The 144179-nt window shown below is 43.1% G+C and overlaps 2 long non-coding RNA genes across 3 annotated transcripts; one reads left to right on the plus strand and one right to left on the minus strand.

The window, feature by feature from the left end:
* Positions 1 to 29053: 29053 nt before the first annotated feature.
* LOC132244641 (uncharacterized) lies at positions 29054 to 37802 on the minus strand. Its single transcript, XR_009456323.1, has 4 exons — positions 37757 to 37802; positions 35655 to 35710; positions 31422 to 31527; positions 29054 to 30645 (listed from the first exon to the last, which is right to left on the minus strand). It is a non-coding gene; the product is annotated as an uncharacterized LOC132244641 (long non-coding RNA).
* A 3311-nt stretch (positions 37803 to 41113) lies between these two features.
* On the plus strand, positions 41114 to 82376 carry LOC109284907 (uncharacterized). Of its 2 annotated transcripts, none has more exons than XR_002092524.2 (3): positions 41114 to 41212; positions 81623 to 81781; positions 82033 to 82376. It is a non-coding gene; the product is annotated as an uncharacterized LOC109284907 (long non-coding RNA). The 2 variants fall into 2 exon arrangements; XR_009456201.1 differs by lacking the exon at positions 41114 to 41212 and adding an exon at positions 45191 to 45371.
* The last annotated feature ends 61803 nt before the right edge of the window (positions 82377 to 144179 follow it).

Consider the following 144179-nt stretch of genomic DNA (forward strand, 5'->3'; position numbering starts at 1 on the left):
TGAACAAACGTTCCCCCAGATACTGGTGGTCACCCCTGATAAACTTGTAGGTGGCCATCAGATCACCCCTGAGCCTGCGCTTTTCCAGGCTAAAGAGCCCCAGGGCTCTCAGCCTGTCATCGTAGGGTCTGCTTCCCTGACCTCTGATCATGTGCATGGCTCTTCTCTGGACTCTCTCAAGCTTCTCCACATCCTTTTTGAATTGTGGAGCCCAAAACTGGATGCAGCACTCCAGCTGCGGCCTCACCAAGGCCGAGTACAAGGGGAGAATGACGTCCCAGGATTTGCTTGAGAAGCATCTATGGATGTAAGCCAGCGTTTTGGTCACTTTACTAGCCGCAGCATCGCATTGCAGGCTCATGTTCATCTTGCGGTAAATGATGACCCCCAAGTCTCTTTCTTCCATAGTGCTAGCCAGCGTAGCACTGCTGAGCCTATAAGGATGCTGCGGGTTTTTCTTCCCAAGGCGGAGAACCTTGCATTTATCGGCATCAAACACCATCAGATTCTCATCCGCCCACTTGCTGAGCCTGTCCAGGTCAGCCTGGATTACCCGCCTGTCTTCTGGTGTGGATGATTTTCCCCAAAGTTTGGTGTCATCGGTGAACTTGACCAGTCCGCTTCTGACTCCAGTGTCCACATCATTAATGAAGATGTTGAACAGTATGGGTCCGAGGACAGAGCCTTGGCAGACCCAACTGGTCACAGGACAACATGATGAGTGACTTCCATCAATTACTACCCTCTGGGTCCAACCACGGAGCCAATTTTCCAGCCAGTGGATCGTGGAGGACCCAAGGCGACAATTGGCCAGTTTCTCCAAGAGGTGATCATGGGAAACCAGAATGAAGGCTTTTTTGAAGTCAACTATATGAGATCAATCTCTTCTCCCTTGTCCAGGTGATAGGTCACCTGGTCGTAGAAGGAAATGAGATTGGTCAAGCAAGACCTACCCACAACAAACCCGTGCTGGCTATCCCTTAAGATGTTGGCGTCGGCCAGTCCATTAAGGATGGCCTCTTTAATAAACTTTTCTAAGATCTTCCCCGGGATAGAAGTCAGGCTGATGGGCCTATAGTTTGCCGAATCCACTTTCCTCCCTTTCTTGAAGATAGGCACCACATTGGCCTTCTTCCAGTCTTCGGGCACTACACCAGAGCACCAAGAGTTTTCAAGGATCCGTGCTAGAGGCTGGGCTATGATGCTCGCCAGCTCCTTAAGTACCCTGGGGTGAAGATTGTCATGGCCGGCTGACTTGAAGGTATCCAGCTTCTCAAGATGTTCCTTCACGAAGTCAGCATTAATGGAGGGCAGGGGATCACCCTCACCCGGACTTCCCTGTCCCATAGTGGGCATGGGCGTCCCATGGGACTGATGAAAGACCGACGCAAAGTATCTATTTAATAGGTTGGCTTTTTTCTCGGCGTCAGTTGTCAGTTGCTCCATCTGGTTCAGCAGGGGTCCAACGTTGCCCCTGCTTTTCCTCCAGCTCCCCACATATCTGAAAAAGGACTTTTTATTGTCCTTGATGCTCAAAGCTAGTTGGAGTTCAGTTGCAGCCTTGGCTTTCCTGGTATGCTCCCTGCAGGACCGGACCAGTGCAGAATAATCCTCCTTGGAGGTGACTCCCATTCTCCATCCTTTGTAGGCCTTTCTTTTTAGCCTCAGGAGGTCTGCTAGGTCCCTGGAGAGCCAGCGGGGCTGCTGTGCCCTCTTGCTGCCTTTCCTCCAAGATGGAATAGACTTAGTTTGTGCATTGAGGATCGCTCCCTTGAGGAGCAACCACTCTTCTTGAACTCCCCCCTCCCTGGGGTCATGGTCCCTTAGGGCCTCACTGACAAGCCTCCTGAGCTTGTCAAAGTTGGCTTTCCTGAAGTCAAGGACTTCCATGTTGCTGACTGACTTGCCAGCTTTTCGGCGGATGGTGAAGGTGATTAGCTCGTGGTCGCTGTCACCCAGCTTCCCATCGATCACTAGGTCGCCAATTAGGTCATCCCCAGTAGCCAGTACCAGGTCGAGCAGCGCTTTGCCTCTCGTTGGCCCATAGACTTCTTGAGTCAGGTAGAGGTCATCCACACAAGAGAGGAAGCTTTGCGACCGCTTAGATTTTGCTGAGCGATCCTCCCAGAAGATGTCCAGGTAATTGAAGTCACCCATGACAACCATGGTCCTGGAGCATGCTGCCTCAGCCAGTTCCCGGGCAAACTCCTGGTCAAGGTCAGGACTTTGGGTGGGAGGTCTGTAGTAGACTCCCACCATTGTGTCCCCTGTGCCATGTTCCCCACGGATTTTAACCCAGAGGGTCTCCAGTCATCCACCCTGGTCACCAATATCGGCTTGCAGGGACGTGTAGCTTTCCTTAACATAGAGAGCTACACCCCCGCCCTTTTTATCTACATGATCCCTCCTGTACAGGGTATAACCATCTATACCCGTGGTCCAGTCATGGGTGGAGTCCCACCAGGTCTCCGTTATCCCTATGACATCATAATTATTTGCATTGAGCAGGAGGATGAGCTCCTCCTGCTAATTCCCCAAGCTCCTGGCATTTGTGTACAGGCAGGCAAGTGTCCCCTGGGGGGCTCCTTCCTTGCCCACAGATTTCACCGGGGTGGGGCAGGGGTGGGCTCCCTTAAGTGCCTTGACCCGCTGGCTTTGCAAGGATTGCTCAGTGGGCCAGCAGTGGCGGTAGTCCCCCTGTTCCCCAGCGGGCTTAGTTTAAAGCCCGGTGGAGCAGGTCAGCCAGTCTGGCTGAGAAGAGCCTCCTCCCTAGGGGAAAGAGGTGGAGGCTATCTCTTCGCAGGAGCTCACTGCCTCTCTCGCCAAAGAGCGGGCTGTGGTCATGAAAGCCAAAACCTTCCCAACGACACCAGCGCTGCAGTCTTTGGTTGACCACATGGATCCTCCTCTCCCTCCTCATCCCATATCCTGAGACTGGGAGGATCAACGAGAACACCACCTGTGCCCCCAGACCCTTTAGCCCCACTCCCAAATCCCTGTAGCACCTCATGACCCAGCTGAGAGCTCTCCGAGCCATGTCATTGGTGCCCACATGAATAAGGAGCATGGGATAGTGGTCTGTGGGTTTGAGGAGCTTTGGGATCCTCTCCACAATGTCCCAGATGTGGGCCCCCGGGAAGCAGCAGACTTCCCGAGCTAAAGGGTCAGGGTGGCAGATTGCCCCCTCAGTCCCCCTCAGGAGGGAGTCTCCCACAACAAATACCTTATGTTTTGTCTTGGGGAGATTAGGCGTGGTAGCTGCAGTTGGGCCCATGTTGCCTGTGGGAGCTGGCAACTCAGCAGGCTCTGCTGGAGCGGCAAGAGGTGCGTACCTGTTGCTCAGCTCTGGTGGGGCAGGGGCCTTGGTGCGGTGGGCCTTAGGGCCCTTGACCACCTTGGTCCATGCCCCTGGTTGGACAAAGCGGGAGGTCCTGGAGTCCTCCTTTGGCCTGGAGGGAGACTGTGGTCTACCCTCCACCTCCCGGGGGAGAAGGGCCTGGCAGTAGGAGTCTATCCCCTGCTCGCAGTCCCTGATGGCATGCAGTCTCTGGACTGTGGCCTGGAGCTCCTCCAGCTGGCGTGCCAGAGACCTCAATAGGGATCAGACCTGACAAGGGGAGTTAACCATGCTCCCAGGCTCCAGAGCCTGAAAAAGGGACAGGCAGCCCCCGCAGCTGAGAGCCAGGGGCTCCGTCTGTGTGGAGCCCAGAACCAGGGGCTCCATCTGGGTGGCTGTCTCTGAGGTGCCAGAGGGCGGCGCTGCGGAGCCCGAGGGGATCCTCGGGGTGCGGCGTGTGCCCATCCGTGTCATGCCTTTGGTAGGCTGGCTACGGCTGGGACTGTCTACCCTGGGGGGTGAGCAGGCAGGGTCCTGGGCCCTCCCGTGCGCCCTCCCATGCGAACTCTGTGCTAACTCACGCACCGGCAGAGAAGTGCGCCTATTAGCGCAGCCTGTTCATGCGGCTCCAGTCACGTGGCTCCCTGGGGGGCTGGGCAAAGTAGGGGCCTGGGCGGGGCTTGACCCAGCCCGGCTCCACTCAGCCACCTCCTCCCACTCACTAAGGGGTTAGCCCCCTCTCTCCACGGGCCCCGCTTACTTCCAGCTGTGCTGGGGGTCAGCGGGGAGCTCCGTGGCTGCTGGAGGGTTTCTGGGGGGCTTCGGGGGAGCGGGGGCACAGCGGGCTTTCACCCGCGCGTCTCTCACCGCTTCCGAGCCTAACATAGGGTGTTAGGTCTATGTTCTGTCAGTGTTGATGGGAGTTGGACTCCCTCAGGGAACTGATGGGTGGGATCCACTGGGGGAGGCGGGGGGCAGCCTGAGAAGGAAAGGAGTCTAGGAGAGCTGGTTGTATTTTAAAGAAACCTTACTGAGGGCACAGGAACAAACCATCCCAATGTGCAGGAAGAATAGCAAATATGACAGGTGACAAGGTTGGCTTGACAAAGAACTCTTCATGAGCCTAAACACAAAAAGGAAGCTTACAAGAAGTGGAAGACTGGACAAACAATTTGGGAGGAGTATGATAATATTGCTCAGGCAAGCAGGGATGAAGTCAGAAATCCAAAGCACAATTGGAGTTACAGCTAGCAAGGGATGTGAGGGGTAACAAGAAGTATTTCTTCAAGTATGTTAGCAACAAGAGGGAGTTCAGGGAAGTGTGGGTCCCTTACTGAATGGGGGAGGCAACATAGTGGCAGATGATAAGGAAAAGGCTGAAGTATTCATGTCTTTTTTACCTCTGTCTTCAGAGGCAAGGTTAGCTCTCAGACTACTGTATTGGGCAGCACAGTTTGGGGAGGACATCAGTAGCCCTCAGTGGTTAGAGAACAGGTTAGGGACTATTTAGACAAGATGGATGTGTGAAAGTCCATGGGGCCAGATGCAGTGCATCCAAGGGTGCTGAGGGAGTGTGATGATGTGATTGCAGAGCCAATGGCCATTATCTTTTAAAATTTGTGGCAATCAGGAAGTCTTGGATGATTGGAAAAGAACAAATATAGTGCAGCAGGTTGTATGGATGGACTGTAAGGTGAATAGAAAGCTGGCTAGATTGTTGGGCTCAGTGGGTGGTAATCAATGACTCAATGTCTAGTTGGTTGCCAGTATGAAGTGGATAGCCCCAGGGGTCAGTCCTGGGGCTGGTTTTGTTCAATATCTTCATTAACAATCTGGAACATGGAACGGATTGTACCCTCAGGATGCTCATGGATGACACCAAGCTAGGAGGTATAGCAGATACACTGGAGTGTAGGGCTAGGATTCAGAGTGATCTTGATCTAGATCAATTGGACAATTGGGCCAAGAGAAATCTCATGAGGATCAACAAGGACAAGTTCAAAGCCCTGCACTTAGGATGGAAGAATCCCACGCACTGCTACAGCCTGGGGACTAACTGGCTAAGCATCAGCTCTGCACAACAGGACCTGGGGGGTTACAGTGGACAATAAACTGGATTATGAGTCAGCAGTGTGCCTTTGTTATGAAGAAAGCTAACAGTATACTGGGCTGCATTAGTAGGAGCACTGCCAGCAGATCAAGGGAAATAATTATTCTACTCTATTCTCCACTGATGGGACCACATCTGGAGTACTGTGTCCAGGTTTGGGCCCACCACTAAGGAAAGGATATGGAGAAGTTGGAGAGAGTACAGCAGAGAGCATCAAAAGTGGTTCAGGGCCTGGGGCACATGACTTCTGAGGAGAGGCTGAGGGAGCTGGGATTATTTACTTTGGAGAAGAGAAGACTGAGAGGGGATATACAGCATCCTTTACTTACCTGGAGTGGTTCCGAAGTGGATGGAGTTGGCTTGTTCTCAGTGGTGACAGATGACACAACAAGGAACAATGGTCTCAAGTTGCAGCAAGGGACGTTTGGGTTGTATATTACAAAAACTTTCTCACTAGGAGGGTGGTGAAGCACTGGAACAAGTTACCTAGAGCGGTGGTAGAATCTCCTCCTTGGAGGTTTTTAAGGCCTGGCTTGACAAAGCCTAGGCTGGAATGATCTACCTGGGGCTGGTCCTGCTTTTAGCAGGGATTTGGATTAGATGACCTCCTGAGGTCTCTTGCAACCCTAATTTTCTATTATTCTATCATTCTAAGGTTTGTTTAAAAAAAACAAATGATGTCACATCTATGTTAAATTTCAGTCCTCTATGACACTGTTCAGTGCCAGTGGGGAAAAAGGGAAGTAGAGAAGGGTATAGATGATTTTTTAGATACAGGGCATGTAAATGGCTGTTTTCAACTTCTCTAAGCAATGCCTCTGCAAGTTTAGTGAATGCCTAAAGAAGTATCAAGTGACTAACAGATTACTGGATAGTTGAAGAAAGAATGTTGTAAGAAGTGTTAGAGATGAAATGAGAACTCTTTTAAATGTTTTTGTCTCCGCATCAACCAAAGGGGACTGTTGTAATAGAGTTGCAAGTGCTAGCTGGGTTTATGTACAAGACATATGCACAGACACCCTAGAAGCTATGGCTGTTCTGAGACAGAAGAGAGGTCACTTCCTGACTCAGTAACCTTGAGTGAAATTCAGGGATGCACGTTTTTTCAGGACTGGAAAAGTAAAAGTGCTATTGGAGTCAGCGGCAGGAAGGGATGAGCTACCTATGAGCTTTATTCCAGTCATGAAATTAGGGTGGCCATCACAGAGGACAGTCCAGTTGTCCTCTGTCCTCTATTGATACAAAAACAGATGCCTTTATGTCCTCTGTTTTTTCTTTTGAAGGCGTTGGGTTTCATATCAATACAGCACAAAGGACAGAGTAGCAGAAACCCAGAATGTCCTCTATGATGGCCACTCTACATGAAATACATATCTTATTGTTTGTTGAGTTGAGGCTGTGTCATTGTTTCAGAAGCTCTGCCTGTTAGAAGTTTCCTTTTTGTTGGCAAATCTCAAGAATGTGAATGTTCAGGTGATTGAAAGACATTCCCAGATAAAGCGTAGGGATGTGCAAATGAGCTATTGTTGGAATTCTGAGATAATTGCCCATGTGCATTGTCTTACCTTGTGGTAAGGAAAGCTGAAGTGTAATAACTTTATCCTCTTTCCCTTGGGGCCAACTAACCATGATATAGCTTCCATGTACAGCGGGGTAGCCTAGTATACATGGACAATTACAGTGACATAGCTGGTACCACAATAAAGCCCCAGTCCCTCATAATCCTGCAATCATTTCTTTGTATTCAAGTAGTTGAATGGGTTGGATAAAAAGTATTTGATTACATTTGTTAATTTCAATGATCTAAATTCCATTATTAGTGAGAAGAATGCAAACTCTCCTCTCAAAGTGGTAAGGCAGAGCAGCTCGGTTAACTACAATGACGTTTCTTCTGGTATACACCAGGATTATGCAGAGAAGAATCAAATCTACCTGAAGGAATTTATAATTTCCATTGATTTAAATTTTTAAATGACTTAAATTAAATTTACCTAATAAAGAACTAATGTCTGCTTAGTACTTGCAGTTAACTTGTCTGCAGGCTGTATCACCTGCATAATCCTCACCCTTGGACAAGATGGCAGACAGGGTTGTTTGGGTGAATCTGATATCTTTTATTAGACCAAATTAAATAGTTGGAAAAAAAAATTAGCAAGCTTTTGGGTTTAAAAACCCTTCGTCAGGTTGAGGAAGTCTCTGCAGTTGGTGTGTGGTTTTCCTGGATGGAACGAATAGTAAAGAGCTAGATTTATTCCATCCAGGAAGAGCACACACCAACTGCAGAGATTTCCTCAGCCCGACGAAGGGATTTTAAACCTGAAAGCTTGCTAATTTTTTTTCTCCAACTATTTCAGTTGGTCTAATAAAATATATCAGATTCACCCAAAGAACCTTGTCTGCCTATGTCCTTAGACCAACATGGCTACAACTTACACCCCTTAGACAAGATGGAAAGTTTATGGTAGGATAAATATATCAACTATATATCAATTATTTTTATAGATCAGTTTCCTTGTGACTTGAGTAGTAGCATGAATATGAAGGAGAGAGGAGTTTTACTGGAATAATCAATAAAATGAGAATGGGTTAATCTGTGATTCATTATATCTGAACTGAATTGTCCAACTATATTTCTAGCCATGGTAATTATATTGGTATGATGCTTGGTAGAGGGGTGGAGAAGTATTAGAAACTCTGTTGAACTTTTACTGGAAGTCCTCTCAGGGAATACATTTTAAATTATCTGTTTTTTTCCCATTGGTCAGTGATTTTTGTCACACGCTGCTTCCCCTCAAACTCTCATATAGAACCTCCAGAAGTAGCACCTTAAAAGAGATCCTTAATTTGGCTATTAATTTTTTTAAGACATTTCTTTTAAATGTTTGCATTTTGGATACAAGGATTCAATTTAAAGCTAGTAAAATGTCTTACATAATTCATCAAAAAATCTTGATCTTGGTCACCTATTACAGGTGTTTGTTTAAAAGTCAGTGAACAGTGCAAAGTTTTTGGCATTTTCAAACACTCATTAGTGTCATCCTCGGGGATTTAAAATGGTCATTATTAAAGATTGGATCCCCTAGAGGGAATGACTAAGGCAATAGAAGCTAACAAGTGACAGAAGTTCAGGTGTTGCTAAGCTAGTCACTTATAGAAGAGGTACATGGGTAAATTACCTTTCAAAGGCTTAAGCTGAACATGTAAGGAACACAAATGTCATGTGGCATATTCTCCAGAGGTTAAATTTAGGTTTCACGGTTCTTACTGCCAATTTTTGAAGAAGGGAAATGTCAGCTAGTGCAGAGTTAAGGTTGAGAGCTTGTTGCTTGTGCAAATTCCACTGACATTGACATTAACTGTTTCTGGAATATAAAGTATGGATCCGCTTCAGCTCTCCGTGAGATCCTGTATATTGCTTGTTAGTTCTCCAGTTTGTTCCAACACAGTACCAATTTGCTCCAGTTGACTTAACAAGACTTTATTTTTGGCTACATATTTGTCTGGCAATAATTTAGTACATTAGATGTAACCCTTGTGATAGCATCACAGAGACAAAATGAAGAAGTGCTGCTTATTGGACCATGTGTATTATAATGTGTTAGAAATGGGCATTGTTCATGATGTTTGCAAGTATTAGGAGGGGTAGAGGTTGAGCACTTTAGCAGTGTGATGTTGGGAGTGCTTCTCTGTAAGCTCCAGAACATCACAAATATTTAATCTTTAAACACAGAATATATTAAAATCAATGTGGGAGCAAATAAAAGTAGTATTTATTTTGCCATCAGTGATTTGGGCCCAAATCAGCACTCACCTTTCATCAGTACAGGACCCCCTCAGTTTGGCTTCCTTTAGCCTCAGTCTGAGGCTTGAGAGCAAACACTGGCCTTTGTCTTAGTGGGTGTCTTTTGTAGAAATTCCTTCATAATGTAAACAGAAATAACTTCCCATAGAAACTCAACAGCCAAGTCTTTGTTCTTTCTAACCCTTTATTTAGGGCCTGTTTCCACTTCAGGTTGTCTCTGTGGGAAATGTGATATTGTTGGGCCTAGACTAGGTTCTACCAGTTCTCTAATTTGCTTTTTTAATTGAATGTGTGACATTAGTGACGTGTTTGTGTGCATTCTCAGAAATGAACAACTGCATTTTACTGAAGAGTGATATAAAAGTAAAAAGCCTTCAAGAGTCTTTCAGCAATAGTGCAAGAATGCAAAAAGCACTCTGCGCCATTTGTTATTGCTGTCATTTTAACAGCCTCTGAGCATCCTTTGAATTGCTGGAGATACAGTCCCAAAGTGAGACAGGTAAAGAAAATCCATGTCTGCCATCTCCATACTAACCTCTGAGGCTGATGCATAGGCTTCCTACTGCCACAATCTTTAATGGCCCCTGTGGTCTGTATTCTCACAGTGCTCCTGAGGAATACTTTACCTGCTTTCAGGCACAAGGTCTACATGAAATCCAGGTAAGGGATGGGCCTCTCCAAGCTGTCTTTATAAGATTAGTGTTTAGTTAGAACATAGTGGTCACTTCTACACAAGACCTGTACTGCCCAGTTGCCTAATTAACAATGCAGTAAATGTCTCAGGATCTACACATGCACTCCTATTAGGGTGCACAAAACTAATAAACTTGTAAATACAAGTACTACCCTGCTGCAGAATTTTTTTGTGCACAGCAGCACACATGTAGAGGCTGACCAGCTGGCTTGGACATAAGGATGCTTCAGTGCTGGGGCTGCCTTCTTGCTGGCCACATGCTGGAGCACCCTCATGCTCCATCCAGCCCCTCCACAGCATGGTAAGCCTGGTTGGAGAACCCCTGAACTGGCAGGCTGGCCCCCTGCACCTCCTGCCAGCCAGGGCTGCTTCAACCCAGCTGAACATACTGCGGTCCAGGCACATGTGCAGATGTGCATCTGGGAGCATCCCAGAAGGAATAAACTCCGAAGCAACAAGCTCCACCATTTACTACTGGCCCCTAATGGCACATGGTACCAGTGTGTAACATTCTAGCACCAGGGGTACTGAATGAGTGAGATGGAACCCTGGCATCTCATATTTTGTCAAAAGTAAAAAATCCTTTAATACAGGTACCACCTTTGTACATAATTGCTTGTTGTCTTCAACATGGGCAACACCCAAGAACAGTTTTAAAATTGCTTTTTATTCCACACTAATGTTAAACCAGGCTCATCTGCAATATGCCTGGTGGCAGGGGAATGAGGCCCATTCTAATATCAGTAGAGGTCACCTTTCTGATAAAGGTACTAAACTGCTAATTAAATTAATGTAATAACTGCACTTTACCAAGCACCTACTTACTACCTGGATTCTAGTCCTAATGAGATCAGCTAATGAACTCTAATGTAATTAATACCTTGGGGGGAAAACAAAGGAAATACATCTTCATGTACTTTAGAAGTGGAAGTTGACAGAAGATCTGAAGATAGGTAAAGGAAAAAAATGTTTTGTAGAAAAATATTTCTTAAAACTCTTAGTTGTACTGGAATGAATCTGATTGAGTTCACAAACATGAAAACTAATTCTTTAATTACAGGTATGACACTAGAATGATTTGCACCATTGTGTTTCTAAAAGTAGTACAAGATAGTGTGAAACATTTATGTTGATGTATAAAAATGTGAACAAGTCCCTGGGGGGTCACAAAGAAGAAATTAAATAATACTTATTAATAGTCCTGAGACTATTAGGCATCATATGTGGGTGTTTCTACACATGTGCTTTAATGTACAGTAGCTTTTTTACTGAGCATTCATAGGAGTGCTGACCTGGCCTATAACAGCTCACCAAAACTACCTACATGCCCAAATAATTGCCCACCCCCAGCCCTAGAGGACTTGGAAAGAGAGCAAAGGGCTGGAGGGACCTGGGAGGAGGTAGGGCCAATGTGCCCTTAGGTCTCATTGTCCTAGGAGTGGGTCCAGAGTTCAGGAAGGTTTGAAGGCCAAGAAAGGCCTCAGCTGGAGTCTGGTGGGACTAGACAGCCCCTGGGTCTCAACTGGCCTAGGTGTCAGGACAGGGTCTAAGGAAAAGGACCACAGCTGGAGACCAAGGGGGCCAGAGTGTCCATAGCCTAGAGAGGGGCTGGTGTAAGGATGAACAAAACCAGGAGCCCAAAGTCTGTACAGGTGGTTATGATTTGATTGGTGTGTCTAACGTGTGTGAGGCATAGGTATGGGTACTGCAGAGGATGGGGACCACATAATTAGCCTTTAAGGCAGTGAGCACAGATAACTGTGTCATGAGTGTGAGACCAGGTTTGGAGAGCCCTGGGGCACCCTTCCATTTTCTAAAAGATAAATACATCAAGTCATGGCAGGTGAGGGGAAGGGTAGATTGCCCAAAGTAAGTGAAGTTAATAAGGGCCAAGGGGACTCCAGAGGCATCATGGCCACCCCTGAGTGGTGCCCCTCCCAACACCAAATTTCAATTGGAAATGCACACTTGCTTTGGATAACAAAACTGGCCTTTCTGTGGGTTGCTGGGAATTGCTTCTTGAGGAGTCCAGGGGACTCACTTACCTTTTTTCATAAGGTTGCTTGCATCATAAGAGTAGAACTGTTAGAAACAAACCCGCACCTTATCTCATACTCTCCTAAAGGAAAGTCCTGAGAAGAATCTTAATGAGTTCATTCTCTCTTCTACCCTATGTGGAAATGGCACACGGCAGGTCCCTTTCTGATATTGTCAGCCTTCTTAGTGGGAGAGAGCATTCGTGTCTGCTGTCTGTCTTAGTTTTTTCTTTCTTTTTTTTTTATTTTGCAAGAGGTTGATCAAGGCTGTTAAACCTTGCTAAAAAGCTCTAGGGTACAGAATGACTGAGGAGGACAACCATGAAATTAAGGGTAGAGGTTCACAGGAACTAGGACCAAAAGGGATCTCACAAAGTCACGTAACCCAGTGCCCTGCTCAAAGAAGGATCATCCCTGAGTAAGCCATCCTAACTAGGTGTCTGTCTAAGCTGCTCTTGAAAATTTCCAGGTATGGAGATTCTGCAGTGGCTCTAGGAAGCCTATTCCAATGCTTAACCATGGTCAGAAAGTTCTTTCTCATCTCCAATCTAAATTTCCCCTGCTTAGCTCGAGTCCATTCCTCTTAGTCCTCTCTCCTACAGCCACAGAGAAAAGTGCATCTTCATCTTCTCTATAATTTCCCTTCAGATAGTGAAGACAGTTGTCAAACCACCCTCAGTCTTCTCTTCTCTAAATTCAATTACACTAGGTCTTTCAGCCTTTCCTCATAAGTCTTGCCTTCCATGCTCCTTAGCAGCTTTACAGTTCTGGGCTGGATACTATCCAATTTGCTCACCTCCTTCTTGAAGTGTGGGGCTCAAAACTGGACACAATACTCCCGGTAAATAGAGCAGAAGAATCACTTCCCTTGATCTGCAAGCGACACTTCTGTTAGTACAACCCAATATGCAGGTGGACGGTTCTTCAGCAAGAACACACTGTTGGCTTATATTCAGTTTATGGTCTCTTATAACTCATAGGTCTTTCTCTGCAGTACTTCAGCCTAGCCAGTCATTCCCCAGTCTGTATGTATGTACGCAATTATTTTGTCCCAAGTGCAGCTCTGTGCACTTGTTCTTGTTGAATTCTGTATGGTTGATTGCAGACCATTTTTCCAATCTATCTAGGTTATTCAAGAGCCCCACCAGAATTCTTCAGGAGGTCTGCAACTCTACCCATTGCAGCTTGAGAGGGTTTGTAACTCCACCCACCCAATTCTGTGCCTGGTGTTACCTCTTCCCATCTAGACCTTGAGTCATTGATGAATATTCATTGAGCACAATGATCCAACCAGTTTTGTATCCAGCTTGAAGTACTTCCATCTAGCCCAGTGGTTCTCAAACTGTGGTCCACAGACCACCACTGGTCCACAAGCTCCATTCAGGTGGTCCTCAGAAAGGTGACCTAAGGCTAAAGCTGACAAATATTACACCCAACTTTCCAGAACTTTGCTCCAAAAAACAGGCACATCCATTGCATTAGAAAGGTAAGACTACTGATATTAAAATATGAGTTGTGTGCTTTGATTTATAGGATAAAAAAAGTTTATTAAGTGGTCTGCTGAGACCCTTAGCAATTTTCACGTAGCCAGTGAAAAAAAAAGTTTGAGAACCACTGATCTAGCCTGTATTTCCTTAGCTTGTTAATGAGAATATTATGGGAAACAGTGTTAAAAGCCTTGCTTAAGTCCAGATATATTACATTTGCTGGGAGTGCTACCCAGCTAGGGCAGTGCATGGAGCCTGGGGCTTGGGGTCTGGGCAGGAATGCATGGCTGCAGGGTCCAGCTGAGGACCAGAATGGAGCCGTTAGTGGCTTGACCCGGGGGTGGGAGTGGTTTGGCTCCCCACCACTGCACACACTCCTGGGGGAACATGGGGGTACATGTCTCCCAGATTTGTGTGTGGGCTGGGGGTGGATTCATCTGGCCACTGTGGACTCGGACCTGCCTACCCTGCTGCCCTCCCCACAGGGCCTCTGTAGCCCAGCAGGCAGGACCTGGCACAGTGGGGCACAGGACAGGGAGGCTTGGTGCCAATGCCAGGAGCCCTGCACCACCATGGCAAGGCACCCCTTGCCTGCCCAGCAGCTGCAGGTGTGGTGGCACAGAGTTGTTCTCCTCACTGCTGTTGGCTGGGTAGGGGGCATCTTGTCATGTCAGCTCAGGGCTTCTGGTGCCAGCACTGAGCCTCCCTGCCCCTCTCTGGTCTCCTGTGATGGGTTCCACTTACTGGATCGTGGAGGCCCCTTTGGGGAGGGAAGCAGGGCTAGGAACCCCGAGCCTGCAGCCACCAGCCCAAATCTAGGGACAGACACCTGGCTGGAGTCATCTGACCCCAGCACTCTTTCCTGCCTAGGGCAAGGGCTCAGACTCAGTGATCTAATAGGTCCCTTTCAACCCTAACATCTATGAAACGATCTCCCCCCACGGGCTCTGCTCTGTCTGTGCTGCCCAATGGGGGAGGGGAGCCAGGCTCTGCACTCCACTTGGGCCACAGCAGCTGCTGCCTCCCACAGGCAGCAGCTAAGGCTTGGGCACTGCTGGGGAGGGCAAGGGGCTGCAGACCTGGGTCCCTGCCCTCATAGTCCTGGTACCTAGGGACCCCTCCAGTAGGGTGGGAGGGCACAGGGCTCTGGGTCATGAGTGAGGGTTATCAGCAGGAATGGGGGGTTGTGGCTTGCAAGTGAGGGGTATCTGGGGGGGGGGGGGCTGCAGGTTGGAAGTAAGGGGCACCAGCAGGGCCAGGGGGCTGTGGATCCTTAGTGAGGGGCACTGGCAGGGCTGGGGGGCTGTGGGTCGGGAGTAAGGGGCAATGGCAGGGCAGGGCACCGGCATATCAGGGCTGCTCAGTGCCACAAAGTAGCGGCGTGGGGGACAGCCAAAGCTGGACCCATGTTTTGGTGGGGCAAGGAGAGCTCTGATTTTCCATGATAAAAAACCCGAAATCAAACACCAAAAATGTATAAGTATTTAGAATTAATTTTATTATAGTGATCGAGACACTAGTAGGCTTTCAAATTTCTTTAATATTGTAAATATATCAATAAAATACTGTGTTCAACTGATACATACATACATATACATATATACTATATATATTATATATAATACAGTGGAGTTTCATTTTAATTGGAGAAAAATACAGATTTAGGGGTTATTAATTCGAAAATTTGAAGGGGGTTTTCTTTCAACTGAGAACTTGTGATTTTTAAACAAAGGAAACCAGGATTGCTGCTGATCACCTTGTTCTCCTCTAGGTGCTTCACAGTAGATTTTTTGAGGACCTGCTTCATGATCTTTACAGGATCAAGGTTAGACAAACTGGTCTGTAATTCTCCAGAGACTCCTTTTTCCCTTTCTTAAAGATGGGCACTATATATGCCCTTTTCCAATTGCTTCACCTGACCTTCACAAGTTTTCAAGGAGCATCCTAATGGCTCTGGAATTACTTCAGCAATTTTTTTCAGCCAGTACCTCAGCCAGCACCTTAGGGTGCATCCCAGTCAGCCCTGCTGATCTGAAATAATTTAGCTTCTCTAAGAATCTGTAACTTCTTCTGCCATTACTCAAAGTCGGTGATTCACAAAGGGTCTGCAATGGGAGTGGCAGAAGTGTGCTGAGAGATTCCCCAGGTGTGAGAAGGAAAATGCTCTCCTCCCTGTTCCAGTACCCTGAGCCTACCTTGGTACTCCAGCAGCACCCTGTGGCTGCTTCTCTGGGGCTGTCACTGCTGCTGTTTTCCTCTGCCTTTCTGTACCCCGCAAGCTGTTCTTGTGCCAGCTCCTCTCATGCACCCAGCAGCATGCTCTGCTGTGAGCAGGTGGACACACAGATGGAGCCATGATCTTCAGCCTGGCTCATCCCCCCCCTCTTCTCCCATGCCCTTGAGGTCAGCAGGAGGGACTGTGAGCGTAGTCCTTGGTATACAAAATCCTGCAGAAGCAGCCTTAGCAAAAGAGGCTGCCCTTGTCCCCTGAGGTACAGACTAGGGGACAGGAAGGGCAGACAGTGGAAAGAGCAGGTAAAGAGACTAATCCTTTGCTTTAAAGAAAGATGTATTTGGTGTCATTTTTAACAGCACTAGTATGATTTAAGGAATGGAATATATTATAGGATTTGGGGAAAAAAACTTTCACTGAAAAGGCAGGTATATGTGTATGAGTGAAGTGTTGCACCAATTTTAATCCAGGAAAAAAGTGCGATCCAGGTATCAACATTTTTTTTAAAAATGCTCTAAGCTGTTTGATTCCTTCCCTATCTTTGCCCCCACTGTGCTTGTCCTCTAGTAGCTACCCCTATTTGTGAAGACTGAACTAAAGACGGCATTAAATACTTCAGCCTTTTTTGCATCATCTGTGACTGGATTGGTTTTTGCATTCTGTAAGGGACCTACGTTTTCTCTGGTCTTCCTCTTTGACACGCTTGTAAAATCCCTTTTGTCTTTTATGCCCCTTGCCAGTTGCATCTCAATTCATGCATTGGCCATCCTGATTTTTTCCTGCATACCCATGCAATACTCTTATACTCCTACATAGTACTACAATCAAGTTTGCACTTTTTGTAGGATTCATTTTTGAGTTTGAGCTCAGTTAACAGTTTTGTATCTAGCCAAACTGGCCTCCTGTTGAACTTTCCATTCTTCTGTCACATTGGGGTAGTAGAATGTAGCTTATTTTGCTACACAGCTTGCAGAAGAAAACCCAGAGACTGGTTTGGTTGCAAATATGAAATTTTTTTCTCTGAAATAATTTAAACAGTAGAGCAAAATCCATAGTCAATGTTTTAATTACACACCATATAAGAGACTGGAAAACAACTCACACTTCCATTGACGTACCTTAAACCTAAGCATTATCTTCTAATTATTAGTAGGCACCACATTATTATTGTTTGTTTGCATGCATAGATTTGTCATTACATGGTTTTGTTAATATTTCTTTCTACTAAAAAAAAAAAAATTGTGACAAGATGCTCAGCGTCCACAAGAGAATACGTTCCCCTCTGATGGGCACATAACATCTGTGGGCATTTTGCTGGCTTATCAGTGTGTCTGTCAGAAACTTGGTGATTCAGAAAATTTACTAGCACTCACCTAATGATTAATTAGCCTCCTCTGTGAGAAATGGAGCCTCTTCGTTATGCATATTGTCACCAAGAGCTTCATCTGCTTTCTGGAACATGCTTGCGGGAGCTTTAATAAGGAGAAACTCCACAAGTCAGGAAACAAACACGATTGTTTTTGCAAACTGAATTAAAGCCCAGCTCCAGGTATTTAAGAAAGCCCTGCGGGATTCTGATCAATAAGTGTCCTTGCTATGTTTGTGATAGGCTATTGTTATTTGAGGTAAAGAACTGTAGGGTAATATATATTTAATGTTCTCTTAACTGAATGTAATCTGAAGAAAGATGTGATAAATTCTGAGATAAAAAGTGAATCTAGCTCAAGCTGATAAAGGACTGTATTTTATATGGCATTTGTAATGTGCATTATCATACAACATTTGGCAGAGAATCCATTGTAACTTAATTAGAATATGTATCTTAAAAATGCTACTTGGGGAAAAGCATGCGTGTAGCCTTCTGATTAATATAAGTTGTCATGAGTTTAGTATGGGTTGTTGTGACCTCTTTTTGTATACTCAAAAGCATATGCAAGCTGATGCTATGGAAACAAATGGAAATAATGTATACACTTAACAGGAATTAAGTACTGCTCATTTGCAGGGTTGTAATCTTCCTGGAAAATAGTATTTGTGATCTTGGACAATCTCTCCTTTGCAATGTAGGGAGTGGAAGTCAATATCTACCATTTTATGCAATGACCATAAAAGAGAGAGGAATATGTCCCTGTCTACCATTGGGTTTCTTATATAGGGTTTCCTGGGATGGAAAGATACACTTTGCAAAATTAATGGAAGAGCGGAGGAACTTTTGTGGATAGAGGGTGCTTCAGCAGACTAATTTTTAGCATCGTTTAAGATGACTTATTTTAAGTAAGTAATCTTGGCTCCTATTATCATATTATCAGAGGCCCTTACAGCCTCTGATCTATTTACCACTATGTGAGGTAGTATAGTGCTATTAGGCCCAGTTTTCAGACAGGGAATTGAAGCACAGAGAAACAAACTAATGTAGCTGAGGTCACTTAATGTCTTGGCAACAACAGGGAACTGAAAGTGGATCTCTTGATTTCCATGCTAGTGTCCTAACAAAAACACCATGTTCCTTCTCTAACTCTAGTTGTGCAGGTAGAGTCGGTGTCTGGGCACCTCCATTTTCCATCCCTGATCTTTTTTTTTTAGCTATCTGGCAAGAGGACAAGCTGCCAGGCCACATAGCTTCCTCCAAATCACTTCCTTGACTCTCATCTCATATAGCTCATCACAGGCATCTCACAGAGCTCATCTTCAAATGAAGGCGAAGGAAAGAAGAGAGAAGACATAGGTTAGAGGGAGTAAGAGGAAAGTTCTTTAGGGCTGGGACAGTAAAAGAATAGCATTATTGGAATGTGTCTCTCACTCTCTGGGATATAAGTTATAGCTGTGTTGGTCTAAGAAATAGAGATAAACAATCTGCATATCACAGAGCAACACTCTCACAAAAGGACTCTAAGGTACCCAGGGGAATAAACTTCCACCCTCTACCTCCGCTGTGCAAAATGAAGTTTCTTTTCTACCTAGGAAAGCTTTTATTACAATCTTTGAATTCTTCTCAGCGTGAAGAAGGGTGTTTGTACCCAAAAGCTTGCAAAGAAAAAAAATGTTTTTTGCTACTATTTAGTTAGTCTAATAAAAGATATCGCCTCTAACCTAAGAGCTTTGTTTCTCTCTTGCTCCCTGGCATGCTAGAAAATGCTAGTGTTCTGTGCTTTCTACAGATTCATGTTAATTTGCCCTTTGTTAGAGATAATATTTAGAAATATACATGGTAAGCAAATTATAACATTGCCACCATATTTATTTGCACTGGCCACCTGATTTTACACTCATGGAACCAAACCATGGCCAGAACCCATGTATCAAATTAAACATAATCAGCAGTTTTGAACTCCTACAGAAATCTGCCTGTGAACATCCCTAGAATTATTCCTAGATGCTGGGAAATAAATAGTTTAAAATAATGAAAACATTAAAAAAAAGTAGAGATAGCCAATTAGTGAAGAAATTTAATTAATTGAATGAATTATTCATTATGAATTATTTCTCCAATTCTGGCTTACACAGAATGGAAGGTCTGAAGAAGAGCCAGTACTTGAATTAAGTCCAAACAGAAAGCCACGTCTCTATTTCTACTGAGTTGATGTTATTTACTGATGTGTAAAAACAAGCTGGGTGAGCCAGTCTATTTAACAATTTTACTCCTCTTGCTCTGTAATGTGAGTCATGCCGAATTTGACACAACCATAAATGCATTTCTTGCAAATGCACATTAGGGAATAAGTGTTATGGGACTCTTTGTTCCTTAAAATGCATTTAAATAGTGGGAGAGGCATATGATCAGAGCTGGAATAGTTCTGGAAAAGCTATAAATTAGTTACTTATAAGCCACAGTGCTAATGGTTGCTTTTGACAGTATGTCACAAACTTTGGCAAAATATTTCTGGTTAACGTCACCTCACTAATGTATGGAACTTGTCTCCACAGGATAGTTTGTTGCTTTCAATGAAGTGTTAGTTGGTATATTTTTCCTCCTTTTTTTCTTTTTTTTCACGGGGTTTCTTTCTTTGCTTGCTTTCCTGCAGGAAAACAAGGAATTACCAACTGAAAGTGTAATCCTTGGAGGGGGAAAAATAAAGCCTTGAGGTTAAGTAGCACAACGTACATGCAGAAATGGCTGGCAGCAAGGGTTCACAACTTTGTTACTTTTACTTTTAGAGCTTATTATGTGATCCCACTTACTGTGGAAGAGATCAAAATTTCTTGCATAAATTGGATCAAGGGTCCAGACCGAATGAAAAGATGGTTCCCTGGTAACCTCTGTTCCTTTTGAGGCTGCATTTTGTGACCAAAGCATGAAGTGTTTTGGTGAGATAGGAGTATAACTGTATGTAAGGGAATGCACAAACATAATTGAACAGGGAGTACATCTTCCCCTTCCCTCCAAGAAGCATGACTGAAAGTAAAAAATGCATCATAATTTGCTGTGGCTTGAGGCAGCAATACCTCTACCACCCTGAGATGATTCTGGTAAAAGGTCATTATTGGCGAAGTATGATAGATACTGTAGCTCTCTTGTAATTGCCATGGAAACAGTGCTATATATGAACAGACAGGGAGAGCCATTGAAATTGGCCCAGACATATGTAGGAAGCAGAAGACCTGAACTTCTAGTAGGTAGTATGGCCATGATACTTTTCAGTTCAAATATTATCCTTTTGCGTGTACTTACGTTTGCTTTAGCAAAGGTTGGAAGCACTGTATGAGCATCATGTTCCACTATCTTCATTATATGCCATTATATGCTACTCCAAAAAAAAGAAAAAGAAAAAGAATCAGAAAGTTCTGTCATCACTTTTGAATACCAGCCTTTTTTTTTTTTCAAGAATGATTTTTTTTTGTTTAAATAAGACGCCAAACGATACCCTGAGTGTAATAGAAATGTGAAAGAGATTGATTCCTAGATAGTAGGAAGATGTGATAGTTCAGTAAGAAAGGTAGGGTATGGCAGAGTTGGTTGAACCACATGCATTAAGAAAATGAATTCCTTCAGTTGTGAAAGGTTTGGAAGAATTTGGCAGACCTTGGAAATTATTGTTGAACCACATCAGAAGTGCATTTCAGAGGTCTACATTAGATATGCATTTTTAACAATTAAAGCTAATTCTGATTTTATCCAAACAACCTTATCTGACTTGGGACATTAATAATATTGGCAAGTTTTATACAAGCTTCCAGTAGTCAATTTTACCTTGCATTTTGATTTGAAATATACCTGACAATTCCAGTGATGGTCCTCTCTTGATTAGACTCCCAGTTGTGATACACTGTGTGATAATAAGTTGTTTTATGATGTGAGCAAAACTGGGCCTAATTTTGGATTCAGTAGGAAAGCTTCGAATTTCTGGCAAACATTTTCATAATGATTAAAATGAAACTACAAAATTCATTCTCATTGCATTAGAATCCTATATGTGCCCTTAGCTCTCTATTGACAACTTATTCAAGTTCTTAAAAACTCTCCTCTAGTTTACTCAGTATCAGAATTAGGTAGCAGGTGGGTTGTGTTATCTATTTACTTCAGGTCATAGGCATATCAGCAGACAGAATACAAACCAACTGGATGAAAAACATAGCCTCTGACTACAGGTGGTATGGGGGTGCAGGAAGAATGAAAAACATAATTGTAACTGGTTGTGTTAGAGAGGCAAAGCAGGCTAGGATTTAAAAGAAGATATCAAGAGGTTGTTGTGCATCACTGAACAGCCATTTAAATTTGACTGCAATAGTACAGAGTTTGTCATGGTGGTTTAGTTAACATGTTCAGTTTTGATGAAAAAGAAAGTGTTTTTGATTGCTCCACAGAGAAAGCAGAGTTTATATTTGGAACTGAGCAGGTATCTAATTCTATGAGGTTGTGCAGTTCAGCGCCCCCCTATGCTGCAAAATTGCTGATGGCAGCAAAACTAAAAGGCCTAGGGAATTGGATGGAGAAAATGATTAAGTTGTTCCCAAGTAAACTGTGTTTTCAGTTTCTGTTCAGAATTGCAGAGTCTGTCATTCTGCTTATGTGATCATTGCAGGCTATGTCATTGATAGCTCAGTGGAGGGAAGAATACGTTAAATTGCATTACATAACTCCGGGCTCATAAAGGTGAAGATTTTAGAGTCCCTTTGAAATCATGAGCATTACTCAAATCATATACAGTGACATTTTTAAAAGGTTGTTGTCTTGGTAATTTTTCAGGTGATTTATGTGCTAATGCAAAGGCCTAAACTACATGCACTTAAAAAGTTGTTTGCCACCCCATAATAAAGGACCCTATTCAAATAATAATATAGATTTCCACCTGTCTTCTAGCTATGAGTGAGTAGTTCACTCTCTATGTCTATCAAATTCTTTGCCTCTCTGCCAACAGTCAGCAGTGGCATCAGTTAGTAACAGTTGGGTGGTGTTTTTTAATGGCATGGACACCTGGCCTACCACAAGTAGGAAACAATACAATTCACTTTGTGAGAGCAACAAACAGCTGTCAGATGGTGACAGTTTTTAGATTACTGCCAGCCTGAGCAATTATTGGTCTGCAAATAATTGGTCTGGAGCATGAATCATTTGGTGAGTAAAGACCCAGTAAAAGTGGAAGGTAATAGGACAAGATGGAAAGGTAGTATGGAATGGAAACAGTTTGAATTCTAATTTACCTTTTATGCTGGTTATATCAAGTAGGTAATATCTAGTTCAGAAAAATGTCTTCATTTTTAATAATACAGTCATTAGTATTCCCTTTATATATAATGATAGTTCACACACTTGTACTGCCCCTGACTCAGTAATGAACCTTACCTATCCAAACATGCAAAGCAGGAAAACAGAAAAAAATCCGTATCAGCTTTGATTGGATTACAGCTAACTCCCTCCTCTGTCCTGTAATATCCTTATGCCAAGACTGCCTGGTTAAATTGGTCGCAAAAGAAAGAATATCAAAGCTACGAACAAGAAAAATCCTGTCTTTGATATCAGACAGAAAAACCTTTCTGGCTACTAATTTTTAACTGCTCCTGGACTGTACACTTTTTTGATTTAGTGGCCATTGTAAATCTACATACGCACAGACCTACTTATCTTCAATAATTACCAGTACTCCTACATTTGTAAATACAAGAAACTGACCTTATTTCTGTGTGCATCCAGTCAGAGAGAAGGAACAAATACATTTCCTGTAAGATTTTACCCCAGTACTTTTCAAGAGATGGTAATGAGATCTGGCCACATCCTGGTTTGGGAAAAATACTAAGATTCGATGGTAATTTTTTTCATCATCATCATGAATGAAGTCCCACAAGGACTTCACATGTCACCCAATTTAAACCTAATTTTGCTATTCTTCAAAATGGTCTGGCTGGGGGCTCAATCTGTGTTCATCCTTGGAAAATGTGTTGATGGTAATGGAATCTCATAAACTCTGTTTAAACCAGTTTGACTCCATATGCTGACATCTTGTTAGTTCTGCTGTTCTAAAAAAAAAAAAGAAGAAAAAAAAAGCCTGAATCCAAACCAATACACTCTTTCAAACTGAAAAGTCAGTAAGACAATAGAACAATAATTGCCAGTACTCTAGTATTTGTAAACAGAGAAACTGACCTTACTTGTATGTGCATTCATTCAGAGAGAAGGAACAAATACGTTTCCTGTAAGATTTTACCTCAGTACTTTTCAACAGATGGTAATCAGATCTGGCCACATCCTGGTTTGGGGAAAAAAAACTAAGGTTGGATAGTAATTGTCTTCATTATCATCATGAACGAAGTCCCACAAGGACTTTACATGTCACCCAGTTTAAACCCAATTTTGCTATTCTTCAAAATGATCTGTCTGGGAGCTCAAAAGTAACTGTATAGGTAATTATCTAGGATGGTTTAGAAATAGCAAACCCTGAATCTCTGCAAAGGGGTGTACTAAATGCCCCTTCTGAGGTCCCTTCCAACCCCATGATTCTGTGAACACAAGAAAAGGCTGTTTCCGTCTTTGGCCCCTGCTAAATGTTACAGGTATTATGGAATTAAGTTGTGCAATAAATTTAGACCGGCCACACGTGCAAAATAATTATGATGCCATTATGTCTGTCCAGCTATAAAAACAGCCAACAACCTACAAACCTAGTGCTTGAAAATGTGTAACAACTTTAGAATTGGTTTCTATCCAGCTTGAATTTGAATGTGTGGTAGAGGCCTTTATGTCCAGGCCACAAGAGACACTGATGGATTATAACCACACTTGAAGAGTTTATTTAAGGGGCAAGGTGTCACATATCATGTTAAAATGAGTTAGTGTTCATATAAACTAACCAAAATAACATTCTCCTTTCTGTGATGTTGTTGGTTTCTTTAATCAGTTCAATTGCTGTTAAACTTTGTTTTACAGCAGGCCAAGACTGAAAGAAATTGGTTCTAGTGGATTTTGAGTTAAGCTTGCAGGACAGAACAGAAGCAATTAATGATGACATATCTGCCAATTTTATGTTTGGGGAGTTTAGCATTTCTAACATACCCTATATATCTATTTTCATTGTTGGTAATTTGTATCACTTTTCTTGCTGCCGTTATTTATAAATGCCTTAAAAATAACACAGTATATAATAAAATCACTTTAAAAGAAGCCGTACATGGTACAGAATCATATTTCTACAGAATAACTCAGATCTTGGTCAGGTTTCCAACAATAATGACTAGAACATTTTTTTGGCCAACTTACTGTGTGTCTTTGAGGCACGGCTTATACTGATGTCATGGTGCTTTTAAATCTTTGTAATCTACATTTATTAAGTATAATTTATATATGTAAACTACAAATTCTGAGAAAGCGCCCATTACATGTTTATGTTACTCTGTTTTATACGCATGGGCACACTTTTCACCCCTAACAGATGGGAAAATTTGATTCTTGGGTGTTTTATTTGCAACATGTCAAAAACCCATGTGATGATAAAATAGTTACAATACACAATAACAGAATTGGGGATTTTGGCTCACCCAAGAATACGGATGAGGTTTTCCAAGTGGCTTAAGAGATGTGGGCACCCATTCCATTGACTTTCAACAACAAAATTGTCCTTTAATGCCTACATGACAATATTAAGGGTCTCTCCTTGTGGGCAATTCTTTGTGTAACACTTGATGAGGCATTTTGGAAGAAGGACAACTATTGCTTTTTATCCTACTTTGTGTTTGGTTTTTATCTTCTCAGTCTTTTCAGTTTATCATGTGTAGATTACCTCTGCAGTTCTGACAGTGAGGACTCATAGAAGTGAGAGTTAATAAACACGTGGCAACATTTCTAATTCATCATTCTGTAAAGGGCACACTGCTTATTAATTAATACAAATTCAAATAGAGCTCCAATGACTGGATTCCACAGAAATTTAGACTCTGGAGACCATGCCCTTCAAAGCTCTCATGGTTTGGCTCAATAGCTCATGTCTCTTCTTCCTTTAGGCATGGAATGGAAAGCAGGAGCAAAAATTGAGTCAATAAGGCTTTTGCCAAGAAAACAGAATATTTCAAACTGTTCCTGTAAAGAAGGAAGCAGAGCTGCAGGAGGGTAAGTTAAAAACTTCTATGACTCACAGTTTATATTCTAACATTTTCTTTGGGGCCGAGTGTTTGAGTATGAACCCAGGCCAAAGGACCTGGGAGATGGATAAGAAAAAGTGACTAGGCCATTACAGATATAAACAAAAAGCCTATTAAATTGTATACTGTGTCCTGAACACATCATAGCAACAGACACAAAAATAAATAAAAGAAGATAATGTATAGAAGCTACAGAATCATTTAAAGGGATTTTTTGGTTCATATTTTCCATGAAACCTTGGCACCTTCTCTTGTGTGTTCATAAATCTTTGTGTTTGTGTAAAGTTGTGTATGTGCACTATTCTGGAGATCTGTCTCTCTTAAGACAACATTGTACCCTTTCCTTTAGCTTTGAGAGGACAGGAAGTAATGGTTTATGTTGAGCCAGAGTGGAAGATCTGGGCAAATGTGTTCTTATTGTTCCTATATCTGTATCAGCCAGTATGGCTTCCCTTGATATAGCAATACTTACTAAAGGATACTTATTTTAAACATAGAATAATAGACAATGTGGATGGAAGGGATCTTGCAAGGTCGTCTCGTCCATCTTTTTGCCCCACGGCAGGATTGACTGTACTTAAATTGTTCTGACAGATGTTTGTCTAACCTGCTTCTAAAAAAATCCAGTGATGAAGATTCAACAATCTCCATACATAATCCATTCCAGTGCTTAGCTATCCTGATGAATAGAAATGTTACTATCCAACATGCAAATAGATATTAGATTTACAAATCCAAACTCATTGAAATGATGAGTTTCTACTTCATAGATCTGGGACTGCGTGAATGGGGCATGTGTAAAGATGGGGATCCACAGACTTTTGTGAGTGCAATCAACTGTGATAAACCCAAACTTTGAAAGATTTGGCTCTTTATAATGGTCACAGCAAGTCAATAAGTGCTTTCCTTTTTCATGTCCTTGTGGCAAGGTATTTAACAGAATTTATAGATTTAGTTGGAATCTGACATGGCCATACCATGAATGCTTCTGCTATGGCCTTAAACTTATGAACCCCAGGCTTTCAACCATGAGCCTTAGTGGCTGTGCCACCTTAGCCCCCAGTCAAAAAAAAAAAAAAAAAAAAGATGTGGTAGTGCTGAAGTCAAATAGCTTTTTTTTTATGCTGATTTTGGGGAGCAGGAATTCTATTTGCTGAATGTTTAGCAATGTACTGCAAAGCAGCAGCTCTTTTGCTATTCATGCATGATAAATAGCGCACATTTCTCTTAAAATTTTATGTTGGTACTTTCCAAGCGAGAAACAAGCAATGTTTTTTTTTTCATGGCTACTATACACTTGACTTATAAAAAATTAATTACCAGGCTGTTATTCTATGTGCTAATGACTTGATAAAGGATTTAGATTTAACACCCAAAATGATGTACTGTATATGTAGTTTTTAATGCCTTTGCCACTTACTTTTCCTCTTTAAAAATTATCAGCTTTTTTCACCTTATGGTTTGCAATTACAATAAAAGAGTTGAGGCTAAATCCAACTTCACTTTACACACCTACATGGCTCACAGAGTCGTGTAACTGCACTTCTTGTCACTTAATCACCATCTACTCATAAGCTATGGTCTTGCAAGGATCCATACACCTCCTGAATGTGCTCAGCAGGACTGCTTTCTGGCCAGGCTGGTGTGAGGTACTGTATATTAGCCCAGGTACATACGTAAGGCCAGAAGAATCCCAAAATTGGAGGTTTGAAAAAAACTATAACTAATATGTGTTAACCTCAGGAACAGAATAGCTCTATTTAGGGAGGGTAACTATATGTCCTGGTTTAGCTGGGACAGTTCTGGTAGGCTGAGGAGAATTATAACAAGTGTCTTGGAAATGTAGAGGTGCAGGGCAGGGAGTTGGAGCAGCATGACCTGGCTTGCAAGCAGGAGGCAAGCACAGCTTCCTGCCTGGATGGTGGCCTAACTGCCTGCAGGCTTGTGAGAGTGTGGGGGTGGGGACGTGTCCTGGTTGTCAGGGATAAAAGTCCTGGTTGTTTGGGATCTCCTTATGGTCAGCCTATATCTAGGACAATTGCTCAGAAAGCAGGAGACTCAGGCTCTGTCCATCTCACAGGGTTTGATTCTACATCTCCTGCTTCCCAGCAAAGTGCCCTGACCACCAGTCCACAGGTTAGGGATTACTCAGACCTCTTCTTGAAGAGAGCCTCTAGGCCACAGAGAAAATTTGAGAGAGAGAGATGGTAATCAGTGAGAATTTGATTAAATAAAATGGATACTGCTCCAGATGTGAGGGCATCCAGTGTTCTAGCCTGGACCCTTGCTCCCAGTGGGGCAGAATTGCTGCCAATGCATTTTATCCAATAGATATTAAAATTAAGGTACAATGAGTCAGCTTCAAGCAGACGCTGGAACAGGGTCAAGATGCTGCCCAACCTACAGCTTGGTAGTTGGAGCGCTGTGCTGGGTAGTTGGAAATGCATGTTCAAACCTCTGGGTGAGGCATAATTAAAACTAAGATGACTGCCTTAAGTACTAGGCTACTGGGCTGAAACATAGGAGTGCTTTTCTCCACTATCCCATTTTCTGTTTTGCTTCCAGTATGCATTCATGGAAGGCAATTTGGTTTTGCCACAGGGTGAATCTAAACTGCAGTTACTCATCTACATACGTAGTATAACCAAAGAAGTGAAGTTGGCTGAGGTTCTGCTGGGGAACACTGTGGAGGGCATTTACCCCAGGGGAAGATAACAGTCTGGGCCTAGCAGCAGGCCCTAGAGACTACTGCTTGATTGCTTCCCGATAGCATTATGTTTTATTTTATTCATTTATTTATTCATTTATTCATTGTTTCCTGGGTTAATACTATAGTTTTGTAACTGGTTTGTTGCTTATGTTGCTTGCTGTGCTAAAGGCAAAGGGGAAATGCTCTGAGGGAGCTGAAAAGCAAAAGCTAGCGTCTGAGAGAAGACAAGGTAATCTGGAGTGGCACAAGAAAGACTTGGTTTTGAGCAGACCTGTCTTCTGTGCTATTTGGGACATTAGCTCTCTGATCCCCCACTTTTGGAAAGGCATCCCCCTCCCCGCCCACAACCTCCTTTGGAGTTGAACATAAAGGAACTCTCTGAGATGGAATCATAGAGATTGCTGGGGAAGCCAGTGACAGAGAAGAGCCAGGACCTTGAAGACAGAGGCTTGTCCCTCTAAAAGCCACTTCAAGGCTGGCTTTAGTGGGTGTCCTTTAAAGGCAGGAGACCAAACAAGTCATCTTTTTGAGAAGTCCCAAGGCAGAATGTCCCCCAAAAAGGGCTGATCTGGAACACATGGCATTGGGACATGGGAAGTAAAATAAGTTTTTGCTCTTAATGTGCTGGGGGTTTTTTAAGCTCTGTTAATATCTAACTAGACTTGCTGTTTTGGCCTTGGGGTTAAGCCACTTCTGTGTGTCACAGTTTGCCCTCTATAAAATGTGAATAATACTTATCTTGCAGGTTTGGTTAGGCTTACAAAGTGATGTTTTCAAAGCACTCTGAACTCCCTGCATGAACAGCGCTAAAGGAGTGCAGCATATTATTACATCTTGTGAATATCCTGTTATTGTAACACCAGAATTGTGGCAAACATCTTCCCTACCATCTATAAAAACCGAACACAGATTCACATCTCCAAGCCTAGGTATGAGCAACGGTTGGGAACATATTGGGTGTTCCTTTTTCCTACACCGCCATTAAGATGCTAGTACCCAGTCAGCTTTGCTTCCTAAAGGGACTAATTAAAAAGAAATAATTAAACCTTTGAATGTGGTTCTGTCCTGTTCTTCTGCTTTAAAAAAAAAACACAACAATATGAGGTATCCCAAGAGGAAAGAACAAATTATGGGGCCGATGATTAGTTTATTTAAGCCAAAATTTGTTAATCTATAATTGTCATATTTTCATGTATATTCTTATTTGACCAGTGTTAATGCATGTGAGACCACACTGATGGAAACAAATATTTCAAAGACCCTCTTTTGTAATTAAGAGACTAGAATTAAGGGCGATTTTTTCTTGTGAATGTATTACTCATAGTAATTTGGGTACTGCTTTTTTAATTACCTGGACCCCTTCACTACTTGGGACCCCTTGTGGCTTCTTCACTACTAAACTGTGGGCACCCCCACTTAGGTGTTGCACTTCAGGCTGTCATTCTCTTTAGGATAAGCACCAGTGACTGGTTCCTTCCAGATGAGGATCTTAAAAGGCCAATCCTCTCAGTGAACCTGGATTATCAATGCTAGACTGTTTTTACTTCAGAATCTCCAGGCCTGTTGTTTTAGGGGCAGTGACAAAATTAGTTCAGTGACTAGCCAGTTTTCATCCAGTGACCAGTCACCACCAGAGCCAGGGAGAGAACCCAGATTTATTTACTCTTCGTTTAGAGCTCTGTTCACTGGATCAAGCTGCTTGGAGACTTCTGAACACTTTTCTACAATGCCATCTTCTCTGTTTATTTAGTGAATTGTTTTTAGATGTATACAATGTATCCTCCAGACAGCCTCAGTCTATTCACAATCATTTTTTTTCAAAACACTGTGTTGTCAAGTCATTTAGGAGCAATTGATTTCAATGTTACCAGGTCTTCTCTTGTATTTAGACACTGATTCAAAAGCACACAAGAGCAGGTGCTTCAGTCCCACTGAAGCTTGATGTTAAGTGTGTGCTTAAGTACTTTGCTAAATACAAGTCATTTGCTAACTCAAAGCATGTACTCTGCAGTAGTTAGGATCAAGCTCTTAGACTACTGTATTTTGCTTCTTAGGTTGTAAATAGACCTTGTATTTCTCCCAGGAGAAAGTCTTTTGTCCTAGGATCCTACAGATATACAGGTCCACTATCCTGCTTTAAGTGCCTCTGAAGTATGCAGGATGAAATGTACTTGTTTCTGGGTCATGGCCATGTGGGTGTGTAAGATTATTGCAGGACTAGCTGGGCAGCCTGCCTGTTCTTGTTGGGCTTCTACTGGCAGAGGAGCAGAAATGCAGTATGTGATACTGCCTGTATAGGACTGTTGTGTCTGTTCTGATTCAGGTCAAACCCTGGGACAGTATAGCCTGCATCAAGTGAGACATCTATTTACAAACATAGAGAGTACAGTAGGAGGGGGCAGATGGTTTTTCTGAGCTACTGATAACAGATGTGTGAAGGACATGGATGGTTTAGCTATAATAAGAGCTTCAGAGAAGTTCTTATGATTTTTTTTTTCCATGCCTTGTCATGTCCTAGTTCTAACAACCAGAGTAAGCCCATTGTGAAGACTCAGGATGTCTAGCTGATCTCCTGAGAGCATCAGAACTCTTCTGTCTGGATCTGGATGGACCCGCTCATTCTTTTGAGGTTTCTTCACAGCTGAGAGGCATACTAAGTCTCAGCAACACTGCAAAGGAGGTTTGAACAGACCTTTTGTAAGTTAGGTAGATTCCTCTTCATTCAAAAATATATATTCTCCAAACTGCTTGGCTCCTTCCTATTTATAACTCTTTTTTCCTCTCTCTCTGCAAAAGAGCATCTGACTGTCCCCTGATAATTATGCCTGTAGCTCTGTCTTCAAAAGAAATACAAAAAATATCTCAAGTGGGTACAGCTCTCCCTTGATGTGTGCAGTTCTTTTTGCAAAGATAAGAAAACCGCACTCCGACATTGCTATGGACCAAGTCAGATCTTTTCTCAGAATATTTTTTAAACTGTAGTTGCTTTGAAATCTTGTATTTTATTTCTGTCTCTTCCTTCATACTCAATACACCTACCACATCTCCAGTTTGACAGCATCATACAAAGCTACTCTCCTCCAGAAATTTATACTGCATAGCAAGCAAGCGGCAGGAGTTAGAGAAGCATTCATTTAATGTGTTTCATGGCTGGAATATAAGAGGGAGCTGTGTAGCACATTCAAATGCATTCAGTACTCGCCTAAGAAAGACACTTTCAAGGTGTGAGAAGGATTGGGAGAACTATGGACAAATAATCAATGAAGAATTTGTTTGTTTAAAAAACACAACAAACACCTTGCTTATGAGATGCTTTTTTGACCATTATAATGCAAGGTTTAATGCCAGGAGGGAGAAAGAGTATATCCTTGCTTTGAAATCGCTGTGCGACACAGAGGAAATAGTGAACATGCAATAGAGAATTCTAACAACAATATGTCATTACCTTTGCAGTAAAAGCAATGCTTTTCATAGTGTTTCCCATTACAGATAAAGACAGACTGTCCTAGGGAATCCACAATCCTGAGATGAGAACAGTGGAATATGACTTCCTAGGAAGAGTTAGGAGATAGGAAAGATTATGACAATGGCAATATCATGGTTCACTTGGGAAGTTAAGTCTTGAGGATAAACCAGCAGATAATGCATGCCAAATTTAACATTAAAATACAACATTCCACTACTGCTGGAATGTTTGGGCGTTTCATACTACAGATAGTAGGTACTTAGATGGCTTAGGAAAAAGTAAATTTGTAAATGGTCATCATGTCTAAAAGCAGGGGTTGGACACCTTATCAAGTGGGGGCTGGGTGCTTGTGACCAAGCCACTACCACAGGCAGCTGATCCCCCACCCCACCGCTGATCTCCTGCTATTCCAGTCTCCTTCCTGCTCTACACACTCTCCACTTACCAGATGCCTCCAAATGCTATGGTGAGTACCAATGGGAAATAGAAAATTCATCAGTGAGAGCACAGAGCTGGGAGTCTTCAAGTGGTTCCTTCAGTGCAGCCCCAGTAAATTGCCTTCCCCCCCCCCCCCCCCAAACACACACACACACACACACACACACACACACACACACTTAAACAGACCTTCATGGGCCAGGTACAGGTTTTTCAGTCAACCCCTAACTAAAACCATTTGTTCTTTGTAGCTCTGACAATGATTATCATGATGATGCATTTTAAGTTTTAGGCATATATCTGCCAGAAAGTGTCAGGACAAAGCCTCCAGTCTGGCAAAGCATTTAATCTCATAAGCAACTTTTAAGTCAAGAGATTAGTTTTATAGGAGTCACATGGTTAAATAAATTGCTGAATGGGGGCCAAAATCATTGAACATAGACATATAGCAAGATGGAATGACAGAAAGGAATGAAACTTAAGTTGCTTTTCCATAGCAAATATTTGATCAAACAGATCTTTCAAAATATACCAGATCCCTGGAAGTTCTTAGTCTTGAAGGAGATTGCTTAGATGTGGGACTACAGAAGTAGAGATGAGTGTTACACTTGTTCCACTTTTGCCAGCGTTTGGCACAGAAAGGTTCTGGGCATTGGAAGCCTGCAAAAAGAACTGGCATCCAAACTATTCAAATGTATAATAATTGCAATAATAATTAGTACTTTACAATTAAGTTACTTACTAGTTCCATTAATAATTACACTTTGCAGCTACCTTTCAGCTGAGGAACTCTTACATTCTGAGAGGTTCTCTGATAATGATCATGCTACTATTTTTTCAGCTGCAAATCATGCATAATTTCTTGTGGATACTGCCAATAGAGAGTTTATGGTAGTAATTCAGATTTCTAAATTAATGCATTGTGATAAAAAGTGATCAGAGAATGAGAATAAGAATAAAAGCCAGGGTCTGTTGATATTTACCCTTCACTCCTTACCAGGTGCTTTGGCACCTGGTCATCTGAAAGCAGTTGCTACTCAAGAACTACACACAAGGCTGTATCTACAGTGAGTTTTCCAGTCATTATGGAGGATGTCTATATTAATTTCATAGTGTAGGCTGCCAACACACTGGGTGCAAACAGAAGTGACAATTTTTGCCTGATCTGGCCCCTTGAAAGCACCCTACAACCTATAAGAGCAAGGCTGCCAAGTGCTTTAGAAGGGTCTAATCCTGCAAAAATCTGAACTCACATTTTGTGAGGGTGCAGATGAAGATGTTCCAAAACAGGGTATCTTCTGTAACTTGTATCTGCCTGCCTCTGAGCCTCCAAGCTGTTTTCAGAAAAGGAGCAGAGAAAGGGATCAGAGGGTGTTTGGTCTGGGGGTTTTTCAGCCCCCACTGGTGGGTATGGTGGGTGTATTGGGGGTTGGAGGAGGCTCCAGTTCACCCACCCCATCCTCCAGTGGTATCTGGGAAACCCCTAGAGTGAGCTCCCTCTGCTCCCATACCATTTTGAAAGCAGGGACAGGCTGGTAATGAAGATAAATTTTTGCTAGGGGAAACTGGCTATAGACTTTGTGGCAAAGTGGCAGCTCCCCAACCAGTCACAGTGCTGGTCTCCCACTGCCTCTGGGCACGCTGCCCACCTATCTTGTCTACCATACCTTGCTGTTAAGTAATTACAGTCTTAATTAGGCAGGACGCTGCCCATTCTGGGCCCTGGTATCTAGGGCCTAGAGTACACATTCCTACCTCCCCTTGTGTCCCATGCCTACAGAGGTTTCTAACAACTGTAAAGCTCTGGCCTGAAGCTGGGCCCAAATCATTAGAATATTAGGCCTCTCGTGACCTGTCCCATTACAGGCCATACTCATGCCACCTCCCTCTCACTGAGGCCTCTCACACTCATATTCTCTCACATGGTCTCTCGCATACTGCCCTTGCTGGGTCTCATTTGTATCACCCCTCCTTTCCCCTGGGGACACACTCACCCTACCCTATCCCAAAGGATCCTCAAAACTTGATTTCTTTCACTCCCAGGCCAGCAAGTGTCTGGCTTTTTGGGCATCTCCCACTATGCTCATCTGAACAAGTGCTGGGCAGTTCTCAAACTACTGTGCAGGCTCTGGCTGAGTCTCATAGCTGGGTAACTCCCCCCAGCTGCTCTCCATACAGGGCTGCTGACTCACCCCCCTCATTTCTCCATGACTTCTCCTCTACCACCCTCCAATCGACCTCAGGCACCCAAAAGCTTACCTCAGCCAAATTCAGTCCCCCAAGTTAACAGGAGCTCAACTCATGTCCCGCCTTAACTCACAGAGCCTCAACTGTTCAGTTAGGCACCTGAAGGGCTGCAAATGAGTATCTGCACCCAGCTCTGCACCTTTACCTCTCCTGAGGCACATACTACCCCCTGCTCCTCTGGGACCCAGGGCCAAACATGCCCACAGACTCAGGTGCCCTTTGTCAGCGTGCTTGGCCCACAACTCTCCTTCTCTCCCCAGGGTCTTACACTGTAAAAGGCTCAGGTGCCACCCCTGGGTGTGCCTGGACTCTATCTCCCTCTTACCAGGGTCTTGCAACCCAAACAGGCTCATGTGCCCCACATGGGCATGTTTGGCCCCACTACCCACTTTGGGCCTTATACCTCAGTAGGCTCAGGTTTCCCACATAGACATACCTGGCCCTAACTCCCTCCGATGTTACTAGTAACCCACCAGATGTTGGAGGCAGGGGTTAAGGCACCCTGCCCTGGCTTTCACTGGGATGATCATTGAACCTAGCATTTGCTGGCCCTGCCCCATCACAGGCAGGATCACCAGGCCACCCTATCCTGGCAGGGTGCAGTTTTAGGTCATGCCCAGGACCAGGAGCCTCCAAGCCATCCCCCTAGCTCCTGCCCTTACCTCTGTGTTATCTTCAGAGCAGCAGCTCTACCAGAAAATGTTCCTTCCTCAGTGCCAGGCAGCAACTGCTGCCTCTAGCCCTGAGGACCCAAGTCTTAACATGGCCACTCATCAGGACTGGGCTGCACCTGCCTGCTGTCTGGCTTAGTTCTTAAAGTGGCAGAGCACCATGAGTGGTCTGACATCCACCTTCTCCATTAAAATGGTTTCTGGGGAGGGCTTTCGCTTCTACTCATCCCACAAGCTCACACAGAGCTTGCAACTTCCCTAAGTGGTGAGCACCCCAGTGGTGCTCCACCACACACCTTCCCCCTTAAAAATGAGTCCCCCGGGTTTCACCTGGCTGCATTCCCTGCAGGCCTTTCTCCAGCCTGCTGCAGCCCACCCTATGTGGCGAGTACCCTTCCAGTGCTCCACCACAGCTTGCATCCAGCAGCTAGATTCCCCTCCCCCTGAAACTAACAATAAACTTCAGTTTGGTCCAGGGGATTGTTCCAACTCAGAATGTTTCCTACAAAGTGTTCCAAGTTACAGCAGGGCACTGAACTCCTGTCTACACCCACTGTCAGCCTGTTGATTAGAAATAAAAACAAAATAAACTCTAACTTGTTTTGGAAGAACTTTTGTAGGACTGAATGGATTTTTCCTGCATGCAAATGCTAGCATTCGCAGAATATATTTAGATTAATATGTTTATATATTAAATATACACATCTTAGATGCGTTTTATACTCAAAGATTAATAATTTATAATATGTTTTACTTTCTTACTAATGTCATAAATAATTGCATGTATACAAATAATAATTTACGCTACATATGTATGCATTGAGAAACATTAAAAGTTGCTTAATGTGTACCATACCAAGAACTTGCTAGTATTGGAACGAATTGTCTCACGCCATTGTTTTCATCATTCACCTTCATTTGAGAAGAAGAAACAATGCAGTTATACTTTAATACTGCATCATATAAATAGATATAGATAGTTCTGCATACATTATTAATATGGGTTTATTGCCTACTTTATTGGCTTCACTAATGCGCTTCTCTTGGGAAGCCATGGAAAATGGAAAGATTGTACAAATGCCCATATTAACTAGAGCCACTATATACAAAACAAATAAAATTGTAAAAACACAAATATTCACTTGAGTTTCTTCTTACAGTTCACATAACATAATAGTAAATAGTCCATGAAAGCAATCCCACTAGCTATTATTATTTGCATTATTTTGTACATTTTGTATCCAAGGCAGTTGTTCTGGTATTAAGAATTTTGAGTAAAATTTCAAACCTATGTTTTGTTGCAAGGGATCACAATTTTATTTAGAAGAAAAAAAAAGATTAATATGCTAACTGTCACTCTAGGGGTAGCATTGACTATTAAGCCAAAGGGAAAGGGACAAAGTCCTACTTTTTTTTAAGGGTTTCTCTTCAGTCTTAAATGTATTTCAGTTTGACCCTACCTTCAGCTACTGTCATGGCTTATATTATACACAAAAAAAGGAAATGCTGGGCATGTGGGATCATTTTCAAAAGTAAATGTGTGTCATCCTAAGGTTAATCACTGATAAATTGTCTTATGAAAGTTTGGTACCTGAGAAAATCTGGAATTAATATAGCTCAAAGGTTCAAACAACTCCTTTCTGAGAATTTAGGACATTGTGAAAAATAAAACAGACCTTAAGCTATGCTAGAGGCTGTAGATATCAGAGACAGGTTCTCCTGGGGAAAAAATGGATCAATGTCAGCCTTGTGACAATACCTTTGGAGTCTTTAACTAATAATATCATTCTGAAGACCACAAAATATTATGTGACTGTTGAGGATAAAATACTGAGATTCAAAGCTGAACGGTTGGAGAGTCATCTGAAGTGGGAAAAAAATGGAAATAGACTTTATATATGTAGTATGTGGAGATGAAATGCAAAGATTTTTACAAGACTGGTTTGTTGGACTAGTCAAGCCAAGTCTGGCAATCAAAGGGGCAGAATCTATATGAGAAAGAAGCAAGACACTTCTGCAAATCATGCTGTAGAGGTCAAATTATGCAAACTACAGAGAAGCAGCAAGTGTACCCAAAAGGTAGTTAAAACTATAAGACTGATTTTTCATAGAATAGCTAAGGGGCATGTGACAGGGGGCCTCCTCAGGGCCAAGCTCCGTGGCCCGCCCACCTGTCCTTGGGCAACCACCTGTTATCTCACCCGCCATGCCTTGGTGTTAATTGATTCAATTATAGATGTCAATTAAGCAGGAGGCTGCCCATTAGTGCCCTGATGCCAGGGGGCACTCTGCAGCTCCTATCCTCCCCAATACCGCAGCCCAAGTCTCGCAGATGGCCTCTCGCTGTTCACATAATCACCAGCCCCACACTGGGCCCCAGAACCATCTATACAGGACCCTTCTATGATCCTCTCCTATCAAGCAGCCTCTCCGCCATTATCCAGGCTACCTAGCCCCCCCGAAGTAATTTTCCCCTTTCGGGTGTGGTCCCCCCAGGACCTTCAGCCACTTGCCCTGGCCCACCTCTAGGCCAGTCAGGACCCCAGGCCCCCGGCTCTTGGGTGTCCCTCACGGTGGGCCCCCGGCCCTTTTGACCCTCGTGGTCCTGGCCCCAGCTTGGGCCAGTCAAGGGTACTCTCTCTTCGGGCTGGGTCTCTAGCCCCTCATTCTGTCTTCGGGCCTCACCGTGCCACTACTCCCTTCTCCCAGGGGCAACCACAGCACCACGCCCTGTACTCATTCACGCTCCAAACATAGGGTTACCCACCCGGTGGCAGGAGCTAGGGGTTAAGGCGCCCCAACCCACCTTTCACCAGGGTGGTAACTGGCCTGGCATTTCCTGGGGGCTCCCACGCCACTGAGAGTCCCATCAGGCCACCCACTCCCAGCAGGGTGCAGTTTCAGGTCATGCCCAGGACCAGGAACCTCCTTACCAACCCCTTGCAGCTTCCCCCTTACCTCCAGGTTGTTCTCAGCAGCCCTCCAGCCAGGCAATATTGCTGCCTGGCCTCCAGGCAGCTGGACTGCACTGTTTATATAGGCAGCCCTTGCCTCTAAAATGGCTGCCCTCGTCAGGCACCTGGCAGCTGCCAGCTCCAGGCCCTTAAAGTGGCAGACACACCCTGTGCTCTGCCACAGGGCACACTGTTCAAAAGGGACTTAGTATCACTGAAATGCTTTTGAAAATTTTACTTTTTTCTTTTTCTTTTTTTTTGGACTACTGCTTTTAGAGGCAGGTGTCCCTTGTCTTCTGCAGGCCTCATAACCAGGCTATTTTCTTATCAGAAAAGTAGCCCTTAGCCATCATGAAGTAAGAAGCCTTCCCAATCCAAATGAAATTCCAAAACTACCACTAGAAACCTTAGGGTATCTCCAGAGTTGGCCCTTAAGCACCAGCAGCAATCATAGCAGCCTACCTTAATCCTGTCATACTTTGGAAGGACAGGGTATTCCGTCCTCAGAAATTTGCACTCTGGATTTGGAAAGACAACAGCCCTCCCTTGACAACTATATAAAGCAGTTCTCTGCAATGAAACAAAAGTGAAGAAGAGCTTTATAAAAGTCCCCAAGAGTCTCACACCTTATGCTCTGCAGCAGCTCTCCTAATTCCTTCATACTTGCCCCCGTCAACATTGATAAGTCTCTTTTATCTGACACACACTTTTATTGTCCTTGACTGTTATCCATTTACACAAAGGTTAAATCTCCCTCTCTAAGTCTAGCTGTACCTCATGGTAATATACCACTTAGAAAACAATTCTTCCATTGAACAGAATGAGGGTGTAAGTGTTTTGGCTCAGTTGCTGATTTTTTTCAGACGGTAGGTCATTAAGCTGGTACAGCTTAAAAACCCACTCACACTTCGACAGGTCCTAGGGGAGAACCTAGGAATTGTCATTGTAATGATGAAATTAGAAAATGAGAAGCTGTATGCCTCTACTTGTTACAGAGGGAAAAGAGCACACTGCAAGCCTGGTGTATTTAGACTAATGCTGAGAATTTTTTTTTCAAGCTATCCAAATTAGCACCTTAAAGCATCATTTTATTTTGTGTTGGGAGCGTTAGGTTAATTTGGTGGAATTTTTTAGTTTTTTGAAACACCATGGAGGGAAGCCTTTTAAGAGAATAGTCTCAAAGTGGTCATTTGCTAAATCACCAACCATGTGATCATTGTTACAGACTGGTCTGGACCATCAGATTGTGTGTGGCAGGCAAAATGCAGCTCTTTTACTGTCCCAGCTAGATGTGTGCATGAAATGTTACCCCACTGAAGTACATTAACTTCATTGGAATTTACATTCAAACTATTAAAGGAGAACTATTGGTAGATCTGTTCCTGCCAAAGAGGCTAGTAGGTCTACTGAAGCATGATATCAGTTTTACTCTCATACCCACTCTGTGCAGCATAGCTTTCTCTCTCCCTCTACTAGGAAAACCATGTACTAGTTTATGAGTCTACCTCAGCCTTTAAGCCAAGGTATTACAATAGATGCTTTTGCAATAGATGCTCAAGTTTTTAGGTCCTGGATTCAACTTTTATTGTAAAGAGTTCTGTATTAGATAATTAAAAATGTGTACAAAGGTCTTAATTATTCTCCCAGTGGTGCAGTCTCATTGAGCGTATGTTGGTTGCTTATCATAAAACATTTTGCCTTATAAAGAGGCGAAGAGGAGAATGTTTCTTTTTTGTCACTGTTGCTTCAAGTTGTTCTCTTCTAACTGAAGCTTGGAAGATAATTGGAATGCTTTGGCATTTGGAGTACTCCCATTTACCCTGCAACAGGCCAGGTGGCTTTATTCATAGTAATTCTCATTCCTTTTTAGTTACCAAAGACTCATCTACTTAGATTTTTTTCTACCTGAAGGAAGCAGGATCTTCAGAGGGTTATCTGAAATCTCTTTGTAATATTAGAGAACAAATACAGAAAAACCCTTATGGTTATCTTCTACTCTTGGTATCCTTCACTTTAGTTTTGAAAACTTTCATAAAACTTTCATTAGTGAAGACCTGCTTATTCCCATAAAAGTTTTAAAATCATCTCTGTCTAATCGGAGGTTTAGTATAGCTCCTCCATGAGGTTGGGGGAAGGGAATGGAGGGGGCAGGTGGGATTCTTTTTGCTTTTCTACTCATTCTTGAGTAAAGATACCAGCCTTTAGTTGCCTTATATGCCTTTAGTTTTATAACCTGCACCTCTGTGTTCCTCTCCTTTTAATCAAAAGGCAAAAAATATTTTGATTAAAAGCTGTTAATTTATCCTGGGATATTTGGGCACTTACACACATACGGGGAGGCTGCTCCGACATGCTGTAAATTTATCATGTCAGAGCAAATTCTATTAATTGAGTCTGCTAGAGTGCAGAAATCAACATGTTCCAGCAGTCTCCGGTGTCACATGTATCAGCATCCCTGCACTGAAAAATAGCAGCTGGGTGCTTTGAACTAAAGCTCGTTGAATGAGTTTTAGTTCAAAGCACCCCGCCTCCATTTTATTCAGTGTGAGGACGCTGATACATGTGACAATTGGGCACTTTCAATTAGCATGGCTCACTAATTAAAGTGCCCCCCTGCCCCACTTCCCTGAGCATGTCCATAAAAAAACACCCTTTGATTTCCTCCACATGTGCAAGCACTGTTAATTATATCAGCACAGGCTCAAATGAGACCAGCACGGATGGCATAACCCTCCCACAACTGGATCGCGGAAGATGTAGTATACACATACCTTAAGATCCCTGGAGAGAACCCCATCTTTTAAGTTAAGTTGTTGCATTTAATTTATAAATTCACCTTATCTCCATATCTGCAGCATTTAACTACTCACTGAAGCAACAATACCAGTTGCAAAATTAACCTGCCTGGGTTTAGATACAAAATGGTCTCTGTACTATTAAGAGCTTGGACTCATGCACTCTCTGATGCAACAGTTCAGCTACTCCTAACCCCATTGGATCATGGGAGTTTAGAACTTAAATGTGTGATCAGTCTAAAACTGAACTGTGCAGCTGCTCTCATAGTACCTTTGGTTAAAAATATAAGATTTTAGAGTAAAGAATGCTACTGTTGGCAAAAACTGGGGGGGGAAGCAGTGGGTGTTTGTCGCAGGGCACTAAGGTGCCAGCTCCTAGAAGAGCAGAAACTGCCTGGGGAGAGAGCCTGAAGAGAAAGACAGAAGCCCAGGTGCAGGTTACCAGGGCAACAAGCTAGAGAGCAAATTAGCCTGCACCAGCACATGGTCAGCTGACCAGAAGGGGCAGGGCCCTGGGCCCATATAAACCCCAGATTGGAACTAGGGAGCTTAGTTCCCTGCTAGCAGTCAGAGGGGAAGGAGTTTCCAGGGAGGAAGTGCCTAATGATGCTGTAGCTGCCTGATATGTGGCACCTAGGGCTAATGGGGCTCTATGAGCTCTGCAGGTACCCTTGCTTCTTATACACTTAATGCTGGGGGTGAAGTTCAATGCTTTTAAAGGGGTAGAGCACACCCTGGTCTTTTGTATTATGTTATAGCCCAGGGGCTTATGTTTTGTTTGCCATTTACAACACTGGTGGTTTGGGTAAGGCTATTTGGGGAAGGAGGAGGCCTCATTGGGGGGCCACTACAGCGTGGAGACCCTGGTGCCAGAGAGGGCATGGCATTTGGGGTGCACAGACCCCAGTGCCAGAAAGGCCACGGCATAAGGGGCGCAGAGACAGGGCTGTGGAGAGCCCAGAGAGGACAAGGTGGTCAAATCACAGGAAGGCCTAGACGAGACAATGTTAATACCATCTGTGAGGCTTGGGGCATGGTAAAGGGGCAGTTGGACCCACACACATAGCTCATAAGGCTGGGGTGTCCCCAGGACATCTATTTTGAAACAAGACACACAAGGGGTCCGGCACCCACAGGGTTCAGGGAAGTCCAACAGGACCGTGCTCAAGTAGGCTTTCAGGCAGTCTCCCTACTCATTACCATTACATCAAGATGTGGTGGGCAAGAATAGAGGGTGCCCAGCGGGCCATATTGGCATGGTTGAGGGGCCCTAGGGGTAACACTGCCATCCTTGAGGACCCCCATCCTGTGACAGTGTTGAAAGCTACAAGACTGGAAATGCTGGGAGGAATCTTGGCATAGAGTAGTAGGCAGAAGGCTGGTAACCTATACCAAAAAAAAAAAAATGCAGCTTTTCCACATGGCTTTTATCAATAAAGAGATTCTTTTCCACACAAAAATGTGCCTAGAAATCAAAGGTTTCATCTCATCTTTATTATGCATTTTAATATAAAAACACATGCAGAGGACTCAGGGAATGTTTTGAGTCATTCAAAAGAGTTTGTGCATTGAGGTTTTGGTTTTTGAGAGAATTTTAGTGGCTGTGAAAAGTGATGTTTGAACAAACAACGATGGCATGTCTGGCATCTGGATCCCTCTGTTCATATATAGCATAGGTAAAGTGATGGTGAGAGCAGCACAATTTTTTTCTGCAGTGCTTTGCTAAGGGATTTTAATCCTGTCTTCCAGGGTCTACCTAAAAAAATACAGTAGAACCCAAATTATTTATTATGGGATGGCTCACAACCTTTGAATTAAGTTGCTAAATTAAAGCTGTTTTTGCTGCAGCTTTTGCTTTGAAGTCACAACAGCTGGAGCACCACAGTGGTCCCATGCAACTGTTTGCTACATTTATGTATACCCACAGTTAATACATGTGCCTGTTGCCTGCTCTGATGTGTACTAATTAGCATGCATTGGAGCAGACTCAATTAATTAGCATGCTCCTGCAGCCTTGGTGTCACGTGTATTCAGTGTCCCTGCACTTCAAAATGGTGGTGGAGATGCTTTAACTAAAGCTCATTGAATGGGTGTTAGTTAAGGTTCCCCCTTTGACACTTTGAAGCATGGGACACTGAATACACAAGATGCTGTAGGTAGATTAATTAGAGCAGCTCCCAAGAGTCACTCTAATTAAAGTGTCCCCCTCCTGCCCCCTCCCCACCCCCTGCCATTGCATGTGTAAAGATGCCTCCAAGTTCTATTATTATAAAATAATTTAGCTTTCCTGGCCTATCTGGTCCTTTCATCTCATTCCTAATACTGGCAATCAGAAGGTCAACTATGCTCATTCAAGTTAATTTTGGTCTTGATACTTGTTCACTGTATAGTGAAATTAAACCCCAGCTTGTTTTCTTTATTGTTAACCAGTGAAGAGATGCTAGTTGGAACCTGACAGCCCATTCAGAGCTAGCACTCGTATTGCATGTCCCTGTACTATATTATACAGGCATTCTTAGTTATGAGCACTTAGTTCTCTTTTGTCAGATGGGCCCTCCCTGATCTTATTTAGTTATTTGTAACTGTTTATAAAATTATATAGGCCTTTGAGTTTTTTCAAGGGGATCCTACCATTAATTAAGCAATTAGTTTGGTCATTTTGAGTTTTATCAAGAAATAATTGACTATGATGTGCTATGTGTCCTTCAGGATTCATAACTAAGTCAAGGTCAATTATGTCCTTCTGGAGTCTGAGAGAAGGGAACTTTGAGATGAATTAGAGCATAATATGAGCCACTGATTTTGTTAATATTCTAATAAGATTTAACAAGATGATCTGTACAATGGAAGACCATTTTTTGGTATCAAAAAAGCAGCTTTTTTTTAAGAATTGCACCTTAGCATGTCCAGTCCCCAACAAGTGGGTGAAATTGTTCAGTTTCCAGGGGAATAAAGAATACAGAACATTAGCAAAAGTAAAAGCAAAAAGTACCAAGAGGCCATAATTTTGAGGCTATAAGTTTACATGTGTTGCTGATGATACATTAATGCATCTCAATCCTGTTAATATAAAAACTTTCTGTTAGTATGAATACCACCAGCAGTTGCATCAGTGATCAATGATTGCATTTGAAAGCTTCCATACCTAGAGCATAGGTACCTACCATGAAAAGAGTAACTTCATTAGCTGATATTATTAGTCACTCCTTGATCTCTTCAGGAAAAGGCCATTAAAGTAAAACACCAACTATTCTGACCAGCTGTCTCTTAGTCTTCCACCCTAGACATGTTAATCCTATAGTACAAATACCAAAAAAGAGAACATATTTCTATTCCTTTGATAATCCTGAAGAGTACTTAATTTTATAGGAACACTCAAGAGCAAGATGCCTCCGAAATGTTTGCCTTCTACCCAGTCCACCAGCCTGAAATATTGTGAATAACAGCACTTTAACTCTCAAGAGTCCCAAAATACAATAAAAAATTAAAAGCCAGGCAATTTAAATTATCATTATTTTTGGAACTCCAGAAAGCATATGGGATTTTTGCAAAGATAGAAAGAAAAATTTGTCAAACATCCTTTGGATGAATTATGTTATAAAGCACTATGTATAAAGTTCAAAAATTGTTCCTTTTATTACTAAGCACATTGTTGTTGTTTTTTTTTTTAATATTTCCAGATTATTTAGCATAACCATATATGCTTTTGATGTAGTATTAAAAATAATATATTTTAAAAGGATGCATTTGGTCACAAAGAACCTCTGTGGCTCTTATTCAACTCTACTGAAGTTAACGGCAAACATTTTGGCATCTGTCCATTAGATGTTTGTAGAAACTAAGACATTCACATTTTGCAAACTGTTCACAGATACATTAAATAACCCATTTTATTATGGACATCTGGTCTGCTAAAAATCTGCCAAAATTTTGGATCAGCTAACCACTGCAATCCAAATTTTATAGCAGGAATCTGTTCTGAAAATATTGAAAGCTATTGTTCCTCTTTTATCTTCTAGCTTTTATGCAATATGATTTTGCAGGGACTCTTCTTTTAGTCAGAATTCCCTTTACAAAATACTTCTCAGTATTTGTTCCTGTTGAGCTTGTAAAGGAACTAAGAATCTGCATCTACCATTATCATCTGGCAGTGGAAAACAATGGATTCTGTGTTGAAATATACTGAAGCTTTAAAAAAAATCCTCTTGTAAGCTGGTATGTGGCTATGCATTTCATAAAATGACTATGTGAAATAATAAGCTATAGATAGATGTTTCAAAGTGCCTAAAACATGCGGTAATTCCTAAGATACGTAGAAATAACACAATATCAGCCTCATATTTTTGAAGAGATACATAAGGATTTAGTAGTGCATCTTAAATTAGAATAGATTAATGGATAGCTTTAGTGACTACTTTTAGGTGAAATGTACCATCATTTTTTATAATAAATGTAAAAATTAGTCTGTTTGCACCCTCCCAAATGAACACTGTAACAGGGAACCCTAGCCCTGTCACCAGAAAGCAGGTCCGCCCCTTTAAGGCCAGAACTTTCTGAGCACAGAGTGCTGGTAAGGAAGGGGTTAAATGCTGAGTGTGGCCAGCTAGTCAGCTGACCAGAAGGGGAAGGACTATAAAAACCCTGGGCAGAGAGGCAGTAAGGGCAACAGCAGCCAATGGGGAAGGAGTGCCTCTGAGAGCTCCACAGAGAAACTGGGTGAGTGGTCCAAAGGCAGGAACTATGGAAGCCATGGAGAGATGGCAGCTGCACCAGAGGCAAGGACTGTAGCCAACGGTGGGGAGCTGAAGCATGAACCCTGTGAATGTAAGCTGACCTGCTGCTTTGCTTGATCATATTTGCTGTCGGCAGTTGTTATTTTTTCCTTTTTGATTATTGAATAACACTGGTGGTTTGGGTGAGACTATTAGGGGAAAGAGGAGGCCTCATTTTTGGGCCCACTGCGGAGTGAGGACCCTGGCACCAGCAAGGGTGCAGCTTTTGGGGGCACAGACCCCAGCACCAGCAAAGGCGCAGTACCTAGGCCCTGGAACCCGTGGGAGGCACAGGACTTTGGGGTGATACTGTTGCCTGAAGGCATGATCTTGAAAGGCTGGGGAGGCCTGGTGCACCTGGGGTGCGATTTTGTTTTGTTTTTTGGATTGGGAGAGGGTGAGTTCAGTGCCGTCACCTGGCCTTGAACTTGTGGCCACCCTGGCTGTAGGGCCGGTGGCCTTGCCTCGGGGCCAGGGGGGGCCGGGCTTCAGATTGGAGCTCAAGACACCAGAAAAGGCTAGAGCCTCTGAGTCAAACCTTATTTGATGGGTTTTAGATGAGGAGCCCTAGCTAGAGAAAGACGGGGGTCAGGCCTGTGTAGGCAAAAGGCCCTAACATACAAAATAAAATAGGCAGTCTCCCGCTCACAAGAACATCAACAATAATTTCCATCAAGATGTGGCAGACGAGTAGGGGGCAGGACATAAGAACTCCAAAGAAGACTCCAAGGGTGCCCTACGTAAGGCACGGATTATCAGGGAAGATGGCGCTGGGGAGGGCGACCTGTTACAGACACCAATGCATTTTTGTTATAGTTCATACTTAGTATTATTTAGATTTGTTGAGCTGTCATGCATCCTTGGATCTCTTAATCTTTGGCATGATGCTATCAAAAGCCCTGATGACTATCATGTCATTCAGTCCATAAATTGTAATGAACTTTCTCATGTGATACCAGCACTTGAGAAGGGAATCCATTCAGGGAATTTGCTCACCTTTTGCACTTATATGCTGATAGGTATCTGGCTTATTCAGATGGCACAGAAAGGTACTACTTTGTATAACTTTCCTGTAGGCAGGGAAAATTAGACTTTCTTTTAAACCAAGGGCTAGATACAGCTGTGATTTATATACTGCAGAAAACACATTAATTTAATGGGGCATAGGTCAGGGCAGAATTCTGCCAGTTATCCATGACAGGGTTGACTGTGAAATCAACTTTGCAAGTGATTTATACTCAAAAGTTTATGCAACATATAATTTTCCTCTGATTATGTATGCCGCTCAGCTACTTTGAAGTTTTAGCCTCCACTTTCTAACTTGCATAGAGGACAGGATAAATATGTTTTGCATGCCAACTTTTCACAATTGAAATCCTTTCTGCCAAACAGAAATATGTTTAAAAACAATTCCATTGTACTTTGCATTTCTATAATGACTATGATCTGAGGAGCTCAAAGCAATTACAAATATTATGAAGCTAGTCTCAAAATATCCCAAACAGCCTGGAAAGAACTGAGAGGAAACCTGAAAAATGTGATTGTGAAAACCACAGTTCCTGTGGTTTTCATAAAAATTGTGTTTTGATAGTAGTATTCCACCCTGCCCTGGTATTAGTCTTTTTAACAGATGTGATAAACTAAGACATAGACAAGTTAATGGTGGGAATTTAAAACATGTTCAGATTTGGTTTAACTCTGCTCCCATGGTAATTCAGTAGGATTTTGATGGCACCAAGTTAATGCTGAAATGTTGCAGTTTAGCTCATGGGCGGGCAAACTATGGCCTGTGGGTTGAATCCAGCTTACCAAGTGATTCTCATACGTGCCAGGAGCTGTGGTCTGTGGGACTGAGTCGCACAGTGGTGAGGTGCGGGCACCAGTTCTGTGAAGGGAATGACAGGCCAGAGTGTCTGGACAGGAGAGCCGGTGCCTGTTGCAGGGATGAAAGCCATCCTTCTATCGCATTGTATCCTTGTGCTCCCTTCTCTGTCATCGTCTGCTACCATATGTACTTAAATTATGAACTCTTTAGGGAAGGAACCACTTTTTGTTTGCATTTATACAGAACTCAGCATAATTGGGTCCATGCCCATGATTAGGACTCCAAAGTGTTACTGCAGTAAAATAATAGTAATATAATGTGCATGGCAAACATGAACTGAGGTTGACTCTGAAATTTTCAGAATGTTACTGTTCAAATTTAGATCCATGGGGCACATCCACATGAGTACAGCTGTGTGGTATACAGCACTGCAGACATGTTTGCAGCACCACATACTGCAGTACAGTCCAGAGTTCTCCATGCTGCAACAGCACGCTGCTCAAGCATGCGCTGCTCGTTTGTTTTTTTTCCCATGTGGTGGTGGTTGTTTTCTGGTTTGTTTGTTTTTTTTTCTTGTTGTTTTTTTGATCCTGGATATCTAGGGGTCAAAAAAAAAATCATGGGGGGGGGGGGGGTGGAAAAAAGCTTGAAGCAGCGCATGCTTGGGTAATGTGCTGCCAAAAAGCAGAACAAAGCCACTGGAACCATGCTGTGGCTGCTGGCCAGGTTCTGTCTGGCAAGATTGCCATGGCTGCATCTCTGACAGGCTCCCAGGCAAGTCTGTTGGGGCCAGCACAGTGCTGACCCCTGCCTCCTCTACATCATCTGGAGCAACTTGCTGCACACCAAAGCATGCATGGCATGGGCATTCCCCAGGGACAAGAAGCAGCAGTGCAAGGTGCTACTTGTCCCCAGGGAACCAAACATCCACACACATCTGGATGCACCCTTGGTGTTCAAGAAGACTACAATGGAAGCACTCTAACTTTTGAGATTTACTCTGAAGTGCCCCGCTTCAGTTGGGAGGAAGAGGGAACACATGTTAGTCCTTGTGGGGTGGGAGGTAGGGCTCAGATCCTGTCTGTATGGTCTGAGCACAGCAGGAAGGGGGGCCTTTCACATGCCTACTTGGGATCCCCAGACTCCCTGAGCAGAGCCAAATTACTGGACTGCCCCTGCTTGGCTGACAGGGATATCACAATTGCCTAGCTAGACCTGATGTGGCAGTGGCTTCTCATGGCATCTGCCCTCATGGCCACCCACATGCCCATTGAGGGAGAGATGCCTCTTGCACAGCTCCCCATTCCCTGGGGTGATGGAAAGTGGATGATAAGATCAGGGATCCCTATGCTCCTGGGATCCCTGATCTTATCATTGGTGATGTCATCACCTGCTGCCCCAGTCCTCATAAGGGGCACAGCCTATCCCTTCCTGCCCTGGCTCATGATACTCCTATAGGGAGCAGCTGAACCACCATAAATAGCACTTCAACAACAGACTGGGCTTGGCACCATGAGCACACACAAAGCAGGCATAGGGGAGAGGGCAAGCACCCTACTCATGTGTGTTGCCCCATTCCTGCACCATGGCAGGATGTCCAGATCTATGAAGCCCTAGCTGGCAGCCTCCTCACCTGCGTGGACTGGGTGCCTTCCTTGGATGAGTAGACTCTGCATCACAGACACCATTTCCCATAACTCAGGCTTCCTGGGCACCATCTCTCCTCCCCTCTTCTGGTGCAAGGAAGAGATGTGCCTCAGTTTAAAACATAGTATTTTCCACACTTTACTGTATTTAATAAAGAAAGCCTGTCTCAGCCAGGTAAATATCTCAGCCAGGGCCCTCCTCCCAGTTAACAAAAACACCAAACCAGTGGCAGGGTTGGTGGGGGGCTGGGGGCATTAAGAATGTGGTGACACAATCTGGAAGTGGGTTTGGGGTCAGGAGGAACACCACGGGGCCTGAACTCAATAAATATGAAACCTTGGAGAGGACTTATGGGAGTAATGTTTTTTTGATCTGGCACCCTACTTTCAGGGGTCTGGAGTCAAGACAAGGGACTTCTCCTTATATGAGTTTGGCAGCTGCATTATTCTGATCCCAGTATGTCTCTAAATGAGCTGCAGGCTGGGAGGTATCGCCATAGTGGGAGCCAAAAACTGCTGGCCCTCCCACATGGGAAACTTGGCCCCTAAAGCCATGTTTCCCCCTTCAAGGACCGCGGTCCTTGCCAATGCTTGGGGCTCATGCCAAGCAGCCAGCCTAAACTGAGGGGCTTCCTATCCCCACCAAGGCTGTCCTGCTGCCCTACAATGGGACCTGGTATAAAGGTGGGGCCACGGGGACCAGAAGAGCTTCCCCCTGGGCCTTAGGAGCCATCGGCTTCTACTGCCAGAAGCTGCCCCAGCAACCGCCTGTCCCAGTGGGCTAGTAGGCTGTACTCTCCCGCCCATTATGAGTGCTCCTGTACCCCTTCAGGACTGGCCTGGACCCACTTGGGGGGCCTGCACCTACCAGGTGACTGGCAGCAGTCCAGGACTCTGTATCATGGCACTGTGACTCTTTCTGCTCCGCTGTGCTGTGTCCTCTGAATAGTGGGTAGCCATCTGAAGTCCTCAATCGTGCAACTTGGCATCTCCCCAGCTTCTTCATTTCCTCTGTAAATGGTCTGATTCATTCCACCTGCCAGTCTCGTAGCCCCCGGTGACAGGAGTTCAATGTGCATGGCCTATGGTCAGAGGTTGTGACCAGAGCTTGTAACATCTTCTCTTCATTTCACCAGCACCTCTTACACATGTCTTTCATTCACTCAGAAGGTGTTTGGCTTCCTGTCCTGGAATTACCATGCCAGGTGCTGTGAGCTGGACTTCTATGCAGAGATATGGACTGTGCAGACAAGAAGGGGGAAGGGTTGCTTAGTTTGTAGGAATGGGGGTGGGTTTGGGGGGCAGGTTCATGGTGGGATGGGTCCATGATCACAGGGCAGGGATTGTGGATTGCCCTGAGGAATCAATATGTCCTCACCTTGAGAATCAGAATCAGCTGGTGCTTACTGCAGCTCAGTCATGGATCAGATCAGAGGAGGGAAAAAGTGCTGTTTGGCTGCCTACCAGCCTGTTTGGGTATGGAACTCAGGACTCACCCTGGCAACAAGAGCTGGGCAGATGAGATAATGGTTCTTACATGAGAATCCTTCCATCACGTGTGTCCCTTTCCAGGACTGGCAGGGAGGGAGAGGGATCAGGGGTTTTTTGTTTGTTTGTTTTTTGGGGGGGGTTGACAGTGGGGGATTTTTTTCTCATTTCTTCAGCAGTTGTCAGACATAGCTGCGTGTTGTCTTCCATCCCTGACCTGGGGGTACTCTGAAAAAAAATGCTGTTTACCCTTTTACTTGCTGAGCTCAATAAATTCTATTCATGCCTTTCAATGAGTGCTTTGGGAGGAGAGGGAGCTGTTTATGTGCAAGTGATCAGGGTTTCTGTACTTAGGCTTGCATCTCCCATGGAGCACAGCATGGCCCTGACAGAAATGGCAAGGACATGTCAATTACACAGGCTTATGATCCCATTGAATGGGACATGTTCTTTTAAGTGCCCAAGGAGGGGGCAGAACTGATGCCTCGGCTGGGCTCCAGACTTCAGCAGAGGAAGGTGGAAGTAGCCAGTTCATCCTCCCCCTGCACCCCAGAATTCCCAGCCTCCCTCCTTCTGGCCCCAACCCTTTGGTGGGCTTCTTGGCTATAATGGCCTCAAAGAAGGCTGTGACCACCGGGGGTGGCCACCACTGCCCCTTCTTCCTCCTCCAAAGGGGCTCTGTGTTTCCTCCAGGACCTGAGTCCCCATCATGGTTGAGTGGAGCTGGATAATCCTTTCCATCACCAGTTCTACAGAGTCCTTGTGAGTGGCATGACTTGTTAGGAGAACTGGTCATGGGTCATGTGGGTTAATCCAGCACTGCAGCCACTGTGCTGTTAATGGGGGAGGGGGAGCTGTTATCCTCTGTGCCTCTGGGAGGAACACAGAGACATGTGAGAGGACTTGGTCCAAAATAGCTATGGCCCTTGTGTGAAGAACAGTGTCACAGGGCCTCCCTCTATCTTCTCCTCCAGCAGGGTCCCTGTGGGTGACTCCTGGAACACCCCTGGCCTTTTGGGCATGGAGGGTAACAATTGCCCTGTTCTTGGCAAGCACACAGGATATGTCTTTGTAGAATGGTATGGTCTGCCCTGGCCCACAGACCACTTTGTAGCATCAAGCACATGGTAAAAATGCTTCCTTATCAAAATGGTCTTGGTGAGGAACTGCTCCCAGTCTCTCTTGTGACCCCTCACCTGTACCTGCTGGCGGATGCACTTGAAGACAACACTGATTTGATGCCTTATCTGGAGCTGGTGCTGGATGTGTTTCTCACCCCAGATGGCAATGAGATCCTTTATGTCCCTGGAATGCCACTTGCGTCCCCATGTTTGGCTCTTAGAGATGGATGGACTGGGTTTGTCCATGGACCACGGAAGTGCCCATTGGGGTCTTGGAATCTGCAGAAGGGTGATGGTCTGGCTATAAGGGTGTGGCTGGAAGGGTGGATGGATGGAAGCAGTGGTAGATGCATGAGGGTACAGTTTGTGGCATGTGGTTCTTGCTGCTGCTTCACAGATTTTGAGACCCCACTCCTGCTTCACCTGGACTTGGCCGCTCAAGTCACTCCTAGAATTTTGAATTGTCCAGGGGCTTTCAGCTGATACTCTGTGATTCTGGCAATGCCACATACCCTACCTGGACTGTAAAATTCAAGGGTCCGTGGCCTACATGGTGCTGTAGGATATCAAGGTGTCTCTCAGCTTGCCATGGCTTCCATGGCCCATCAATCACATCCCTCCACACACATTAATCCACCATCTACTAGCCATCTAATCAGTGATCAAGAAGAGGGGGAGTCGATCTGCATTGAACGAGAATGCAGAACGTGGCAGGAGCATTCCCTCCAAAAAGGGGGAAAAAAAAGGATAGCAAATATTTAGGGCCGAAGTCAGCCATCTGTATTTTACACCCTTATAACACGGAAGACTTTAGAGTAGTGGATTCTGTTAGTGGCATGTTATGAATTTCAACTCCAAGCAGTACTTGCCAAATTTTATTAGATTTCATTTTTTTATTTTCACTTTATTTTTTCCCATCCTGTAACAGACACTGTATAAACTCCCTGTATGGAGGAGATTTCAGTATAAATATACATTTCACAAGTGAAGAGGCACAAGGCAATGCACTGTCAAGTGGTTGTGTTGCATTAGTATGAATTCATGTTGTTATTTAAAAAAGGAATAAATACACCTAGATACGTAGTTTATAAATCAGAGCTAGGTAGAAAGTTGGGATGACCTGTGGTGGCAGATTGGTATCAAAAGATATGCAATTTTAAAAGAAAGAAGATTATGGAGGAGGTCTGAGATAGAGATAAGGAAAAATCATCTCCTCTCATTATCCTTCTCTCTCATTTTCATCATCCAGAGCTGTAGCCCTTCAAGAAGAGACATAAGCAGAAGTATTCTAGTGATGGAACCAAAATCATATGCCAGGTTCAGATACAAGACTCTAGTGCAAATACTCCTCAATACCCCTAAATTAAAATTTTATATTTAAGGGTCTATCCCTTCTGTACATTAAAGTGATTTTTGAATTAACTAAGTATATCGAGAGAGCTTCTGGTTCAGAGTTGAGAACTAACCTACGTCTCAGGTAAACACAAACTTGGTTTGAACAAGACACTGCTTGTATCAGGACATTACAAAATAGTTTTGAGTGTAAGCAGCTGCTTACTGCATCTAAAATTATTTTGGAGACTGTAGGATGGCAAGAGTAGATAATATGGCTTGTAGGTACTGAAAACAAGAAATACAGTTTACTTTTTGGTTATCCTCCCCTCCCCCGAATGCTTTCAGATAGAGTAAGAAAGTGGAGTGCTATTAAAATATTTCAGGCAAGATTTTGCTTCCTAATTTTACCCCCACATGCATAAGTGGCTATTTTAGTCTTATTTTCTTTACAAGTGTATAGAGCTCAGCAGCTTCACCTGATAAGCCTTAACTGGCTTCATTCACCCCATATCATGCTGTCTTCTCTCTCCTCCTTTCCCTAAACTGTAGAGTTTATGCATACTTGTAACTGCTCTTAATGATTACCCAGCTCAGGCAATTTCTCTAATGCATTGCAAGGAGACAAAATAAAGGAAGGTTAGAAATGTACCTTATAGAGTACACTGTACAAAGACCCAATCCTGCTTCACTTGAAATCACCCCAATTTCTGATTTAAGTGTTACTACATTTCAAAAACGTGTATGTGACTGAAGTGTGTTAAACTTCTTGTATGTGTGCCTTGTTGTATATGTGTTAAACTTTAACCCTCCCCCCCATTCTCCCAAGTTCATTTTACTATCCATTAAACCACTTGAGAAAACACACACTTGGAAGTGTAATTGCTCTGAGTACATACATTCAATGCTTTTTAAAACCTTCCAACAATTTATTGGTAAACAGTATATTGTCTTGGGCCATGGGATCGTGGCTCCACTGCCCATCCTCCAAACACAAAATTCCTCCAATTGGATGGTAATGTTAGGGCTCCAGCTAAAATAACTGGTGGAATATTGACACAGTACCAAGTACCTGGTGATCCTAAGTCATTGTTTCTGGGGCATGAGCTGGAAAATGGGGCAGCCTGACTGCCTCCACTCACTAGGGCTTCAGGAGAGTGACCCTGTTTGTCTGGTGGCTTGCAAAATTCTGTACAGATTTTAGGGAATCTACTGGGTTCAGAAGGGAAAATCAAATCATTGGTCTTTTTCCAGGCAGTACATTGGGAAGGTGAGGAAAGCATGCTTTCTCCTCCCATTGAAGAATTTAAGGTTTTTCCTAAGGGGAAACATCACAGATGCTGTATCCCAAAAGTGGTTTTTTGTTGTTGTTTTTTCCCCTTGAGGGGTTTCTCTAGGAAGGGAACACTACATTAAGGCTAGGAAGGCCATTGGATATTACTATTCATATAGCCAGGAAAAGTGACAACTGAACAACGGTAACTAATAAAACAAACAATGTGGGAGCTTGACAAAAAAAGCTAGGTGCCCTATGTATGCATCTGTGGGACTCCCAGTTGTATCCCTCAGACTCTGTAAAAGACTGTCTGAACCAGCTTTCTATCAAGTACACATGGTTCCAAACCATTACTTGAGTGATCAGGATTATTAGAAATTGGCTTTAAGATATGAAAACATAGAAACACTCCCTGCTTCTTTATGGGCCATTGAATGCATCCAAAGTTTCTTGGACTTTGTATCTGTGAACTGCACTCATGGATTTCTGGTCTTGTATCCTATATTCAGCACAGGCAGTGTAAGTACTTCTCAAAATTTCCATTTTACACATACATTCAGTTTCCCCAGACAACTCAGAAAGTAGTGATATTAGCATGTATAGTAAATACTGCTGTACATTTTGAGCACGTTCAAGTATATCTTTTACTTCCATTAGGTAACTTACCTATTGCCAAAATCAGTGCAGATGAATCGGTTCTTAAGAAAGATTGACTGTGAGCAGAAGCAACATAGCAGTAGGCCCACATTCAGCACTTGCTCAGCTGCACCCATGACAAAATGCTGTAAGAGAAATTCAGCAATAAGCAGTGTACCCCTGGGAGTGACAGTACCCATGCCCTCACCTGAACAGTGGGATCCTGGGGTACCCAGTAATCAGTGGCCCTGTCCAGCTTCCTGGGTAGCTGCTGCAGAGCCTTCCCTTACAATCAAACAGACCATTATAAAACTATATACAGGATTGAATTATTTACAAGGTAACATATAACCAATGCAGTAGAACAAATGTTACACCGCATGACCTGGTGATGGTGGCTTAAGGGTTAAAGCTTCTTGGCTATACATTACACTAGGGGAAGGTATACAAATTACCATGATAAATAAGGAATCAATAAATAAATACATTGATACTGCATCTGTGTCCCTGACACAGGATCTGTTGGCAGTCCCTAGTGATGGCATCTCTCCCATGAGCTCCAGGGGTCTCAGTGCAGCAGGTGGTGGCTCCTCCCCTGCAGTTCCTGCAAGAGAGCTGATTCCTGCCCAGACCCCTTCCCTGGCTCAGCAGGGAGCACTGTCTGGGCTGGAGGTTGTAACAGTTCCCCCTACCCACCACAGCCTCACAGCAACCCGGAAATGCAGTCCCACCATGGGCCCTGCCTGCCCTGGGGCATCTTGTGCCTGGAGCAGTTCCTGCCCGTGTAGCCCTGGTCTCCCTCCAGCACCCTGAGCCTGCCCTTCCCTGGTGCCTTCTCACTCACAGGGGAAAAACCAGGGTAGTCTCAAGCAGTCTCCCCCTGGCCCTGCATCCCCTCCCCTGCTGTGCTCACCCAACCACACAGGGGCTCGCAGAAGGGTGTTCCCAGGTTCGGATTCTCCTCAAAGGCAGGTCCTTTTGGGCCTGCCCGGGCACGGTTCAGAGGGGAAAGGAGGGAGAATGGACACAGTGTAGCACTCAGTGCAGCCTCTATCTGCTACTTCTGCAGGGCCCTGACAAGGACTCTCGTGGGGTAGCCAAGGGGAGATCCTTTCCCTGGTCTCCAGCCTCTCTCTCTCTCTCTCTCTCTCCCCCCCCCCCCCCCTCCTTTGTTCAACCCCCGGGGAAAATTGCTCCCCTCCTTTAACCAAGCCTCTCAGCCAATCCCAGGCTTTTGCTAATGTCTCTCTTTCAAACCCTGCTGGGGTTACATCACTTCCCCCACTTCCAAGAGGGTTACCTTGAAAACAGCTTCACTTGCCTTCAGGGCAAATGGTGTCCCTACTGAGACAAACTCTGTCCCTTTCCAGGGCAGCCCTTCCTATTCCTTCAGGTGGGTCCATTTTTAATACTGCTACAGCAGTTTTCTTTGTGTGGATGGCTATATGCTACCCAGAGGGAGGCTGTGGATGGGCTGAAGCCAGAGGCTTCACTGACTCTTGTTAGTGAGAGCCCAAGGGCGGGGCTGGCCCAGCACTCAGATACAGGAGACGTGCTCTGATCTAGGCTAGACTGCTGCCTTGCAAGGGCGTATTAGCAGAGTGCCACAATGGTTCATTGGATGTCAGTGGAACATGATCTACCGTGAGTAGATGGGATGTGGTACAGATGTTCAATATGGTACACAGACCTACAGCGCTGAAGTCTGACACCACATCCATTCAGGGTTATCTTAGAGTAGGTTTTGCCATTTTTACAGTGTTCTATGTGCCCTGACCATCTGTTCGGCTATAGCTGTAGAGCGCTTTCTGTGTGCCTACCATACAATAAGTGTAACTTCTGTACCTGGCCATGGTTGCCAGTTAACCTAAATTGATGATCCCTGTCTATTACACTGAGATAAAACTGCCAAACTTCATAGCTCTAGTCCACCTGTCCAGTCCCCTGGTCTCTTTACTATAAAACATTCCTTTCTTCATGGTTGAATGATACCAATTGCCATAAACTGAATTTTAAGGTTTTATCAAATGAAATACTAGTAAAAGTTAACAATGTCCATTTTACTTTTAATGCTTCAGTCCTTAGTGAATGATCCAATTCCTAGTATAATGCCAGAAGAAACTTAACTTTGTCCTGTTCTTTTTATATATATACCATGCACAGTCTACGTTTACAAGTTTTCTAGTCTCATCTTTGGAAATGAGATGAAAACAAAAATATGAAGGCTTAAGCATTTAATCTAACAGGTAGCTTGATGGATCAAGTGGATTCCCATAAAATGCCCATGTTCTTTAATAGTAGAAAAAAATCAGGGCGAATATATCTTTGGTGATTTTAAAATAGACTTTTCAAAAACATAGGAAAGAAACAGATTGAGACCTAAATTGGCTGCTTCATCAGTGATGTAGGTTGATGGCATTTCACTTGATGTAGGTTGATGGCATCTACCAAGGGAAGAACAAGTCAGTTACCTACAGTTGTATTTTTATGAGGTCCGAGTTTGAGTTTCCAGGTCTGTGGATAGTGATCAGATGGTTGTTAGTTAGAGGCACTGCTTTGATCTTCCAGTTTATTTGCCTCTTTCAAAAATAAGCTTCAGCATAAAGGCTGTCATTTAATAAAAGTATGTTGCTCATATTAAGTATTATTCAAAAGTAAAGAAGGAAATGTCTTTTATTAGAGTTGATATGATAGTGAAAAGTAGAAAAAAATTGATTCAGAGAAGTGCTTATGAATGTTATTGTCAATGAGACGTTTTGTGATTTGTGAAGATGATGGATTTTTTTTTTTTTTTTAACTTTTTGGACTCTAGCCTAGTCTATAGTTCAACCCACATTCTGAAATCCATTTTTTTCCCTACCTTAGAAAGAAAGAAAATCAAAATTAGTTCATGAATGACTTGCTAGTCAAGAATCTTCCATACAATATTTGTAATATAATATATAATTAAAAGTGCTGTTAGTTCAGGGGGCTGACAGAGACAGTATTGCCCAGTTGACAGCTGGTAGTAGCTAATGTAAAATACTAATGTAATTCTTTAAAAACCTAAAGAGAAAAATAAATCATGTATAAAACAAGGGCTAAGGACAGACATTACACATGAAGTGGTTTAAGTGATTAGAAACTGGTTTAAACCTGTAACAGAACAGCTTTTCAGTGCACATAAACCAGTTTTAAAATGACTGTTTGAGATAAACCTGGTTGAATGTAGTATCAGACTTAACCAATTTGGCTCAAACCAGTTTTTGCAATGTCTGTCCCAGACTCCTTGCTAGTCTAAGTTAAATCAGAGTGCCCCAGCATCCCGGCATGTTCTCTGGGCTGGGTAGAGCTCTCTGCTCCACAGCAGGGCTGGCCCTTCCTTCTGCTCCCTAGCCAGAGCTCCAGCAGAGACTTGCAAGCACAACAGCATCTGCTGGCTTCCCCCTTCCCCCTCCCGCCACCCCATCACCACTCACTGCTTAAGCAGGGATCCCTTCCTCCTCTTTTCCACAGCATGGACCATAGCCAGCATGTGGTATGCCAGCTAATACTGTGTAAGGCTCCGGCAGAGACTTCAGACACATCAGGGTCTGCCTGACTTCCCCGTGCCCTACCCCACCCCACCTCGCTGCTCAAGTAGGAAATCCCCCACCTCCCTCCCTCCCATCTCACACAACATGGACCCTAGCTGCATGACCCTAGGCATGTGGTATGCTAGTTAATGCCAAGAGGTGTCTGTGTGTGTCTCTCTCTCCAATTTCACTGGGGCAGGCAGACAGAACAGTGACCACTTAGGGCTGTTTGGAGCTAATCAACAGGTCAGCGGCAAGCTGTTTAAGAAGTTTGAAGTAATGGAGAGAGGCCATTGTTCTTTTAAATGGGTGATAAAGACTGTTATCACTATCAGCTCCCAGCTGGCATGCTTACCTGTCAGTTTGCTGCAAAAAGTATGATGAAGCAGGGAGTGAAATTGAAAAGCACTGTATCATCAACAAATGCATCCACTGCACACCCTCCCACCCCCAACCCTTGCCTCAACGTGCAAGCAGGGAGCTGGGGACTGGCAACACTCCTGCCCCTTGAGCAGCCAGTGGGGAAAAGCTGGGGACTGTGCAGGCAGACCTCCCTAATGAGAGAGTCCTGCCAGGGCCTGGCCACGCCACCCTCAGCTCAGCTCCCTGCAGAAGGGGAGGGATGGCTGCTCTAGCACCGCCCCCCGGCTTCCAGCCTGAGCCACTGCAGTCATGTTCCTGAATGTCATCAGTCCAGTAAGAATGTCTGTCTTGTTTCAAACCAGTTCAGGCTAGCCAAGTTAGACTAAACTGCACAGATTGAATAAATTCAGGCTCAGGCTTTTTGAAAGTCTGTCCCTAGCCAAGCTGTCAGCCCAATGAGCAACTCCACAGAACACATTTTTAATTTTACATTTAAGTTTCTCAATGACAGAGTCAAGCATGCCCCGAAGCCTAACTAGATATGAATTATTATTTTAATCCCAAATTCACTGGCAGGGAAACTAAGGCTGTATGTAGATGAAATGAGAGTTGTGTGCACAACACTTTAAAGTGGCTTAAATCCTTTTGCACCACTTTAATGGCATTGGTGTTTGCGCGCCTCGGCAGTGTATTGCACATTAATACCAGCCGCTGTGGGAACTTCGGCAGCGTAATATGCCTTAAATTACTTGGGTTGCAGCAAACTAAAGCTCCAAAGGAGGAGTTTTAGTTTGCTGCCCCTACAGCCACGGAATGAAGCACTGGGCTCTGTGCAGCTCAGGGACTCTGCAGGAAGCCCTGCTGGCAACCTGGCAGCCACCTGGGAAAGCAGGCTCCGTCTAAGAAAAGCGGCAAGCCTGATCTTTTTTTCCCCCTCCCCCTGGAGCCTGCCTGAGCTGTGCAGGAGCCAAGTGCTTCCCGCTGTGACAGCGGTACCCCCTGGGACCACTCGACCTGGGTGCCTACGGGTGGGTGCTGCCTGGGGGGGCCACTGCTGCCACGGAGGGAAACCAGCACCCTTCTGCATCCCAGGGACCACTCCACCTGCCAGCAGCTTTCCCTTCCCACCAGAGAGGCAGGTAAGTTAGCAGTGTGTGTGCAGGACATGGGAGTTTAATCAGCCCTATATTGAAGCTATGATTTTTAAAACCCACTGCTTCAATTTAGGGCTCCCCCAGTTCATCTGCACATGCCCTAAGACAGAAAAAGGTGAAGAAACCTGAGCAGCCTCAAATGTTGAGTGCACAGGAGAACTGGTAGCAGAACTCAGGACTCTTCCCCTTCTCCCCCGTCAATTTTATGTACAAGCATGTTCTCCTTACTTTATTTCACTCTTGTTCAGTACATGAGCTTAATTTTCTTTTTCCATTTGCTTTATCTTGTCACTTACACCAGTAAATATGGGTGTAAATACTACTCAATCAGCAAGATTGTATTGTGCGTTCACTTTGCTCTGATTAAACGAGGACACAAGATTCAGGAGAACAGAGAGTTAGGATCCATATGTTCAGTTTAGTTTCACTCCTAATGGGCATAAATATAGGATTTACTGTCTCTGCATTTAATGTGTCAGTGTGGTGCTTATTACGATTTGGGGAATGTGTCAATTTAAACTTAGGAACTGCTTTTGAAGGTATTGCTTGTTATTTTTTATAGCATTTATGATTGTAACCTTCAGTGTGGATTAGCATGTCTGTTCTTTAGCAGGAAAAAGATGATGCCTAGGACAAAGAAAATCAAGGAGTGATCAGCAGTGAATTGTTCTCATTTCTTTGACAACAGGTCTCTGGCATCAGTGGCATTTGCTTTTTGGATGGACTATCTTTTTACAGATACCTGTCTGGGAAGCAGAGAAGTATTATAATCCCCGCACTGTGCCTGCATGACTAGAACATTTGTAGTGTTATAGTGATGTTATAGCCATGATAGTCCAGAAAATATGTAGTTTTTCTCTGAGTGGTCTGGGGAAAGGGGGCATGCTTAAGGGCATGTCCTTAAACAGGTACAGACATTTCACTCCCAAAACTAAAGCAAAGGCATGGGGGCTAGGCCTTTCTTAAATACTTCAATCAAATGCAGAGACTTAGAATAGGATTTGAGGCCAGATTAATGGGTACTTTGTTCAGGAGCTTACTGTTTTGCCTAGGTCTGTAACTCTTGTATGTATTGGTCAGGGGGGAGTTTATTAAATTCTTTTGCAAATTCTGTGATCCTTGTTGCACAGCTTCTAAAGTGTTGAACTTTTCCCAGAGATGTTCTTAAAAGGGCAGAATCAGAAATAGTACCAACAGGACATTAGTCAGACCCAGTGGCTTGAAACTGTAGTGGTATCCAAATATTGGGTCTGATTATAACAGTTTGGTGACCTTCCAGTGTGAGTAGGAGGGAGCAAGGGGGATGTTCAGCTGAGGTACATAGACATAGAACTGCCTTTTACTCTGTCCCAGAATTCAGTATGCTCAGTTGTTGTTCAAAAAAGGCCCAATTTATTTTTCTTAATACAGTGTGTATGTGTGCATCACTGCAAACCATCCATGTATATCACCAGAATGAGATGTTACTCTCAGTGAATTCTACAGATGTTGAAAGTATGAGTTTGCAGCTCTTTCCGCTCCACTGAGTTCCTTGGGCTCACCTCCCTCTTTTGTGGGATTAAATATGCTGACTATTTTCCCTAAACTTGGCTGTTTGTTGAATAAGGGTTGTAAGTAAGGGCTTATCAACATTATGAAGCTTCTGTTACTACAGCCAGTTATGTTGGCACAGCCACTGAATTAGGCATATGCCACAAAACAGGTTTTTCTCTGATATAGTTTAACCACCTACCCAAGTGACACAAAATAAGACTACAAAAGCTGCTGCCTTTGGTGGCTAGATTTTTTTTCTGGCCTAATGTTGGCCTAATGTTGGCTGAATAAAATGATCTTTTCTCACTCCTTGTGAACATAGTTTGGCCAAACTTTGTATCATAGTCCAATCCTGTCTCAATATCTTCCTAACACCACCTACCTGTGGCATCACTGTACAAAGATTTGTACCCATCCCTTTCTTTTCTTTAGCGATGGATGAGCCAAACTTGAATGGTCATTACATGTGTCTACATGTGATGCAGCATTCACACATCTGGGCAGGCATCTACATGTGCAGGGATGCAGGAGCAGATTTGCTGCTACTGGCAGCAGTCTGCTCCTGCCCCAGTCAGCCCTGCACTGGCCTCCTGCTGCCACCAGGTGGAGCTGAAGGCTCTGTCAGCAGCTGCCTGTAGCTGCTGGCCATGTTTAAGAGGCAGCTCTGTACACTGCTCCCGGGTGACTTTCCTGGCCCAGAACAGTGTGCAGAACATGGTGGTACAGCCTCTACCTGCCACACCATGGCTGCTCCAGCCCCAGGCCCCAAGAACAATGTCCACAACCCTGGGCTCCTGCTTGCCATGCTCTCACCCTGGTATCACTGTGCTGTGGGGACTGTCATCTGGCCCAGCTCAGTCTTGGCCCTGGAAGCCCTCCTGTACAGTATCGCCACCTGGCCTCACTCACTGCTGCATCCCGGGCCCCATGCTGGTGCTGCCCAGACCCTGTGCTACAACCTGGACCCCAGAAGAGATGCCGACAACGTGCTCCTGGATGCCACCACTGAGACTATCCACACACTCCTGGACATCCAGACCTGCCACCTGTGGGCCCACTAGGCCAGCAAAGATTGGTGGCTGCATGTCATCCAGACCACCTGAAATGGTAAGCAGCGACTCAAGTCTTTCAAGGTGATCCAGTCCACCTTCCAGAAGCTCCTAGAGCAGCTGCACCTGGAGTGGCAGAATACCACCATGCAGCAGCCTCTCACCATGGACACCCAGTTAGTCATTGCCTTGCTCAAGATGGCCATGTCCACCAGCCTCAGTTATATTGACTACCTCATCAGTGTGGTCAAGTCAACTGCAAGGGAGGCCATCCTAGAAGTATGCGGTGCCCTCCAGGATGTGCTGGGGCACACCATGCTCTCGGTGCATGATACACACAGCATGCACTGTAAATAGTCTGCATAGGGGATAGGGTGCTTTATTTGTGGTGGGAGGGGTGGGTGGTGGAGGGGTTCTGTTGTAGGGGAGGAAGTAGGTAAGGGGTCTGTGTTTGTGACAGGGAATACACTGCTTTTCGGAGAACTGTACACAGAAAGCGTGGTGATGGGAGTGCATGGTCCATGGGCAACTGTCCAGGCAGGCTACAGCAGGGAGTGCAGGAGGAGGTGGTCAGTCAGTGCCTCTCACACCTGGTACTCTGTTCCAGGCCTGGTGCTGGCAGGCCTGGGCAGAAGTATGCAGCACCCAGCACGGGGGCATGGTTCAGGACAGACAGGTGTGCAGTAAGAGTCTGCCAGGGACCAGCGGCGGGGTCTGGACAGGCTGCCATGGGTGGCCTGGGAACCACTGGAGCGGGACCCAGCAGCCAGAGACTGGATACAGGTGGCTTCAGGTGCTTCTGGGCATGCGAGGTGCTTACAGCACCCAGCCCAGCATGCTGACATGGGCCTGCCATCCGCACGACACCACAGTGCCAGTGAGCAGTGCCAGGGTGTGGGAAGGCTGCTGCAGCTTGCCTGGGTTCTTTGCAGGGACACACAGTGGCCACAGGTTGGCTACAGGTGGCCCAAGACCCCAACATCTCTACAGGCTTTTAAGGGCCTGGAGCTGGGGCAGGCAGAGTCACACCAGCCCTGAGCTGAGAAGTTCCCAGGCCTGGGGCCATGGCACTAGTTTGCAGGTGGCCCTCTGGTGGGGGCTGACCAGAAGCAAATATCCTCCTGGTCAGTGTCTATAAATGTATTATTGCACAGTATATAATCATGAATAAATTTGCTACTTGTATTTACAGGTAGCAAATTTACTTATAATTAGACCAAATTACTGTGCACCAAGCATCTGCACCTGTAGACGGCGATGCTTACTGCACAGTAGTTTAGTCTAATTATAAGTAAAGCGTCTCATGTAGATCCACCCACTGTGAATTAGCAGTTTAAACCTCTCAGTATTGTATAATATTCTTGGTATTTTTTTTTCAAAATGTTGAATTTCCTCAGAGGGTCCCTCAGATCAGAGATTTTATCTCCAAAGCTGGCTCTTTGCTGACAAGTAAGCCCTTACTTTTTTACACAACTGTTTTGCGATTCAGCCAACTTGTACAGGGTACAGTGCAGTGGAGGAATCTTCATGCGAGTTGCAGGTGGTTCCTTGGTGTTCTGCTTAATGACCATTCTCAGTTTTCCTCTTGTTTACATTGGGATAAATCAGGAATGACCCCACAGCACTTGTATTCCTTTCTCCATTTCTGATCACATTTCTGAGACAGATCTGGCCTTAGGTAGCTAGCTTGAAATTAACTGAGCATGAGAGTTGCTTTGAGGGGTAGGGTAAAGTGGTATAACAAGCTCCTACCTTTCCTATGCATGTGGGTATATTGGAACAGGGCACAGGAGCCCTGTTTACTAGTATAAAAAAATATATATATATTAGTATACTAATTTTTAACTTGCATAATATTCCATAAATACTAGAGCCAAGCAGGTGGTATACATGTAAGCAGCCATTGAACTATTCTAATTTGTGCTAAACCTGGGGCTGAAGAAGAGATGAGCTTTTATTTCAGAGAGCTATAATCGGACTCCTTATATCCTGTAGCCCTCCTGCACTGTGTATATCTTGACACAGAAGATAATTTGGGCTAATGGGTGAAACTGGTGTGAAATAAGACTGAAAAAGCAGGAGATGGTTCTGGACTCTGACATTCCTTCCTGAGGAGCAGGTCGTTAAGGCACAGCTTTCCGTAGTCACTACTGTTTTCGGAAGGAGTCCTGGGAATCCTGAAATCAGGCTGCTATAAGAAGAGGCTCAGAGCTCAGCAAGCATTTCCAATTGCTTCCACCTCCCTCCCTCCCCCCCCCACAGTTTTTGTGGAAATTGTACTCTCCACTCACAATATTGCTGAGCTGTCTGTAATGATAAATGATGTGCCTTTCTTTAAATTTCCTTTCTGCTCAGTGCTAGTTATTGGCCAGGTTGGATGCGTGTTCTATGTGGATAAATTACTTTGGCAAAACGCACAGACTTTATGCATGTGGCAACAGATGTACCATGTATGGCAGAATTTATTTCTTTGTTGTGCTAATTATATAACTTGATTTTACCTGAGGCAATTATAATTTTAGAAACAATGACTCTGCTGCTGGGTTTTGTGTGCGAATTTGAACTTTTGTTCTGACTGAAATGATGGTTTTAAATGTTGCTAAGAGCCTAGGTAGAGCTCAGGCTTTGTTCGTTCTTCAGCCTAGGCATCGATCCTTATCAGGTACACGAGCAGAGTGGCCAGGTGAATTGTATGGAATGTTATACAGATTTGTTCTTTGTTTGTTAATGGGGGTATATTATTGACCAACAGAGGTGCTTGGAGCTGGCTAGATACTCTATCCAAAATGTGCTGTTGTCTTAATGACTATGCAGGGTAACTCCCTTTGATAGCTACAGCATGAACAGTATAAAACAATTGTCTTTGACAATGCTTTCCCTCCCCCCTCCTCCAGCTGTGAGAAGAAAATTCATGCTAAAAAAATCATTTTGACTTATCATCATTTCCTCTTGCCTCTTATATTTAACTACTTCTAGGGAAAGGTGCCAGATTTGCAGCAATACAGGCAAATTTAGATTTAGTCTAAGTTGTTCTACCATGATTAAATATTCAACATTTTCTGAAAAACAAATTCACTTTTGGTCTTTGATGACCACCGCTTTGTCCAACTTTAAGGTAATATGATTAGTTGTGATTGGTTAAAAAATGACATATTGTTGCCGTTGATTGGCTGAGCCTATTTTTCTAAATGATGTAAGCAGAAGTCATTTCAACTCCTTTCTCAAATGGAGGGACTGCATTTTGTTTGTTATCTCTAAGACAGTAAAATACAAAATGCTTTGAGCAGGCAGAGGCAACTGAACTAGATGAGGTCCTTTCTAGCTCTTCCTTACAATCTTATGAAATTACACCCTTGCCCCTCTGCTCCCCAATCTTCCTATTGAGTATCAAGGAAACAACTCTATTTAGCTCCCCATTGTTGTGTGATGGGACAGGACTGCTTACCCCACAGCCTCCGAACACAATCAAGGATAGCAAGTCCATAGTTGTTCCCTGGAGGGGCACATCCCAGGTAAAATAGGAGGATTTTGCTTAGGGGGCCACATCATCTGGTGGTTTTAGCATAGGCACAAATACTTTGAATGAAAACCCTTATTCTGAATATCTTGAGATTTCCTCTCGTTATATATGTATGCAGCCCGCCTTACTGAATAATTTGTATATACTATTGCTATTTTAATGTTGGTTTTTGTTTATTCTACCCTAGAGTTTTAAAAGCGGGATGCTTACTCTTAGTCACTTAAACTATATTTAAATAACATTTAAGCGTCCTAAACAGATGCAAGGACATAGGCAGGCAAGGTTCTTTGGGTAGATGTAATATCTTTTATTAGACCAACTGAGTAGTTGGGAAAAAAAGTTCTTTGCAAGCTTTCAGGTACAATCACCCTTCTTCAGGCATAGGAAGTCTCTGCTGTTCTGAACCTTGCCTGCCTAAATAGATACGTGGAATTTAGGAGAAGTTATAGTGGTTCAGCAGAGATGAACATTATCCCACTTGTATTTATGTGCTCAAAGAAATAGGGAAAAATTTGGCATGGAGGAGATGGTGATTAAAACATGGTAGAAGATGAACACAATTGCTATAATTGGAATAAAGTCACTTTAAGGACTCATAAGTAAGTCAGAGTAGTTCCTTAGCTGCTCTGCCTTACAGAAGGCTGCATATTATTGGATTCAGGGACCAAACCAGTCCTTTGAGGATCTCCCCCAGCACTTCCTTACATGAACAGAGAATGTATCCCTTAGTACTTGGACAAGTAGCTGTTTTCAGTTATTGACTTTTTTTTTTCTTTTCCCCATTAAATATTATATTCAATTAGAAGTTGCTGTTGTGTGAGGCATATTTTTTTCACTAGAAGAATGATATCTTTTGCAATGCTAGTGGCTAGGTTTTTATTTATTTATTTATTTTCCTCTCAAGTAGTGAGGGAATGCAGCTTTCAATTCAAATAGTAAATCCTGGCTACTATAAACCTTTTCCCCCCACAATAACAGTATTGTAAAGAAATGGTGGGTTTAAAAGGAGTAGGTGGTATGTAATATTAAAAACTGTAGCTTGTCAAGCAAGGCTATTTAAAAAGATTCTGAGTACCACATAATAAAGGTACTATCAGCAAATACCAGACTAGCATCTCAGCTAGCTTTACTGGGCTGTGAGTTATTGCTGTGGTCAATAGATCTCTTTTCTGTAGCATTCTGCTTATGTAGGTGATAAATCTTACAGTCTTATGGGAATAGGGTCAGGCTTCTGCTACTCTGCCCCATTATTTTTCTCCTACATCATTTAGAAAACTGCTGGACTGGACCATTTTTTGGTGCATAGACTTTTTTGTTCAGCTACATACTAAATTTTATTGTGCATATTAAATTTTAGCTCAGGCCATGTTTTAAGCTCCATCTCAAAAGAAGATGAAAGCAAAATAAAATCTTAACCAAGAGACCAGATAAGCGTGAAATGTGGAAAGCAAATGCTGTATTTTATAGAATTTTCAGACACCGGCCACAAAAAGGTAAAATCAAGCCCACTTGTTGACCGCCAGTTTCAGATTTTTCAAATGATTCAAAAGAAACACTTTCCTGACAAATGAATAACCCACAAGAAGTGACACCAGTTCAGTGGTTTCTGCAGTAATACCCATGAACTCTCTGAATATTTAAGTAGACCATAAGGTTTGAGGGATTTCTACCATTTACATAGAGGCAACTGTGTTAGCAGTTAAGGACATGGATTGAGATCGATGACAATATTCTTGCAAATCACTACCAAGTCACAGTTCACACACTGCCCAGCAAATTTGTCTCATTATTTTAGCTATAAACACTCTGAATAAGTGTCATATTGCACTTGCATAAAGACTATACATGAGAAAGAAAGATGTGTGAATCAAGGTGTTGTTTTTTTAGTTTCTAATTAGTAAACCCCCCCCCAAAAAACAAAAACAAAAAAGTCAAGGAGCATTTCCCTAAGGTGTTAAAAGCAGCCACTATGACTGTCATCTAGCTACTTCTACTAGCACAGTAAGAGGCATCCTCTCTGTGAAGGCGCACAGCCATGGAGGCAACTTTTTTACATACATTCCTTTCAACTTTCTGAACACACTCACTCCAAAAGGAGAAAGGAACTTGCTTTTTTCCATATCAGCTATCTTAAAAAAAAAGGTGTATTTCTGATATGCACAGAATGCATAAAACCAGGTCTCTCATTGCGCATCTTTCATATGTGCTTTCCCACCTCAAGCCCCCTTGTTGTATGTATGTTACTGCAGGAGCACCAGATCCATTTTCTTTCCTCAGCCCTTCAAAAATTTTACTACAAGTTTACCTATGGCTGGTATCACCCCTGCCTACTGTGGTTTATTATCATCACATATAATGCATCAGTCTTTCAAATCACAGTATACTATCCATCTGCCCCACAGCATGCACATAGTCCTTGAGTCCTAAACACAGCACATCAACCCAGATAGCCCAGTGTTGACATCTTCTGTTACCCTTCTTCATTCCCCTTTGTCCAACAGCTGTTCCAGCCTTTTACTTCTCTGCTTGTCACAGCAGAAATGCCCCAGAGTTCTTTATCAGAGGAGAGTATACCATTCTCCCTGTATTACTTCTTCTCTGCCTTGCACTGATCACTGAAGAAGATCCCTAACCCATTTGCTTTTAGTTTCTAGCTGTCCAAGCTGAAGAAGCCAGCAGGCAAGCATACGCACTGCTTCCTGCCTTTATCTTCTTCCCATTCAGAAAAGCCAGCAGGCAAATCTTATGCTGCTCTCTCAGGTCTCAGCCTTTTCTGGGAAGTCTTGCAGCTCTCCCCTGGGATCTTTCTCAGCTTATTAGTCCCAGATGCCATCCCACCCTAATAGGTAGGTCATTTTAGGAAATGCCTAGTTTGTCTCAGGGGAGCTGGACTAGCTTTACTTAAAGGATAGGCCACCCTGTGACAGGTAGTAAACTAGTGTTATATGACTGCTATTCTACAGTTTGCTCTTTCCCATTTGACTAAAAATAGGAAGATTGTTTACACTGATTTTCAGAGGATGAAAGAACTGCTCTTACTGACTTCAGTGCGAGTTGAAGGCACTTAGCACCCTTTAAGATGAGCCCGTCACTGATAATAGGCACTGTTTTTTTTTTTTTTCTTTCCTTACAGCTGAAAATGTGAGCATGCTTGAAATAGGTTCCACATATTTACAAAGGTTGCTGTTGTAGGATTGCTGTTTTCTGCTATTTGCAAAGGCGCCTTTTATCTCCCAGCACTGAAACACAAAAATCTAAAATGTCATAATCTAGAATATGTGAGGCAGGGATTTTTGTGGGTGATGTGTTTTAGTGGGCCAACAACATGCCTGGGATAGACATAGACAAGCTTTCAAATGCAATGCATTCTTCTTCAGGTCTGGGCATAAAATAGGTACAGTGGGGACTAAAGCCAGTCTACAGGGCTGTGAAGTTTCCATGGGTAGCTAGCAGACAAGAAAAGGATGCTTAATTATGTGATAGATCAAGACCTTTAAAAAGGGAAGAGGGTCATTATCATCTTTTCTGCTTCTTGGATCATCACAGCCTTTCTGCCCTAATGGCTCCTTCCACTTTGTTCTGCATCCCAAGCCCACTCCTCATAGGCCTACACTGTAGTTTTCCTCCAATCTTTTGCCATCTCATTTTGTTTCCCTTCCCAGATCTTTGTTCTAGTTTTCTGCCTGGAACTCCTCTATTCTCACCTAGGCACTGCCTAGCTCTTCTATCTTCACCTCACCACTGAGGGGAGAGGCATGAATTGAGAAAACAGTGAGGCATACTCCGTGTGATCAGTTCCTGTACCTGATGGCAGAGGAAAGAAACAATTAGTGAAAATCCTCCTCAATCCCAGCAGCCACAGGATGGAGCATGCTCATTCACCAGCTTTGGATACCAGATAGAAGATAAAGGGGTTTAGGACATGGTCAGGGTAGATGGCACCTTTGGCTAATTCAGGTGTCAAACTCCAATAAGACCTTAGTGAGTATGGCAGGGGCAAGCTCCCAGACCCAATCTCACTCTCCACCTTCTCACTAGGACTTTGTCCCCTCCTTGAGGCTAACTCTCCACCCTCTCACCTCTCCATCTTCCACCCCTACAGGCTCAGGTACCATACCATGGCATGCCTGGCCCACCTCACCAGGGTCCTTGACCCTTTTAGGACTCAGGTTCTTCATTGAGCGTGCCTCACCCCGCTTTGCTCACACACTACCCACTGAGCGGTAGTGGCTAAGGTTATTAAGGTGCTCTGACCCATCTTTCCCTGGGGAGGTTTGTGGTTCTCATATTTAGCTGACACTGCCCTGCCACAGGCAGTCCCACTAGGCCTTCATAACCCAGCAGGGTGCAGTTTTAGGTCATGCCCAAGACCAGGGGCTTCCTGCCATCCCCATAACCCCTTTCCTTACCTCCAAGATGTTCCTGGAGCAGTCAGCATCAGCCAGGCAATGTTTTTCCCTTGGTGGCTGGCAATAAACTGCTGCCCCAGCCTTGAGAGCTAGAATTAAAATGGCTGCCCTAATCGGGCACATGCTGGCTGCCTGCTCCAGCCCTTAAAGTGATGGAGCACCACAACTGCTCCATCATATTGAGTATATGTGACCTGAACCTTTCATAAACATATACCTTGGCTTTCATTAAGGATGGCAGATGTACCAGATATGCCAGGCCCATCAAATTTCAAGTCCTTGCTACAAAAAGAAGGTTGACAGTGACGCATCTTAATATGACTGTTGTGAGAATTTTTGCATGTGGCTGAAACTTATTTTTTTCTGAACCACTTCCCTTCAAATGGCTGAACAAGTTATGTTGAATTTTTTTGTAATAATTCGTCTCAAGGCAGACAAGCAACATAAAACCATGTTGCTAAAGTTATGGAACATTATTTTTATGAAAATCATAAGACAGCCTCACTGCGTGTGCCTACACGTGTCCCTAAGGTGCAGTTGTTACTGTGACATCATTTAGTATTTGCTTTAGGAAATACTAAATGATAGCGTGATAACAGCCATTACAGCACCATCCCAGTGGCGCATGGTTATTTTTATCAACTACGTCACTGTAGCGACACACTATAGTGAGATATCTTGTCACTATGGTGACATAGCATTGGCATCATGGTTTGTGTCCGCTAATGCTATGTCACCATAGTGACAAGCTATATCACCATAGTGCATCACTGTGGTGACATAGCATCATATGTAGACTCACCTACTGTCTGGACCACCTATGATCATTATATCATCAAACATGTATATATTTTAACTCTTCGGGATTCTTCATAATGTGAGATAGTGTATAACTACATAATATTACCAGGTAGTTATTGGGCTGAAAAAATTGAATTGGACTCAATATTTTGCTCTATCTTTCCATAGTAAGCTTTTCATCGGCCAGTAAGACAGAGGCTGTATCCAGAAATGTGTTCGGTATGCTACCTCTGCATTTTGCCTGTTTGCAATGGTACTTTCTCCAGTGTGTCCTCTCATTCTTCAGCCAAGAGGAAACCAGTTGGATGTCCAAAATTCCTCAGCTATGCATTGCACTATAGTACTGAGCTATGGGAAGTAAATCTAGAAATAAAATCCATTTAGAAATAAAGAACACATTTTAACAAGGTGATTAACCATTGGAACAAAATATGTAAAGTACAAGTAGATTCTCCACCTCTTGATGTGTTCAAATCAAGGCATAATATATTTCTGACAATATCCTCCAGTTAAATACAAATTACAGAAAAAGCCGTGTTATCTGGCAGTTTATCAACTGGAAACCTCCACTAACCGGCATCTGTCAGTCTTCCAAGGAACACAGCAAAAGCGAAACTGGAAGTACCAGAAGTCCCACGTCTGGTTTCACCACCACAAGTCGAGTCCCACTTGCTGTGATTCTTCCTTGTGGACCGTGGCCCAGGGCAAAGAAGCCTGCACGGGGCTCTCCTCCCTGTAATAGACTAATGCATGGGTTAACTGACAGAAGGCAGGGCAGGGTGGCACCCTGAGTTCAGATTCATCTACCTCTCTATTCATGGGTTTACTGAGTGACATTTTTTGTTCTGTGTTGTGTGAAAGGTTAGATTGTCTACCGGTCTTTTTTAAGTTTAAAAGCTCTGAATCCTGTATAGAGTTTTTTAAACTTCTTGCAGCGAGATCTGAGCTGTCAACTGTGAGAGAATTGGAGGAACTAGAAATGGATCATCTTGCCCATCTCTGTTCTGTTTTTACAAAATGAACTGACATTTTGTAAAAATATGGAAATTCTAGTGACTATCATTTCCATACAACATAATCATTTCTTACCCACAGAACGAAACTTATCCCTCCAGTGCACTTGGGCATGCAACATATGTCTTGCTAGTGCCCTCTTCTTGACCCAAAAATCTCTACATATGCCCTGTGCACTGACAAAACTATCAGAAATGAAACAACCTGGAGGTTGTCTGTTGTAGGGCATTGAAAAGATTAAGCTATCACCAACCCTAATCCTAATGGAGTTGGCATTTAATACAAGGAAGCTTTCTTTTATATCTAGGCCTTACCTTGATTGGCAGATAATGTCATTATTTTGACTGACAGTCCCCAGTCAATCATGCATTGTATTGTAATGCAGATTTCCCTTGATTCCCTGAAGGATGTACTAGATTCTGGGAGTTCCTTGCCAGAGGCTTTACATATTACTGAATGTTTTGGTGAGGTACTATAAATTTCTTCAGCTGTTGTTATCTCTCATAGTCCTTGTTTTTGTCATAGTTAATTCAGTAGGAGAGGACAAAAATAAAGGTAGTATCCCTTAAAACTGCTCAGTGGTATTGACATTTTTTTTTCACGTAAAAATATCAATCTCACATTGTTTTATAAGAATACAGTAAACTATGATGGACAGGCCAGAAATAAAATGGTCATTTTGAGCATCTGAAGTAGATACTTATCCAAGCTTCACTGTGTTATATTCTTTGGTAAATATAAGAAACTTTGAATGCTCAGGGTTGGGCAAGGGATGCAGCAAGCTGCAGCCCTTTGAAACGCTCACCTGTGGCCAAGCAGAAGCTCTGCAGAGGAAACACGCCAGGCAGAGAGAGCCTGTGGCCTGTCCAGGGAGGCACGCGAGGCTTGCTGTGCTCCTGGATAATGAACAGGCTCCCTGGTGTGTGTGCCCCAATACACAAAATGGCTGCTGGCTTTTATACCCTGCAGCTAGGGGCTGCCAGAAATCAACCCAGCCCTAGAGCAGGAAGCGGCCAGCCAGGAGCACTGTGGCTGGGCTCAGGCCAGCCCCTAGTAGCTGGGCAGACCCAGCACTAAAGTTAATTCTGGGTTGTGTCTACACAGGCATTACTGCACATTAACTAATCACAATTAAATTTAATACCTGCATCTGCAGGTATCTAATTTAGTCACCTTTAGCCTGAGTTACTGCACAGTAAGGGCACACACATGTAAACTGGATATTGCTGTTTGAACTGGATGAATGACATATATATTTTGATGGACTTTACTGACTATCTCTGGAAACTATTATGGAGTGCAGGAGAAGGGGGACATAAGAAATATTAAAAGGTTCACTTAATATTTCACTTCAGGTTTACTGGTTCATTTAATATTTTTGGACTACAGTAAGGAGTCTTTAAAAGTAACAGTAGCATATCCAGGTCTGCAGTGGTACAAACCACTATCTGTGATAGGTATCAACAACAAGTTTTCAAGTGTGTGCTTGAGGGATCTTTTTGTACTTTACCATGAGGGTTATGAAATTGCCAAATGGGAAATTCACCATTTTCATTGAAAAGGCTTGAATCAAAAACAATGTTTTAGAATGATTTACCTAATGCCAACCTATGGAAACTGGTTTCTTTTATTTTTACAAAATACAAGGTTCAGAAAGTACAAGAAGTATTTTGTTTCTGATATCAGCAAAGGCCTACAAGAATGTAGAGTAAAAAAGAATTAATGATGTCTTGGTAAGGTAGTTTTATGATACTCCTATAGGCAGGTCTTTATTTTCACTGTTAGCTACTGATAGGAAATTTATCATGTAATTCTAACGGAGAATTCAGACAATATAAAGGGGAAAGATTAAGGCACCAACGTTTTGCTGTCAAAATAATAAATATTCATATTATTCATAATGCATATATGATAATGTTATATATAAACTGAGGTAGCAATATGTTAGTAGCTCATGGAACACCTTGAATTCTAATGGTCACCTGGAATTGGGGGGGGGGGGGCATTAATTATTTATTTTGGAAAAAATAAAGCACAAATATGGCTGTAAAGGTAGGATACATCTTGTATAGATGAACAGAGAAATACATTTCTGTTGAGAAGAAGTTTACTTCAAAAATAGTTGTCACAGATTGGGAAAAAAGAATGACATTATTCTGTTTGGTCTTGCTGAACAATTATTACAGTGTCATCCTCACATGACTATATAATATGAGCTGTCTTTGCTACGTTTTGCTACAAATGAAACAAAGCAAACCAATATAAAACAGAGAGAAGAAAACAAAATGGTTAAAGTGCTATGTAATCCTATCCAGAAACTGACTGAATTGAAAAAAATAATCCTTCTGTCCCTTTTTAACCCTGTAACTTGATGATATTTAAAGATGAATGCTAATTTTAAAAATCTTTTTATCTCATTTTGTCCCCTAGTGGCACAAACTTAGACTGGATTAGAAAGCATTTTTTTTGTTTTATTTTTGTTTCTTTTTAACAATCTATCTGTTCTGTTCAAAGCAACAGTGCAGCTTTTGCTCTTACCACTTGTGTTGATATTTCCATGTCTTACTGCTGTTTCACCTTAGGAAACAAAACAATAGTGAAACAAAACAATAGTTAAGGTGGAGAGGGATTTGCATCTCTCATTTGTCTTCTGATAATATCCCTTTCTCAAAAAGAAGGAGCGCATCTAAATGATGACTGAATTAATAGTTAGGACACCTGGATTTTTCATGAGCACTGATATTTATGTTCATTGTAAAAATGGAGCAAATCACTTAGATTCAAAACCAGTTCCAACTCAATGAAAGACATTCTACTTATTGCACTCAGCCTGTGCTTTGAGGGTTCTCATGCCTTTTCAACATTTCATGGTCCCACCATATCATGAACCACATTCCCCCTCATTTGCATTTGTATGGACTGGTTCCCCAATTAATACACAACTCCTTAAAATCCCCATGGCTACTACAATAGTTGCCTAAAATTGCCTGGAGAAGTAATGTTAGGAATGTCTTCAGCGTATAGGCTACCTCTTGATGAAATTTAACAGCTGGAAATGTACAAGATAAAACCCAGGACATGCCATAAACCAGACACATGTAACTAGAACTGGTAAATGAATCATGGGCTACTTTGGGAAATACTAAATTTGTATTTCCTTCAGAGCTGAAAGTACTCAGTGGGTATGTCTATATGAGATGCTTACTGCACAGTAGCCTAATAACACCGCACAGTTGCATGCTGGTCAAAAACTATGCTAATATGCTACTGCACAGTGTTATTAGCCTACTGTGCAGTAAGCATCACAAAAAATGTGCCATCACTACTGCATAGTAAATGTAGCTGCTGCACGTTCAGTTATGACTTCATTAGGGAAATACTAATCTAAATGCACAAAAACTACGGTGAATTAATGAACATGTAGAAATGCCCAGTGTTTATGGAAATTAGAGCTAAAGTGTTTCAGGTTTACCACCCTTACATCAAAGGATCACAAATTGGATGCTGATTTTGAATATCTTCATCTTACTTTCTAAGCTCTCTCTACCACAAAATAGTTTCTTAAAAATAAAACAAAAAAAACACCACCCCCTAACTCCACCCAACTCTCTCCCCCTCGCTCTTCCCCACACAGAAACATAATACTAGGTATGTCAAGGTGATTTCACTGAATAGTAGGCCGGTTAGGTGCACTCCCTAGCCAAAGCTATCCCTCCATCCTCTGCTCTCCCTCTTTAGTGTGTCATCATCACTGGCAGTCCCTTGATATGAGGATGACAGTTTTCCAGTAGATAGGGAAGTCATTGAGTCCAGAAATGACTGATGAGGTAAGTCCAAGATTTTCATTTTTGACTGCAGACATGGCTTACAGTTCCAGAAGGAAGGAGTGGATTCTGTTGATGTCAGGTCACAGATCTTTCACTTTGTTTCTTTTGCCCGGTCACCTCCATAGTAAGACAGGTTTGCTGAAATGGTCAATACCTTGTCAGACTTCATGGCATTATTGGAAACAATTCAGCACTCAAGTCTCCTAGGTATTGATGTTAATATCACATTTCTTCAAATTGGCCTTTAAGGCATCCTTGAATCTCTTCTTTTGACCATCTTTAGTGCAGTGACCATTGGTGAGTTGGGAGTATAGTACCTGTTTAATGAGCCAGTTGTCAGACATCCTTATGACATGTCCTGTACAATGGAGCTGGTGCCACATAAACATGGCTTTGATGCTGGTGGTGTTTGCTTGAGTCAAAATGCTTTCATTCATTCTTCTGTCCTACCAGTGATATAGAAGATTTTCTAAATGTGAGGGAGTCACAGAGAGAAGGGGTAAAATGCCTGAACTTTCAGTGGGGAAAACACTCAACACAGGCATAGAAAAGATCCCATCTGAAGCGGGGATGGCAGGGATATGCTTTTGGAGTTCCTACTCCCTCCAGCTTGGGAGGAAATACACCAAAAGCTGTATTTCCAGCCCAGGAAGACGCAGTGTGGGGAAAGATTGCAGTTGGCAGTGAGTGATGATGCTGAAGACCTTCCTGGCCATTAGCTCTTTGCAAGCAGTGGAAGAGAACTGGGCAGCACCTATGACCAGGGTGATCAGAGGGTCATGCCTCAAACTGGAGCCTCAAGAAATGAGGACCAGACTAAAGCCACCTAACTGTGAAGATAGTGGTTGGAGGCTGCTGAAGGAGGAAAGGGAAAGTAATTGCTGCTACTTCAGTTCCGTGAGTCTTAAAAAAGCCATGTGCCTCTGATGTGAAGTTCACTGTATTGTTTTTAGTGGGTTTTTTTTTGGGGGGGGGGGGGGGGTTATTTCTTTTGCCGATGTTGCCTCATGGTTAAGAGGGGGAAAACAGGGACTCCCCACCAGGTAATCTTGAGAGGCAGCAGGAGACAGAGTTCCCCTTCCAGAAGAAGCCATGCCAGCCCAGATTTTGGGGTGTGCAGGCAAGGGAGCAGCTCAATAAACATGGCTTCTGTTGATTTCCTTGAGTAAGAAGGCAAAATAGATTGCACACCATCCCATGAAGAAGGACAGAAGTTGCTTTGAGTTGTCTTAATTAATTTCCCAGTAACCCTGATGCACAGACTGGCTGGGGACTGAGGGGAAGTTGTTTAAGGTCATTTGCTATATGGACTTTGAGAAGGGAATTAATTGAGACTGATTATAACACATAGCAAATTGGGGTTAATTTAAGTTATTGGATCCTGACCTGATGGGTGGGGTTGTAGCAAAACCCCCAGTTTTTCTATTTTTTTATTTAAAAATACACTCACTCCCTCCCCTTCCCCTAACCATTTCTGACTTTCTCTCTGCCCTCTCTATCCCTTATAAGTGATTACAAGTAATACTAGGTAAGCTAATTCTTATACTCCCACATTGTAATAAGCCCCCTTTTATATTGTAAATAGTGTCATGTTATGTTTGTATTGATTTTTACTGTTTTATATTGTATTCCTATCATTTGTGAATTGATTTTTATTGTTTCATATTAACATTATATGATTTAGGCCTGCAATGTGGGTTGACATGAGTGATGTCAATGAGTATCCATTTTGTGTCAGGTTCCCATCTTGTTCCCACCTTGTCCCCATTCCCTGTTGTATAAGTATGTTGTAACATATTACTCATACCTACCCCTCCTATGTAAAGTGGTTCCTGAATGAATGGGGATAAAGGAGGGTGCTTGAGAGACAATGGAAGTAGGTCTAAAAATAGTTCCCTCTGAATGACTGAACCACCAACTCGAGGACCCAACCGTCACCCTGCATTGACCCTCCCTGGCTCAAGATTTGGAAGACAAAGACTGCTGCAGAAACCAGCTAACTCACCATTACAGACACCCGTAACTGCATGTCTTCACCTGGAATGCACATGCTCAGTACACCAGGGGCTGACCCTTGCCTGGGCATGCCCCCTGCCACTAGGGTCATAGAAGGTCTGCCCCTGTAAAAGGGGGCAGTGAAGACAGACCCAGTGGGATGCCTCCTCCATCTGGGCCAGCACCATGCCACACCATCTATTGACCCAGAGGCCCTGCCAGCGACCCCCCCTCTGGACAACACCTTGCTGGAGAAGACCCCATCTGGCCATCAAGGATCAACTCACAGGCCAGGATAGGTAGATATCACCCACCTTCCTTCCCCAAGCAAAGGACTTGGACTCTGTTTCTCTTCCCTACCTGGACTCCAACCCTTCCACTGAGTCTTTCTCCTGCTACCATTGTGAGTGCTTGTGTGTATGTGAAGCAATAACATCATGGGGCTGTGTAGTGTGTTGTCTGTTTAATAAACCTGCTTTTTGAAACCCTGAGTTGGGTTTTTGTCTGTTTCCTAACTGTTTCCTCCTTGCCACCACTTATCTTCCCCCTGATCTCCCAGCTTTCTGCCTCAGTTTCCAGCCCCAATCTCCCAGCCTTCTGCCCTTCTCTTTCCTGGCTGTCTCCTCCTTGCCACCAGGCTTTTTCCCTTGCTTCTAACCCGGCACCAGTGACCTCGAGTAACCCTGGAGCCACTTGACCTTAAGTGACCCCAAGCCTCAGTTTCTCAGTCCAGCTTCTCTCTAGTCTACTGGTTCTAATCCTGGTCCCGGCAACTTTCACTTCCTACACTTTCATTCTCTCACCTTAACCTTCCCCCCAGGTATCCCAAGTACACACATACATACACCGTACCATCCAAGTTAGGAACTCACCTGTGTGTATGTATAGGTGGGTGGAGGTGGGTGGTATGTGTGTGAACTGGTGAATACACACACACACAATGTAATTGTGTGCGTGATATATGAATTAGTGATCTGTGTATGTATACTGAGCATGTGGGTATTGACAACTGATTGTTGTCTAATTGTTGGTGTGTGTAATGTGTATGTGCTTGAATTGGTGATAGGTATGCATGTGCCTAGGCTGGTAATCTTGGATGTGTATGTGCCTGAGTTGGTAGTGTGTGTGTGTGTGTGTGTATGCACCTGATTCATTTGTGTGTCTGTATATGTGCAATTGTGTCACACCCTCCCATCTAACTGCGCAACTTTGAGATCCTGAGAGTTGGCCTGACCCCACAGGGCAATAGGTTTACCCTCAATCTCACCCAAATTGGTCTGCCTCTGAGGTGTGAATAATTGGCAGAGACACTATTGCTTCCCACAAGAGAAAGACCATGATGGGTACCATCTTAATCAGTGATAAGGATAGGGTGAAAGGGGAGGAGGAGCCCCACAAAGAAGACCCCATGAAAGATTTGGAGGACATGCTGCACACTACATTTAACTCCCAACAGAATAAAAATGTCCATCAAGATGTGGCAGGCAAGAGGTAAACCATCTGAGGTAGACGACGGCATAACTCCAAGCTTTTCCTTGCCGGCAGCATACATGACCAGGATGTCCAGCAGGCAGGGACCCCTTCCAAACTGAATTAACCCCCAAGAAGAAAGGCATCGCTGATGGTAACATTCCAAGGCTTTTAGTGTTTCTAGTATGTTCTCCAGGTGCCATACAACAGAGTAGGGATAAAAACAGCCTGATAGACAACAAGTTTTGTTTGGGTCCTGAGGTCATGATCCTTTAAGACACAATTTTGGAGATGACCAAACGCAGCACTGGTTGATTTTTTTCAGTACTGAATAGCACCATCTATGTTTACATTTCAGGAAAAGTGACTACCCAGGTAGGGAATGCTCAACATTCTCCAAGAACTGCCCTTTAAATGTAATATGTGAGGAAGCAGCTGGTTGGTTTGGTAGGCTGGTAACGTAACTTGTGTTTTTTGTGAAGATGGCAGTAAATCCAAGTATTTAATGTACCAAATATTTAATATACCTCACAGAAGCAGTTGAGAGTGACCTGGAAGTGTTCAACTGAGTGGGCACACATGACACAATCATCAGCATATGGAAGATCAGTAATAGAGGTGCAGATTGTCTTAGATTTGGAACATAAGCAGTTGATGTTAAGGAGATTCCTATCATGCAATACTGTGCTGTCTCTCAATGAAAATCTGTCATCAATGAGATACAGAATAGCTTCAATATACAATAAAATCCCTATTATCCATTATGAGTGGGGAATGTCAGGTATTGGTTATGTAAAAATTCCAGTTATCTAAGGCAGATAATGCTGATTGTGGGGAGGGGGAGGCAGTGGCCACGTGCAGAGCAGAGGTGGGGGTGATAGCGCTGTACATGGAGCAACACCAGCACAAGGTGGTGGGTGGCAGTGGCAGCCACTGTGTGCGAGCTCTCTCTTACCCCTACCCCCCATGTCCAATAGCATATTCCGGCTTGTAGAATGCCAGATAACAGGGATTTTACTGTAGATAGAAAAAAGTGCTGGTGCAATCATGAATCTTTGCTTGACTCCAGTTCTAATGGTGAAGGGGTCTTTTTCCAAGCCATTGCTTGAGGTGATTGCTGTCACATCATCATGAAGTCTGATGATGGTAGCAAATTTTGGCGGGCATCCAAATCTCATCAGGATCTGCTTTAGGACCTCTGTCTTGATTGAATCAAAGGCCGTTGTCAAGTCATTGAAGGCCATGTAAAGATCTCTGTTTTGCTCATGGCACTTCTGCAGCTGTCTAGCAGTGTGTAACTAAAGAGGGAAATACTTCTTCACTCCATCTGTTGGCATTTATCAAATTGCATGTTGGAATAATGGAATATTCTAATTTAAGAGAACCTCAAATCCTGTTGCTGCTTAAAACTTGCAGATTACAAGTGCCATTAGTGCACAGCTGCACATTGTAATGTACATCAAAAGTAAACTCTAGCACAGTGACCGGTGAAGTGGTAAGGGGCCGCTCCTTCAGTCAAGAGCATGTAGGACAGAAGTTTCTCAATACGGATTCTTCTTGTTTCCTTCAAATATGCACAATCAATATGATCATCCTGCTGCTCAGCAAATTGGTGCATGAAGAAATTAGATGATCATTTATCCATTAATTATAAACTGATAATATACTAAATATTTAGACTGGGAAGTATCTTTTTTAAATAGCCTACCTGGTATTGAGTTTATGTCACAGTTACTTGTTATTGGTTGTAGTCAAGCAGCACAGATACTTAGATGACTCTCACATATGGATACTGTATTCACTGAGGAATTAGTTGGCATCTTTCTACATGCAATATGCTTACAGTGATATGACACTTAAGTCTCATTCTGAAAGTGGAAGCGATAAGACTACAGAAAATATGAAGTGAACAGCTCACAAAGATAATCGTAGCTGTCGAAGTGTGAGGGTGGCTTGTTATCCACATTAGCCATTTGTTTCTTCCTTTTGTAACCCAGTGTCATTTATATAATTCTTTTTATGCTTATATTTTAGAAGTAGTTGGAGTGGTCATGTGGCAGTGGAAGCTGATTCACAGTTATATGATTTATTCTTTAGGAAAAAGCTATTTTTATTTCCTGCAGTATACCATTCTGCACTCTCTGCTTTTTATACATTCCACCTCCTAGTTTTCAGTCCTCTCCATCAGATATGTACATTAACTATCCCCAAATTTCTCAATATTGGAATAAAAGTGGTGAAGGATGCTTCATGGTCTCAAGTTATAAATACTGTACTTTTAAATCCCAAGGCAGAATCCAAGATGGGGACATCAGAGATGAAGCAAAGAGCTTGGGGATTGAGTCATAGAATCAGAGACATATAGCGCTTTATGGAACCTCAGGAGGTCATCTACTCTCATCATCTGCTCAAGATGGGATAATCTCTATCTAAACCATCCCAGACAAAGGTTTGTCTAACCTGTACTAAAAACCTGCCAATGTTGTCTCTAGGATCTCTGTTCCGGTGCTTAACCATTCTCACAGTTAGAAAGTTATTTTCATAATATCTAGCCTAAGCCTCTCTTGTTGCAATTTAAGCCTATTACTACTTGTCCTATCCCCAGTAGATATTAGCACAATGGATCACTATATCCTTATTATCACGCTTTTTGTATTTGCATGTCATAATCAAATACACTATCATGCTTTTCTTTTCTAGACTAATTTCTACACTGCCTGAATTGTACTTAATTCTATTCTTCAAATCAATAATGAAGATATTGAACAGCACCACAGCCAAGACAGAGCCTGGGGAGTTCCACTTAATATAGCTTCCCAATTTGACATTGACCTGTTGACTGCTTTTTGAGCATGATTATCCAACCAGTTATACTTCATCTTACAGTAGTTTCATGAGGACCATATTGTTTTAGGTTAGTTTTAAGATGGCAGACTGTGTCAAAAGTTTTACTAAACTTGGGTATATTATATCTACTTCTCCTCCCATCCATAAGACCCATCACCTTATCTCAGAATAAAATCATCTTTATTGGGTATGATTTGCTCTTGACAAATCTATATTGGTTGCTATTTATCCCTTTATTATATTCTAAGAGCTTATAAAGTGCTTATAAACTGATTCCTTTATCACATGACCCCAGACAGGTGTTCATCCAACCTCTTTTTGAATTTACCCAAGGTAGGAACAAGGACCACTTCCCTAGGAAGTTGGTTCCAGATCCTAGCTACCCTAACAGTGAAATAGTGCCTCCTAATCTCTAACCTGAACCTATTCTCTAGCAGCTTCTGGCCATTGTTCCTTGTCACCCCAGGTGCTGCTGGGGAGAATAGGGCTCTTCCTATTTGCTGCTGATCTCCCCTAACGAGTTTGTAGGCAGCCACCAAATCCCCCCTCAGCCTCCGCTTGCTGAGGCTGAACAGGTTCAGGTCCCTCAGCCTCTCCTCATAGGGCCTGCCCTTTTACCCTCCAACCAAGTGGGTGGCCCTCCTCTGAACCCTCTCAAGGCAGGCCACATCCTTCTTAAAGTGCAGTGCCCAGAACTGGACGCAGTACTCCAGTTGAGGCCGAACCAATGCCACGTAAAGGGGGAGTATCACCTCTCTGGACCGGCTTGAGATGCATCTTTGGATGCATGACAAGGTGTGGTTGGCTTTGCTGGCTGCGATCTGGCATTGGCGACTCATGTTCATCTTGGAGTCAATAATGACTCAGATCCCTTTTCGCCTCTGTGATCACAAGGGGGGAGCTCCCCAGCCTGTATGTATGCTGTGGATTCCTTCTCCCCAGGTGCAGCACCCTGCATTTATCTACATTGAACCCCAGCCTATTACCATCCACCCACCTCTGTAGTCTAAGTCTAATTGCAGCCTCTCTCTCCCTTTGAGCGTGCCTACCTCTCCCCACATCTTAGTGTCATCGGCAAATTTGGACAATGTGTTTTCCACACCCTCATCCAAGTCGCTGATGAAGATGTTGAAAAGCTCCTCCCAGCTTTTCTTGAAGTATGCCTTCAGTGTGTCCTTCTGACATTTCCTACAGGCATGGAGAGGCAAGGGAGATTGGATCATAGAATCAGATAATTCAGATAATAGAATTCATGTTCCCTCCCACCACCCCACACTGGCCCCACATACCATATCTGACCTGTTATCAAAAGGTTGGGCACCATAGGTTTATACTCTCCTGTCCTTTATGCTAATTGTGCTAGCAATAATTTGACCTTTTTGTGAAAACCAACGTAAAAAAGATATAATATTTATTCTTTCCTTTATGAATATTCCATTGTTATGAAAGAGTGGCTGGTAATTTAGAGAGAAATGGAACTATGAGCAGAGAACTGGGGAATATGTGAAGGAAATAACAGGGTTAAGCACAATTTATTTCTAAACTAGTCTTGTTGGGTTAAGCAAAAAGTACATGAGGAAGAAGGTGGTATAGAATAAGGCAGATAGCAAAAGGTGTTGGTAAAGTTTGGATAAACAACTGATTTTTTTAGGTTTTCTCCAAAACAACTGTTTGTAGTTTGCAAATGCTGGTTAGAGCCAATTAGACTCAGGAAGTTTGTTGGCTTATGAAGAGAAAAGGATTTAGATTATCTGAAAGGTCATTTTAATTAATAATTCTACCCCTACCCTCTACTTTCCATGTCTTAAACTCCTCTAATAACATGAAGTTAAGCAGAATTTAAGGAACTTTCCATTGGCTGGAAGAGAAATTCAGTGCATAACATGCAGATATTAAGTTAATTCTACTCATTCAAATTCACCTGACCCCTTTTCAGTTCTTTTTTCCCACATCTGTAAACAGTTTATGCCTGGGAAATCATAATGGCTTCTCATAATACTGAACTTTTTATATCTGGCACTGTCTGTTTTGCCTAATTATCATACAGTGAAGCCTATTTAAACTGAATTGTGATATAGTGAAGTAGAAGTCAAGTCCTGAACCCTTTCAATGAACTGAAAGGTGAATATTGCAATTGTTTTTAGATTAAGCCTCATACTGAAGCTGTTTGTAAAAAAATAGCAATTATTTATAGATTTTATATTTTACATATATTTTAGATCAGATAAAAGGTAAAAAAATCTCCACTGATAGAAAAGTGAGACAGTGCAATAGACTGCCTAGGGAAGTTGTGGACTTTCTATCACTAAGCGTGTTCAAGAACAAGTTGGACAGCAACTGGTGAGGGATGACATAGATATAGCTATGCCTATGTTCTACTGTGGGTAGTTCTCATGCTCCTGGGCTTTGCTGGTTGCCCACATCCCCCTTTCTGCTACATATGTCAGGGTGTTTTTAAGCATTCCTCAGATGCATAGGGTCAAGGCTGGAGATTTTGACTGGGGTGTGCCAATGCTTTTGCTGGGACCACAGCTGGAGGCTGCTAGCTGAAGGGTCTTGTCCCTCTGCTTAGGGTCATACCAATTGCCCTGTCTGGGTTCAGGAAGGAATTTTACCCTGTGATCAGATAGATATGGACTGGGGGAGGGGATGGGGGTTGCTTTCCTCTGTAGCAGGGAACATAGCCTTATGTCTGGGATCTCTTTAGCAACTATTGACAAGCTTTTATAGAAGTAAGACATGGGCTGCCATAGTTCCCTTGCTTTACCTGTCAAGGTTCTCCTGCAGGATAAAGTGTTATGTTTTTATAGTGTCAGGGTTGATGGTAATCTTACGTAGAGTTTGTATTATGGATTGTATAGGATGGTTTGGATTGGGATGATCCTTAGGCAAAGGGCTGGATGAGTTAACCTCTGTTAAATTCCTTCCAGCTCTACTTCTCTATGTTTCTATGATTATATTGGCCATGAGCTTGGCCTTCAGTGGGCTTGAGATCAGGCATACATTAATAATGTTCTTAATCCAGTCACCTTGGTGATTCTTCATATTGATTTGATTTCTGAGAACTCATTTTTTAGAACTTTATCATTCTATTTTCTTTCTTTCTTTCTTTCTTGGATCCCATGCATTGCAGGATGTGGGATTGTTAGATCCTATCATGCCTTAATGCTAGTACTGTGGGAGCCATCCCATCCCAGGCTCCCCCTGCACTGGAAATAAACAAACTTCCACAGCTGCAAGTACCATCGCTGACAGGACTCACAGCCATGGTGCCCTACAGCAGCCAGGACCCAGAGTCCCACAGCTCGGGTGCTGCTGGGGCCAAAATTATGCAGCTGCAGGACTTAGAATCCTGGGAGCTCTGGGGCACTGCCAGGAGGGACAGGCCTGTCACATCCTACACATGACAATTAAAACTGGATAGAAACCAGCTATTAAGTTATTACACATTTTCCAGAAAGAACTTGATAGCCAATTGGACCTATTTAGGCACAATAATTAATGTGTACTTGTAGCCTGCCTAAATTAATTGTACAGTTAACCCAGTAATTGCATGATGCATGTAACGTGTAAAGGGGGCCTATGTTTGGTACGTTGCACCCAATTTGTTATCCTCAGCTAAAACGTTTATCTTAGGGCTCTGGCAGGTGTTATTTTTGCTGCAGTACAGATATATTACACTACAGAAATGTAATTCAACATGCGTGGCTGCATGTGCACAGCTCCCTGGCTGTGGCATGACACAGTGACACAAAGGAGGAAAGGAGCTTCTCCTTAGCTCTGCCCACCCTGAGGGAAGCCTGTCAGTGAGTGGGATAGGCTCACTGACAGGCTTGCCTGATCAGCTGTTGTCACTATGGCAAAAAATTGTGGCAGAAAAGCTTTGACAACAAAGTAGTTGCTGTTTGAAATAGCATCTTTTTGGTCCTGGATCTTCCTTTTTCATTTCTGATTGGCCATTTTTTTAGCAGGACAAATAGTGTGAAAATGTGGTCATTTTTTTTTTTCGTTCTGCTAAATTCACACACAAAATGCCACAAATATAATATCTGCTGCAGCCCTTATTGTGCAAAGGTGAATGGTAGTTTGTGAGTTCTGTAGAGAATTATGTGTATTGCCTGTTTGATCATAATTTGTCTCTGAAGGGTATGAAATGGAGTTAAGCCCTGGATATGTATAAACCTACTATTGTCATACTTCTGGCTCTGGCAGAAAAAATTCTAATGAAAATAACCCATCTTTTTAATTTTAATGCCCTTATTAATCCTTTGAACTGTAAAAAAAAAAAAAAAGAGGAAGAAAGAAAAGACCTAGCAGATCATTCAAATTTGGGAGCTAACACAGCAATAGGGACTCTTTTAAACCATTGGCTGCCTATATACATGCTCACAGGTGGGGAGATGGCATTTTAATTAGAGTGTTCCTGGAGAGCCACTTTAATTAAAACACCTCATCAGCACACTTAAAAATATTTGTGGGACGCTTTAGCCAAACCTCATTCAACAAGGTGCCCCTGCATAGACCAAGTGCCCCTTCATCCTTTTTAAAATGCACAGAGGCTTAGTAGATGTGATGATGAGACAATGCTAGAGCATTCTAATTAAAACATGAATGAGCACATGTATAAGGAGCAATTATTTTTAGACCCTTTTTCTGATAGATGTTAGAAACTTCCTTCTTGACCAGCAACAAAGCCTTTTTTTATTCCCTGTGGTAGGCATATGAGATCCAGATTGGTAGAAGATGTCCTTTCCTCACCCTCAAAGCTAGTTTGCAAATGCACAGAGTTGCTGAATGTTAAATTTGGAGGAAAATAAGTTGTACCTTTAAAAATGTCTTAATATTTCTTAGACTCCAGATGCTCTTTATTATATAATGGTTATCATAAAAGGTCTTAATGTACAATATCCTAGTAGAGTTCTCACTGTCTCAGGAGCAAAGCTGGGTTGGCCTTTGCATTTAAATTAGAAAGTAATTAGATCCAGGAGGAGAAAAAAAATGGTAAAGTGCACTTTATTTTTTTTCCATAGGAAAAACAAGCCACACACAAAACCTCTAACCTATTAAACAGTCAAAGGAAGCAAATGGTGGAAGCCAATACTTTAGAATAAAGAATTTAGAATTTTATCATCCATGCTGAAAGTACTGGCCTGCAATCAGTTACACCATCACTTCTAAACACTTCCGCCCACAATAATTCTTTAGAGCTATTCAAATTTGGCAATGTTTAGATCTAGATACAAACATTCTGGATTGGGTTTGTATGTTGCCCAAATATGTCTGTTAAATCACTCCAATTTATATAAAGCTGCTGATGTAATCATTTGAAATATGTACTATGCAATATACCAGTTCAGATAACCATTATGGGTACAGACATTACACATAGTTCAAGCCAGTCTAAGTGCTAAACTGTACATATGTTCAAGCAGTTTAGATCGGGCAAAAAATTCTAACTTACTAGAATCAGGCCCATTCTAACTTATTTCCCCTAAGGAGGTGCATTACGTATATTGGGCTAACCCATGCCTGATCTAACTAAACTACACTTTTCGTATCCCCTTTTCCCCATCGCGATCAGGCTATTTTTAGCCTGCTGACCCTCCCATCCAAGAACAGACAACCCCCTCCATCCCCAACAAAGACCCACTCCCCCCGCCCCCCAGTCCTGCCTTCCCCTCCCCACCACCTTGACTTAGATTGCAGTGCAGATCCCAGCACTGACAAACATCTGCGGACGTGGAGACCCAATCTACAAGCATACGGCTTAAAGTAAGATCAGGCCCCACAAATGTGTGCATGTGGCCTATGATTAGTATGATCAAGAATGCTGCAAAATAAAATGGACCTCAGTTTTCCTCCTGGGTATGTCTAATACTTCCCATGTATTCCCTTCTGTACTAGCTCTACATATTAAGCACTGGTATAAAGCCTGCTTAATCTATTTAATCATGCTCCTTTTTACAGTGTTTTGTATTAATGGGAAGTATTGCAGCAAGTGACTTTGCTTCCTGACTTCAGGAGCAGTTTATTGGGGTTGACGGAAGCTTTCCTTTCAAATGCATTTCTATAAAGAGAACAAAGTATGAAACACCATATTTGGCAGTTGCCTCCCTAGCTGCCATTTTGTTCCAAATGAAATATGACAACACAATGGCTTGCAGTAATTATAGTAATTGACTGCCGAGAGTTCAAGATGATCATGTAATTAGCTCTTCTATCAGTGAGAGATCAGCACCATCTCCATATTTCCATGCTCCTGTGGTCTCCAAAGCTGTGTGTGTTCAGACAGGGCAGTGCAACAAACAGATACTTACACCTGAATTCTGCATGAAGTCTGCTTTTACTTGTGAATTTAAAAACAAAGCCAAACTGCTTTAAAGGGAAAAAAGTAAGGAAGAGAATCGTCTCTTTCTTTCTAACTAGAAAATGCTGTCATTTTGGTGTTGTTGCAGAGCCAGCACATGATGAGAGAGGCCATAATTGGCAGACAGAGGAGTCATTTTAAAATGTCTCTTTTACTAACAAACTGCAGGTAATTTCAAGAGACTAAATTAGTAACCATAAAGGACCTTTATTGATGTCTTTTTGAACTTCCTGTGGGGGAAGGAAGGGAGGCGGCAAATAGACACTATTGAGAATTTTTTTATAAGCTGTGAATGAAAAACATAAAACTAATTGTTAGGAAGCCTCTAAGCTCCAAACTGCTCACATTTAGTAGGATCATTTCTATGCAACTTCAATAGAACACACTTCTGTTTTCTGAAAAACATACTTGTAGTTCACAACATATGGTTTTTATTTTAATTTGTACTTCTTGGCTGTGTAGCATATCGTCTTACAAAAATATCATTATGAAATGATAATACAATAGAAACCCACTCACTTCAGCCTTGCAAAATTACAATTATTTTAAAAAGAAAAATAGAGACAAACATAATGCAAGATGTTTGGTGTTGTTTTTAAATAACTTATTTTCCATCTGATAAATCTGTCAAAATAAAATTGTTTCCTTCCATACACTGTTATGAAAGCTCAAGAAAAGGACACTTTTGTATTTCCTTTGTCTTATTCTAGTGTACCAGAGTAGGTGTTAACACAGAAAAATATCACAACGTGCAATAAATCATTCAGTAAACCGTGTAGACAACAGTAAACAAGCAAGGAATAAGTTCAGTTCTTTCAGCCAATGTTGTTACAAATTTAATAAAGAAATAGCATAGCATGTTATGGGGGCTGACCCAAACCCTGCAGTGAATGAGGCTATAGAATTTCCTCATTCAAAATGCCATCATCTCAAATCAGACTTCAGAGTAATACCAGAGCTGATTGTAAATCCCCTTTAAAGCCAAAGTGAATCCATTGAAATCAATGCAATGTTATCAATGTAAAACCAGCATGAGATCAGAATCACACCCCTTATATATTTGTACTTATTTTCTTTTGGAGAAACTCCAGGGTGCCATACATTCTAATGTGAGAAATGAATCAAGGGATTATTTACCAATGAAAGGCAACCATATCAAAAGTTTAAAAATGACAGAAGTGCAGTGCAAAGCAACACAAACATTAAGGAAAAGAAGTGATTATCTTTGCATTGCACAGTATGAAAACCAAGTGCCCTGGTGCTTTTCTGGATTCAGGGGGTTCCCTGAAGAGTCCACCCCTTTGCTTCAGAAAGGCACAATTGTTGGAACTGAGAGATCTTCATTCTATTGAGGAAGCAGTTCACACCTGGCTTCATCCAGCATCTCCTCATTTCACTGAGTCATTATGGAAAGTATTAAAAAATGTCCTCATCTAGAACAGCATATCTATGAGAATCCACCTGAATGGTCTGAAATGTCGTAGTCAAACATGAAAATGAATTTAAACCTGTAACAGAATAAAAATTCAGTGCACATTGACTAGTTTCAATATGTCTGAACCCTGGTTAAGATAAACCTGGAAGCTGTCATATCAGACTTAACTGATTTAGGTTACACTTGTCTACTGAACTTCTGTTCTAGACACCTTCCTGACTGAAGTTAGGTCACAGTACCCCAGTATCCCAGAAGCTCTTGTGGGTAGGCAGGCTAGCTTCTGTCAGTGCTCCTCTGCCCTGGCCAGCTGGGCTAGCCCCACCTAGGCTGCCACAGAGTGGATGGGGTGGGGGGGGTTGAATAAAGGGAAAGAAACCCCCACTGACCTGGGCTCTCCCCCACTCCAGCTGGGGTCTGCCCAGATGGGTGGGCTATGCCAAAAGGGGGTTCTCCTTCCAGGCCAAGCTGGATGCAGAGTCCTACCCCCTGCAAGTCTTTGCCTCTGACCCACAGCGGGAGGCAGGGAATGGAGCTCCCCTGCCACACGGCCCTGGCTCTGAGCCAGCACGGGAGGCTGCATGGTGAGCGGGGCTTCCCCCAACCCACCCCTTTTTGAAGCAGTCCCATCCCTGCCACCTGGCACAAGCCTTGAGGCTGCCTGGCACATCTCGCTGGCTGCTGCTACTGGGATGCATTACCTGGGGGGCTTCTGCTGGGTGGTGGTGGGGTCTGCAGCACTCCATGCAGAAAAGGCTCAGGCTCTGCTGTCTGATGCAAGCATCTTTCATCAGTCCAGTGGGACCGCCCTGCCTAGCAAGATGTGGGATGGCGAGAGACAGGGCGTATTTATACCCAGCATCGGTGATGATCTAGTAAAGGATCACCTTGAGAGTCTGGATACCTTCAAGTCAGCTGGTCCTGACAGGTTACACCCTAGGGTACTCAAGGAGCTGGCAGGTGTCATAGCTCAAGCATTGGCAAAAATATTAAAAAAATCATGGCGCTCAAGTGAAATATCTGAAGACTGGAAGAAGGCCAATGTGGTACCCATCTTCAAGAAAGGGTAGAAAGTAGATTGGAATTACAGGCAAATCAGCTCGACCTCAATACCTGGTAAGATTCTTGAGAAAATGATCAAGGAGACCCTTCTGTACAAGCTGGTTGAAGGCAACATCCTGAGGGATAGCTAGCACGGGTTTGTCATGGGTAGGTCTTGCCTGACCAATGTCATCTCCTTCTATGACCAGGTGATGTATCACCTGGAAAAGGGAGAAGAGATTCATGTCATATACCTGAACTTTAAAAAAGCCTTTGATATGGTGTCCCATGACCTCCTCATGGAAATATTGGCCAACTGTGGCCTCAGCTACACCACAGTCTGATGGCTGGGAAATTGGCTCTGAGGTCAGACCCAGAGAGTAGTAGTCGACGGCAGCGAGTCATTATGGCACTCCATACCCAGTGGCATCCCCCAAGCCTCTGTCCTTGGACCGGTTCTCTTCAACATCTATCAACAATGTGGACATCGGTGTCAGAAGCGCACAAGCTAAGTTCACCAATGACACTAAACTTTGGGGCAGAGCATCCACACCTGAGGATAGGCTAGTGATCCAGGTTGACTTGGATAAACTTAGTAAGTGGGTGGACACAAACCTGTTTACGTTCAATACTGATAAATGCAAGGTACCCCACCTCAGAAAAAAAACAAACCTGCAGCGTACTTATAGGCTCAACAGTGCTATGCTTGCTAGCTCCACTGCTGAAAGAGACTTGGGGGTCATGATTGACCACAAAGTGAACATGAGCCACCAGTGCAATGTTGCAGCTGGTAAAGCAAACAAAACCCTGGCTTGCATCTATAGATGCTTCTCAAGTAAATGTCAGGATGTAATCCTCCCGCTGTACTTGGCCTTGGTAAGGCTACAGCTTCATAGATTTCATAGACATTAGGACTCGAAGGGTCCTTGGAAGATCGTCAAGTCCAGCCCTCTGCCCCAGGGGCAGGAAGTCGGTAGGGGTCATAGGATCCCAGCAAGATAAACATCCAAATTTCTCTTGAAGGCATTCAATGTAGGTGCTTGAACCACCTCCGGTGGCAGGCTATTCCAGAACTTGGGGACTCGGACAGTAAAGAAATTTTTCCTTATGTCCAGCCTGAAATCGTCTTGCAGTCAGACTGTTAGACCTTGTTGTCCCTTGGGGCTTTCTGGTGAACAAACGTTCCTCCAGATTTGGGTGGACACCCCTTATAAACTTATATGTGGCCATCAGATTGCCCCTGAGATTGCGCTTCTCCAGGCTGAAAAGTCCCATGGCTCTCAGCCTCTCATCATAAGGTCTGTTTTCCTGACTTCTGATCATGCACATGGCTCTCCTCTGGACTCTCTCAAGCTTTTCTACATCATTTTTGAATTGTGGAGCCCAAAACTGGATGCAGTACTCCAGCTGTGGCCTCACCAAGGCTGAGTACAATAAGAGAATGACGTCCTGGGATTTGCTTGAGAAGCATCTCTGGATGCAAGCCAGCGTTTTGCTTGCTTTACTAGCCACAGCATCGCATTGAAGGCTCATGTTCATCTTGTGGTCAATCATGACCCCCGAGTCCCTTTCATCCGTAGTGCTAGTCAGCTTAGCACTGCAGAGCCTATAAGCATGCTGCAGGTTTTTCCTCCCAAGGTGGAGAACCTTGCATTTTTCAGTGTTAAACACCATTAGGTTCTCATCTGCCCATTTCCTGAGCCTGTCAAGGTCAGCCTGGATCGCCCCCCTGTCCTCAGGTGTGGATGCTTTACCCCAAAGTTTGGTATCATTGACGAACTTGGCCAGTCTGCTTTTGACTCCAATGTCCACATCATTAATGAAGATGTTGAACAATACAAGTCCAAGGACAGAGCCTTGAGGGACCCCATTGATCACAGGGCACCACAATGATTGACTTCCATCAACCACTACCCTCTGGGTCCTACCATGGATCCAATTCCTCAGCCAGTGGATCATGGTGGACCTGAGGCCTCAGTTGGGTACTTTTGCCAAGAGGTGATCATGGGATACCAAATTGAAGGCTTTTTCCAAGTCAAGATATACAACGTCAATCTCCTCTCCCTTGTCCAGGTGATAGGTCCCCTGGTCATAAAAGGAAATAAGATTGGTCAAGCAAGACCTACCCACAACAAACCCATGCTGGCTATCCCTCAGGATGTTGCCATCGGCCAATCCATTATGAATGGCCCCTTTGATCATCTTTCTAAGACCTTCCCTGGGATAGAGGTCAGGCTGATAGGCCTGTAGTTTGGTGGATCCACTCTCCTCTCTTTCTTGAAGATAGGCACCACGTTGACCTTCTTCCAGTCTTCAGGTACTTCACCAGAGCACCACGAGTTCTCGAAGATCCATGCCAGGGGCTGAGCTATGATGCTAGCCAGCTCCTTGAGTACCCTGGGATATAGATTGTCAGGGCCAGCTGAGTTGAAGATGCCCAGCCTCTCAAGATGTTCCTTCATAAGGTCAGCATTGATGGAAGGCAAGGAATCTCCCTCACTCGGGCCTCCCTGTCCCGTGATGGGCAGAGGCATCCTGTGGAACTGGTAAAAGACCGACACAAAGTACCCACTTAGTAGGTTCAGGGGTGTACTTGGTAACCGTGCTCGTCTTAGACAAAACAACATACAAAAACCACCCCTGAAACATGGAAGATGCTGAATTTTAGTCGATTTTGGATTTTAAGCTTCATTGCAGAACAACAAGGAAGTTTTTTTACCTCCCTGCCTGCCATCTGACACCTCCAGGGAAGGAATTCTACCTTCCCTGGTAGGGATCTGATCAACACATCAAAATGCTACTCAACACAGCTCACAAAGACATTCTCATGGGCCCAGAGGGACAGCCTTCCATCTTCAGCTCCCTCTGTGCAAAAATGAAGTTTATTTCCTACCTATGGGGATTTTTTACCATCTTGTACCACCTACACTTTTCCCAGAGCCTGATGAAGGGACTTTGATCCCAAAAGCTTGCAGAAAAAGACAGTTTTCTTGCCATTTTCCAGTTGGTCTAATAAAAGGTATCATTTTGGAACCAAGAGTTCTAGTTTTTTTATGTCATTTAGTAGGCTGGCTTTTTCCTGGGCACTGGTCATCAGTTGTCCCATCTGGTTTAGCAGGGGTCCAATGTTGCCCTTGCTTTTCCTCTGGCTCCCCACATATCTGAAAAAGGACTTTTTATTATCCTTGATCCTAGTAGCCAGTTCAAGTTCTGTTGCAGCCTTGGCTTTCCTGGTCCACTCCCTGCAGGTCTGGACCAGTGCGGAATATTCCTCCCTGGAGGTGGATCCCGTCCTCCATCCTTTATAGGTCTTTCTTTTTAGATGCAGGAGGTCTGCTAGTTCCTATACTGAGGAAGTGCTGATCCTGTGGTCCTGAGGTCCACTAGTTCCTGTGGGCCTTGGGATGCTGAGGCCCACAGCCCCTCTCCAGTGGGGTGCATGAGACAGGCTGCTGGTATGCCCTTGGTCCGTGGTAGCCTTGAGGACCCTTCCTGGGGGAAAGGGATAGGGATGGGGACCCTTCTCAGGGAGGAGAAGGAGGAGGGATGAGAAGAACAGGGAGGGATGGGAGGGACCCTTTGTTTATCTCAAGTCTCTGCTTTTGAATTCTTCTTCCCCCTTGATGACTCCTGATGACTCTTCATCTGTGGCTTTCTCTGGTTGGTTGTCTCTCTGTGGTCATATGTCCATGTAGCCTTCTGGGCCTTTTCCTAGTTTGGTCTGTTCCCCCCAAACCAGGACTCAGCTCCCCTGCTGCTCTGGGGCCTTATTGCTGGTGTCACTTGTGTTATCTTGTGTTATGGGACAGTCTGGTATATACTTCTTTGCTTCCCAGGCTGTGTGTCCTTGTTGTGTTAGATAACCTGTCTGCCTTGAAAGCTATGATCTTGTGGTATGGCATGCCCCCTCAATTCTCAGGCTATTTCTATCTGTTGGCCTTGTTGTGCTTGTCTGTTTTCAGGGCCATGAGAAGCTGCGTGTGTGTGTCCCAAGCTCTTTAGGAATCAATTTAACCCCTGTTGCCCATCTTGACCCCTTATAATGCATATATCTATACTTATAAACCAATTCCCAAAAAACGGGCCTTTAAATACCATTTCTAAGCCAACAGAGTGCACCTACCTTGTTACCCTTTGCAAGCCTCCAAGACTTTCTAGCACATCATGCTGGCTGCTGAGGGTGCCAGGTTCCAGAGGGCTGTGCCAAGTAGCCCAAGGCTTGTGCTGGGCAGTGGGACCTGATCCTGACCTTTATGGAGAGCTCCCATCCCCACCACCTGGAGCAAGTGTCCCAGGATGCCCAGCACATCCCTCTGAAGCCTGACACCAGTAGCAGCTAGCAGGACACAATGGCAGCCCCAGGGGCTTATGCCAGGTACAGGGCCCAATCTTTCTTTCTGTGGAGCCGGCCTGGCCAGGCACGGATAGGAGAAAACCCCCCAGGGTCCAGCCCCCTCAGCTTGGAAGATACCAGTTTGGCAGATGAAGACTAGGATGGGGCTGCTTCATTCCTCCCTCTCCCCTACATGTTAGTGACCCACTGGGCAAGCCACTTTGAGAGAGAATCACTCCCCTTCTCACATCTAAGTGGATCAGCACTCAGGGTCTAGCCCCAAGAGGGGGACTCTTTTCCCCCTCCTCCCTGCATGTCAGTAACTTGTGCTGGCCTGACCCAGCCATGGGTGGGGGCAGGTTGAATTACTCCCCACCCCACACCTGGAGCTGGGCAGACCAGGGCTTGGAGGGATCCCAGACTGGCTAGAAGAAACCTCCCAAAGGTCTGGGTCTCCCCCCATATAGGCAGATTCCTGGTTCATGGCCAGCCAGGATGGGAAACTGTTTCCCCACTCTCTCGGGTGGGTGGGGACAGCAGGGGACTGGTGGCATGTATCAGCCAACCAATCAGGAATGGCCCAGCAATGGCCAGCAGGCTGGGAGGCATGTTCTAGTACCCCCCCCCCCCCCGCATTTTGGCCTGGTCCATTACAGGTCTCTGCCTGCCTTTCCCAGCTCAAAAGTAAATGCCTCTTCTGTTTATTATCGGTTCAATCTACACAGCTTAAAGAAACCTGCAAAAATTAAACCAATTACACCTTAGGGTTTTGGCTGTCTATACTTAGCTAGTAAGTTTAGAAAACAGTTCAATCAAATTAGCACCTTCCAAAGCAAAAAATTGCCTCTGTCTAGGCAAGAAATTGAGGAGGTTTGAGTATGTCCAGTGTGTCCAGTCTCTGGTTAGCTATGACCTCAAATTGTCTGATTCTTCCCTTAGCTCCTGTTCTCAGTAATAAAGTTCTTAGTACCTGTGGCTTGGCAATATCTGTAACTTTGGCCCCATACTAGATCACATGCTAGATACCTTGAATTACTGGCTTTCAACCTTTTAAACTTGAGATACTCCTTGCTAGACTCAAGGCACCCCTCAAGCTTTCTGTCTTTTCTTAACTACAGAAAAATAATAGAGCATTTTTTTCTATTGCAAAGAGTTCAGAAACATCACAACAGATTAGAATTCCTATTTGAAATCTCTGGCCTTATTTTAGAATCATGTTTGCACACCTAACAATGCTAACATTGTGTAGCACCCTGCATCACCCTTGAAAGGATCTCAAGACACTCCTGGGTGCCCTGAGAAAAACTAAAATTAGAAAACAGTTTCATTGGGTTTGAGAAAGTGAAGGGTAGTTTGCTGCCTTCAAAATACATTGTGAACAGCAGAAGCAAAGTTCTTTGTTGAACGAATAACTTGTCTTGTTGTCTGGTCTCATACAGAAGATGGGGGAGAAACAGGAGTCAATTCAGATATCACATTAGAGTCTGTATGCTCCAGCAGTTTCTCTCTTCCAGAACTCTGTGGGCTGTGGGTTTGTTTGATTGGTTTTTTTTTTAATTTTTGTTAAATAAGTTTGTTGGAAAAATGAAAACAAAAGCCTGAACTATCTGCAGTGCAACTTAGACAAAGTCTAGAAAGTTATGTTCAATATAAAGCTAGTTTTATTATATCACAGAATAGTTTGCTTTTGTTTGCTACTTTCTGGTGTAAGAAAATTCAGAGAGTCTTAAAAAAGAACCAAAGAAAAGAGAATAAATATAAGCCATGTGGAAGTTGATATCCAGAATGTAGCATCTTAGATGTAGAAGAAACATGCAGAGACAGAAAGCTGTCATAATGTGACATCAGTCTGTAGCTATCTCCAGCCCTGTCTCACTAGACCTATCAATAAGGTTCCCTGTACACACAGATTTCATAGTTGTCTGTCACTGTAAAAATAAAGATCAAATGTCCACAAATTTGTGGAGTTTTCCCCATCTCCTACATGCTACTTTTACAACAGCTGTCATGTCTAATCCTCTGTTTCAATATTCTTTGCTGATAGAGGTATATGCTTTCTGGGATGGCAGTATCGGATATTTTCCTACCAGCGAGCTTGTTAGTGAATAAATGTGAGCTTTGAGTTTATGAGCCACAGTATGAACAATTCAGGCTGGAACAAAAAAGAAGTTGCTAATAGTAACTTAATTTTTAAGTGTACCTGTTCCTGTATGTTGGAGTGGCATATATACATAGAAGTGAGGCCATGAGTAGTTTGTGTTCCCAACACAACTCTGTCCTTATTACTTTGTTCATAAGCCTGTTGTCCATTTCCTTTGAAAAATAAAATGGTAAATGAACTGGAGAAATGAAAGACATTTTCTGTTGCTATATAATGAATAGAATTTCTAAATCCTGGTTTTGTTTATTTTGAAATGTCTGTCTGATATATTTGGATGCATGTATTTATATGTTATTGAGTCAGTTGCTATTTTCAATTTGCACAGTAAGATCCAAAGGGAAGCACCATTGTTAGGAAAAGGGCTGAGAAGGAGATGGTTAAGGGTCTAATTTTTCCACACCCTGGCTCCAGAAGACAAAGCTGGAAAGGGTGTAAAATCACATATGTTACCTCTCCTTCCTTGGTTTTGCCCTGGAAAACACAGGAATAGGAAGTAAAGATGAAAGTTTCCTGCCTTTGAGTAAGGAGAGGTGGAAGTAATTGCTGCTTCCTTGTAAGCTACTATTACTGCCTGAAGTCAGGGGAAAACTGTCTATTGAAAGGGCAACATCTTATGTACATGTGTGCCAGCTTGTACTTTCCACAGATAAGATGAATAGTCATGTTACCATGTGCATCAGGCACCTGAGATCACAGGCAGGAGATTTTGATGACTACCACCACCTGTGAACCACAGTATAGCTTTCAGATCATGAGGTATGAATTTGCACTTGAGTTGCATAGTTTAAAGGGTTTGAAGTCACAGCAAAGTCAAAATTTAAATATGAAATATGTAGTTGAGCAGATCAGCTAGGCAAGAACATCTACAGCTTTAAAAAGCTGCACTTCTAGAGTTAGCAAATTAAAAGTGAAATCCTCTTCCAAGTGATAAATGCACTGAAGCCTATATTAAACAAGTTCTGGAAGGACCAGCAAAAAACAGTCTCTTAAGGGAGGTAGTTTCGTCTTTTGATACATGTTATTAAATGCTGCGGTAGCTGTTTCTGATACTTTTGCTTTAAAGTTTTAGCGATGACTTGATCTGTTGGTTAGAATCCTGATGATGTGTTAGTCAGGAAAGACTAAAAGTGAATGTTGTTAGGTGGAAGTTTTAGTGGGCAGGTGCATTATCCAAAAATAAACATCCTCGTTTTCTTTTAACACATCCTCATGACTATAGTTCAGATGATCCCAAGTTCACCCATACTTTTTATTAGTTTTATAACTGACAAGCAGTACAATCATATCAGTGTTTCTCAACCATGTTAGGCTTAGTCACTTGATTTTCTTTCTTCTCCTATTGGCATACACTACAGAAGTTAATTTTACCTCCAGCACCTTTTCTAGCTTTGTTCTTCTCACCTATGAGACAAATATTTTATCACTTCTGGCTCTGACAGTGAGACCTATTTTATTCAAAATGAAAATGTCACATTGCTAGTGAAGCAAATACAGCCTTTTGATTTTGAGGATCTTATTAATTTTATTCTTAACCATAGGATTACATACCTAAACTACAATTATATTGTGTTTAGAAGGTTTCACTCAGCTATACATACAATAGGTTTCTTGTAAGTGTTGCAACCATCCAACAGAAGCTTAAAATCATGAACTCTCTTGTGGTTTGCAAATGCCATTGCTTTTTCACTGTAGGACAAAGCACACTATCAGATATCTTTTGGGCTACCAAACCCATCTCAGTCCCAAGTCAAATGTCTTCATTTTGAGAACTTACTATTTTTGCTATCAAATAAGACATAAACAGGGTTCTTTAAAAAACATCTGCTTTACACTTCAAAATTATCTGAATCTCTGCTTCCCATGGGTTGGATCCTCTCATGAACTCACCCAGGATGGTTCATATGACTCTATAGAAAACTCATCATTAGAAAATAGGATATTCTGTTTAATAGAGTCTAAACACAAACATTTGGTCAGGGAAGGATTGTGAAAGTAATGACATTAGAACTGTTCCTTTGCTTAAATTTGGATGCCAGGCTGGTGAAAGGTAACCAGGTTGTTAGCAATTGTTCACCAATTGTGTCCTTTGTCACTGTGATGTACAAGTCATCTGTACTAGATTAAAAGGCTGTTTTAAAAAAATGCTGGATTCAGAACTGGTGGATCAGATTACAAATTATTCTTTTAAAATTGTAATTTTAAAGAAAAAGCCACTGGCAAATTCAGCCTGCAAGCTGCAACTGAAAGAGGTCCTGGCAGGGCGGCTTAATGATTTTTGGCTTTAAGTAAAATCAGCTAATGGACAAGGCTGCAGCTACAGGAAAGACTGTGTGCATTTTGAGGGTCACTATGGACATTCTCCAGACAGGCCATATCCAAGCTTAAAAAGAAAATTTGCACAGTGTGACCATGCAGCATCTTTGGTAACACATGCTGTATGTGGCAAACAGGTAAGATTGTTCAAGAGTACAATTGCTCAATAGCACAAAGAGTAGTCTTGGGGATCTCTGGATAGTGGTGGCAAAAGCAGCTGGAGTGATAGTTGCCTAGAGGACTGTACAGCTACACAGGGTAATGTTAGCCATTCACTGCTATCTGGCAACCTCTTAGTCACTTGTAGTTTCAAAAAAGTATTGGCTTTACAGCTGTTAGAGCTCTACAGCACTTAGAAATTCAGTTTCATGAACAATTTTGAGGTTTCAAAATTTAACTCACTTCAAATTAGAGCAAAACTAAAATAGAAAAAAAATCAAAATTTCCTGAGAAAAATAATAAGACTGAAAGGATAAGGGTCCTGTGGCACATTTATTTTGGACAAAGTAATTTGATATTATTTTGCATTTTTTAAAAATGTTTATAATGCAAACATTTTGAAACAGAAATGTAGTTCTCATAAAAAAAATCCCTAAAATACTTACTTGCGTGCATGTCAAAGCAAGCCATTTTAATATTTTGGGAACGTCCACATTTTTGATAAATGGGTTTTCAGTGAAATCATCCTAGCTTCATAAATTGTTTGCTTTTGACGCAACTGCTTATTCTGACAGAATATGGTTCCACTGAAATTTCTCCATCCTGCTTAAGTGAGAGATACCTTGCAGTGGTCAGATCAGAGACGTGGTTGCCTTGTAAAGACAGTCTTTACAAATGGATAGGGTAATATCCTGGCTCCATGGCAAGACTTCCCATGGGATCCAGCAGAGCTGAGATTTTACCTTTTATCAGACAAGAACTGTACATTCCAGTGAAGTGCTTGGAAATTAGCAAGCAGTATATTGTAAAAATGGCCAATAAAGAATGCTGTTTGTCCATATATTATCCTGCTTCCAACAGTGCTTCGCCTGCTACCTGATTCTTCACAGCAAGGTTAAAGGATTTCTACAGTATTTTCACATTTAAAATGCATAGCTGTAATACAGGTATACATTGTGGCTGTGTTGGTCTAAGGACATAGGCAGACAAGGTAAATCTGCTGTCTTTTACTGGGTATTTTATTTGGATAAATCTGTTGTCTTTTATTAGACCAACTCAAATAGTTGAAAAAATTCTTCTTTACAAGCTTTCGGGTACAAATACACTTCATCAGGCTGAGGAAGCATCTGTAGTTGGTTGGTAGGTTGGTTTGTGTTCTTCCTGGATAGAATGGATAGTAGAGAAGCCAGAGCCTGGTACACATGCAAGAAAGCCATTCAGTGAAATTGTACATTGAGGAGTCAGTGGGTGAGAGACAGGTGGGGAGTGGGGGGCAGGAAGGAGAATGAATATAGTTAGTAAATACTGGAGAGGTACCTGGGGAGTCAGATGTTAGGTGGGTTATAATGAGTCATAAATCCAATGTCTATATTTAGTCCATGGTTTTTGTATCCAGTAGGTTGATGAAGTAAAGTTTGTCGGCTCATCTGTGAAAGATGTGTTTTAAATTCCTTTTGAGGATTAGGGAGAGATTGGAGACATTGGATTTATGACACATTATAACCTGCCTAACATCTGACTCCCCAGATATCTCTACACTATTTACCAACTATATTCATTCCCCTTCCCCCTTCAGCTTGTCTCTCACCCACTGACTCCTCAATTTCCATCTTCGCTGGCATGCATACCAGCCTTTGGCTTCTTGCAGGCATATCAGCCTTTGGTTTCTTTACTATTCCTTCCATCCAAGAGGAGCTCAGTCCAACTGCAGATGCATCCACTGCCTGCTAAAAGGTATTTGTACTCAAAAGCTTGCACAGAAGAAATTTTCCAGCTATTTGAGTTGGTCTAACAAAAGACACCAGATTTACCCAAAGAACCTTGTCTAGCTGTAACACATAGACAAAACTTCTTTATCTGTTTTTTATTTATGATCAGGTCCTGATCTCATTAACATGGAATCATAAAATCATGGAAAAGTATGACTAGAAGGGACTTCTGGAAGTTATCTAGTCCAGCCCGCTACCTGAAGCAGGATCATGCCTATCTACAGTCCCATACAAATCCTTGTGGAACCTATTTACTAAACCCTGTCACACAGTCACAAGGCATGTCACCCTAAGGGTACATACAGGCATTGTATTTAGACAACCTAATCAGGGTTACATCAATCTAAATGCCCAAACACGAAGGCTTAAATTGCCCAAAAAATTGTGCACCTGAACTAAATTAGTTCATCTGAGAAAGCACACTAACTGTATCAACATCAACTTGGCCTGATCTAAGGAAGAATTAACCCAATTTCATTAACACCTATAAGCATTTGCAATTTTGCAATACAGCCCCAGGGCTGGTGAAGCCCAGCTACTCACTTTAGCCATGGTACCATTTCCATCTCCTGCCTGAGCTATTTTTAACCTCAGTCTCTCCCCAATACTGAGCAACCCCCCTGCTCCCCCAACAGACCCACTAGCCTCCAAATCCTGCCTCCCCTGAGTTACTTACACTGGTTTCCCCATGTAGGTCCTAGGAGCAGCACATGGCTGCGTGCACTGTTTCTGGTCTACATTTAGGTGGCTAAAAGTAAGCTGCATGAATGTAGGCCAGGTAGATAAATGACTATACACACACCTAACGTGCCACAGGTAGATCAGAGGGCTGCATATGGATTAGTTGTGGTTCCATTATCATTAATGAAACAGCTTTTCGTATAGCTTACGTTGTAGGTCAGCACAATTGACATTTTCAGAATCTAGTCCTTTAACGATGGTTGGACTTTGCCTTATTAATGAAGGTATTGGTGTTGAGAACCTAGGGTAGGCTTTGTTTTATTTCTTTAAATCCTACTAAATACATTACATCACATTATTTATTCCCCTCAAGCTATCTACCTAGACTGTTGTTTTATAGAGTACTCCAAAAAGTCCATGATGAATATTTTCTGTGTTTAACTTATTTCCTCTTTCAATATGTTGCCTATCACTTTTAGATTCCCCATTGCTCTTGCAATATTTGTCTGGATGAACAGGAGAACCTAATCCACTTTTACTAAACCATCCATTATTTTACATACCCCTATAGTGCTCCTTTCCAAGAAAACATAAGCACTTCTCACATCAGAAACATAATATCTTCCAGCATATAAAGACGAAACGCAGCAGTGAGAGCACTACAAACATGTGCACAAAGGGCATTTTTCATTTATAATAGTGTGCATGGGCTCCATGCATCCGAATTAAAAACAGCTTTCAAGGAGATACTTTAGCAGTGTTCACAGTTGGCAGTATAAAACCAGACCCACCATAATAGAAGGCAATCTGTGCAAGTCTAAAAAGGATTAGCTTGAGTGACTTCCATTTTCTCCTTTCTGAATGGATGAACATGGTAAAGTAGTTATTTCCTGTGGTTACATATTATATACAATTATGCCACTCGTGTGAATTATATTTTTCCTCTAGGAAAGTATACAGCTTGCTGCCTCTCCTCCTTTCTTTTATTTTTTTCTTTCCTTTAAAAAAAAAATCATTTTGGCAGTGAGTATGCTTGAGAGCTCTTCTGACCTTGAAAAATTATAGATTCTTTCCAAAATTTTGAATTTCTCCATATATCCCAATGATGTTTGTACTTGCTACAACAGAAATGAGATGGTGAATATTTTATCTATATTCTATGGCAGCTCTAGGTGTAGTGTCCTCTACTCACAGCTGCCAGACAACCAAGAATCATGTGTAAGTTGTGTGGTCCATGCTGCTCAGGGGATACTTTAACATGCTCTGGAAAAAACTTCTGAACAAACATTTTTCAAGTGGGGTTTGTAAATTTGTTTAAATTAGCAAAGGCCATTTGATATCAGGGGATGGAGACCAAGCAGGCTGAACAGAACCAAATCTACCAAGGAGATTTTGAAACAGCTTCTGGCTGTTCTCCCTCCAGCTCCTGGGTACCCTGTCTGCAGGACTGCCCAGGACCTGGAGCTTCCCTCTTGCAGATAATTGAGAACTGAAATGAAAATACATTTCAAAATGGCAAAATCTCCATGAAATAGAATCACCTTTTTATGCACATCTACAAATTAGAGATTACACTTAATCCCTGTCTTCAGATCCACAACATATTAATATTGCTGTTTCTGTGGCCACTGTAGTTAACTGCAGTACTGAGGGACTTTCAGAGTTGTTTCTAGCAGGAAAAAAAATAATGATACAAGTCAAGTATTTCTTTAGTGTATTCTTGTTTATTTACAAAAACATACCATGTGCTGTTTCCTGAACACCACAGAAACAAACAGCATGAAGTCCCCATACAGAAAAATCCCCAAATCTGCTATTCCAGTAAGCTTTGGGCCTCAGGAGCTGGGTCTCTCTGCTTCATCTCTAGATTAGAGCCATTTTTCCAGGATTTTTTTCCTGTAATGGGCAGTCAGTAAGGCCAGCATACTGTCCCTCTCTCCATTATGTCAGCCGCCAGTGCTGATACATGCCCTGCATACTTGGCACACGCTACTTCATGAAAAGCAGAGCTTATTTGCATGTGCATAGCACTACATGATAGCAGCTAATTTATCGTTGGTTTAGGAGGTAGTGTTCAGAGAGCAAGCATGGCAGATCTCTGTTTGGTGTGGTAATTCAGCAATATAGGTATTTTTGTTGTGTTCACAATCAAAGCATAAGATACTTTTTGCACTTCTACACACCTTTAAACATCTGCTCTCCTTCATTATTTGCAGTCAGCTCTACTGTAAATTCCTGTATACAGGAATTTAATTGCTCCTTCCATTAAAGAGCATTTGGTTTAAACATTGGTTTTGGTTTTAACTGTGAGATTGCCTTTGGATGAAAAACTCACCAGATAGTAGTAGCCCTTTAGCTTCATTCAGCATAACAATGTCAATGAGAATCATAGATATATATGTGATTCCCATTTAGTAAATACAGCTACATTTTCCTGTGGCTCTAGTTAGTGCCAAGCCTGGTAAAAATGTGAATTTATTTAACTCATATTTATAGCACATGGTGGAACTTACTGATTTATAAGGACCAAAGAATCCTACAGAATATGGTCGCTGAGGATTAATCATGGCAACTGGAGAGACTATACAAAAATGGTGTGCGTGTGTGTGTGTTAGAATTGATTCTGTTATTCTTATGTTTATGAGATGGAGTCTGAATCCCTTAGGACAATATTAATGTAAAGTAAAGGCATTCAAGCAAGACTCATGTGCTTGGGTTATTGTTGTTTCTTCATTGGAAGATGTGCTGCTACCTTTTAGTTTCGAGCACTTTCTACTGCTGACCTTGGTGCTCACTGTGTGAAATGTGGCTGTGGTGGTAATGCATTTTCAGAAGGAGACAAGGTTATAACTCTTCTGACAGGTGATCTTCTTTTGCCAGAATAAATCTGGAGGAACAAATGAGTCAAAACATCAGTGGATCAATGCATGCAGAGATAGTACCAACGATAGGGAAAGGATCTTTTATACTGGAAGACACAGCCTGTTGTTTTAGCTGTAGGCTGTTCAGGGCTTGTGAGGTAAAGGGCAAAGGAGAAGGAGGGAAAAGAAGCAAAGCGTAACAAACACAAGAATAATTGCTAGTTACTTGCTGTAGTACATCAAAGCTGAAGTCCGGATTGAGTTTGAAGGCCCATTGTGGACACACAGAAGAGGCTATCATTTTCCTGTGCAGTTTACAACCCTAAACCATCAAAGTCATAGCATGAGTCACCAAAGTCACTGGAGTTTCTGAGGGCCCCAAACTGGAGTTGCTACTGCCAGCATGCTCTGTGCCTGTGATGATAAGTCCTAGTAAAACCAATGTGGCTGGGTAGGCCAAAGGGGTAAAGCTATTCCAGGGTCGGGGTCTTATATACTCAAAAAGGTAGGCACACAGTGATGGGATGAGATACTAAAAGTAAGCAGAGTGATTTGTCAATTGTGAATGATGCCTAATGAGGCTTTCATGTTAACTCCATGTATGATGTACATATGTATGTATGTGTTAATGATATTTATTTTATCCTTACAATCATTTCAACCTGTTTGATATGAATGTTTTCTCTGTCTTTTTCTACTTATCCCAAGCTAATAGTTTCTGGTTTCTAAATTCCATTTTCAATTTATTTCTTTCTGATAACATGTGAACCTAATTTTTCCAAATTTGTTTTAAAATATTTTCATTTTTGCTTTTTTATAATTTGTATTGTTTTAGATTTTAGCCTCTTTATTTTAATCTTTGCTATTTCCTGGGGTACTTTTGACCATTTAACTGTAGATTTCTCTACCTTCTGGTGTAATCAAAGGGGCTCTGTCACTGAACAGCTTTTGACAATAAAAAGGCATGGGGGTTTTATACCAGTAACCTTTTCATTTGAACTAATTCAGTCTCTTTGCCTCCTTTGTGCATTTTTTGTTATACATTAATAGAACTAATGATGAACTTTTGTTCATTTTCATATAACTGAGATAGGCTTGCCAGGTTCTGCTTAGCACAGGGAATTATTGTTGAAAATATATTAATTTATATTCTAGCATCTTTTTTTCCGTATTAAACAGCATTTTCTGGAACATCTCTAACATTTAACTCTTGATTATTCTCTTTTTTTTAATTGGCTGGAGCCAAAAAATCAGAGTTTTTCAAGTCCAGTTAGGCAGAGAGTTTAGTGATTGAGTTATCTTTCTATGGCCCTGTATATGCAAGAAATACACAATCCTGTTTCCCTGAAAACAAGAGGAGACAAATGGCAAAAGACCATTTCTTGCCTGGCTCCAAGCACAGTAATACCCTGATAAGCCCTCCACTCATATAATTTTCATTCTTGAGAAGACTAATGCATAGCTTTGTTTCGGGTAGTGACATGCCAGCATTCTGGTTTGAGGCTCCTAGTTTTTCTTACATTTTATTTGAATGAAATAGGGCTTTAGAGTTACTGCCTTCAATGAGGTTTAACCCAGCCTATAACAATATGCTCAAGTTACTAAGGATCCTTCTCCTTCATCCCCTCCCCCCCCGCCCCTCCCTGGGCTCCATTATGCCAAGCCCAGGTATTTGGGCTGTGTAGACAGATGGATTTTCCCCTGGCTCCAATGACTGCACGTACAGTGCCATTCTCATTACCTGAGTGTCAGATTGTCAGAAACTGGGACATGTATCTGACTACCTGTTCATTGTTTAATCTGGCCTCTTGAAAGAAGGTAAGGAACAGAGGCATAGCCCTCTGTTTTGAGGGTATTAGCATTTGATAATGCTGCTGCATGATAGACAGCTGAGTGAACAGTGAATTGGTTTTGTAATATTAAATTAGCAGTGCACTTTGAACTCCTGGGCTTGAGGCACATTTTATTATTCAGCATCAAAAGGAAATAATTGTTGTCATTTATCCAGCTTTTAGCTCGGATCATTCAACTGCCCTTATGCATTATGCTTCTGTGGAAAAAGCCTACTTATATTTGGTGGGTACAGGAAGCTGCTTTCAGGAAGCTGTTCACTAATTTCTATATTGGTGTAATGCGGGTTGTGCTGACTATACGTTAAGAGATGTGTCATGCCTGGCCTAGTTATGATCTGTTTCTAATTTGAAATCTACTAGTAGTGATGCTATTTGGTCATTCTTTGCATTGTCACTTGATGATCACCAAGCACTCTGCAAATTGAATTACACTTGGCATTGATACTAACAGGTATGACTGAGCCCATTTCATACATGTATAAACTGAACCATTGAGCTATAATCTCTTGTCCAAATCAGAAAAGGAGTTAAGGCAGAATTGATCAGAAGAATACTAACTTTCAGATTCTTGCTCCAACCACAATTCTTATTTCAGTGGCCATCTCATTTGCCCGTTAGTAATACTATTGCCATCTTTACAGGTGTGAATCAATATGAATAGTAGTTGCCAAATATTAAATAAAATGCTCAAATGTGTTTTTCACCCAAGTCAACACAATATCAGGGTTGGCACCAAACTAAGTGGGAAGCTATATTCTGTGTCTTTAAACCAAACAGTTATGGTGTCATTCTTTGCAAAGGTGAATTCAATACATACAGAAATATTTCACATTATATGAAAACTGTTAAATCTCATGAAGCAATGTGGCATGTCCCACCAATGAAGGCTGCATTTTTCATGCTTGATATGAATTGTAGCCCTCTAAAAGCTTGGCTGATTTCTTTCAGTTGCAGGGTAAGAATACAGAAAAGGTTACTTTAGAAGCTGCTTGTAGGGTCTCTGCAAATGCTACTGTTTTGATTGGGGGTGGGGGGCGCTGGTTAGTGCTCAACATTTCATTGCTACTGACTGCATTGTGTCATTGCCAGAGTGGTTAGTATATTTGCAGGTGGAATGCCAACATGTGAAGGCAAAAGTGAAATAATTGAGGTAAACTGAGTACCAGGAAATGTGTTTGATCTAAAAGTCAGATACCTCAGACATGTCAATATTGGTTGATTTAGATGTCAGTTTCTGCACAGAGCAGATGTCTGGGTTTAAGAAGAAGAACAGGTTAAAGGAAAGGGATATTTGAATTCAGTGAAATGATCAAGTGAGGCACTAGGATCCGTAGCTGTGTGTTTGCATCTCCTCTCAGATTGGTAAGTTCTCAAAGAATTAAAAGAAAGAATGAAGCTCTGAAATCAAGGAAGGCTGACTTGGAATTGGGTGCTTAGACTGAATTTGGGGGTCAGACATTATCACAAGGTTAACAAAGTAAGGATTGCGAGTAACATCGACTTGGGCAAAAGGGAGTGAAACATTTTCTGTAAGTTCTCGTTCAGGGGTGGATCTTGGATTTCCTCAAGTAGGTGTGCAGAGCAGCATACCACACTAAAGGGGTGGTTGCACAACTCTGTTCCCAGCCTCCTCCTCCTCCCATATGGGCAGTCTGTGCCGTAGGAGCATCCCAGAACTTTTTTATGTCCCCAAAGTAGGTGAAAAACTTCCCTCCCTTCCTCCTGGTACTCAGAAGCACAACTCACCCATCCACTTCCCCCACTCCCCTACCTGCTGCTGCTGCTTTTCCTGTTGTCCCAGGGCCAGGGGAAGCTCCAGAACTGTTCCTGCCCACCTCAGCCAAATTTCATGGGGGATGGACTCAGCTGAGGATGGGGATAGGGACATCAAGGATGGCTATAGCAGAACCCCCAGTTTTTTGGGTTGTTTTTTTTTTTTGGGGGGGGGGGGGGGTTGCATTTATTTTAAAATGGATTCCCTCCCCTTCCCCAACCATTTCTGGCCTTGTCTCTCCCTCTCTATTCCCTATAGATAAGTATAAGTGAGTTCAGACTTAGGATAAGCTTTAACATTTTTATTTTGATAGCAAGTTTTTGGTTTTGGATAGCCATTGTTTTATAGTATATTATTATTAGGTTTGTATTGATTCTTACTGTTGTATATTGTATTATTATCATTTCCGTATTGATTTTTATTGTTTCATATGGATGTTGTATGGTTTAGGCCTGTGTTTGTAAGTGAACCAAAGTCATGTCAAGTTTCCATTTTATATGTCAGGCCTTCATCTTGTGTCCTCTGCCTGGGCATCCCATGTTGCAACTGTATGAGTCACGTACCCCTCTGTCACAGAGCACAGAGGTGCCCTGCTCCTAAAGAGGGGAAACTGCTAGGGAGGGAGCCCTAGCAGTGAATAAGGAGCCCAGCTGTTGGTTGCCAGGGCAACCAGAGGAGGTCAGCTGACCAGAAGGGGCAGGGCCTGGCTCCCTTATAAACCCTAGGGGCTGGGGCCAGAGGGAGTTCCCTGCCAGCAGTCAAGGAGGAAGGAACTCTCTCTCTCATGGAAGAGAGGAGCAGCCTGACTGAAGGTGCAGTGGCTGACACGGCTGAGTGATGGAGTATTTCCTGGTAGGCTGGACTTTTGTTATGGCCAGGTGGCTTCCATTTGTTATAGCCAAGGGGCTTACATTTGTGTTGCTGTTTGTGACTGGTGGTTTGGGTGAGGCTACTAGGGGTTGGACGAGGCCTCAAAGGGGACCCACAGCAGTGTGGGAACCTCAGCGCCAGCGAGGGCACAGCATTCGGGGTGCATGGACCCCAGCCCCAGAGAGGGGCAGTTCAGAAGCCCCAGAGGAAGGGGTGGTGTTACTGAGAAGCCCCAGAGGAGGGGGCGGCCAGATTATAATAAGGCTAGGACATAAAAGGAAAGGAAGAGGAATAAGAGGAAATGGAGCCGCAGATAGCGCCCAAAGGCATCGGGGCAGTACAAGGGCAGCCTCCCGGTAATTAACATCAATTAACAGCAAGGCGTGGCAGAAGAGAAGATGGGCAGTTGCCCCAGGAACAGGTGTGCGGGCCACGTTTAGATCGGCCCAGAGCAGATATCTGTTATACCCTCCCATGTAAATTGGTTCCCTGATGAATGAGTGTGATTGGGAATAATTGAAATACAATGGATACAATGGTAGAGGCCTCTACTGAATGGTCTGTAATGACTGGGCCATCGCATCACATTGATTCATCCAGGAACCACAGACCTCACCCAGGAACAGAGACAAGACCAGAATTTGAAAGACAAAAGACCCTGCAGAACCAGCAACTCTCACCACTACAGACACCCGAAACTGCACATCCCTGCAGGGAGCACACATGCTTAGTTCGCCAGGGCCTGACCCTTGCCTGGGCATGCCTTCTGTCATTAGGGTCACACAAGGTCTGCCCCTATAAAAAGGGGCAGTGAAGACAGACCCAGTGGGATGCCCTCTCCATGTGGACCAGCACCATGCCTCACCACCTATCCACCCAGAGGCCCTGCCAGCGACCCCCCTCTGGACAACATCTACTGGACAAGGACCCCTTTCCAGCCTGAATAGGTAGATATTACCTGCACACCACCTCCTACAATTTGGAGTCTCTCTCTCTCTCTCCTCCTGGACTTCAGTGTACTTCAGCTCCTGCACCAAGCCTCTCTAACCCCTGCTGCCATTGCGTGTGGGTGGGTGGGTGCAAGGGAACCAATTTGGCATTGTGTAACCATCTCCCCTGTTCAATAAAACCACTGTCATTTTCAACCCCGAGCTGGGTCATGTTTTACTGAATCCCAGTCTTTCCCTATCTTAAATTCCAGCTTCATTCTCTCAGCTCCAGTTCCTACCCTCTCTGCTAGTTTCCCGATCTCCTCCCAATTCCATCTCCCCTTTTCTGCCACCTCTCAGCCTCTCCTTGCTTTCCTGTGGTCCCTGCTGCCTGCTGCTTTTCCTGTGATTTTCTGCTGCCCATCTCTCTGTTTCCAGGCTTCCCCGTACCTTCTGTAATCTTCCCTCCCCCTCCCCCCCCACAGCTTCCCAGCTCCTATTAGCTGTCCTGCAGCTTTCTCCAGCTTCCAGCACCTACTGCCGCTCCCTGCAACTTTTCTGGCTCCCCACACCCAGAGCCACTCTTTAACACCCACACTTTACCCTAGTACCATTTTCCCTGTCCCCATCTACCTTTTCAGCTCCCCCATAGCTCTGGCTCCAGTCCCAGACTCTGTGTCGGCATGCTTCCCTGTTCTGCAGGCTTTGGGCATTGTCTTTTAATCAGTTAAGATTAATTAACCTAAAGTTACCCCTGAGCCTCAGTTCTTCAGCCCAGGCTCCTCTAGTCTACTGGTTTTAATCCTGGTCCCAGTGACTTTCATTTCCAGTAACTTTAACGCCCTACACTTCTACTTTTTACCTTAAACCTTTCCCCAGGTATCCCAAGCACATGCATACACACACATCACAACAACCAACTTAGGAACTCACCTGTGTGTATGTGTAGGTGGGTGGTATGTGTGTGAATTAGTGAATATACACACACACACACACGCACACATATATATACATACATACATATATAGATATCATTGTGTGTATGAATCTATGAATTCATATACCATAGATTCATAGATGTTAGGGTTGGAAGGGACCACAATAGATCATCGAGTCCGACCCCCTGCATAAGCAGGAAAGAGTGCTGAGTCTAGATGACCCCAGCTAGATGCCTATCTAACCACCTCTTGAAGACCCCCAGGGTAGGGGAGAGCACCACCTCCCTGGGTGGAGCCTGTTCCAGACCCTGGCCACTCTAACTGTGAAGAAGTTCCTCCTAATGTCCAATCTAAATCTGCTCTCTGCTAGCTTGTGGCCATTATTTCTTGTAACCCCCGGGGGCACCTTGGTGAATAAATACTCACCAATTCCCTTCTGTGCCCCCGTGATGAACTTATAGGCAGCCACAAGGTCACCTCTCAACCTTCTCTTGCGGAGGCTGAAAAGATCCAGTTTCTCTAGTCTTTCCTCATAGGGCTTGGTCTGCAGGCCCTTAACCATACGAGTGGCCCTTCTCTGGACCCTCTCCAGGTTATCCGCATCCCTCTTGAATTGCGGCACCCAGAATTGCACGCAGTACTCCAACTGCGGTCTGACCAGCGCCCGATAGAGGGGAAGTATCACCTCCTTGGACCTATTCGTCATGCATCTGCTGATGCACGATAAAGTGCCATTGGCTTTTTTGATGGCTTCGTCACACTGCCGACTCATGTTCATCTTGGAGTCTGCTAGGACTCCAAGATCCCTTTCCACTTCTGGGCCACCCAGCAGGTCATTCCCTAGGCTGTAGGTGTGCTGGACATTTTTCCTCCCTAGGTGCAGCACTTTGCATTTCTCCTTGTTAAACTGCATTCTGTTGTTTTCTGCCCACTTGTCCAACTTGTCCAGGTCTGCTTGCAGCTGTTCCCTGCCCTCCGGTGTGTCCACTTCTCCCCATAGCTTTGTGTCATCTGCAAACTTGGACAGAGTACATTTCACTACCTCGTCCAAGTCACTGATGAAAACATTAAAGAGTATCGGTCCAAGGACCGAGCCCTGCGGGACCCCACTGCCCACACCCTTCCAGGTCGAAACCAACCCATCCACCACGACTCTCTGGGTGCAACCCTCCAGCCAATTCGCCACCCACCGGACTGTGTAGTCATCCAAGTCACAGCCTCTTAACTTGTTCACCAGTATGGGGTGGGATACCATATCGAAGGCCTTCCTGAAGTCTAAGTATACGACATCCACCCCTCCTCCTGTGTCCAGGCGTTTCGTAACCTGGTCATAAAAAGAAACTAGATTGGTCAGGCACGATCTGCCTGCCACGAACCCGTGCTGATTTCCCCTCAGCATAATTTGTCCTGCCGGGCTCTCACAAATGTGAGCCTTGATAATTTTTTCAAAGACTTTGCCAAGGATGGGTGGATGGATGGATGGAAGGATGAATTAGTAATCCACGTATGTGTATTGGATGTGCAGGTGTTGGTAACTGATTCTGTCTAAATTTGGTGTGTGTAGCATGTAGGGGATTAAACTGGTGATAGGTGTGCATGAACCTAGACTAGTTATTTTGAATGTGTGTGTGTATCTGAGTTGCTAGTGTGATTGTGTGTGTGTGTGTGTATACACATACATACATATGTCATTGTGTGCACGATATACGAATTAGTGAGCTGTGTCTAACTTTTGGGGTTTACAGTGTATGTGCTTGACTTGGTAATAGGTATGCACGTGCCTAGGCTGGTTTGAATGTGTATGTGCCTGAGCTGGTAGTGTGCATGTGTATGTACTTAATTGATTTGTGTGTTTGTATATGTGCAATTGTGTTATACCCTCCTGTCTAACAGCGCAATATTGAGATCCTAAGAGTTGGCCTGACCCCTTGCCAGGGCAACATGGTCAGGGGGGTTCTCTCTCCCCTCATCTGGTCCTGGGGAGACAGGGCAGGGAGGGGAAGACTACTTTCCTGTCTCGCTGCTGCTGCTGCTGTCCGTAGCTGAGAGCAGCCCCTGTGCAGCCTGGATGGGGCAGGCAGGAGCAATTCTGGAGCTTTCCCAGCCCTCCCAGGCATCAAGAAAAACCAGCAGCAGGTGTGGGAGGGATAGGAAAGAGAAAGGAAGGGTAGGAGATGTGCATTTGAGCACAAAGGGGAAGGGAGGCAGGATATTCACTTGCTTTTGGGACTTAAGTCCCCAGAGGCTCCCACACTCCAACCCAAAGTGGAGTGCAGTCATGCCTTCTGGATCTTCCCCTGTTCACATAGTACTTGTATTATTTTAAGCTGATGTTTAGTTTTAGGTTGCAGAGTTAAACGAATACCAAGTCAACCCAGTAGTTAAGAGAACCAACATTCCCATGTGGTTTATGTATACGTTACAGATTTTGATCTCTCTTGCCCATGAATTTTACTTTTTCCCTTTTGCACAGATGCAGTTTTGATCCAGGGAGGGATCATGGAAACATGGTGTTTAGCATGGTTTTCAGTACATTGTGTAGGGTGCTGCTCAGCACTAACTGAAGAAGGAATTCACACTCAGAGTGAAGCTATCACATCAGGGTTCCACCTGAATCTAATACTCATAGGGCTAACATAGATGAGGCATGCTGCTTTTGCATGCAGCTCCTGACATGCAAAGAAGAGCCATATTTACCTAAATCCAAGACAACTTCAAATTTAAGATGAATGCCCAATAATCAGATTCTATAAATGGAAAATTATAACATTGATATTTTTTCCATGTATAGAATCTAATTATCGAAGAGTCATCTTAATTCCTCTCCTCTCCTCTCCCTACTGCTGTGGCAGGAAAAGCAGTTGGAGGGGGCAAGGGGCCAGACCCCCACCACTTACCATCACTGCCTGCCCCATCGCTCTTTGCTTCCCCCATGCCTGCCCACCTGCCACTTGCCCCTCTGGTATCTGCCCCTTGTCTCCTACCCCTCTCACCAGATACTTCCTCTCCCTACCTGTGCCTGTCCCCTGACTCCTGCTGCCTAGCCCTAGTACCTGCTTCCCATGCCCCTTGATTCCTCTGTCCCTGTGCCTACTTCCTTGCTGCCTCTTGCCCTCTATGTCTGCTGCCCCTCCCCCAGCAGTCCCTAGATACTTACCTTCTGGGCCACCCTGGCTCTAGGGCAGTCAGTGGCACTGGTGTCCCTGGCCCCAGCCCTGACCCAGCCCAGCTAAGCAGAAGGAACAGGGACAGTCTGGGCTGGGCCAGGTGGCCAAAGTGCAGTGGAATGGAGTTACAAGCTCCCTCCACTGCCATATGGCCCAGGACAGGCACTGGCTCAACTCTAGCTTCTAGGCCTGTGCAAAGTGGCAAGTATTCACTTTGGATTCGGATTCGGCCTATTTCATGGGACAGTGATTTGATTCGGTGATTCAAATCACTGTCCCAATTTGATTCAGCTGAATCGGATCCGAAGATTCGGTGCTGCTTCAGAGATCAGCCATAGATTAAACAGCCAGCAGTCCTCACCACACTGGACAACTGCCTCCAGCTGGTAAGTCTCTTGTGGTGGGCAGAAGGAGCAGGGAAGGGGCATGGTGGAGGGGGGCAGATCAATGTCTCCACAGTAAGGGAGGGATTGGGGCTGGGGCATAGGCGATGGAAGCGGCGGGGACTAACGGAGCTCAGTCCCCTGCTCTAAATGCTAAGGCAGCTCGGCCACAGGCTGCTGCAGCAGGGGAGCAGGATGTGCCAGGATTGCAGCTGGCCCAACACAGAATGCCAGTCAGTTTCTTTTGGCTGCCTGGGCTTGGGGGAGACAGATTGAGACCCCCACAGTGCAGGAGGGAGTGGAGTAGGGGCAGGGGTGAGTCATTCACCCCTGCCCTGCTCTCTGCTGCACTGTGGGGATTGCCCCATGACCCAGCATGGCCAGGGCCCCATTCACAGGGAATTGGGCCCTGGCCAGGCCAGGTTGTGGGGCAATGAAAGCTTGGCGACTTGTCCAGGGGCATGGGCGGGCAGCTCCCACCAATGTGTGCATTGTGGGGGAGCTGGGGAAGGGGGACACATTAGTCAAACCTGGAGCTGAGCTGTCACCTACCCCAAGCCAGTACTCCAGTCTAAGATTAAGCTTTTCCTCCCCTGATGATAGAGAGGAAAAACAAAACCTTGTCTTGTTTTTGAGTAAATACATTAATGTGGCCAGAACAATATCCAGTTCCAAGCTTAAGTGACTATGTACTCCTTTTCAGTGGAATCCATTAAATGTAGCCTTGGGAATGAGTAGAGTGGGACCTGACCCCATGCCTTGGGAGCTGTAGCGACACTCGTTAACTACATTTTGAAGCAATTAACCATTATCTGTTTTATGAATTGTAGGACAATGAAATAAACTCTGGAGGGTTATGAAAATGACCCAGGTTAAGGCCAGTTTAAAATGGAACCTTTAGCCTTCTGGTCTCAGTTTTAATCTTTTTCCTTTTTTTAGGAAAAATAAAACAAACCCTTGAAATCTGGAAGGGTACAAATTGAATCACAAGTGGCAATACCTCCATCAAAGGGCCAGCCTGCTTTTTGCCATGATGATATAAGTACTTCACTGAAAGCTGCTGTACAAATACTGTCTGACCTGCCTCAGCCATCTCTACTTCTAAGATACATTTGTGCTTATTTTTATCTTTGTTTAATATGTTTGGATCCAGGTTGCTGTTGTACTTTTCTGGCTCATTTGTTACAGATCCTAGTGTCTATTGTCAGTACCTTTATAATGTAAAGGTTGTGTGAGTGCCAACAAAAGCTCCCCATGAACTGGATGGAAGCTTTGAGAGGTCTGTGACTGGCCTAATTATCCTCTCATTTATACTGATCTATCACAGTAGGGCCCCATTGAAGCCAGTGGTGTTTACACCTATGTAAGAAGAGAACAAGGATCCATTTTATGAAGACTGTATAGCAGTAAAGGTTAAGTTCCAGGTGATGATTTTATAGGAAAACCATAAAAGAAAACCATGTAGACTCTTTCAATATAAAACCCTCTTTCCATTGACCAACTTGTATTGTCAGTTTGGTTGACTCAATGATCCTGGGTAGTTTGTTTTCCATGTCTAATGTTTTCTGGTAGAGTGTACATATAACAAAGATGAACAATGAATTAAAAAGATGAGGATAGAGAAAAGAAAAGAGGGAGAAAACAGTACTAAAGAAAGAGATAAGTACTAAAGCCAAGAACAAATTACTAGTCTCTCTAAACCAAGAATAAAGGATTCATAGATTCATAGATGTTAGGGTCGGAAGGGACCTCAATAGATCATCGAGTCCGACCCCCTGCATGAGCAGGAAAGAGTGCTGGGTCTAGATGACCCCAGCTAGATGCTTATATAACCTCCTCTTGAAGACCCCCAGGGTAGGGGAGAGTACCACCTCCCTTGGGAGCCCATTCCAGACCTTGGCCACTCTAACCGTGAAGAAGTTCTTCCTAATGTCCAATCTAAATCTGCTCTCTGCTAGCTTGTGGCCATTATTTCTTGTAACCCCCCGGGGGTGTCTTGGTGAATAAAGCCTCACCAATTCCCTTCTGTGCCCCCGTGATGAACTTATAGGCAGCCACAAGGTCGCCTCTCAACCTTCTCTTGCAGAGGCTGAAAAGGTCCAGTTTCTCTAGTCTCTCCTTGTAGGGCTTGGTCTGCAAGCCCTTAACCATACGAAATGTGTATGTGTATGTGGAAGGCAGGAGGGATGGGGATGGTCTTCCTGGTTCACTCCTGAAATGGTTTATATGCATCTTGCTTGCTCAGGGCCATGCCTAAAGGCACAATTGAAGCCTACACAATTACAATGATTAAATAATAATAGACGTGTCTACATGAGATGCTACTGTGCTGTAGCATTGGTGGGCACTGGCTGTGACACGCAGCTACTGAAAAAAATTTGCAGAGATGGTACTGCACAGTAATGCTGTTTACTGCGCAGTCCACTCCGTAGAGTGGACTCTACTCCTGTAGATGTGGCCAGTGAGGAGAACAGAGATGTGAAGTCTAGATGAAGTTCCATGGTGGATGGTGAAAAACCTGAGGGTCTGCAAAATTGTTCCAGTCTTTCAGTACTAATCCATCTTCAGCAGAGAGCAAGAATAATAATAATAATAAAAAACACAGCATAAGGGCCAGCTGCTGTTCATCATTTTTATCAAGAACACAAAGAGCTTGCTGAGAGGTTTGAGTGCAGCAGACACCTCCAGCATAAGAATGCCTGCTGCCTTCACTGATATAATTTTTGGCTCACTGATTTGTATACACTGTGTGTGGGTATGTGTTTGTGATCATAAAAATGATGAATGGCCTCCTGACTCAGCAAAGAAAGCCCCAGTTTAATCCTAATGTCAAAAGAGCAGAAGTCTCTGTCTATTCTACAGGCTTTTGTTGGCATAGCTTTGTTGCTTAGAAGTGCTGAAGAGGTGTGACCCCTGACAAACACAGTTGTATCAGCTGAAGCCTATAGCATCCATGAAGTTTTACCAGTAAAATTTAACTTTTACTGGTATATCTTGTTTTGCTGGTGACATGTGGTTTTATTGCACTAAAATCTTATCTTAGCTAATATTACTGCATCCACATAGTAGACTTCATTTTAGTGGTGGATTTTAGGTATAGCTATGCAAATACCTGATTTTTCAGGTCAGGGTCCAAAACAAAAACTAAAAAAAATATTACTCTTGTGACATCAGGTTTACTAAAACACTTTGTTCAGATCAAAACTTTTTGGTTCATGCATATTTTGGTTGACCTGACTTCATTTTTTTGCAAATAAAATATTTAACTGCAAAATGTCACCCAGCTCTACCCCTTTGTCCTTCTATGATATAAACAGTAGCAGGAGTAACAGCAGTAAGACATCACAGCTTATTTTGCAGTGGAAGTAAGGCAGGCTTCACAAGCAGGATGGACAGGTCTGCTGGACCATGTGGGAAGGGATAGTGCTGTGGATCTCTCATGATTATAGTCTTTTCTGTCCCAGCCTGTAGATGGTCTGCTGATGCTGGCAGCTGTACAATTAGGAACATTTCTGTAGACTCCAGTAGGGATATGTCTGCTTTCTACACAGTGCAGGATAACCCATTGCACAGCAAGCAGGTTCTAGTTCTGTACTACATAGAGATTTGAGGTTTTCATCTTTCTGTTGTATATACTTGGCACATCTACACATGCAGTTACTCTGGCCCAAATTTACTCTGCTCTAAACTAGTCCAGAATCAGGGTTTTTGGGCAAGCATCTACACATGCAGAGATTAGGAAGAAAATTGGCACAAAATTCCTTGCAGACCTGCTTCTACTACTGGTGAAGACAGGCCTGACACAAGGACTATGGTACTGAAACAGGACAGTTCCCAGCCACCTCTAGGCTGCACATGCTTCCCTGCACAGCCTATGGCTGGCTGGGACCTGTCCTGGTCAGTGACAGGTCTCAGCCATCTCCAGACTGGGTGGGGACCTGTCTCCATTTAGAAAGCTCCCAGTCCCTGCTCTACGATCAAAATTGTGATGATGGAGTGGGGGCTAGAGAGTTTGATAATGGAGCAGGGTCTGGGAAGAAGCTCTCAGCCTGTACCCAGCTCCAGCTCTGTGATTGAAGACCAGGGGCTGGGGACAAGATCCCAGACTCTGCTCTGCGATCAGGGAGCAGGGTCTGGAAGCTCCCTGCTGCCAGGGCAGGGGGACATTTTTCCCACCTGGGCACACAGGGGTGGGGCCTGGGGAGCTTGTTCCCTGCCCACCTCAGTGGGCATGAAACTGGGCAGGAGACAGGGCTCCACAGATCCCTGTGACTGTGGAGGTCAGGCTGGGAGATAAGGGTCTCCCAGCCCCCTGCTCCCTGACCCTGAGCAGGGGGTTTGGAGCTGCCAGGGGGGGGTTAAAAATACCACTTCAATTTAGGGTCAATTAAACCCCCATGTTGTGCACACACCCTGCTGACTTACCAGGCACTCTGGCGGTGGGGAGGGGAGGTCAAGCTGCTGGTGGGCAGAGTAGTCCCTGGGCTGTGGGGGGCGGGAGGGGTGGAGCTGGTGCTTTCCTCTGCAGCAGTGGCAGCCCCCCGCAGGTGGCAGCCACCAGCAGGCACCTGGCTCAGGTGGTCCCGGGAGGCACTGCAGGCACAGAGAGAGGGAAGAACAGCCCCCCCTCCCCCCCCCCCCTTGGCATAGCTCAGGTAGGCAGGCTCTAGCAGGGGAAAAAAAGAAAATATCAGGCTCACCATTTTTCTTGGGTGGAACCTGTCTTCCCGGGTTTCTGCTAGGCTGCCTGCAGGGCTGCAGCAAACTAAAACTCCTCCTCGGGGTTTTAGTGTGCTGCGTCCCATGTTATTTAAGGTGCATTACACTGCCAAATTTCCTACAGCAGATGGAATTAATGCACAATACACAGCCAAGGCATGCAAAGACCAACACCATTAAAGCAGCGCAAAAGAATTTAACCCACTTTAAAGTGTCGCACACACACACCCCTCGTTTTGTCTATGCGTGGCCTACGTTCTTCTCTTTACTCCCTCTCTTTCTATTAAGCCGAAATAATTTCATACATGTCTATAAATAAAATAAGCCTCACCTGGTTGTTCCTTCTAGGGCACACCAAAGACTGACTATTAAGCAGGGTAGGTGGCCTAGGAGCAGCCCAAGGCAGCCTCCCCACAGCTGCTGTCTGGTTGTTCCAAGGTGGAGACCCTCGGTGTCAGCCACAGGTGTGCTCTCTGGTGTGGTCAGAGACATTTGGGGTCTCTTCTGAGCCATCGGTTATGCCTAACTGTTGCTCTCAGATGTGCCTGAAAAGGGCTTACTTTGTCAGTGACAGTCCTGAAGTTGGATAGAGGATGTGTAGGCAATGTTCCTGGTGGCCACACAGTGATAATGTTGTTGGAACAGATTCCCCCATCTTACCCAGTGCAGTCACTTTTCAGCTTACTTTTAAATGCACAATACTCTGCACCTTGACATCACAGGATGATGCCCCATGTTTAACCATGCATTGCAAGTCACAAAGGCAACCCACAGTCATATATTGTTTGGCACTAACTGCTGCCAGATGTGCTTATTATTCTAACATTATTCAATTTAGCAAACATACGTCTGCCACTTTATTTAAAACCACTGAATCTGCTTTAAATCCAGAGGGTGCCAAAAATACCCTGTTATTATTCCCACTTTATGCATTTGCCATTCATACCTAAAGTTATTCTTGCATCTCAAGATGACAAGATTAGGTTACAATTAGCTGTCTTGCTGGCTTTTAATCACATCTGTTTGGGAAAAATAAACCTTTATTGCTTATGACAGAGTTAGTCAGTTATATTTTCCTTTTTGACCTTAAGTGCTTTCAGAGAAAAGCTGTCTGAGAAGGTGATTCAGATGCTTCAAACCAACTTTCAGATAGGTTTATGTTTAATATATTATATTTATTATATGTGTTCTGTACACCTCAGAAACACCAGGTAAAGACTGAAATGTAGTCATCCCTAGTCACAATGCAGAAACCTGTCTGTGTAAAGATTTCTACAATAGGCTTCATGTGGCAAACAAGCACTCCTTCCTCATTTACAACTAATCAGTAGCTGGAACAGTTAATTTTTTTTACTTTTTATGTGTACATAATCATTTAATAACTTTGATAAAAAATGTTCAAGCAATGAGTTTCTTGAGAACTGTTTGATGCATTCTTAAACGTTGTGTTTTGGTGCTTAAAGTAGTTTCTAGGCATAAGATGGTGTCTTTATGGGCACGTCTCCATATGCATTTAAGCATGACTAAATTTAATGTGCATTAAGCTAACGCACATTAGGCAAGTTTTGGCAGGTGTCTACATATGCAGAGAGTTGGCACTAAAGTTGGTGGCAAGTCCCTGCAGCCCTACCATGTGCTCCTAGTGGCTGGGCAGACCCAGCACTAAAGTTAGTGCTGGGTCATGTCTACACATGCTTTAATGCACTTTAATCTGTGCATTTGCAGATTGAAATTTAGGTGCATTTAGCTGAATTTCACCATTTTTAATGTACATTAGGGGCACACACATGTAGACACATACCCGTAATGTGCATTAAATTAGGCTAATGCACATTTATTAGCATATCTTGTGTAAACACGTTCTATGTGTGGTAATCAACTTTACTGTTAAAGACTTTTGTCTTATTTCAATTTTTAATTTGTTTGGTTTCAGTATCCAGATATATTTAATTCTTTTCTCCACTAGATAAAAGAACCCTTTCATACCTTGCAAATATACTTACAGATTGTAATCAAGTCACCTCTTGATCTCTAATTAAGCTAAACACATTATCACACTGTAACACATTTTTCCACTTCTCAAGTGATGTTTGTAATGCTGTTCCACATGGTCTACAGTATCTTCTTTAATATATGAGAACTGGATTCAGTATTATAATACTGGTGTAATCAATGCCACATAAACAGGTGAAATCCCTGCCTACTCCTACTCCTTAAGTTCATCCTAACGTGTCCAATACTACTTTAACAACAGACTCTACATCACTTCACTCTTTTCTCTGTATTTTTTCCATTCCAAGATATTGTTTTCTCAATCTAGATACATTCATCTTGATGAGCTATGATATAAGAAGTTGATCTGACAATTGTGCACACCAGTTTTGTTGTGTTTGAGTACCTATGCATTGACGGTGAGTAGCACTGGTCAGACACTGACAGTTTCTTTTTTCAGGCTGCACTGGACATAAACAAATCTCTTGGACAGTATATGTAGAACTGAATTATGTCAAATACATGTTTTTGGATAAAGATGCTTGGGTTTTTGATCTTATTCTTCCTCTGGTCCAAAAAGTCTATCACTGGCCTGAATGGACAAACACACTATTAAAAATATTCTGGTTCCCTTAAAATGGCAGAAACCTTTTCTGTTGATTTTTTTTTTTTGTCTGGTTCTATTCATTGTAATTATTGTAGTCTGTATGAAGCCAGAAGGTGGCAAATAAGATCAATTTGGGGAAGACTAATTAGAAAAAAATATCCACTCCTAACCTCAACATATGATCTACTTAAAACAATTTTACCTTCATATTAAAAAAAACTCAGATGATATTTTTAAAAGTTGTCAGTATTGGCCCACTGTGCTTCCAGTGAAGTTATGGGGAGTTTTAACCATTGATGATAGCTGAAGCAGAGTTAGACTTATACTAAGCTTTTTGGAAAAAAAAATACCATCTAGAGTCTCATGCCACGTGCAATTTTTCTTTTCCTAGGTAAACTATTTCCTACACTAGTATTATTACAACTTTGTACTCTAATATGTAAAGATGGATCTACTGGTTCATGATGGACATGGAAACAGGCTTTTCTGTTATAGTAATATACCATCCATATTTACCTGAATTCAAGATCATCCTGAATTTAAGATGGCCTCCCAATAGTTAGATTCTATACATAGATAATTTATATTTGTTAAAATTTTCCATGTATGGAATCTAATTATTCAAGGGCTATCTTACATTTTTCACTTCCAAAGTCTGCAGCAGAGAAGGCAGTGACAGGGAGACAGGTGGTAGGGGGCAGGCAGTTCAGGGAAGCAGGGGGGCAGGTCATTTGTGAGGGGGAGGCAGTGAGGGTACAGGCAGTGGCAGGGGGGATTAAAGCAGTTTAACCACTGCCCCTTGCCTCTCCCACCACTTGCCCCCCCCCCTTCTGCTTCCTACAAACTCCAACCCCCTCTATCCTTCCCCCATGTCTACCCCTGCCCATGGTCTCTACCTCCCTCTCTGCTCCTCCTGGCCCCTGCTGCTTACTCTTTCTTCACCACTGCAGGTTCTGTCCTTGCTGCAGCCTGAGCCATTGAGCACATGCCCCAGGATGGAGAGGGGAAAGAGTCTGTGGTGTTGTTACAAGGGTAAGCAGTTAGGTGTGAGAGAAGAGGCTGAGGGGTGGGAAGGATGTGGGGGCACAGGGGCCCAAGGATGTAGAGCAGAAAGGTGGTAGGAGCAGAGACAGTGCAAGGGCAGGCAGCAGCTAAGGGTCTGGCCCTGATTCCAGGTTGGGGTCAGATACAGATCTGGATCCAGAACCACAGCAGCCACCTGTCTCCCTACCACCTACCTCTTACTTGATTTGAAGACCAGGGGCTTCTCTCCTGCCCGCCTCACCCCCCGCCCTCTCCCTCCCCCATGTTAAGTGAAAGGAAAAACCTCATCTTGGAATTAAGTAAATACAGTAACAGCTTGTAATACACGTAGCTAGAATTAAGGGGGAAGCAATCAAAAGGGTTAAGGGTAATCAAATGGTCCATGATAAGTAAAACCTATCACTGTGTGCTATTACAATCCCTTGTGCTTATAAATACCAGTAAACTGAAATCTTCAACCATGAATGGTTTGGACTGCTCAAGAGTAGCTGTTTTTACACTTGTAGAACAATGGCTGAAAAGTGTCTAGATATATCTTCATGAAGTTAGTGTTTGATGTCTTTAGTTCCTGCTTTCAGTTCACATGATCATGGATAGAAGCAGATGAGATTTGAAACTAGAAGGAGATGTAATAAAATTTATTGGATTCAGAACTTTAAAATCTCAAGCCAAGATCTTCCATTGTCCCCATTTGGAACAAAACTCTGACTGGCTACTTGAACTGACCACAAGAGGCGATGAGAAGAATCTGAATAATTCCAGACATTTCTTTCTTTTCTTTGAAAATCACATCTGGTACAGATGAAGGGACTGTAGAACCCAGGGGCTAAAATGTATTTGGTCCTCTGATCTTACTGACAGTTTTAGAGTTCTTGAACCTGAGAAATATGTTCCAGTGTCTTGCAGATCAGCTTAGTTAAGGAACTAGAGTGATGCATTACTAGAGGATGATTAATTAAATAAACAGGAAAAATAAAGGTAATACAAAAGAATAGTTATTCCACTAGAAGTTATTACTACTACTACTACTACTTTGTTCATTTTTTTTCTTACAAATGCTATTGCTGTAAGAGGCAGAGCTGATAGATTTACTTTCTTTGCTGTTGCAGCTTAAGAAAGTTCAATAAGTCAGCTGTCAGAGTCTGGGTCCCTCGCAGGCTAAGGAATTTCAATTTCAAAGTACAAGAGATTGAAGTCTTGAAACAAAAGATCATCAAACACTAATAACTCCTGACTGTTGCTGGAGCTCTGAAGTGGGTAGGAAACAGTGCCTCTTTTTAAGGGGCACTGAGTGTGACAGTGAATCTTGCACTCAATTAATTCTGTGGGGTGCTATAAGGATGATATGAGAGAACTCAGATGTGAATGAACAGACCATTTAAGGGCAGTGAAAAGAAGCAGTGCCCACCAAATTGCTTTCCAAGTAGCAGGAGAGGATCTACTGTAACCAGTCAACCTAATTTTCAGAGAATGTGAGAAAATAGATTTATTGAGTCTAGTTATGGGGTAAAGTGTGTGGTGTAACTCAAACTCCAAAGGTAATGTATGGAATACTAGCCATTACCCATAAAGAATATTCACATTAGTCTCCGCAGATCGTGTAATTTATGGATAAGGATCTGAAAAGCAAGGGAGATGTCACTTACACAAAAGGTGAACTGCTTTACTCTCATTGTTTTTTCTCTATGGCTTTTATTTCTCCATATCATCCATGGGGCAGAGAGATCTATGAAGAAATATAAAAACGCTCCAACTAAGGAAAGGTTTTTCACAAAACTGAAAAGGCTTATCCTATTGTACAGGTAAAGACCAGAAGAGACCACTAGATCATCTAGTCTGACTCCTTGCATTTCATTTAATTTCAGTTGTCAGTAGACTAAAATCTTGACTACCACATGTGGACAGCAGGGAAGAATGAAGTGCCACCAATGTACTCCACCTCCTACAATAGGAGGGAAGTCATTTGATGAGCCAGATGAATATGGTCCTGCTATAGCTTTGTCAATCAGGAGTCTTGCTGCAGGCAATGTCGGACCCTTTTCCCACGACACAAAATCACGACACAAAATCTGGTGATCAGTTTCACTCTGGACTTGTAAGGTAGACACAAAACCCAGACATCCAGGTATGAGGTCCCTCTGTATTTCCTTAGACAACTGGTGTCTGGCCTCTGGTTGTGGCTAATCCCCAGTGCTTCAGAAGCAGAGGAACCCTAACCCTAATGACGACATTTTGACAAATTCAGGTAAGAAAAGAAATATTTCAGCCTGGCTGAAGCCCTGAAAGACAAAATTCTTACTGTTATGCTGAGGAGATGCAAGTGTTATGACATGAGTCCTGTTCTTTTCACAGTCCAGGGACATAAGGAAATGAGCAGCAGAATTTCTAGATTCATAAACTCCAAGTCAGAAGGATCATTATGACAATACAGCCAGAATCTTGCCAGAGCACATCACCTTTCATACAAGGCAAAGAGTTTCTCCCAGAAAAGGTATTGAAGCACATCATTCAGAAAAAATATTTACTTTCACCTTAAGGACTCCACAAGTAACAGTGAGTCCATTGCCTCACCTTATGAATTGTTCCAATATACAAGTGCAATCATTGCTTAGGATATTAGGTCTATTCCAAGGTCAATTTATCCAATTTAAACTGTCAAGCATTGGACTTGATTATGTTCTTGCGAACATGATGATAAACCCTCCACTACCATGTTTCCATGTGTTAGTATCTAATCACTGTGATTGGCACCTCTCAGTCTCCTCTGTAATACACTGAGAAGGTTCAACTCTTTTAGCTTCACATCCTACAGCTTATTTTTCAGCCCATGGATCACTTTTTGTGACCCTTTTTTGATCCCTCTCCAGTATTTCAATAGGCTCCTTGAAGTCTAGCTGCCAGAAATGTGGACATGGTATTTTAATCGCAGTCTCACCAAAGTTGTATATAGAACCAAGATCATTTCCTTATGTCTATGTGATATTCCCTTTTCTACATCCAAGAATCACATCAGCCTTTTTGCCACAGCATTGCACAGAGAGCTCATGTTGAAGAGATTATATAGGATTAGATAATGTGAATAATTGGTCTTTTTGGCTCACTGACTGGACTGAAAGGTGGAGGAAAAAATAATTTTGAGTCAACTTGAAGCAAGCATTTTCTTGATGAAACAGCAAAAAAGGAAATAAAATTATTTCAGATTGAAGGAAACATTTGGAGCATTTTTATACATGTTTGCATCACAACATCAGGTGCTTTTAGAAGTGCTTTTAAAAGCATGTGGCGCTGCAATGCATACATTTTTATTAATGGCAAAACATGCAGCAGCACTGAGATAATGTTGGTGGCATGCTTTTGAACTAAAACACAAAGGTGTGGTTATACTCACTGACACACATTTTGCCGCTTATGCAACTGCATGTAATGCAGCGCAGTGTGCATCAGCTCACGTGCGTAGCAGACTCGATTAATCAAGCATCAAACTCAATTAATTGTGCATCAGCTTGCGTGCAAGCAGACTCAATTAATCGAATCTGCTCTGACATGTCAGATCTCCAGCACATTGCAGCACAAAAAGATATGTGTATAAATGCCCTTAGTTTTGTTTGGGATTTGCTCACCCTTAACACACAATTTTAAACAAAAATATTCCAAATCTTTATTTTTTTCTAGGTGAAACTGTCAAATTTGATCTCCTTCCCAAAACTGCATTTTCATCAAATGAACTATTCATAGAAAATAAATTCTAAAGCTTTATCCATGATCCATGAAGTTAAATCTTTCTCTGAATTACTGTATTTCAAAACAGTTTTCTGTCCTGTAGGTGTCATTTGCATTCACAGTTACCAGGGTATTACTTTTCATTTGGCTTTGTTAAAACATAGTTTTGTTGAACTGTAACCATTGAAGTTCAGATCTCGTTAACCCTATACCATCTTCTATCAATAAAGGTTTTGTGCAATAATCTAGTTAATTGATAAAAAACATCAAATAATATTGAATCAGATGGGATGGATGCATCCTCCTGGTTCATCAGAAACACAGAAGAGAAATATAGTTAGATATTTTTGGTACTTCAACACTTCAGTGTTTATTCTTTTGCCATGCATATTTAGTGATAGATTCCTAATATGTTTAAAATATTCCTTTTGATTGTATTTAAGGCAATTGGCCTTTTACATTTTATTGATTCTTTCACTTTACCATATCAATCTCCTTTTACAATTTGAGTTCATTGCCACTTACTGATATTGGCTGGGATATTTAGCAAGAAGAGAATGAATTTTCCATCTAAGTTTGAGATACTTGAGAATTTTATCTTCTCCAAGGGTACATACAAATATCACATTTAGATTGACCAAGGTTAAGTTGATCTGGATGTCCTGGTGTGCAAGCATTCACAGGGCTTAAGCCACCACCTCAGAAGTGAACTAATTTTAGATCAATAAAGGGTTAACCTGATCTAGCAAGGGTTAATCCAGTCAGGTGAATGCCTGCACACATTCACAGCACACCCCTGGGGCTGGAAAAGCTCAACCATAGGGGCTGGAAAAGCCCCCGACCCTGCCTAGGCTATTTTTAGTTCTGCAAGCACTAGTTTGGACCTTAAAATTGCAAAAATGTTAGACCATAGAATCATATAAAATTAGGTTTGGAAGGGACCTGAGGAGGTCATCTAGTCCAACTCAAAGCAGGACCAATTTGTTTATTCCAGCCAAGGCTTTGGCAAACTGGGACTTAAAAACCTCCAAGGATGGAGATTCTATCACCTCTCTAGGTGACCCATTCCAGTGCTTCAAAACCCAGCCAGTAATTTTTTCCTAATATCCAACCTAAATTTCCCTTGCTGCAACTTGAGACCATTGCTCTTTGTTCTGTTATCTGCCACCATTGAGAAGAGGTAGTTAAAGGCTGCTATCAAATCCCCCCTCAGTCTTCTCTTCTGCAGACTAAATGAGCCCAATTCCCTCAGCCTCTCCTCAGAAGTCATGGGCCCCAGCCCCCTAACCATTTTTATTGCCCTCTTCTGGACTGTCTCCAACTTGTCTGAATCCTTTTTATAGTGGGGGGGCCCAAAGCTGGACACACTACTCCAGATGTAGCCTCAACAGTGCAGTATACAGGGGAATAATGACTTCCTTTGATCTACTGGAAAAGCTCCTAATAATGAAGCCCAGTATACTGTTAGTCTTCTTGGCAACAAGGGCACACTGTCGACTCATATCTAATGTATTGTCCACTGTAGCCCCCAGGTCCTCCCCATGCAGGGAGCAAGCATTGGTGTCTGGGGTGGGCAGACCCTGGCTGCAGTCCCCTGGGGGCATTAGGTGTAGAGGGGGGAATAACCCCCCTCCGTTCCCCGTCTGCCTCAAGGGGCCACGCGTACTGGCATTTGGCCCCGCCCCAGCTCCACCACTGCAGCAGCAAGGGGGGAGTGCCAGGCAGGCCCCAGTCTGGGTCCGTGCCAGGGGGACAGCAAGGGGGGAATTAAATCCCCTCCGTGGCCAGTTCGCTTTCAGCTACTTCCAGGGCTGGCTATGCCCCCGCCTCTGGAGCAGTCAGTGGAGACATGCATGTCTGTACAGGTGGGACAGGGGAGTGAACCTCTTCCCTGCTTCCTTCCTGGGGCTAGTGTCTGGCCAGACCCCTGCCCCTGCTTGTTCCTGTTCTAACTGGGGAGCAGAGAGGGGTGGGGCGAGCCCTACAGAGCTGGAGCAGAGAGCCCAGCCCAGAGAGCATACCAGGATGCTGGGGGACTCTGATTTAACTTAAACCAGGAAGAGGTCTGGTACAGAAGTTGCATAAACTGGTTTGAGCTCAATCAGTTAAGTCTGATACTACATTCAACCAGATTTATGTCAAACTGGTTTTGGCCATTTTGAAACTGGTTTATGTGTACTGAACTTATGTTTTGTAACAGGTTTAAACCAGTTTCTGATCACTTAAACCAGTTTATGTGTAATGTCTGTCCCTAGCCAAAATAATCACAAGGCAAACTCTATTGATATTAGTTTTTTTTCAGTAACATATCATCAGCTTTATATAGGAACCAAATATTACTGTACAGAGATTTTACAATGAGCTGTATTCAACAGCATGCTGAGGTGAGTATTGTTTGTATGGATTCTCTTTCTGCTAAGCAAGGGGTAGGATGTAACCAAACTCACCTGCTAGCAGAGTCTTCTAACACCAGGAAGTAGGTGTTTGGATTTATCTCTATGCTAGCATCTGCCAGCTCACTGAAAACAGTCTGCAATACCCACCCAACACTTTGGTAGGTTCCAGCCACTATATTGGGTCCAACCTCTCTGTCATGTCTCATTAGTACAGATTGCCTTCTTTGGAAGTGGACCCAGACCCAGCTGCCATAAGCTCCAAGAATCAATGCTGACACCTATCCTCAACCCCATCAGTATCACCATACACAACCAACTGTCCCCATCAGCCTACTTGAATGATCAGAGTCCCTCACAAGGTTACTTCCTCCCTGGACTAGAACAACTATTTTGTCCTGGACAAAGCCCACAATGTCATGCAATTATTATATTTTAATAATCGTTAATTGTTTCAGAATTGCTTGAAATTTCAGTCCAACATAGGTGTAAAAACAACAGAGAAGACAGTTAAGCTCCACGTTGAAAATGTATTTTGCAGTCTGACAAGATACACAGAAAAAGAATCCTTAATATCTAGCAGAATTCATAAGCTGTACACAGACAGATTCCCCAAATCATCACAAAGGGCAAATTACTCAAGAACTTTAATCAAGTGACTGAGCTTGTTTGGATTAAAAACCTCTCAGCTCTATTTTCACTCTGCTCCCATGTTTGTGTGATTGCTTCAATTTGCATTTATGGGCCTAACAGATTGAAGCATCAGCACTCACATCTAAAATCAGCAGTGTAAAAAATATGCACTAAGAATTTTTATTTAATCAAAATACCAATTTTTTAAAACATTTTTAGGCTGTGGAGTAATGAGAGAATACAAAAGAGCAAGCAAAGCCATTTAGCTCCAAAAGCTTCCCTGCCGTTAATGTCTGTAGGGGATTTTACATCCATTTCTTCTCTTTATCAATTTACAGCTTTGCCTTTGGAGTGAAAAAAAAAACCAAAACTGCACAGAGGATAATAGTTTTGAGGGCAGCAGCTTTCATTGCCTCTTGGAATCATTATGGATTTACTCCAGTTACAGCTTGTAAGACGTACTTTTTTTTAGGATTGTGGAAATAGAGGAAAAGGTGGGTTGCCTGTTCAAATCTATGCTGTAAAACTGTGAACTCCACCCCCAGTTGCCAAAGGAGTAGAGGGTTGCATTATATGGAATAAATCAGTGTTTTTCCATTTCCCTGGGGTTACTGCTATTGTCTGATGCAAAGGCCTGCTTCCTTGTAGTTATGTTTTGGCTGTAATAATAATAATGAGATATATATACAGACATATATATCTCATTTTTGTGATGCCAAAGCATATAGTTGCCTTTTCTTGACTGAATGATACACAAATTAAACAAGTGGAAAGGGTGCAGTCTACATTTAGTGTGAAAGTGGGGACCTCAAGCAAGTGTTAGCTGTAGTTCAACATGCTCGGCTCTCTTAGATAAAAGTCCATTGCAGTTGCTGACAGACTGACAAAAACTGCCAAGAAACTTCTACTGGCTCAAAACTGCTGAGTCATACATCCCAAAAGTATCATAAGCAGTGATGGGTGCCAAGATTTCTTAAGAGTCATTTTAGTCTGTCACGCAATACCAAGAGCTAAACCCCTCTTTCCTCAGTTGCTGCAGGATTTGCTAAATGCACTGTTTGAACTAGTTAAATTTTAATAGGTTTTACATGCTACTGTTGGGTTTTTTTAATGCTGGTCTTGAGTTGTGCCAGTCTATCTACTGAAAGAGGGCTTCTCAACCCTCTGAGGTTAGAGGCAAAACTCACTTTCATATCAATAGCACAGGATCAGACCCATTGTGACAAGAACTTCAATTAATCTTTTTCTGATTCTGGATATACAGTGGTTTAATAATGTCTTCATGGCTGATTTACGGCTACCAATTTATATGGAACGTTTATATTTTAGTACAAAAACTCCCAAATGATAAATGTATTAGTCCCTAATTCAGTTCCCAGTGTGTTGACCAGGAAGCCAGCCATCACATAGGCATTACCTCTCTAATGTATAGAATATGTACTCTAGCAAACAAATAATCTGGCCCTGCAAGTGTATCCAAAAAAAAAGCTTTTAACATGTTGCCAAAATAGTACCAAATACCAAACACAATGAATATTTCCCCTCATTGGAGCTGCTCTCTTCATCTTAAAAAAAATATCTATAACAACAGAAACAACAGATTGCCGCAAGATTGGAATAGAGTTCAGATTATGTGGTGTTTACCCCAACAGGACCCCCAAATTATGAAGCATATAAAATCAGTAGTGGCATTTTTTAAATTTCACCCAATATGCTTATAGTCTTTTTTGCAGCTATTATTTGCAGTTATTAATCCTCAAATCTTTCCTAAATATTAGGCTCCTGAATGCTGGTCTAAAAATGGAAACATAGTAAATGGTAGAGATTCCTAGATGAGCCTATGTAACAGAGGATCTTCCTGGATATGTTGATTTTCTTAATTTTAAAAGGCAACAATAGTACAAAAAACCTGCATGGTATGGAACTGTTCATGTGACAGTTTCTGATGTCTTGCACAAGATGATGATTGCCTGAGCACCTTTACTAATCACATTCCACATGCATATAGGTATTAAAGAAAGAAGTACCATTCTGCTCTTACTCCCATTCACATGCACAAGCGTAAGCTCAGAGTGTGGAATTCTGACCCTGACTGTTGACTTTGGTGGGATCTGGCTTTAACCATGAGAAGATTGTGCTGGATAAGATTTTTCTTTCAGTTACAAACACATTCATGTGCTGTGTAAATGGAACCTTAGCGTTAGGGGAAAAACCTCAGGCAACAAAACCAAATGATATATAAACTGATCATACCAATGTAAATCAAAATGGATTTTCATGAGACACCAGTTAGGCTGCTGCTATGTTAAAAATGCTATCTGTCAGACTTACGAATATTGTCTCATTTTGTTTCCATGTATTACCCCTGTCCATCTTCTTTCACTTTTCTTCTTAGATTGAAAGCTCTTTGTCTTCTGTCTTTTTAGTGCCTGGAAGAATCAGATCGTAGGCCATGGTGGTACTGGTAGGCCATTACAAAGCTGATGCTAGCAGAGACCACTCAAAGCTTTAACTGAAACCTGATGACTGCTATGAGGGATATTAGTGCTGTTAAAGGTTGCAAACATTGTTTGAATGTATTCTCTTCATTTTAAGAAACATCAGAGCTGCTTATGAAGAAACTTGGGAAAAATAATCCACACCCAGGGTGCAAATAAACATGCAAAATTTAATCTAAAAGGTAAAATATTAACAAAGTAGAAGCAGCTCAGACAAATTTATCTGCAGGCACTGCCACGTACTCTTTTTCTAGACCTTGAGGCTGCAAATATGTAAGTGCTAACCTCTGCTCCCACAGGTAGTATTAGATCATGCTAATGTATTTGTATATAACAAAAATAGGTCATATTTTATTCTTTGAAGCTTTCCTGAGGTGCAGCACCGTATGCTTCAGTCCATTGAAATGTTCATTGACATGTGAAATGTCAAACATCTTTAATGTATAATACAGTAAGCCTGGCTAAAGTTACTGGTTGCAATTTCTTGACTGGAGTTCTTCCCACTCATTTTTTGAATGTCGAAGGTTGAGCCAAACAAAATTTTTCAACCAAAACTTTTTGCTGAAATTTTTCATTAAAAAATGCAGATTTGATGGCACCAGAATGTGTGTTCATTTAAAAAGTTTTCAAAGCCTGAAAAAACAGCTAAGTTGTCCTAACTTTCTCATATTGCCAATTTTCAAACAAAAAAAAAGGTGGGGGGGGCTCTGTTTTGGAAAAAAATGAAATAATATTGCTAGTGGAAAGTATAGCTTCTTAATTGGCAAATATGGTAAACCTCCTACAGATAATGTATTTGGAGAATACTATTCAACCAGTTCTGCAAAATGGAAATGAATGTGGGAGTAGTGGAAGTGTATATGTAACATTACACTTTAAAATGTATCTGATTCATTTTAAGGGGAGAAGGGCTTACAGAATTAATCTAAACTCTTTCAGTGCTTACTAGACATTTCTTTAAAAATGCAAAGAATTATGGGAGTAGTTGCAGGCAATATGTTCCATCAGGAATTATTTAGTATTACTTTAATGGGCTGAAAAAGGAAGTAGCATTTATTATGCTGTCATATGTAGAAAACGAATAGAATTGGGTATGGTTTGAAAAGAAACCTATTTATGCTAGTGATTAGCAGGAAATTGTATAACATTGTTCTACCAAACTTACTAAGGTCTTTTCTTCCTTCTTTAATAATTCTGGTGATGCAAATTCTTTGCTTCAAAACTGACCTCTGGATTTTTCCTTTTTCACAAAATCAACAGTGCACTATATAGGGTCAGAACAGCATCTTGCTTTACCTTACACAATAGCTAATTGCTTAAATCCAGTATAGTTATGGAGCTCAGTGGGTAGTCCAAGGGGCATAACCTAATTCTCTGTGTAGCAGGCTTGCCTTTTGGAGCTTGGGTTCAGTCCCAGGCTTGAAATCTTGCTGTTTTGATTGAAGGAGCTCTCGGTGTGCAGCATGGCACACGGCATCCAGACCCTGGGAGCTGCATGAGGCGGCTCAGGTCTGCAACCTCTGACATGTGGCCAGAGACACAGTGCACAGGACTGTGCATGGAGTAGGGTCTTTGGACCACTTGGGTGGCTCAGGTCCTCAACCCCCAGAATGAGGCTGGGAGCTCGGTGCAGGAGGTGCTGCACGGAGGGTCTAGGAGCGGACCGAGCCTGGTGCTGCACAAGGCAGCCCAGGCCTCCAACCCATACCAAAAGGTTGAGTCTAGAGAGCCAGACGGTGATTGGGCTATTGAGCCAGCAGACAGGGCCAAGCCAGAGGCCCCAGAAGCCCTGCATAGAGGATCCCTGTTCCAGAGCACAGCGACCCCCCTGAAGCCCACTGCATGTGAGAGAGCAGCTTGGCACAGAGGATGAAGGCCACCCTTCAGGCCTGGGAGCCGAGTTACAGGGAAAAGAGGGTTCCCACAGGGGAGGGAAGCCCCCCCGCCCCTCCCCCGGTTAGTCAAGGGCTACTGAAAGGGGAGGTCCCACTGAGAGTGCCCCCCTAAAATTACCAATTTCTTTACCAGCTATAGTACATATGTTTAAATCCATGATCCTTTCCCTTGTGATAAGTTAATGTAAATACATTTGTATATAGTTAAGTCCTCTGACTGTCCTGGCCTGGTTCTATAGGGATGGAGGGAAACTGAGCGATCTGCAGTTCCCATCCCACAGCACACCTGCCAGCTAACAATCCCCTTCAATTGGAGAAGGGGAGTATATACCCAAGTTACCCGGGCTACATCTGGTTGACAATTGTTGTAGGATGTGGCTTCAATTCTACCTGCCTCTGTACAAAATGGCTTTTTCCCCTCTGTCTATCAGATACCTAAATCCAACAGAAATCCTGGTTATCACTGGTAGTGAGGAAGCTAGAAGAGGGTAGAGCATATTAATTTGGGTAGAAGGGAATACAGGAGAAGAGGCTACGGGAGAAGGACTGAGGATACTCTTCACACTTGAACAACCACAGAGCCCCCGTATGATATAACATTTGACAGCACTGGAAAGATGGTTTAGGAGAATTGCAACAGAAAAAGGCTTGACCACAGCAGACCCACTATTATCAAACCTCTCCCCCATTTACCACATTCTTTAGTGGAAACTACAACTACAGAGTGGGTGCCAGGAGACTAGGCTGGAGGTAGAGGTCTGAGGATGGCTGAGTTACATGTTGCTTCTTGCTTGGAGGCAAAAGCAAATCATGATTCTATCTGAGATTGTATCCTGAATGGCACAGTTTTATGATAACAGCTGCTCAGAATGGTAGTATGACTCTAGGACAGAATTAAAGGAAAGAAACACAGGACAGACCTAAAGGCAAGAAACACAAGGCATCCTCTAAAACAAATAAGTTGTGCCATAGCTTTTAATGTCCCAATACTGAAGTATTATGGCTTCTTTTGGACAGAAGCTGCAGCCTAAGAGATGGCACTGTAGGGGCTCTGTTACATGTTGCACTTTGAGCTGCTCAAGTGTTGATCAGTGTTAGTGCTAGCTCGATTTTGGAGCAATCACACTTTAAGACTAAAAACCTTCTCTGACTGTCTTACAGCTGCCTATTCAAGGCTTGGCAAGTAGAGGCCTGGCTAGGAGCTATATCTGTGAGTTGCCACTACAGGGCTGGTGACTCAGAACAGAATCTTTGCTCTATGTGGGGGTGGAGGGGGGAGGTGAGAGATGGGTTTCAGGGAGGGCCAAGAGCATGAAGCTGGGAGGTGAAGAGTTAATGGGATTTGGGGTGGGTGATAAAATGGGAGGTGAAAAGGAAATAGGGGTGGGGAAGGGTGATGAAAGGAAGAAAGTCAGCCACAGAATAAGAAAATAAGATTTTTTTAAAAAAATTAGAAAGAAATAAAGAGGAAGTAAATTAAAGAAGATCTCAGGCTTTAATAAATTGGGATTTGGGTATGGGGAATGCTGGTCATGCTTCCCAGGGTGGTTGAGAGGTGAGAGTAGTGAGGGAAGGTACTTTTGGGGGAGCTACTTCCCCAGTTCCAGGAAGAAATCCCCAGGTCATGAGGACCCAATCTGGCCTTCCTTCCTTGTTTTCCTCCTGCCTTCCCCGCCCTCTCCCATTAGTCCCCACTCCTGGACTTCCCTGTGCCCTGTGACCTGGCTAGCTTCCCTGTGCCCTGTGACCTGGCAATGTGCTTTGGACACTGTTTGCATGGGGTTGCTCCCCTTGGGGTTGGAAGGTCATGGGCCCAGGATGGGAGGGGGAGTTGGCTTCTTGACAGATCTGCCCCCTGGGCAGTACAGTTCAGGGGGTGGAAAGTTTGTCCACACAGAGCAGGAGGGTGGGACAGGGGAAACTGCATCCTGGAATGCTGAAGGGCTGTGACTTGGGTGGCTTATCTGTGGGTAGTGGCACACATTAGTAAAACACAAGGTGGGTAACACAGATCAGAGATAAAACTGCCTGGGAGTGGTATAACTTTAAGCTGCCTAAAGTGCACCTAAACCTAGTTTTAGGGCATTGGTAGCACTATCAAAGAAAAATGTGAAAAACATTTTTTGTTATTGTTGTTGTCTTTTTTTTTTAAGGAGTATGTTTTGTCTTAGAAGACACATGGTTTATTGACTATTTTGGAGGCACATGTTCTATGATAATAGTGACATATATCTTTCCAATCAGCTAGTTAAGTTACCACTGTTTCAAAACCTATGTAGCATCCTATGAGAGGCTTGGCATACACAACTTCCATAGCCTGGCAGATGGAAAGCATGCATCTTAGCAGTGGGTAGTGTGATCTGACGTGTTTGCTTGCTTTAAGCTAGGGGTGGGCAAAACATAGTCCATGGGCTGGATCCAGCCCACTAAGATTTGATCCAGCCTATTGGTAGATAGCTGCCAACACACTGGATCTGGTTTATGAGTGGCTGGCAGCTCTGGGTGCCACGTGGTGCTGGGTGGGCTGGCAGGTAGGACTGTTTCCATCCAGCGGCATCAGCCCTTGATGAGGTGGCATCAGCTATGGACCCAGATAGGGCTTCTGCCTCAGTGGGCAGGTGACGGCATCAACTGTTGATGCCACTGGAAGGTTCAGGAGCCCTGAAACAAAACCTGCTGGCAGCATCCAAAACTGATGCCACCACCCTCCTAATGCAATGGAAGCTCCTGCCCAGAGCCCCAACCTGGAACCTGCTGGCAGTGTCAACTGTGGACCCAGGCAGGAGCTTCTGCCATGCCAAGCAGGTGGCAACATCAGCCACCTGCCAGGACCTGTTAGCTGTTTCTACAGCTGGCACCACAGCCTCCCCGCCCACCCACCCACCCACCCACTATGATGGAAGTCCCCATATGGGTCCACAGCTGAGGTTCTGGGCTTCTGGTAAACTACAGTTCTGGCCAGGTTTTGGAGGAGAGGGGAGGGGAGGGAAGGGGAGAGGAGGGGTGGGGAGAGGGAGCCAGAGAAAGAAAAGAAAACAGAAGAGAGAGAGAGAGAGAGAGAGAGAGATGGATGTGGCCTTTGACAGGTGCCCAAAACTCATTAAGTGTCCCTCCAGATGAAATAATTGCTGGCACATGCTTTAAGCCCTTTTGCAGAAGATGAAGAAAACATGTTATAAAAGTTAAACTCTAAACAAATGTGGAGAGGGCTGGGTGTAGTAGGGAAGGGGGTCTATAGGCACAGGGAATTCTGAATTGTCACCAGAATGTATAAGATAGAAAACAGTTCCTTATTTTAGATTTTAAATAATTTGAAATGGAAAACTGTTCAGTACACCAATTTAGTTTTTTGAAACTTGGTGCTAGATGGCACTTAGACTTGCATGGGCCTATCTGTGTTCATTAGAAGGCTGTTTGGGGGCATGAAGTAATAGTTAGTTTGTGAGACTGAAAATTAGGAGACCTTGGCTTTCTGTCACTTTTACCAGAAGCTGTGTAGATAAGGTAAAACAATACTGGGCATGTCTACACAAGATGTTTACTGCAGAGCAGAATAATTAGCTGTGCAATAAATATCTTGCATCTACACATGCAGCCCTATTAGGCCACAGGAAACTATTTAAGTCCATGGTAGGGTAGTACTTGCCCACGCAAGTATTATCTTGCTGCAGAGTTTTTTTTTTCTGTGCAGCACTACATGTATAGACACTGACCCAGATGGCTGGGGCATGAGGGCGCTTCAGTTTGGGGGCTGCCTGCTGACTAGCCTTGCACTAGAGCACCCTCATAACCCAGCCAGCCTTTCCACATTATATTGAACTGGGGTGGCACAGCCCAGGCTGGCAGGTGGACACCCCCCTGCCCCCCTGAGGCCTCCTGCCAGTGGGGGCTGCCTTGACCTAGCTCAATGTACTGCAGATGGGCTGGGGTTGGCTGGAGCATAATATGCACTGTAGTTTATTGCTGCATGATAATAGCACATGTAGTTTTGCCCACTGTAACTCAATTCCCCTTATTTTAAGATGAAACTATTTTTCTTTAAGAAATCAGCATTTGTGAGGGCCTCATTTTAAAGGAGCTACTACAGGCTTATAGTTATTCACAGAGGGTATATCTACACGTGCAATTAATGAGAAGCAATAAACTCCATAGCAGATAGAGTCAGGGTAAACTACTCCCAGGGCCAGTGCTTACATGTGCACCCAGAACACAGCAGTTGGAGCTGGGGCACAGCAGGCCCCTGGCTGAATAGGCTGACCAGGCACAATTTATCCCCCTGGTCATCATCTATACATGCATTTCCATGTAGTTAATAATTCTACTGTAAGATAGTACTATCCCCCACTATCTTACAGCAGAGTTAAAAAGTTTACTGTGCCCTAATACTGGCACACATGTAGACAGTGATGCTTTACTGCAGTACTAATTAGTCTACTCTACAGTAAAGCACATGTGTAGATGCACCCAGAGTTGTTTTTGATACAAATTCAAGATTTGCATAAATTCAAGATTAAAGATTCAAAATTCAAGATTCAGTGGCTGTGTGTGTCTATACCAGGCGCTGACTGTGCAGTCATTACTGCGCAGTCATTTAGTACTCATATAAACAAGTACTAAATGACTGTGCAGCAACCTGCATTACTGTGCAGTAGCACCAATGAATGGCTTTTTGTGATGTTCCATTGCATCACGGTTTCTGCCATGTGATGCTACTGCGGAGTAGTCTTAGGCTTACACACAGTCAGACTCTTGTGCAGCCAGTGAAATTCAAGATTTAATTTCAGTAAAGATCAATTTGTGCTTGTTTTGCTGTGAAATTCTCCTTCTAAAGGAGGGGAGCAAGCATCACAAATACTAACCTAGGATAAAATTCAGATTTTTTTGGAGGTATTTAAATATTCATTAATCATGTTCTTACAATGCTGAATATGTCAGTGTCATAAATACCCCTTCATATCCATTTCCACTGTTGTAGAAGTACTTTGCCAAACAGTGATTGTGGTAGGTGTTATTTTTCAGATGATCCTTAAATGCAGTACTTCTGTCCCTGAGTTACTACCTTGCAACATACACGTCTAGCTATGCTCAGTTATATTGCATATATCAGCCAAATATTATGGCTTCTAGATTTAGAATTGACCTCTACAATTTTGAAGTTCAACCATGTGCACAAATCATGACTGCTAAATTACAAACAAACAAGCGATCTCTTGTAGATCTAGAGAAAAAAATATTTTCATACAGCATTTTTATTGGGTAGCATTTATTGCTAATGAGAAAAATAATTCATTTTGAAATTTCTATTGAAAAAAATATTTAAAATTAAACAGGAAGTGTTCCATGCACCCCTAAATGAAATAGCCATTTTTTTCAAGGTTTTATTAAACCCCAAACTCTCTCATCTTCAGTAGTTACAAGACAGCTTGTGTTATTCATGGTCACTCAGTAAATCGCTCGTGTCACCCTTATGTGTTGATGTAATGCCACTGCGTTTGGGAACTAAGTCAGAGCCTTAACACTGTTCTAATGTAATTTTTGTATTGATTGCTCTTGGGGTTTTTAGCAGGTCTATCTCTTCTGGCATAAGTTATTGTCAGTGGGATTAACAAAAGTAACAGCAGAAGAATGACGAATCGACCATGCATTCTTAGAGCGTTCGTTACACAGCTTGCACTCAGAGCAGCCTGCGGAAACGTGGTGCAAGGCAGCTACCAGTAATTGCCACTGTGTTATCATTCTGCCTTCCATAAAGGAAGGAAGGACATGAATAACAAAGTGTGCAGGGGCTGTTCTCTCCTTTGTTGTCTTCAAAAGGTTTCAAACCCTTGGTTTGAGAAAAATAAAAAAGAAGGCAAGAAATAGAGGTTGTTTTGAAGGTGATGGGGAGGGAAATGTTGTATGCGTGGCCCCTGACAGCCTAGGGCTTGATACTTTCAGGGTGAGGAAGGGTGAGGGCTTTCTGGTAAGGTGCTAGACTGGGTTCAGTTCTGTATTATCTGTGTGGAAGAGAAAGGGGAGTTTTTCAGGCAGTCAAGTCACACTCTGCATGTATCAAGCCTCTACATAAAGCAGGCATAACAGAACTTCCTCTTTCCTACCCGTTGTCTGTTTTGTCTGTTTAATTTTTAAGCTCCTATGGAAAAGACCATAGTTCACTGAGCATTTGTATGGCATCTAGCATGGGGGGTCCTGATTCCAGTTGGATCCTGCCATTCTGATCAAACGATATCTATATACATCATACTAACAATTTTTAGGACAGTAATTTATCATGAATGGTTTTGATGGTGCAAGACATAGTGGCACCAAACTTTTCCCTCTTTAGGAATGGCGGTTTTGATTTCTTCTCCCTCTACCCCCACTTCTCTTCAGGGTTAGCACTTCACATTATAGATATTTCAAGGCAGGGAAACTGCACACTTGACAGCTGTGGATAAAACATGAAATTTTAGATAATGTTTTAAATCCACCAGGGAGAAACCTGCTTCAAGGTAATTTATAAATTAACCAAATTCAAATATTGTCTCCTGGCATGTATCTGTAATTAGAAAACTGTCTTGAAGAGGAAAGGAGACCTAAGAGATGGCTGGCGCACAAATTATTTTACAGCTAAAAATAGGAATAGCTGGAGGTTGGGTGATCTCAGGAAAACCGCTGTGTACTGAGGCAAGCTTGCTTCTTTGTACATTTAAAAGTTTTCCCAGCTTACCAGCCTAACTAGCTTGGAGCTTGCTGTGTTAAAGTTAATGGCGAAAGGAGAAAGCCAGGGTATAAAATGTTGAATCATTTGTGACTGCTTGGTTTCTTTGGTGTGAATTTGATTTCACAGCTCCTTCTTTTACCCTTCCTGCCTTTCTTCATTTCTCTCTCTGTTGTCTATCTTTCTGATATCTATACACATCCTTAAAGGGAACTTTTTAGGGAGTGTAATTCATGCTCCTTTTCTCAAATGTGGTCCCTCTCATACCCTTTTGCCATGAGCAATGAGGTCAGCAGGTATCATGTACGCAAATGCCATGGAGCACGTGGTGTAAGCACTTTAGTTGGTGTCACAGGGGTAATTATATACTCTGAGCTCACCTGGATTTTTGAATGTCCAGGAGCAGTTCTCCATGTCTTGTCTTTTCTCAGCTGCTTTTGTTTCTTTTATTTAAGAGGTGTTTACTTCTACTGACTCCAGTAGCAAAATGCTGAGGATGTAAAGAAAAATAAAGGGTGGGGGGCACGTACATGATGTGTGTGTGCGCGTACACGCACATGCACATTTAATCCATTTTCTTCCAAATCCCATAGATACATTTGAGCTCATGAACAGGGGCTATATTGCCAAGCCAATGCCACTACCTTCTGAAGCTTTACAGCTCTGATAAACAATTTGCTGCAGTGAGAGAAATATCATTGATTCAAGCGCATGAATCAGGGAGGAAAAGAAATGACAATATCCTTTGCAAGTAGCAGTGTGTGGTAACATATCTCCAGCAGATTACACTTTTATTCAATTTCTTTGTAAGAGGCCATGTGTCAAAAGGCTTTTTACCTAGATCTGCTAAAATGGTATATGGAAGGACAACATATTTTCTTCACCTTTTACCTTGGAGCAGTAAACATTGTTGCTGGAGACCATTAAAACCTAGTTGTGTCAGCTCCATTTCTAACTCTGGCACTCTTTCAGGGTTAAGTAGCACTGATATTAATGTGAGGTGACATCAGTCAAAATCTGTGCCAAATTCAGGTACAGCAGGCTCCAGGGCAACCTGCATTCAGTAGGTTTCTAATTCTGACCTATAATTGCAGTTATTTTCTAAGCCTTAATGCATTCCCACTGTGTTCTCCTTATTCCATTGTAAAACAGAAGTGAAACTGCAGCTTTGTTGCACCTAAAGGAGACAGAAAAATCCTGTTTTATGTATATTTGCAAAACAAATGTAGGACATGTAGCATTTAGGTAGCCTAAATAAGGAGCAGGATACCTCAGTATCACAGTGGACATATGCTTTTTAACTCTTGAATTAGTGCCATACCCTCTACAACACTAAACAACTAATTCCGTAGGTATGAAACAGTACCTAAAAAAATCACAAAGTACCACCATTTGTACTGGGAACATTTTTTAAGTGAGATGAATGTATTTGCTAATAACTGCAATTTTCAGTTAATCAAAACTATTTGTAAATTTGTGACACAGCTGTTTTGACTTCTGGCTGTGTTTTAAACAAAAGAAAACATTTGGTACAGCCAAAATGCTTAATATTTATATTTCTGAATCAAATATTTTAAAAAAATCTTATGAGACTGAATGTTCCAAGCTTAAATAAAAATATGAAACAAAAAAGATGGAATGAATGAAACTTTTTTTTTTTTTTTTTTTTTTTTTTTTTTTTTTTTAGATTTGGGTCAGATGACATGTTTTTGTGACCAAAAATGATTTTTTTTTAAGGTTTCTGTTTTGACCATTGAACAAAAAAGGCAATTACATTCATAGTTTTAAGTAGAGTTCACTAACAAGTCAGAGCTATGGCAGGCCAAGATAAGCTGGTCATACTTTCCGTGGTGTCTGGGAAGTGTGGGCAGTGAGGGAAGGCACTTTTGGAGGAGATACTGACCCTGCCCTGGGAAGGAAGCCCTAGCTCATGGGAATCAAATCTGGGCCCCTATCTTGTTCCCCCAAGTAGCACCTTTAATCCCCACTCCTGGACTTCTCTTTGCCTTGTGACCCAGCTGGCATGTGCTCCGCACACGGTTTGCACTGAAACTTGGGTGGTTGATCTGTGGGGAGTGGCCACATATTAATGGAACAGGAGCTGTGTAACACAGATTAGAGATAACCCTGCCCTGGAGTGGTGTAACTTTAAACTGCCTCAAGTGTGCTAGTTTCAGGTTAACTTGTGAATAATCTAGGGGTTAAGACCTCCAGGAGTCATCTAAAATTACTGTATTTATTCAAATAGAAGATGACTGTGATTATAAAATGACTTCCCAATAATTAGATTCTCTTAATGGAACATACATAAATTGTTATAGTGTTTCATTTAGAGAATATAATTATTGGAGTTTTCCCTTGAATTTGTCTCCCTCCCACTGCTACAACAGGAAAAATAAATCTGGTGGATCAGATAGCTCTTTGATCTCTGCTTCCCCCCAACTTTAAAGCTAGGGGAAAGGCACAAAAGCAGTCCCCTATTGCCACAAAATTATGCAGTCAAGATCCCTGCATTTGAGAGGACTGATGGGGGTCAGCCTGCCTGGAGTGCAAGGGACAGGCTTCTCCCTATACTTTATCTTATCCCAAGAGTCCAGTACTAATTTTTTTATGGTTAAATGGTGAAATACTATCTTTTTTTTAAATAAAACTTTGTTTCCAGGGCCAAATCAGTTCTGAATTAAGTTCCAAATTTTGACTGAGCAGAGCTCAGTCATTCAAGTCTGAATACTTGAATACTGAGGACAACCAGCAAGTATCCTGTCTAC

The sequence above is a fragment of the Alligator mississippiensis genome, chromosome 13 (assembly GCF_030867095.1).
Source record: "Alligator mississippiensis isolate rAllMis1 chromosome 13, rAllMis1, whole genome shotgun sequence".
In the NCBI taxonomy this organism is placed as follows: Eukaryota; Metazoa; Chordata; order Crocodylia; family Alligatoridae; genus Alligator; species Alligator mississippiensis.